The 144179-nt window shown below is 39.9% G+C and overlaps 1 protein-coding gene across 1 annotated transcript; it reads left to right on the top strand.

Moving 5' to 3' along the window:
- The first annotated feature begins 45724 nt into the window (after window positions 1-45724).
- LOC126481349 (ubiquitin-conjugating enzyme E2 J1-like) lies at window positions 45725-111036 on the top strand. The gene is made up of 6 exons (XM_050105047.1): window positions 45725-45906; window positions 46047-46109; window positions 46207-46412; window positions 74464-74654; window positions 110314-110428; window positions 110745-111036. The coding sequence occupies exons 2-6, from the start codon at window positions 46073-46075 to the stop codon at window positions 110961-110963; spliced, it is 768 nt and encodes a 255-aa protein (XP_049961004.1). The 5' UTR covers window positions 45725-45906; window positions 46047-46072; the 3' UTR covers window positions 110964-111036.
- Window positions 111037-144179: the final 33143 nt, after the last annotated feature.

Genomic DNA, 144179 nt, shown 5'->3' with positions numbered 1-144179 from the left:
ATATTTATAGGTTCAAGCAGATGTAGCACAATCAGACACTTGTTTACAAAGAGATGGTTACAAATGGCTTCAAAACAATAATCAAAATGAAATGTTAGAGCTGATGGCTACTGTAGGAATTATGGATCAGATAAAAACAGCTGAATATTTCTCAATTTTGTTGTATATTCCCAAAGTAAGCAAGTCTCTGTTTACCTCATAGTCGGTCTTGAAGATTTGACAGTGAATGAATATGTTATTGGACAGTTACTTAGGCAGAAACATTTTTTGATCCCATCAAATACATTGTAGTCCCGCACAAATTATCAGTCTAAAATCTCAGAGGCCATTGTTATGACGAGTAATTAAATATTTGTGGCTAAGTGTCAGAATTACATTCACAAATACATAAAGGAGAAGTCTTGAGCACTGTTTATGAATTGTAATAAAAAACAGTTCTGACCAGCTGCATCATCAAATGCGGATGCAGAGGGGCATGTGGTCAGCACTCTGCTTTCCCAGCCATTGTCAGTTTCCATGACTGGTTTTGCATTATAGCACTCATAACTTAATCTGGTTGTGTAACGAAGCTTAATGAAATAATGAAAGATCTGAAAATATAGTATGGGATTCATTGAAGCACAGTGCTCTGTTCAGACAGCTGCAGGTTAAAGCTTAGAAAGAAACTGAAAAATCTTAACCTACTGTCCAACAACAAAGCAGTATATACTACAAGTTTTATGAATTGTGATTGACATTTCAAAGGAAATTGCTAGAATAGTATCAGCCAAAGCATCAAGATTCTATTATTATTTGCAAAGGTTCGAGTGCTCTTTTAATTACCAATGCCTGTTGAAGTTTTTCATCGAATAGAAATTTTAAACACTAAATGCACAAGTCTAAGCTATGTGTCAGGAATCTTATTAGCTGCAAAGCGAAACTGGGCAGTGGCTAAATATATGCTGTGCTTCTCGGCCGTACAGAATAAATTTTCTCGATAGGCAGCTCGCCCAACCCTCCTCCCCCCCCCCCCCCTGCTCACAACTCAGATGTACTGAGGTAAACAATTTGATTATAATGGCCTTGAAAAATGAGTCGTGTGTGTGGTTCTTGTTGAAATTAATATGACAAATGGAGTGAAGGGGTTTATCCATTTAACTTAACTTAAAGAGAGGTCTACTTTGACCACAGGTTATTATTAAATTAAAAAATGGAAACAACACATGATGCATACATTGGAGATAAGTGGAAAGTGGTATATAAAATCAGTACAAATATCACGTTTCACAAATATTTAGCAGTGAATATAGCACATGGTTTTAGAATCGAACATGTTGATTGTGGACATCATATGGGATGTGGGAAAATATATGCAGGATTCCAACTATTACAACTGTGGAATAGCATAATTACATACAAGATCATCATTCAACTTTGGAGCGAAATTGTGGCTATTCGTAACTAGCAACTCGCCTCGTCTCTCTGCGTGAACATTGTGCAATTGTGTGGTGAAAAGATGGACCTGAAGTCTTACATGGACAAAACCACATAATTTCATATAAATTTAACGTCCCAAAAACAACGGAAAGTGCAAAAATGTGCACTTGTCTATTAGTAACTTATGTAGATTAATTTATGAAATGTAATTATTATTTCATAAATAATAATTCAAAGATGTAGTGGCAGTCATCCTGTGGCTGATTGCGATCCACTGTAATAACTTTTTTTTGTTTTAGAAGATAAGTGAAGAGCGTTCCTGCTCAGATCTCTTCTCTTGTCTGTTAGCTTTTATGCTGATAGAACGCAATGTAGCTGTATTGCTTGCGTATCAGTAATTAATATTTCTTTTGCATACACAAATATGATGTAAATGTCCTGTATTAGCTTTATAACCATTTGCAATTAAATTAATATAAATTAGTTAAGTCTCATAAGTTCTCTTTTTAACAGTGCTCCTACTGGGTATATGATACATGAAATGTTTTAATGCATAATTATTACAGCCAATGACCAATACGATCTTAATGGATCGTGGTGTGGAGACACAATGGCAAAATACAATTAGTGTTCTGCCATTTATTTATTTGCAGCTTGCTACTGTGTCAATGACATTAACTGCCGATCATCACAAAGCGTTTTGCAAACCTGAATGCAAGTGCAGAACCTTAAATAATGTGACCACAGTCTCTAAGCTCTGATTCTGTTTCGCCCATAATTACCAGATTTCAGCCCTGCAAAACTGATTATGGTATTTCTAAATTTTATAGCATTTTCCTAGAAGTTAGTTTGGCAACTAACAAATGTGCATCCACTATCAACAATGGCCTTCTGCTGCAGTTAATTTTAACAGTTTTCTGGCCAGTGATGAATTTTAATTTCTGTTTAAAGCCAAATTATCACACATAGTAATCTTGTGTGAGCGTATGCATCAGGCTGTGATCTCAGCAGCCACAGAAGTAGTATGTGCTACATCTGCTGCCTATGGAACTAGTACAGAGATAATGTCTCAGGACTCAGTGTATCAGGAGTCGTGTCTCTCTCTCTCGGATTCCAGGAAAGAAGTGTCTCGCTCTCGAGTCCACATCCGAATTCTCTCGCTCGGATCCTAGGGAAGAGGTTTTTTTTTTACATGCGATGCTCTTCTGAGTCCTCTGTGGAGACACCGCCAAACATTGTTTATGGGCGAATCAGAAGGATTGTAATATGTACTGTCGATGAGAAGCCAAATAGCAAACATTGCCCATTCTCTTCCGAAAAGTTTATTTATACCTAAGCCAATCTCTTAGATTTTCACTTTAAACAATTTTGCAACAATTTTGGAAGATGTGGCCACAACCAATGCGAGAGAAGTCAATCTACCACCCCACTGGGAAATCGCCCTCTCTCCCCCACTCCGTCTATTTTTTATGTTACTATCCAATGAATGACAGCCTTGCCACATGTGTGCTCATGTCAATAAATTCTGAGTCTTGGCTCCTTATAGTCAAGCTGTCAAATTACAAAGCATGCCTAACTTTTCGCATGTTTACAGTGCCACGGACCTCAGTAGATCTTATCCGTAAACCATGCCGCCAGGACATGGTTCTTGTTTGACATGTGTCTGGCATCGGGCCACTAAATACATAGGGCGCAGTTTGGATTAATAGGAAGACGGCTTTCGAAATGCAGAAGCCTCCTACAGCTCTTGCCATTCCTTTTATGCTGCACAACAGTTATAATAACGGTCTGCTACGTCCTCCTGACGCCTGCCCCGATTCCGAAAAATGACGCCTCACTCACCAGAGTGACGGCAGACTCACAAAAACGGCCCGAGCGGTTGGTGAGAGTGGACTGCTGGAGGTGGGGGTCCGGCCCTTTAAGCTTGTGGTTCCACTCTCTTGACGTCCAGCTAAGTGTACCAATGCCCCTTGGGATAACAGCAAAGTCATCTCCAAAGTTATAGATGCACCAGCCTCAAGCCACATGCAAACCTAATGAACAGTTTAAGAGGAAATATTTTCTCAGAGGGATGCTACATCCTCTACAGTCATAATCGGTATCTCATTTGCACATCAAGACTCACACCACTTAAGCAAGGAAAGCAAAAATCTTAAATGTAGTTAAAACTGAAACATTGGACTGGCTACAGCCTGACACATTTCAGAACAAGCAGAAGCAGCTACTGATGTTTTAAGTACTTCTTGAGATTTTAAATTTGAGGAAATTTGGCGTAAAAGTGATCAAGCTGTTGCTGATCTTGATCTTGAGGAAATCAAACTTCTGCATCAACACAAAACTCCAAAACATCTCCATCAAGGAAATAAAGAATACATCAATTGAAAACGCTTCAAGAATTTTTTTGAATCATATACTGAAATTTTCATCCAGTTGATTGCATTGCTCAAGAGTAGCTCCAACAATGATTTTTACATTGCTGGAAAATTTACTCCCACACATCCTATGGGAATCTAAAAAATTGTAAAGTTTTACAACAATTATTTTGATGGAGAGAGACTGATAAGCAGTAGAGACATGTCTTTTAAACTTTTGAAGAGACAAGATGAGCTGGTAAAGAACTTTAGGGAAATTGTGAAATTCTTAAAAAAGTGCAAATGGGCAAGAGGACTAATTCCAAAGTTTGTGTGTGTTGTTTGCTTTCTCATTATATAATTCTTGGCTCATTGTGTTCTAATGAATGAGATTTTTCTTTTTTAGGTCCATTTAGATCTTATTTAAGGTCAATACTGTTGCAAGACTGACTCAGTCATACTGTTATCCACATTATTTACTGCAATATTGCCAATAAACTAGATTTATATGATTTATTAGCTACATTTATTCATGAAACGCAAAGTGCAGCACAGTTCTTGTCATCTTGCGCTAAACAGTATTTAATAAAATAAATAATATGTTATGAATCATTTTGAATTATATTTACAAGGGAGGATTATGTTTTGGATACTCATCCACTCACACAAAACATGAACCACTGAGCCTCATAAGTTGTGCTTCCAAGTGATAGTAAAAAGACCTTTTTTTTATATTTTGGAGATTTTATTTTTCAAAAACTGTTTTCTCATTTATAGAGAAAAAGAACCTTCGATGTTGGCCATTTTCAGTTCTTGTTGGTAGGCTTCATGATTCTCTTAGGGCATCCTCGTCTTCTATTCGGTGATCACTCGAAAACCCTCAAATAAACTACATTTTAAAAACATTTTTTTTTTTTTTTTTATGAATGTATGTTATGGGCAATCTGAGCTCACAATAGTATCATATTTAAGTGTCTTAAATGTGAGGTGGGGTCACTTCAACCCAAACCAGCTGACAAAAAGAAAAGGGGGCCCAAGTGGACCACTTTTGCATGTTGTGTTGGAAATCAGTGTGTTTATATGGTTTACATTATAAAAACATTAAACTGATTATGTATAAAGTTACAAAATGTATGTAATATGATAAAATATCACTTATCAACAATCTGTATCCATAATAATGCCAGAATACACGAAAGTTGAGAAATATTTGAAACAGGAACTTTTTTCTGGGATGAATGAGCCACAACAAAGCCTCTGGTGATCAGTATATGAACTAACAGTTCTATCCGTAATACTGAGATTGCTGCTAACATCAGAAAATCATAATTCTAACACTCCCATCAATAAATGTTGCCTCTGACAACAGACCGAAAGTTATTTCCTTTTTGGGCTGAAGAGAACCCTAAGGGGTCAAGTAATCCAAATTTGTTTCATATTTGTTAAGTCATATCTTACAATTACATTCTGAACCACTTTCACTTGCAAAATCATCTTGAAATTCCGCATGAACAGCTGTGTAATCCTGATCAAAATATAGCTATCTGATCTTATGACCACACAGACAAGATTAGTCAGGTGGCTGCTACCTGCCACCCCCTCCTCCTTCGCCATCTGGGCCAGTCAGTACCATACCACACCTCCCATCCCCCACCCATCTATGCCACTGCATTGGCCTCATCTACAACTTCTAAGAATGTACTAAGTTTCAAATACATCTAAAACTCGAAGAATATTACCTGTAGCTTTTCAGAACTGATATATGACAGAATTTAGGTACTTTATTTCCGTTCATGAAATTTTCTTTCAGGACGGTGCAAATAACTTCACATATGTTGGTATGATTTTGCTCAGTGCTTGTTTAGAAATTGCAGTAGAGGATTTTAGCTCCTTGTAGATTCACCCTGTTGCCAGGAATCTTAAAGTTAGTGTCTGGTGCTCATATGGAGTAATTACTCGTGTCAGTCAAGTATTTTTCCGCATTATGTGAGGTGTTATGAATGTCAAAAGATAAATATATGTTTCCAAATGCAACCAATAACAATTACACCACTCATTGATTTTGCCCTGCAAGTCATGAAGTAAATTTATATACGAAAACTGCCTTTCCTTAAGTTGCCACTGTCTAGACAATTTTGATCGGTGTTTCTATTCCTAGCTTTTTTTGCGACACAAGTTGTAGGCACAGATAATAACAATAATTACTCAATAACGAATTTCTAAATAGAAGAAATAAACATTGAGGTTGTGTCAGCCTACTCACTTGCTGCTGATATTTCTTTTCTAGACCGACAGGTTGCGGTCAAGCAGCAGGCAAGAAGTAGATTGTAGCCTGTATCATGTGACCGTGCCACATCTGCAGTGATTAATTGCAAGCACAGACATTTGCACAGATATCTCTGAAGACAGATCAGTGTGTGAGTATGGGCCTTAAGGGAGTATACGTTAAGGGGAGAAATACCACTTTCAGCTAAGTCCAAAGACTATTACAGTGCACTGGTACTATCTTTGAATCAATGCAAGGAGTTTTTATACCCTGGGTATAAAAATCTTTCCCACCAGTAAGATTCGCAAGGCTATTAGCCAATAATTGGCTTGCCAGTCAGAGAGCTTCTGTGGCAAGAGCTTCTGTAGTGGGAGAAGCTATTATCACTAGGCTCAGTTTATGAGAGATGTTAGGCTCACCTTGGTGATACTTCTCCATGATGCCACTATGAAGTATAGATGCACACTACTGACTGACAGACTTTTGTGGTGATATCAAATTTTGAGAATCTGGAATTTCCTTGTTTTAGTTGGAGCACAAATTTTATAGTTTTTCAGTTATAATCCGTATGCATATAAGCTGCTTCAAATACCGATGCTATCTGTTATAATTAAAGGTAAGGTTAAGGCATGCCAGTGATTTAAGTCTTCATGACTTCAAATATAAAACAGAGAACCCACCATGATGCCGTAGGTGGTGTAAATATTGGATTACAAAGAGAAATATAGCTTGTGTGCTGGTTCCTGTCTTACTACCTCTAATGTTTCTTTTTTACTTTCGCTTTTCTGAAAGTTTCTAGGACATTATTAATTTAATAGAAGCGTGTTCTGTAATTCTTGGTACTACAAGAGCGATCCCCCAACGAAAGAAATGTATTGTCAGCAATTTACAAACTGAGCATGACACATGCAGATGCCAGTAAATATTCAAATCATCTAAGTACCACTCAGAATAAGATGTATAGAAAAGACTGATACATTTGAAATGATTAAAAGGTATCTTTTTCTCAGTCTTTGATAAGTTATAAAACAAAATTTAGAAGCTAGTTATTTTAGGAGACTTCTTTTTTCAAACAAGAACATCTTCAATTAAAGAATACACCAGACGAAATATATTCTGGTGCTTGTTCAGGAAAGTTCCTGCAGCTGTTTTTCTAGTTATTTTGGTTACTTTCAGATGCAAAGTGAATTGCAATTTTTCGCACAAATTAGAATATACATCACACAACCAAAACACTTTTAGCACTGGGGGAGCTTACTTTTATGTACTTTTCGTGATACATACGAAAATAACGAGTATAAAGTTAGCAGATTTTCACATTCAGAGAAAGAAAATGCAGTAATAGTTTCAAAAATTGCAGCAAGTCTACCAACTGAAGATATAAGTTGCTGCTTTCATTCGTGTGCAAGAATGGCTACCACAATCAAAACAAAAACCCAAATTAACAACATTTTTGTGATTGCAGGAGAGAATTATGATATACGATTTTTGTTGTTCTAGGGTGCATATACCTTTGTATATGTGACTAGACGACATTATGTTATGTATATGGTCCCAAAATAAATAAACAGGTAAGTTAAAACAAGGTCATTAAGCAGCTCAGATCGAATAGGGTGAAGCAGGATGTGACTTATTCACTGGTCTGCTACCTAAAAATACATTTCAGTTTATTCATACTAATGAGGTACACACATTGATAATGCATTTTCGGACAGCATTTCTGAAAGGAACGTAACCAGGTTAACCACACATTACTTTCATGCTTGGAAGCAATTTGATATTGAAAACGGAACAAACCAAATTATTTCTAACAATCATTAAGTTGCGACACCAATATACCAGATGTGAACTTTGTGCCACGTGAGACTCGTCGTACTCTGGACTTGATATGAGTATAAAAGTCGAGTGATTCCCAAACGGTCGAAACTAGGCATGGGCACATCATAGTGAGGTCACAGAGACGTATCACCACAGTGCATCTAACATCTCCCTCGGCTTTCACTCAATACATCTATGTGACAGACGTCATACTGATTTGTCATATTTCACAGTTTTTGTTGCAGTATGCTGTTTCAATGCTATGGCACACTGAAGATCTATCACAAAAACGGCCCAGTTTCTTATAATCAAATTCAATAATGACACATCACCAGTAATAGGCTTCAAGAGATTGTAACATGAGGAATATTGAAGTTTCAGTTTACAAGTTCTCAGGGTAGCCTACCAGTAGTGATGCAGATTGTTGCTTATAGAGTAATCTTAGTATTATAACACTTTCTGGAACTTTCTTATTCAAGTAACAGAAATATGTTCTACAATATTCGACGTTACAAACACAAAAGAGGGCGCGCTCTCAGGAACGAATTTCTTCGATTTTGTGAATTCAGACTGATTCGAAACGAAGGATGAAAATGCTGTAAGCCGCTTTTCCCTAACATATCATAATTTCTGAGGGTGTGGTTAGACAGGAACCTAAGAAAACAGTCTAAATTAATGTCAGTGAATCGAGCACCAATGGCATCTATATTCCTTGCTTGTCACAAATATCTGGTTGTTTATTTCCGAATACATCGCAATATCCAAGGTCGAGTTTAGACAGATATTCATGGCTTGTCACAAATATTTGGCTGTGTATTTTCGAATAAGTCGCAAGTTAGCCAGGAACATAAGAAGACTGATTAAATTACTATTGCAAATGTATGTGCCCTGAACAGAGATGTCTGCCAGTATCGCTACCGTAGAACATAAAATTTTCGGAATGAATCTTCCTAACGAGTAACTTTTGCTGGGAAAGAATATCGCTAGACACAATTGAGTTTCAGTCGGTTTTAGCTCTCTGCCTTATATCAACAGGGAGTATCTTTGACCGGAATGATTTTCTTGCTTGGAATATAAGCAGACGTTCTCTAGGGAGAGTTTGTTTGCACCCAAAGAGATATATAATTAATATAGCGAGGTTATCTATGTATCAAAAGTGTTCTGGGTGGCGGCAACAAGCAACACTGGTCGCCATATTTTATAACGTCAACACAGTCACCATATTGACCAGACGGATACAACTCAACAACCTATAAACCTTATTTGACACAACACTAGCTTTGTTTTGCGATTGAAATTTGACATAGAAGTATTTTCTCTAAACCATAAATCATGGCTAATGTATGTTCCTAGTGGCAGAAATTATATTAAGGAAATGTGGAACTTTGGTAGCAAAAAATAATTTTCTCTAATATTATATCTCGTTGTATTCAGAATGTTGGAACATAGACAGATTTTATTTGCAGGATCTCATCAGCCAATGGTTTCCTATGAATTTAGAGAGTAATGTTTCTAGTGTATTAGGAATGTTAATAGTCTATTCTGATAAAGCTGTTATTAAAACATAACCGGTACTTACCTTGTCGATGATATTTTTGCAAAACTAAAGCAATGGACGACAGAGGAAAACCGAGAAGACGAACATACATAAAGTTAATACTGTTTAAAGGACAATAATGGGCCTTTCTTGTAAATTGGCCTACTTAATGTAGAAATATAATCTGAGCTACATTTTATTGTCGAATGCCTGTAGGACTATGTAAGACAGCCATATTTGTTATTAAACTTGTCAATTACTGTAAATCGTAAATGTGTTGTATTTGATTTCTCTTTTTTCCTGTTAGCTTGTCAGACAGTTAGTAGAGATTTATTTTACGGTTCAGTGCTCAACTTACAACAGTATGCTTCAGTTTATCCATTATCAAATGGTCGTTTAACACCTGCCACTGTAAAAACAATTGTTTGGCTTTTTAAACAGCAATACTTGCTTTTATACAATAACAGTAGCAGGTTAATATCAAATGGTACCCTGTAGGATGTTGACTCATGCAAGAGGTTAGACAATGGTATTAATATTCACCCTAAATGTACTGATCATAAGGGATTTCGTAAATATTCTTTATCGAGAAACAGTTATCTTAACACGATATGACATAAACCATGACTGTCCTGGCTCCCATTACAACTGCTCAAAGGCACATAAAAACGGCATAACGACACAACTACAAAAATCCTACCTACATATATGTAATGCTCCTCAAAAACGGTAACTAAGCATTCGAAGCATGTTTTTAAATTTATGTTTGCTCATTATTTGCTTTTACTATAAATATCAATGATCTACCAAGGTACCTTTGATAAATATGCAAGACAGTACTTCAAAGCGCGAAATGTCATTAGAGTTAGAAGTAGGATAACCGAATGTAAAAATTATATGCGAAATCGCCTGTATCTATGCAGAAAGATAGTCTGTAATTACAAAAATACGCTTGTTGACATTACAGTAAAGTCACCAAAATAATGCAGAAGCTCGCAGATCGCAAATATCGCACTTATGGTAACCATAGAGTAAATATCTCTGGAGTGAGCATTGCGTTCTGCGCATGTTGTAAACATTAAACCAGGATTGTCACGTGTTTTCGGGACTTCGCTGTGCATGTGTGCTTTCCACAGAGTTTGAAGTTTATAATATCAAGAGTTTTTGTTGTGTTTTCACCGTTTGTTGATGGTGTGATAGCGATGGTGAATTACTGTTGTTGCTACGGATGCAAAGAAACATACGTGAATGGAGGGATAGTAACTTTTCATGGGTACTATGTTTAAAAATTTCGAGACGCATTATAATTCAGGCTTGATTCTGTAGACCTATTTTCCTACGATTTTATGACTATATAACAGATATTACGCCTCGTACAAAAGCTTACAAACAATCGCTTCCTCTTGTAAATTTGCTAGTGGAACAGGAAATGGAATGGTTAGATGTTTCAGCAAATACTATCCTCCATGCATTTATCAGTGACTTGCCCATTATGTACATAGATTTGAAAGATGGGAGACAGATAAATTCAATAGAGTGGGAGTCTGTAACTGTTTTCGTATTATATGTGTGTCCAAACCCTTTTGTTTACTATAAAGTTACAGTAGGAGACTTTGTTAAGTGTGTCTAGGACATGTAGAATGACTATGTGTGATTTATATTTTAGTTTCCTGAAGGATGAAAAACGATTAAAGATGTGGCTCCAGAAAATAAGGAGTAATTTTGTCTCCACAGAATATTCCAAAGTATGTTCAAAATACTTTGAAGAGGAATGTTTAGAAAGAGAAAAATTTGGATGTGTATGGCTGAAGGTAGATGCTATACCGACTATTTTTAATTTTCCACAGCACCTGCTACCAATTTCTGCATTCAGCTTAAATACATTTTTTGCACAAATCAAATAAAAATCACAATAGTGTAGTTAATCAAAGTACACATTCATCTTCTTTGGTATATTTTGCCTTCAATTTATTTTCTTCACCAATTGATTAAGAAGAGTAAAATATTAGGATACATGTCCCCAAACTCTTTCATTTGTGTCGCTTTCCACTTCCCTTAATGGTGTTATATGGGTTGACTGTTACATGGCCAACTATATTTGCTTTACAGTACATTTATTCACCGATCGCCTTTTTTCCCCCTTCTTACTCAGTCTACTATTGATTTAATAAACTGGCCGGCTGGAGTGGCCGAGCGGTTCTAGGTGCTTCAGTTTGGAACCGTGTGACCGCTACAGTCGCAGGTTCGAATCCTGCCTCGGGCATGGATGTGTGTGATGTCCTTAGGTTAGTTAGGTTTAAGAAGTTTTAAGTTCTTGGGAACTGATGACCTCAGATGTTAAGTCCCATAGTGCTCAGTGCCATTTGAACCATTTAATAAACTGGGAGCAAGTACTTAAAATGCGTTAAATAAACACTTCAAAGTGTCACCAGTAAGAAAAATTGTGCTTTAGGTCGCAGAAACGAGAAAATAAATACGCAGAAATAGCACAAAAAAAGGCCAAATTAGCAGGGATATAATCGCTAATGTGTAGCAAATTGGGTGTTTTTGGGACACTTGCAAAAGTACTAGCGTACGGTCAAGTCGTTTTGCAAGACTATCACTGCACAAATGTACGTCAGGGTCTGTAATACTATAAAGTGCTGTATCATACCGAAAACTACTAAAAATCGAGTGCATCTGAACCGTAACACCTATTGCAAAGAAGCAGAATGTAATATAACTTGCCCTTAAAAGTTACGTAGCTGGTTTATTCCCGGTATCAAATGGATACTGTTAAAATGTCAGCGCAACATATATAAATAATACACGACACGTACGAAAAGAATCCGTCTGTACTAGGGATGTAGTGACATTCGAAATAAACAGGGCGCTAAACGCGCTATACGGACAAACGCACGACGTCCCGAGAACACGTGACCAGGCCGGCAATGTATGCTGACAACACAAAATCTGTTCTGCGCATGTGAATGGTCACTCCAGATATATTTACTCTATGATGGTAACATAGTACACAACAAAAACACCTCGTTATTGGGATCATTTCTCGAAATGCATCTTTTTTGTGACTGGCAGCAGCAAATGCCGTTGCATAACAAAAAGAAACTAATATGATCCCATGTTAGCATGCAACTGGTTCCCAACCTGACGCAAAATATGGCAGCTAAGTTTCCAATTGGCTTCAAAAATGGTGGCGCCTTATTGTTTATGGAGGTAACAGGTCATTGTTTCTCCCAAGCGAGCTAAGGAAATGACGTCGGAATGGACGTTGCCGAACGTTCATGGCATATGTCGATACCTCGATCAGCAAATACAAATCGAGTTGACGTGAAAGTAGCGTATGGCCAGCCAGGGCCATTCGGGCACAGTCTCTCACGGATTCTCCGTGTAGATGGACTGTTCGTTGACTACACGATAAAACCTTGTCGTTAACACATGGATAAATCATAAAGCTATCTGTTGTATTCTAATTAATTATACTGTGCTTGTTGATTCATCCATGGTAAAATATCCATAAGATATATGTCTTCTAATTATATTTATAAAATTTTACGCGCTTTCTAGACTTCAATAATGAAATTCAGTATTAGCAAACATACTCCAGAAACAATGCATGTAGAATCCAAAAAATCATGTAATTGCATTGGCAAAAAAAGAAACAAGGTGATTTGTTGTAAAATAAGTATGATTAAAAAACGAATTTTGTCACAGACACCGAGTTCTTTATTTATATTTGCTGTAGGATATATGAAATTACTCCTATCAGCACATTTTTAACATTCATTTTCACATTATCTCTGCTATTTCCGAATTTAATGTGGATGTGATTCACACAACTATTTAACAAGAAACGTAACTATATTATGAATCAGTTACCAGAACTCTTACGTGAATATTATTCTTGTGATAGGGTTTTTACTGTGTTATAGGATTTTAGTTATGAGCAGTGTATGATCTCCAGCCACACAAAGATAATCATGTCTCCACACACAGAACTGTAGAAATAATGTTCCGTAATGTGTTATTAAAAAGTGACAATAATATATGCTGCCTACTGCACGATAGTAGGTGATTAAACATAATGTGCAAAATAAATAGTGAGGTGACTGTGTGATTTGACTGACAGTTGATTCGGCATAATATCTGCAGCTTCTGAACCTTTTTGCCCCAAGGAGTGGGGTGTATTCTGTTGACAATTTGTTTTCTGTTTGAAAAAAGTGTACCATTGCATTTATTTCTTTGTGTATCGTTTACAAATTGCTCATCTGTATTTGGGATGTATTCCCACATACCAGTACTGAACGGCATTGCAAGTGTGTCCATTACTCAGCAACAACAGTCTGAAGTTGTTTCATTTGTCTGCATCTAGATACTGGTACTGAAGACGGTTTTAACAGAGTGACAACATTATTTTAGAACTGTTTCTTCTGTAATACCCCTCAATATTTAGACTGTTTTGTTTATTGCCATTCCTCAGCCATAGAAAGGTTGTTATTTGTAATAGTTTTAGCCACATGTGCCTCAGAGTATTTGATGTGAGGGCACTGAGGATCTCACTCTTAGGTAGCGTACAGCCACAGTCATCATCACTGTCATGAAAGTGAGATGCAAAGCAAAAGTTTCAGAGTTCAGTCTCTTGTACTAATGTGGTAGAATATGGAAGATCCAGTTCAGTCTGGCGTCAGCTTAATCATTCCTTTTATTTTATTTATTGTGTTTAAAATTGTGTATGTTTTACACTTTATCCTTAACTTTTGAATGCATTTGGTTACCATTTAAGACCAGCTCTGTCGATACTGTTCTGCTGTTCCCTTCTCCACTGTGGAACAGCAAATTTGTTCAAAACCTGAGAACTGACTATGTTATATGCCCAGTTTGCTCTGTTCTTAAATGTGTTTTCATTATTTTTCAGAGATCAGTTTCCTTTTTAAGTACTGATTACTACCATTTTCTATAAGCAACTTGTAAACCTTACATTATAATTTGTAGTGAATAATTCTGTCTTCTGATATACTGTTACAGTAATATGAAGCTCCTTTTTGCATTAATGATTACCTTTTCTAATCTGTCCTTATTTATGGAAATTGACAATTATTAAGTAATTATTTTGAAACTCCCTCTTGAAAGTTTGCTGAAATTTCATTTATGCATGCATTTAATTTAGTATTGAAATGGCCAGTACAATATACGCTCCTGGAAATGGAAAAAAGAACACATTGACACCGGTGTGTCAGACCCACCATACTTGCTCCGGACACTGCGAGAGGGCTGTACAAGCAATGATCACACGCACGGCACAGCGGACACACCAGGAACCGCGGTGTTGGCCGTCGAATGGCGCTAGCTGCGCAGCATTTGTGCATCGCCGCCGTCAGTGTCAGCCAGTTTGCCGTGGCATACGGAGCTCCATCACAGTCTTTAACACTGGTAGCATGCCGCGACAGCGTGGACGTGAACCGTATGTGCAGTTGACGGACTTTGAGCGAGGGCGTATAGTGGGCATGCGGGAGACCGGGTGGACGTACCGCCGAATTGCTCAACACGTGGGGCGTGAGGTCTCCACAGTACATCGATGTTGTCGCCAGTGGTCGGCGGAAGGTGCACGTGCCCGTCGACCTGGGACCGGGCCGCAGCGACGCACGGATGCACGCCAAGACCGTAGGATCCTACGCAGTGCCGTAGGGGACCGCACCGCCACTTCCCAGCAAATTAGGGACACTGTTGCTCCTGGGGTATCGGCGAGGACCATTCGCAACCGTCTCCATGAAGCTGGGCTACGGTCCCGCACACCGTTAGGCCGTCTTCCGCTCACGCCCCAACATCGTGCAGCCCGCCACCAGTGGTGTCGCGACAGGCGTGAATGGAGGGACGAATGGAGACGTGTCGTCTTCAGCGATGAGAGTCGCTTCTGCCTTGGTGCCAATGATGGTCGTATGCGTGTTTGGCGCCGTGCAGGTGAGCGCCACAATCAGGACTGCATACGACCGAGGCACACAGGGCCAACACCCGGCATCATGGTGTGGGGAGCGATCTCCTACACTGGCCGTACACCACTGGTGATCGTCGAGGGGACACTGAATAGTGCACGGTACATCCAAACCGTCATCGAGACCATCGTTCTACCATTCCTAGACCGGCAAGGGAACTTGCTGTTCCAACAGGACAATGCACGTCCGCATGTATCCCGTGCCACCCAACGTGCTCTAGAAGGTGTAAGTCAACTACCCTGGCCAGCAAGATCTCCGGATCTGTCCCCCATTGAGCATGTTTGGGACTGGATGAAGCGTCGTCTCACGCGGCCTGCACGTCCAGCACGAACGCTGGTCCAACTGAGGCGCCAGGTGGAAATGGCATGGCAAGCCGTTCCACAGGACTACATCCAGCATCTCTACGATCGTCTCCATGGGAGAATAGCAGCCTGGATTGCTGCGAAAGGTGGATATACACTGTACTAGTGCCGACATTGTGCATGCTCTGTTGCCTGTGTCTATGTGCCTGTGGTTCTGTCAGTGTGATCATGTGATGTATCTGACCCGAGGAATGTGTCAATAAGGTTTCCCCTTCCTGGGACAATGAATTCACGGTGTTCTTATTTCAATTTCCAGGAGTGTATAAGAGACTGTCATAAGACGGAATTTATGGAATTTGTGGCTGCAAATTTTTTGTGTACCGCAAATTATTAACTGGTTCTGAATTGCAGAAACACTGAATAGTTGAATCCTTTCTTAGCTCTTTCAGTTGAAAAATTTACATTAAAGCTCCCCTCAAGATTATTTGTCCTTTGTTTAGTATCAGATGTAGCAGGTAAGTTGCCATAAAACTACTGAACTGATATAAGTGTGACTCATGAACTGCCAGCCCTTACTAGCATACCATCAACTTTCATCACCCCTGCACAGGCCTAAAACTGCAGCAGATCTACAACAGTGGGCTACTCGAATGTGTGTCCATGTAGAATTTTGTGGTATATCATGAGAAGTGCAGCAAATGACCACTGTATACACTCTGCCAAGTTGCTGAAGCACCCAATAAATAGATTTGTTTTGTGCTCTTCACCAAGAGGATGGTCCAACCCTATTTTAATACTGATCATATTTTTAAATGAGGTTTTCCATTATAATAACTTAAGTATGGAATATTGCACTGAAGTTACCAGTCCAGTAACTGTTTCCCATACCTTTAACACAGTGATTGCCGTCTGGCCATCAGCAGTCCCATCAAAACTGCATGCTTAACATTGTGTGGCTACTGGAGGCCACAGCTAATGCCATGTACCTGGCATTGTGGTGAAACAGTTATCACTAAATGTGTGCCAGTCAATGGGTTAAAACCATAAGAAAATTTCAATTTAGAGCCAGTTGCAAATGTGTGTACGTTATTTGAAAAATGTAATATATCTTCAGTTTCTGAATTTTTTGCAGTAATTACCTTGTCAGTACAGGGAGATAAGTGACAACTCAAAGTAAAACTTGGGTTGAATGGCAGCATATCCCATTGCATTTGAGTACACGAAACACACACACCAACACACACCGGTAATGTGGACCATGGAGGATGTTGTAGCATGGAGGAGATCCTGATGTATGGGAGGCTGTATAACCGGCCACGTCATGGCTTCCGTGGGGGGAAGGTGAGACTGCACTGTTGCTCTGCAAGGAAGAAGGAAGTGAGGAAAGCATGTAATCTCTGTGCCATAGAGGCGGGTGAGGGGATGGCCTTCATGGGATAAAGGAATGTGAGAGGAGGGGGAAGGGTTGAGGATCTGGAGGGAAGAGATATTGCAATGATAAACCACCCAGAGAAGTCAATGGTACAGTAATGTTGGCCTCATTTGTGGATGGAAAAAAAGGGTAATGTGGGCAGTCTTGGGGTTGTTGAAGGAGCAGGGAGGGGTATGGAGAAGAGAAAGGGTATCTTCATGGATCTGGATCGAAAGATCTTCAAGACTTAATGGCGAGACGTCAGTGGAGAATGTTGTGACACTCAGTAGTGCTGGTAAGAGAGGAATCATCAGAAGATGTGTGCGTGTTTGACCAGTAATAACGACACCTATTCCGATTGTTGGCAACACATGAACAGACAATAAAAATGCACGTTAATTTTCACTAGCAGAGAAAAGATAAACTGGCAGACTTCCTCACACATCTCAACTCCAGACACGAGAATGTTAAGTTCACCACGGAGATCGAAACGGATGGGATGCTTCCTTTCCTAGATGTTTTGATTAGAAGACGAGCTGAGCTGCCACCACCCGGCACAAAAGAATGGCGTGCTCAAAACTCTTGTACACAGAGCTCACACCATCTCCGACAGGGGCAGTCTCCAACAAGAACTGGACCATCTGAAGACCGTGTTTCAGAGGAACGGTTACAAGGAAGGGAAAATTCGGAAGGCTCTGCATCCCACACCTGCAGCACCGGCGGAAACTGAGGATGAACCTCAGGAGAAGGTGGTCTTGGCTGTTATTCCGTTTTGTGGGGCCTTATCCGGAAAAATTGGATACATTTTACGTAAACACCAAGTGAAAACCATCTTCCGTCCTCCAAGCAAAATCAAGAGCCTTCTTGGTAGTGTCAAAGACAACCTTGCTCTATGTAAATCAGGGGTTTATCAGATACCTTGCCCATGTGGTAGTGTATACATAGGGCAGACCATTCGTACCATTGAGGGCCAATGCCGAGAACATCAATGGCACACTAGACTGCAACAGCCCAGTAAGTCGGCAATCGCTGAGCATTGCCTGTCGAACCTCCACAGCATGGATTATGACCAAACCAAAGTCCTGACACAGACTTCCAAATACTGGGACTATGTCATCAAAGAAGCCATAGAGATCAGAGTAAGAGACCCACAACTAAATCGATACAGCGGTTACATCCTTAGCAAGGCCTGGGCACCCCCAATCACCTGGATTAAGAAGAGAAAGGATATTTCCCAGAGTGTACCGACTTCGGGGGAAGAGGAAAGAATAACGAGAGCGGTGCTGGCGGACCTTCCTGAACGAGAAGACCTACGACGCAGCGCCCATATGGCTGGAGAACGGGCGCTCTGCCTGGACCACACACGGAGCGCAGACCACACCGACTCATAGGAAGCACCTGAGGGAGGAGCGGGAGGGGGATTGTCCTATATATATATAGATGGCGCCGGCCCACCGCCGGTCAGTAAATCAGTGCACTTGATGATGACAATGTGGTCGATTGCCGAAATATTGTGTCGCATGCACACTCATACCAGGCTGTTCACCTGAGATTTATTTGGTTATAAAATACGTCTGGAGAAATTGAAGAATCACATCACATACCTCTACGGGGAGGAGATGTATCACAGCATGAAAAGGACCGACAATCTGCGTCATTAGAGAAGTCGTCTACTGAGTTCTTTTGTTTTTCTTATGAAGTGCCGTGAAGAACGTATGGTACCGAATTTTACTAAGGTCAAGCATCACATCTACTCAGCGGCAGCCAGAAGAATCAAGAAACATGCCAGCCTAGCTTTGGTACAAGAGAGAGTTCGCTTCATGCAGTGGCGCTTGGACACTACCGACAAAGAACTCCTACAGTTACATCTATAACTGGCCAACCGGCTCAGCCCCTGGACGTGGGACTGGGTTGATGGTGTCACATGGGCCACAGCCGACTCAACCCAGAGGAAGTCAGCCGAATGACAGGCATCCAAGTTTGAACGTATATCAGAGAAACAACCTTCTCATGGCGATGAAAAGACCATCATCAATCCCATTAACAAGGAACTCGATGATGACGCTATTTCGGTTCAAAGAAAGAATTTCGCTCCGACTCCTAAAGAGGTACCCATTGTTGACATCATTAGCACAGGGGAACAAACAGCTACTCGACTTCCACCTAAAGCTACTGAAGAAGTTCGTCGCGAAACCTGCAGAGCTCTAACCAAAACAAAGCTGATGAAACCGAACATCTCTTACAGGGAGAGGGTCGCCATATGGGAGCTAAGAGAAGATCCAGACACAGTAATATCACCTGCAGACAAGGGCAACGCAACAGTGATCCTATCCCGACAGGATTATGCCTACCAAGAGGGTCGAGAGGAAGACTCTGGCGCTTCTCAAGGATTCCGGCTTCCCTAACGAGATTACCAAGAAGCTATGCCATAGCGATGCTGATCCTCCTAGACTTTACGGATTGCCGAAGGTGCACATGGAATCGATTCCGTTATGTCCCATTGTCAGCAATATTTGTGCCCCAACGTAACTTCTCGCCAAGCACCTCAAACAGCAGTTTAGCCCTTACATTGGGAAATATACACACAATATCCATAACTCCGTGGATTTCCTGGGATGCATCAATAACTTTGCTCTTAAAGAATCTGACATACTGGTGAGCTTCGACGTGGTATCTCTATTCACTAAAGGTCCGTTACAAGAATCCTTGGAACTCTTCAGACAGAAATTTAAAGAAGAGACCACCAACCTTTTCAGAGATGTTTTGACATCATTTACTTCTTATTTGACGGTGAATACTACGACCAGACAGAAGGAGTAGCATGGGGAGTCCACTCTCACCCGTTGTCGCAAATATGTACAGTCGTTCTCAAGAGTATCCGAACGACCTGAATTGCATTTCGCCTCATTCGCACGCAACCCAGATAACGCAGCTGTCTAGCGGATCCTCTAATCACTCTTCGGTACAATCGTTTTGCTATTGAATGCGGTTCCAACAAGTCACCACTAGAAAACACTGCTCTGTATCGCAATAACTCAAGATGTAAAGTAATACCACGATACTACAAATGTCAGGGAACACCTTATCGCAGATAGGACTGTCCTTTAGGCTTGTAAGCTCACATTGATAACAATAAAGGACATACCTGAAATGATACCACTCTCATTATTACGTCAGACAGGTAATGCACGTAGTAAGTTGGTCGTAATCATGATTTCCTCTTCAAGTAACATACGTACTTATTATTTAACACAAAATGACAATAATAATTTAAATTATTCACAAGCAACAAGTTGAGAATATGTATGAACTTCAAATGACACGACGAACCGTGTCGTTCTGCATTTGGATTTAAACCCAGGTCATGTAGACTAAGCAAAGATTTCGTGACTGACGGAAACTAACAGTCATTCCTGACTAGGCATACAGAGAGTGATATACCTCGATTTTAGACAGTATGAGTTAGTTAATATCAACTTTAAATTACGTAACGTAAACATTTTTAATGGACGGGAATTCCTACCCAGCATCAGCATCTGTTAACGAACTACGAGAGAAATTACGTATTGCTTCTTCACAAGTAACTTACTTGAAATGCCGTGAGGTAAAGCTTTGTGTTGGACAGGGATTCGAACACAGAACCTAATTGGATTGATATCGAAGCACAATCAACTGTGACATATCGTATTTTCTTGGCAGTAGCTAGATGTAACGGAAATGACGAGAAGAAACATTAATTTTTTACTTCCCAGGACTCCAACCCGCCACCTATCGCTGTACATTCTAGAGAAAACGAACGTTAAATATGGGTTTGTTACACCAACAGTGACATGTGAGCATGTTTGAACTAGAAATAATACGACGAAGAGTTCAGTGCGGACTGGTAATCGAATGCCACACACATCGTTGTTGACTACACACGATGAGACGTCAGCTACCGAATTTTTCTCCACCAGCAACTCGGAATAACATCATTGAACTTTCAGTGATCTCGCAAATAGTTCTGTCTCTCATTAGAAGGCAAAACCGTCAGATATCGTTAGTGTTGACAACGAATGAAAATACATTAAAAATTAAAATTAAGATACACCAGCAGATAGGTATTCTCACGTTAGAGCTTGATAATACATAATGAAAACTTCAGTTCCAGGCTAGGATTCGAACCCATTCACGCGCAATATGAGAATATGTTCAGGAATCTGCAGTTTTGAACAAACAACAAATTGTAGTCGAGCTGTACTGTCACGAAGGCATCAAATTCCTCGTTAAGGGCGGTCTGAGTTGCATTCCCAGTTCAGAATCAATTTTACCGACATTCAGAAGCTGAAATATAAGATGGAATAAGTGTCCTGTGACCATACATAGCGTTTGTTTCGTCACTAGAAATAAAGAACTAGTGTAAGAAAAGTTACTAGAGATAGAGTTTCTACATGTCGTCACCCGTGACTTTATTGTGGTTCAACCTAACATCTACTTGGTAGACAAGGAATATCATGTTTAATGTGAATTTCAGACAACAATGCCATTGTACCTTCTTCACTTGGGGTAGCCAAAAGAGAAGAGAATCTGTCTCTCCTTATCAAAAATCATCAGGAGAAGTTGGAATCGAACCCAGACCATAAGTATACAAACCTACCATCAATCCAACAGACCACCACATCACGTACTCCAGGTTTCCTTTTTCTATTGTAACGCTGTTGTGCCACACTGGATGAGATTTCTGACACACAGGCTCCCTGTAGTGGTTTGCGGCATGTTCACTACATTCATTTACTTGGTTGACCGAATCTCCATGAACTAGCTGCCTCGGCTAGCCAGTGCATACATTCGACTCTGTTTTGTAATCACCGAAATAAAATCACGCAACTGCCACCTACACAGAACTGCCAACAGTGTAGGATGCAGAAATGTAAATAGGAAGTGTTCCTTTTCACTTGACCCGGACGCCCGGGTTCCCGGGTTCGATTCCCGGCGGGGTCAGGGATTTTCTCTGCCTCGTGATGACTGGGTGTTGTGTGATGTCCTTAGGTTAGTTAGGTTTAAGTAGTTCTAAGTTCTAGCGGACTGATGACCATAGATGTTAAGTGCCATAGTGCTCAGAGCCATTTGAACCTTTTTGTGCAGTGCAAAAGAAAAGCTGTAACTGTCTGTCTCTCAGAATCTAGATCTGGACATATGCATTATCTCACAGCAGTGTGAAATGCGGAAGTACTGGAGGAATCGTTGTCGACTTCTGGTGCTGCAGTACCTATGTGTCAGCCGGTAGTGTAACTGTCGGCGTCGCGCACTGTAGATTTGACGTCGTGAATTCAAGTGCAATCACTGCTAAATTTGTTAAAACGCAATTCTGCTGGCTGATGCCGTTATCAATCTAATGGAACTTTGAACATAATTCCCTTCACTTCTCAATCCAAAATAATCGCATGTTAAAAAAGTGCTAACTTATGTGACATTTTGTTCTTCTTTCAGGTTTAATAGACGACCAGGCAGCAGATGTATCTCGAAACTTTTGTGTTATGTATGGGGAGAGCGCATCTGCCAAAATACGCCAGAAAAGTATTTTCTACATTAGCTGTCGTGTGGTAGTGGCATTTTATTCTTCTTCAAACCTTGTTTGACAGCTTTAACTCAGAACAAGTTTTCTACATGCATGTAAACAATAAACTGCATGTGCATTGTCAGACTGTTATAGACAACATCAGAGAATTCGCACATATCGTTGATGATTAATTTCTCTACCATGTTTACTATTGTTTTAACAACACTAAAAGAAACCTTACGAAAATTGTGCACTGTATTACAAGAAATGAAATAAAACTACCCATGATAACCTTATGACGAAAGTCTGTTTTAATAAAACTGAATATCTGTGCACGAGCGTGACTCTATCGGCGCGAAGTAGTAAAATACTACTCACTTAGATTTCGATTGAGTCTGTGTTTAATTGGTATGCTGTGCCATACTGAAGAGGTGTGCAAAGGGAGTATTTCATAAATTAAGTTATGTATTCCTAGAAACGAAAAATTTGCTTGTCAGCAGCGGACAGAGGCGTTACCTGTTCTGCAGCATTATAATTTTTCCACCATTGCACTATGAGTCGGAAGTATTTTCTTGCGATCTCCTTATTGATGTTTGATCTGACTGCTTGTAGCACTTTCACAGAAGGGATAAAAACGTTACTGTCAGTAACACTGGACCTGCTAACCATAAAAGACGCTTTTTCCTAGATCAGCACGTTACCACATAGCTAGCAAGGAGGTATGCGCTTTTGTTTCCTCTTACAAGGCCAGTAGTGGCTACAACTCGTAAACCGCTATTTAAAGGACGAGATTAGTTGCGATTTCCACGTGCAACAACTTACCTGCGCTGAAAACCGTAAATTTACAATCTTTTGTTACACCTAAAGCGATAATAACTCAGATTATTCAATGGGAATGACAGGAAAAATTGAGTGAACTTTGAGGCTTAATTCCGTACACACCAGGAAGTAGCTCGTCGATCACAGAGTTGCCAAACATTCCTTGCCTTGTTGCCAAATCTCAGTTACAGCACCAGCAGGAAGAAGACAAACCGATGTGATCCTACAGCGGGCTGGGAAGTGACCATATCTCGCATCTCAAAGACGCGGCTGCTGCGGCCTGGAATACGGAATGCATCTGATTCGCATTTCTGTAACTAGGTTTAGGGACTGGAGCGTAGTTACTAATAATACTCTGGACAGACTGCAAACTCAGCATCATAAATCAGTATCTCTCATAGTTGTTTTTATATTTCTTTCGTAAGTGTACTCAAAACAAAGAAACTCATTCATGGACCTTTTCGTGCCTCGCCGATAGTCAAGAACTACAAACAAATAAAAATAAAAAAGAATGTGTGTGAGAGAGTGAGAAGAGAGAGAGGAGAGAAATAGTTGAAAATAAAAAAGAATGAGAGAGTAAAAAATTTTTGTTAAGAAATTGAATCAAGGTATCTAAAGAAATCTTTCATTAAAATGACACGTTTAACATCAATACGAAATGGTTTATTCAGGATCTATGGAACAAGTATTAATCTAATCTAATCTAATCATATTGCTGAGTATCCACGAAGAGTCATGAATTACCGAAATTTTCGCCAATATCAGCAACCAAAACTAACCTTGAAAATAAAAGACGACGGTTTTTGTAATAAACTGGGACTCCTCTCAAGACCCTTTCTTCCCTGTTAACTAACCACAGAAGATGTCTGATATACCTCCATTCATTAGTAACAAAGTGTGCATGCATTTAAAGATGAAGTGCATGATGTGAAGTTCTGTGATGGAGATACGAACCCAACACGTAATCAGATTGTTAATTAAGTAAAATCAAATGTTACATATCGGTTTTTTTACCAGCTGCTAGGTGTTTGAATCTAAAATAAGGATAAAAAATTTTGTGCCTGAGCGACAAGCGAACCGCACACCTACCGTCCTTTACCATCCACAAATATAGCTTAAGTATCAATTGCTTATTCACCAAAAGTAAGATGTGTGCGTGTTTGACCAGAAATAACGACACCTATTCCGATTGTTGGCAACACATGAACAGACATTAAAAATGCACGTTAATTTTCTGTGGGAGGCCAGTGTGCACGTGATAGGGCTTGAAATGAGACAAGGTACTGGCAGAATTGAAGCCATGAGGATGGGTCGTGAGTCTTGTTTGGGTAGCTCATTTGGTAGAGCACTTGCCCGCGAATTGCAAAGGTACTGAGTTCGAGTCTCGGTCCGGCACACAGATTTAATCTGCCAGGAAGTTTCATATTAGCGTACACTAAACTGCAGAGTGAAAATCTCATTCTGGACAGTATCTGTGTTTACCATGACATCTGCCTATGTCATTTCCCAACGTAAACCGGCTCTGCCCAGTTGGTATTGAAGGAACACGATGTTCATGTGGATTCTGGATTATAACGTCTTTCTCTTGAGTTTACCACAGGTAAAGGAAATTTGTTTGTGCCTCTTAAAAGTAAATGCCTGCACCCACGCTTTGCACCTGTGATAGTTCGTTCCACCAGACCATTTTCTAAAACATTCTCTGTCATACACAACTTGAAATAGGTCACATCGACCAAATCATATGGAAGAACTGACAGCGACATATATCGGAAGGCAGTAAGATCCCTTGGCTTTTGGTTTGGCAGTATTCGACAGCCATTTCTAGGCGCAAGTAAATGAAGAAAGGCTGCGTCTTCATCAGTTACTTTAGTTTTTCTGTAATCTACGAGTAATAACTGATGTTTGATATTAAAATGAAGAGGATTCCGTAGTCAGGGAAAAAACCTGTGCTTTCACAACTAATTTTATAATGACCAAAAGGCATTAAATGATCTTCATGCACATGTGTTCCAGCAATGGTATGAGGAAAATGATAGTAATAATGATGGTAATAATCGAATTATCAGGTAACTTCACACTTCACAATGGATTTTCTCGAACTAAGAAATTTGCTGAATTGGTGAAAATTTCAAAATGGCTTCACATCGAGGCTATGATGCCTAGAAAAGTCTTTACACCCTGTTGACATGACAATGGCATAATCTCCGCGTCAGAAGCCTGCTTCTACTTAATCATTTAATAGAAACGCATTTTTCCCACTGTGACTAAGTTTGTAAGCTAGGCACATCATCCGTTACAGCACACTCCAGGTGCTGGGAAATGTGGCCGCAATGGTCTGGTGGAACGAACTATCACAGGTGCAATGCGTGGGTTCAGGCATTTATTTGTAAGAGGCACAAAAATGGTTCAAATGGCTCAGAGCACTATGGGACTTAACTTCTGAGGTCATCAGTTCCCTAGAACTTAGAACTACTTAAACCTAACTAACCTAAGGACATCACACACATCCATGCCCGAGGCAGGAATCGAACCTGCGACCGTAGCGGTCGCGCGGTTCCAGACTGTAGCATAAGAGGCACGAACAAATTTACTTTACCTCTGGTAAACTCAAGAGAAAAACGTTATAATCCGCATTAAACATTACGTTCCTTCATTACCAACAGGGCAGAGCCGGTTTATGTTGGGAAATGACATAGGCGGAAGTCATGGTAAACATAAATGCTGTCGCCAGCAAACTTACTTACATTAGAAAATTTTATTTTATTTGTTGAACCGATAGCCATTTAAAGGAACAGGACACCTATTTTACTTGTGCTTAATTGAACTAGAGATTTTGAAAAATTTGGTGCTGGACTGTGATTCGAATTCGTATCTCCTCTTTCGAGGATCTGAATCTCTCGGAACAGTATAGTTCAATCATTTCGTTCCTTTTCCCAAGACTGCAATCTTCTTTAGGTCTCCTCCAAAGGTAAGTATGTGGGTCAGAATCCTGATACAGTACAAAAATATTCATAACTTCATTTCAAGCCCTACCACGTGCACACTGGCCTGCTAGTGAAAATTAACGTGCATTTTTATTGTCTGTTCATGTGTTGCAACAATCGGAATAGGTGTCGTTATTTCTGGTCAAACACGCACACAACTTACTGTTGGTGAATGAGCAATTGATACTTAAGCTATATTTGTGGATGGTAAAGGACGGTAGGTGCGCGGTACGCTTGTCACTCAGGCACAAAAATTTGTATCCTTATTTTAGATTCAAACACGTAGCAGCTGGTAAAAAAAACCGATATGTAACATTTGATTTTACATAAATAACAATCTGATTACGTGTTGAGTTTGTATCTCCATCACAAAACTTCACATCATGCACTTCATCTTTAAATGCATGCACACTTTGTTACTTCTGAATGGAGGTATATCAGACATCTTCTGTGGTTAGTTAACAGGGAAGAAAGGGTCTTGAGAGGAGTCCGGTTTATTACAAAAACCGTCGTCTTTTATTTTCAAGGTTAGTTTTGGTTACTGATATTGGCGAAAATTCCGGTAATTCATGACTCTTCATGGCTACTCAGCAATATGATATGATTAGATTAGATTAGATTAATACTTGTTCCATAGATCCTGAATAAGACATTTCGTAATGATGTGAAACGTGTCATTTTAATGAAAGATTTCTTTACATACCTTGATTCAATTTCTTTACAAAAATTTTTTACTCTCTCTCCTTTTTTATTTTCAACTATTTCTCTCCTCTCTCTCTCCTCACTCTCTCACACATATTCTTTATTTATTTTTATTAGTTTGTAGTTCTTGACTATCGGCGAGGCACGAAAAGGTCCATGAATGAGTTTCTTTGTTTTGAGTACACTTACAAAAAAAATATAAAAACAACTATGAGAGATACTGATTTATGATGCTTAGTTTGCAGTCTGTCCTGAGTATTATTAGTAACTACGCTCCAGTCCCTAAACCTAGTTACAGAAATGCGAATCAGATTAGATTAGATTAGATTAGATTAATACTAGTTCCATGGATCATGAATACGATATTTCGTAATGATGTGGAGCGAGTCGAATTTTCCAATACATGACATAATTAGGTTAATTTAACAACATACTTAAGTTAATATAACAACTTTATTTTTTTGTGTTTTTTCATTTTTATTTTTTTATTTTTTTTATTTTTTTAATATTTTTTTTCTTAATTTATATCTAAAAATTCCTCTATGGAGTAGAAGGAGTTGTCATTCAGAAATTCTTTTAATTTCTTCTTAAATACTTGTTGGTTATCTGTCAGACTTTTGATACTATTTGGTAAGTGACCAAAGACTTTAGTGCCAGTATAATTCACCCCTTTCTGTGCCAAAGTTAGATTTAATCTTGAATAGTGAAGATCGTCCTTTCTCCTAGTATTGTAGTTATGCACACTGCTATTACTTTTAAATTGGGTTTGGTTGTTAATAACAAATTTCATAAGAGAGTATATATACTGAGAAGCTACTGTGAATATCCCTAGATCCTTAAATAAATGTCTGCAGGATGATCTTGGGTGGACTCCAGCTATTATTCTGATTACACGCTTCTGTGCTATAAATACTTTATTCCTCAGTGATGAATTACCCCAAAATATGATGCCATATGAAAGCAATGAGTGAAAATAGGCGTAGTAAGCTAATTTACTAAGATGTTTATCACCAAAATTTGCAATGACCCTTATTGCATAAGTAGCTGAACTCAAACGTTTCAGCAGATCATCAATGTGTTTCTTCCAATTTAATCTCTCATCAATGGACATACCTAAAAATTTGGAATATTCTACCTTAGCTATATCCTTCTGATTAAGGTCTATATTTATTAATGGCGTCATACCATTCACTGTACGGAACTGTATGTACTGTGTCTTATCAAAATTCAGTGAGAGTCCGTTTACAAGGAACCACTTAGTAATTTTCTGAAAGACAGTATTGACAATTTCATCAGTTAATTCTTGTTTCTCAGGTGTGATTACTATACTTGTATCATCAGCAAAGAGAACTAACTTTGCCTCTTCATGAATATAGAATGGCAAGTCATTAATATATAATAAGAACAACAAAGGACCCAAGACTGACCCTTGTGGAACCCCATTCTTGATAGTTCCCCAGTTTGAGGAATGTGCTGATCTTTGCATCTTACGAGAACTACTTATTTCAACTTTCTGCACTCTTCCAGTTAGGTACGAATTAAACCATTTGTGCACTGTCCCACTCATGCCACAATACTTGAGCTTGTCTAGCAGAATTTCATGATTTACACAATCAAAAGCCTTTGAGAGATCACAAAAAATCCCAATGGGAGGTGTTCGGTTATTCAGATCATTCAAAATTTGACTGGTGAAAGCATATATGGCATTTTCTGTTGAAAAACCTTTCTGGAAACCAAACTGACATTTTGTTAGTACTTCATTTTTACAGATATGTGCAGCTACTCTTGAATACATTACTTTCTCAAAAATTTTGGATAAAGCTGTTAGAAGGGAGATTGGACGGTAATTGTTGACATCAGATCTATCCCCCTTTTTATGCAAAGGTATAACAATAGCATATTTCAGTCTATCAGGGAAAATGCCCTGTTCCAGAGAGCTATTACACAGGTGGCTGAGAATCTTACTTATCTGTTGAGAACAAGCTTTTAGTATTTTGCTGGAAATGCCATCAATTCCATGTGAGTTTTTGCTTTTAAGCAAGTTTATTATTTTCCTAATTTCAGAGGGAGAAGTGGGTGAGATTTCAATTGTATCAAATTGCATAGATATGGCCTCTTCCATTACCAGCCTAGCATCTTCTAATGAACACCTGGATCCTACTATATCCACAACATTTAGAAAATGATTATTAAAAATATTTTCAACTTCTGACTTTTTGTTCGTAAAGTTTTCATTCAATTTGATGGTAATACTGTCTTCCTCTGCTCTTGGTTGACTTGTTTCTCTCTTAATAATATTCCAAATTGTTTTAATTTTATTATCAGAGTTGCTGATTTCAGACATGATGCACATACTCCTGGATTTTTTAATAACTTTTCTTAATATAAGACAGTAGTTTTTATAATTTTTGATAGTTTCTGGGTCACTACTCTTTCTTGCTGTCAGATACATTTCCCTTTTCCGGTTACAAGATATTTTTATACCCTTAGTAAGCCATGGTTTGTTACAAGGTTTCTTACGAGTATATTTAACTATTTTCTTGGGGAAGCAGTTTTCAAATGCATTTACAAAAATGTCATGAAATAAATTATATTTTAAATTGGCATCCGGTTCACGGTACACCTCATCCCAGTCTAACTGCTGTAGGCTTTCCCTGAAATTTGCAATTGTTAAATCGTTGACTGAACGTACTACTTTGGAGGACTGTTTAGTATTGCTGAATAGAGCGAAGTCATATATTGTAACTAGCTGTGCACCATGATCAGAAAGACCATTCTCAACAGGCTGAGCATTTATCTGGTTAAACTTATCTTGGTCTATAAAGAAGTTATCTATCAGTGAGCTGCTATCCTTTACCACCCGAGTAGGAAAATCAATAACGGGTGTCAAATGGAAAGAACCGAGTAATACTTCAAGGTCATTTTTCCTATTACCCTCTTTCAGAGAATCTACATTGAAGTCCCCACAAATGATAATTTGCTTCCCCCTGTCTGACAGATAGCACAACAAGGAGTCCAAATTTTTCAGAAATAGATGAAAATTTCCTGATGGGGACCTATATACAGTTACAATTATAAATGTCCCTTTATTTAATTTAAGCTCACAGGCACATGCTTCTATATGTTTCTCTACACATTCTCTATGCATTCCGTATTCCAGGCCATAGCAGCCGCGTCTTTGAGGTGCGAGATATGGTCACTTCCCAGCCCGCTGTAGGATCACATCGGTTTGTCTTCTTCCTGCTGGTACTGTAACTGAGATTTGGTAACAAGGCAAGGTATGTTTGGTAACTCTGTGATCGACGAGTTACTTCCTGGTGTGTACGGAATTAAGCCTCAAAGTTCACTCGATTTTTCCTGTCATTCCCATTGAATAAAATGAGTTATTATCGCTTGAGGTGTAACAAAAGATTGTAAATTTACGGTTTTCAGCGCAGGAAAGTCGTTGCACGTGGAAATCGCAACTAATCTCGCCCTTTAAATAGCAGTTTACGAGTTGTAGCCACTACTGGCCTTGTAAGAGGAAACAAAAGCGCATACCTCCTTGCTAGCTTTGTGGTAACGTGCTGATCTAGGAAAAAGCGTCTTTTATGGTTAGCAGTTCCAGTGTCACTGACTGTAACGTTTTTATCCTTTCTGTGAAAGAGCTACAAGCAGTCAGATCAAACATCAATAAGGAGATCGCAAGAAAATACTTCCGACTCATAGTGCAATGGTGGAAAAATTATAATGCTGCAGAACAGGTAACGCCTCTTTCCGCTGCTGACAAGCAAATTTTTCGTTTCTAGGAATACATAACTTTATTTATGAAATACTACCTCTGCACACCTCTTCAGTATGACACAGCATACCAATTAAACACAGACTCAATCGAAATCTAAGTGAGTAGTATTTTACTAATTCGTGTCGATAGAGGCACGCTTGTGTACAGATACTCAGTTTTATTAGAACAGACTTTCGTCATAAGGTTATCATGGTTAGTTTTATTTCTTTTCTTGTAATACAGAGCACAATTTTAATAAGGTTTCTTTTAGTGAAGAAGGTACAATGGCATTGTTGTCTGAAATTCACATTAAACATGATATTCCTTGTCTACCAAGTAGACGTTAGGTTGAACCACAATAAAGTCACGAGTGGCGACATGTAGAAACTCTATCACCAGAAACCTTTCTTACACTAGTTCTTTATTTCTAGTGACGAAACAAACGCTATGTATGGTCACAGGACACTTATTCCATCTTATATTGCAGCTTCTGAATGTCGGTAAAATTGATTCTGAACTGGGAATGCAACTCAGACCGCCCTTAACGAGGAATTTGATGCCTTCGTGACAGTACAGCTCGACTACAATTTGTTGTTTGTTCAAAACTGCAGATTCCTGAACATATTCTCATATTGCGCGTGAATGGGTTCGAATCCTAGCCTGGAACTGAAGTTTTCATTATGTATTATCAAGCTCTAACGTGAGAATACCTATCTGATGGTGTATCTTAGTTTTAATTTTTAATGTATTTTCATTCGTTGTCAACACTAACGATATCTGACGGTTTTGCCTTCTAATGAGAGACAGAACTATTTGCGAGATCACTGAAAGTTCAATGATGTTATTCCGAGTTGCTGGTGGAGAAAAATTCGGTAGCTGACGTCTCATCGTGTGTAGTCAACAACGATGTGTGTGGCATTCGATTACCAGTCCGCACTGAACTCTTCGTCGTATTATTTCTAGTTCAAACATGCTCACATGTCACTGTTGGTGTAACAAACCCATATTTAACGTTCGTTTTCTCTAGAATGTACAGCGATAGGTGCCGGGTTGGAGTCCTGGGAAGTAAAAAATTAATGTTTCTTCTCGTCATTTCCGTTACATCTAGCTACTGCCAAGAAAATACGATATGTCACAGTTGATTGTGCTTCGATATCAATCCAATTAGGTTCTGTGTTCGAATCCCTGTCCAACACAAAGCTTTACCTCACGGCATTTCAAGTAAGTTACTTGTGAAGAAGCAATACGTAATTTCTCTCGTAGTTCGTTAACAGATGCTGATGCTGGGTAGGAATTCCCGTCCATTAAAAATGTTTACGTTACGTAATTTAAAGTTGATATTAACTAACTCATACTGTCTAAAATCGAGGTATATCACTCTCTGTATGCCTAGTCAGGAATGACTGTTAGTTTCCGTCAGTCACGAAATCTTTGCTTAGTCTACATGACCTGGGTTTAAATCCAAATGCAGAACGACACGGTTCGTCGTGTCATTTGAAGTTCATACATATTCTCAACTTGTTGCTTGTGAATAATTTAAATTATTATTGTCATTTTGTGTTAAATAATAAGTACGTATGTTACTTGAAGAGGAAATCATGATTACGACCAACTTACTACGTGCATTACCTGTCTGACGTAATAATGAGAGTGGTATCATTTCAGGTATGTCCTTTATTGTTATCAATGTGAGTTTACAAGCCTTAAAGACAGTCCTGTCTGTGATAAGGTGTTCCCTGACATTTGTAGTATCGTAGTATTACTTTACATCTTGAGTTATTGCGATACAGAGCAGTGTTTTCTAGTGGTGACTTGTAGGAACCATTTTCAATAGTCCAACGACTGTACCGAGGAGCGATTAGAGGATCTGCTAGACAGCTGCGTTTTGTGGGTTGCATGCGTATGAGGCGAAATGCAATTCAGGTCGTTCGGATACTTTTGAGCATGACTGTACATGAAACATTTCGAGGAGGAAGCTCTTGAACCAGCACATCTAAAACCCACTTGTTTCTTTAGATATGTGGGTGATACCTTCGTTGTCTGGCCACATGGAAGAGAGAAACTGGCAGGCTTCCTCACACATCTCAACTCCAGACACGAGAATATTAAGTTAACCATGGAGATCGAAACGGATGGAATGCTCCCTTTCCTAGATGTTTTGATTAGACGAGGAGCTGACGGCACTTCGGGCCACAGCGTGTATAGGAAGAAGACGCACATCGATTTGTACCTACATGCGGATAGCTGCCACCACCCGGCACAGAAGAATGTCGTGCTCAAAACTCTTGTACACAGAGCTCACACCATCTCCGACAGGGGCAGTCTGCAACAAGAATAGGACCATCTGAAGACCGTGTTTCAGAGGAACGGTTACAAGGAAGGGAAAATTCGGAAGGCTCTGCATCCCACACCTGCAGCACCGGCGGAAACTGAGGATGAACCTCAGGAGGAGGTGGCCTTGGCTATTATTCCGTTTTGTGGGGCTTTATCCGGAAAAATTGGACGCATTGTACGTAAACACCAAGCGAAAACCATCTTTTGTCCTCCAAGCAAAACCACGAGCCTTCTTGGTAGTGTCAAAGACAGCCTTGGTCTACATAAATCTGGGGTTTATCAGATACCTTGCCAATGCGGTAGTGTGTACATAGGACAGACTATTCGTACCATTGAGGAGCGATGCCGACAACATCAGTGGCACACTAGACTGCAACAGCCCAGTAAGTCGGCAATCACTGAGCATTGCCTGTCCTGACACAAACTTCCAAATACTGGGACTATGTCATCAAAGAAGCCATTGAGATCAGAATAAGGGAGCCACAACTAAATCGTGACAGCGGTTACATCCTTAGCAAGGCGTGGGAACCCGCGATCACCCGGATTAAGAAGAGAAAGGATATTTCCCAGAGTGTACCGACATCGGGGGAGGAGGGAAGAATAACGAAAGCGGTGCCGGCAGACCTTCCTGAACGAGAACACCTAGGACGCAGCGCCCAGACGGCGGGAGAACGGACGCTGTACCTGGACCACGCGCGGGGCGCGGACCGCACCGACTCATAGGAAGCACCTGAGGGAGGAGCGGGAGGGGGATTGTTCTATATATATATATATATATATTGATGGCGCCGGCCCAACGCCGGTCAGTACATCAGCGCACCTGATGATGGCAATGTGGTCGATTGCCGAAATATTGAGATTAGATTAGATTAGATTAGATTTACTTTCATTCCAATTGATCCGTAGTGAGGAGGTCCTCCTGGATGTGGAACATGTCAGAAAAACAACAATACATGACAAATATTTACAACTAAAACAAATAAAGTAATGTACCATTCCACAGGTCCCAAGTGGAATGATCGTCATTTTTAATGAACACTAAGAGTCATTTTACAAATACTAATGCACTGAATTTAAAATAAAAAACGTTTTTTTATTTATTTATAAGGTAATAAACATGTAATACAACTACTGTAATACTTATTTACAATGAACACATTACTGCACTGAAATGGTGCAGAAGTTAGATTATACTTACACACACACACACACACACACACAAATTTTCAGTGAACACATTACTGCACTGAAATTGTGCAGAAGTTATGTTGTACTTATATACAAATCAGTTGGTTTTACTAAGAAATTCATCAATGGAGTAGAAGGAGTTGGCCACCAATAAATCCTTTAGGCTTCTCTTAAACTGAATTTCATTGGTTGTTAAGCTTTTTATGGCTGCTGGCAAGTTATTGAAAATGTGTGTTCCTGAATAATGCACACCTTTTTGTACAAGACTAAGTGACTTTAAATTCTTGTGAAGATTATTCTTATTTCTAGTATTGATTCCATGAATTGAGCTGTTGGTTTGAAAAAGTGATATATTTTTAATGACAAATTTCATTAAGGAATAAATATACTGGGAAGCTGTAGTTAGTATCCCTAGTTCCCTAAACAGGCTTCTGCAGGATGTTCTTGAGTTCACACCACATATAATTCTTACTGCACGTTTTTGTGCCCGGAAAACTTTAGCTTGGCTTGATGAATTACCCCAAAAAATAATCCCATATGACATTATGGAATGAAAGTAAGCATAGTATGCCAGCTTTTTCACTTTTATATCCCCTACGTCTGACAAAATTCGCATTGCAAACAGAGATTTGTTAAGACGCTTCAGCAGTTCTGTGGTGTGCTCCTCCCAATTGAATTTATTATCAAGCTGTAATCCCAAGAATTTAACACTGTCCACTTCTTCTATCTTCTTGTCATCATATGTTAGACATATACTCTTGGGACACCCCTTACAAGTTCTGAACTGCATGTAGTGTGTTTTTTCAAAGTTTAGTGACAAAGAATTGGCTAGGAACCAGTGATTAATGTCCACAAATATTTTATTGGCTGATCTTTCTAAGACTACACTTGATTTGCTATTTATTGCAATGTTTGTATCATCGGCAAACAAAACAAACTTGGCATCTGGTAATGTTACTGATGAAAGGTCATTGATATACACAAGAAAAAGTAAGGGCCCCAAAATGGAACCTTGTGGGACCCCACATGTAATTAGTTCCCAGTTGGATGATGCCTGACAGACATGTATCAAGCTCTTTCCTAATAACACCCTTTGTTTCCTGCCAGAGATATAAGATTTGAACCATTTTGCAGCATTTCCTGTTACACTATAATATTCTAGTTTACTTAAAAGGATATTGTGATTTACACAGTCAAATGCCTTTGATAGAGCACAAAATATACCAGTTGCCTGCAATTTTTTGTCTAATGAATTAAGCACATTTTCACTGTAAGTGAAGATAGCCTTCTCAATATCAGAACCTTTTAGAAATCCAAACTGTGACTTTGACAGTATGTTATTTGAGATAAGATGGTTATAAAGACGACAGTACATTACTTTTTCGAAGATTTTTGAGAATGCTGGTAACAGTGAAATTGGACGGAAATTTGATGCTATTTCTTTATCTCCCTTCTTAAACAGTGGCTTAACTTCAGCATATTTCAGCCATTCAGGAAATATTCCACTGATAAACGACTGGTTACACAGATAGCTTAATATGTTACTTAGCTCAGAATCACATTCTTTAATTAACTTTGTTGATATTTCATCATACCACACTCATACCAGGCTGTTCACCCGAGATTTATTTCGTCAAGATACAAAGAGGTTGACTAGAAAAGTTATAAATCTGACATACAGGATTAGAAACAGAAAAGTATTACACAGAACACTAAGTAGACTTGGATAATGTATGCACAAATTGTGTTTTCATACCCTGGTGGTGATGTTCTGCTAGTAGTATCATCAACAAAAATTCAGGAACAGAAAGCGGCCTTTCTCTTTTCAACGCCAACGTCATTTCTGCAGCAACATCAGTTCTTGCTTTAGGAAAATCAGTAACTTGTAACACAATACGAAGGTATCAAATTATATATAGTGAAGTGTTTATTTAACATGTCCCTAAAATATAATTCGGAAAAAGAGACTTTTTTGTATCCTAGTGACCATTTCATGACTGAATAGAAAACCTGGGAAATACTAACACATTTGCCTTAAGGTGTAATTAGCCATCTCTCATTTGTGTCGATTATATTTTTCCTTTAACTGATATGGTCTGCATGTAAATATAGAAAAGAAACGGAAATTTATTTTTAAAAAATTGGCAGTAAGTGATATGTACCGATGTAAATAAACATTGTCACTTGATGTACCTTGAACTTCCACAACCAGGTAACATGCCACTGTTGTCTTATATTGTAGTGGTGGAGACTACCACATCTGTGCAAGGATTGTGTGTGGATTATACTTTCCAAAAGAGGAAGTGGTGTAGGGAAGTACCAGAATATTTCTTCTCCACTTTGGGGAGAAGACAACTGTGCCACGTGAAAAGGAATAGAATGATATGTATTTTTGAATAACTTTGCTCGCAAGTAATATTTTAATAGAAAATCGTTGCAGCTACTAACATACCTTGATGTTACACAGAAGGTGATCTGAAACTGCAACTATTTTAAAAACAGTCCTTTTGGCTTGTCCGTTGCTTACAAGCAACATGAAACATCCAGCTGCAATAATATGTAAATACAAATATAAATTGTACAGTGCATACATTTGCTTAAGTTAATCCACTGTAACTATGGGGTGTTCAAAAAGTCGCTCTGCAGTGCTGTATGATTGTTAGCCGCGCGTGCCGTATGATTGTCCGCCTGCCTGGGTTACTTCCCTTCAAGTGGACTCTCCCATCATTCCACTGTTTCGCTTATCTCAGCCAGCGTCAGTAGTATCGTTGGTGTTTGTAGTTACGTGTTGATGTGAACGTTTAAGTTTAGTTTCTTTGTTCGTTTGTTTCGTTTTTGTCACTGTTAAAATTCTAACCATTGAAGAACGTGTGTTTTTAGTAGCACAAGTGTTCTAAGCTGGCGGTAAATACACAGTTTCAGTTCGTCAAACATTTAATTCAATTTTCCCAGAGACAACACTCCCACATCGCGATGCTGTGCGAGATTTGATTAACAAATTTCGAAGTACAGGTTTAGAGACAGATGCACCGAGAAGTGGTCATCTGAGGATAAACTACTCGATATTTCCGATAAAACGTCAATGAGTCCGAACAAGTCAGTAAGAAAACTCGTCCAGGAAATCGATATTAGTGTCGTGACAGCCCACACTGTAAGGAAAAAACTAAAACTTTTCCCATACAAAGTGACAGTCGTCCAAGAACTGAAAAATACTGATCATGGCAAGAGACTGCATTATTGTCAATGGTTCAAAAATTTCGTTCGACGAAATGGAAGGGATATTCTCAATGAGAGATATGAAAGGGAAGCAGTGGTTGGGAAGGGAGTGAGACAGGGTTGTAGTCTCTCCCTGATGTTATTCAATCTGTATATAGAGCAAGCAGTGAAGGAAACAAAAGAAACATTCGGAGTAGGTATTAAAATCCATGGAGAAGAAATAAAAACTTTGAGGTTCGCCGATGACATTGTAATTCTGTCAGGGACAGCAAAGGACTTGGAAGAGCAGTTGAACAGAATGGATAGTGTCTTGAAAGAAGGATATAAGATGAACATCAACAAAAGCAAAACGAGGATAATGGAATGTAGTCGAATTAAGTCGGGTGATGCTGAGGGAATTAGATTAGGAAATGAGACACTTAAAGTAGTAAAGGACTTTTGCTATTTGAGGAGCAAAATAACTGATGATGGTTGAAGTAGAGAGGATATAAAATGTAGACGGGCAATGGCAAGGAAAGCGTTTCTGAAGAAGAGAAATTTGTTAACATCGAGTATAGATTTCAGTGTCAGGAAGTCATTTTTGAAAGTATTTGTATCGAGTGTAGCCATGTATGGAAGTGAAACATGGACGATAAGTAGTTTGGACAAGAAGAGAATAGAAGCTTTCGAAATTTGGTGCTACAGAAGAATGCTGAAGATTAGATGGGTAGATCACATAACTAATCAGGAAGTATTGAATAGGATTGGGGAGAAGAGAAGTTTGTGGCACAACTTGACTAGAAGAAGGGATCGGTTGATAGGACATGTTCTGAGGCATCAAGGGATCACCAATTTAGTATTGGAGGGCAGCGTGGAGGGTAAAAATCATAGAGGGAGACCAAGAGATGAATACACTAAGCAGATTCAGAAGCATGTATGTTGCGGTAGGTACTGGGAGATGAAGAAGCTTGCACAGGATAGAGTAGCATGGAGAGCTGCATCAAACCAGTCTCAGGACTGAAGACCACAACAACAACAACATTCTTAATGAAATGTTTTTCACCGATGAGGCGTAGATTCATTTATCACGGTACATAAACTCGCAAAATTCTCGTATGTGGAGTACTGCAAATCCATTCTGTATTCATGAGGAACTACTTCATTCTGTGAAAATAGGAGTTCGGATTGCAATTTCTAGACGTCGGATTGTGGGTCCCATATTTTTCAACGAAACAATAAACGCACAACGATACTGCAGTGATATTCTGTACCCATTCATAGGAGAACTTGTGTTAAGTGAAATACTGAATGGTTTTTTCCAACAAGGTGGTGCAACCGCGCATACAGCTCGCGTTTCAATGTCACTGCTTGCTGATGTTTGTGGTGATCGCATAATTTCACAGGGACATTGGTCTCCACGTCGCCAGACCTAACACCACCTGGCTTTTTCTTCTGGGGCGCAGCGAAAGCAACTGTCTATAAAAATCGTCCAAAATCGATCGATGAATTGAAAACTGCAATACCCACTTTCACTGCTTCTGTTACAGAAGAAATGTCACAGCTTGTGTTTGGAAACATGATTAGACGAATTGAATTGTGTATTCAACAACAGGGGGGGACACTTTCAACATTTAATGTGAAAATAAGCAAGTAAAAATGAATATTCAATAAATTAATAACTTGTTTTTCACTGAGTTTCATTTCTGTATATTTACTGCAGCATATGGCACAAGCGGCTAACAATCATACAGCACTGCGAAGAGACTTTTTGAACACCCCGTCCAAAGTCAGATTCTTCAGTGATAGCCTCGTAGGAAATGCAGTACCAGTGAGAGTGCATGCATAATAAACGGAACTGGGGGTGTGGTAGACAAATACTTACTTGATTTTGCTGGACGTAATTACATCGTGATCTACACTAGTCAGAGATTCAACACATACTAACTCATCACAGATATTATTGTGCAGTGTACTGCACTGGGCAGCGCTGTTTATTTTGTCAATCAGTTACTATGTCGCCACAGAGACCCGTCCCCCTCCCCACTCTGTAGTGCAGAGCACGGTAGAAGGGGAAGCATTGCTAAGTGTTGAAGTGCCAGGGTTGATCGGCGGTGGGGCAACAGCCACAGTGATACCGGAGTTCTCTTAGTCTTTGAGGTGGGCGGGAGACTGGAGGTCACATCCATATTGGGAAGCAGCTCGCTGTCATCGGTAGCAGCCTTGGTGGTGAGCTTCGAGGGTGGAGTGGCCGACAGTGTAGTTCTATTGTCAGCTGTAGGCAGGACAGCTGCACCATAAAGTGGAATGGTTATGATGAGGGGCCCTTGGTAGCGAGTAGGGACATCAGTTCCACTACGTCCACATTGGCGAAATGTAGGCGAGGTGTGGTGGTAGCAATGCAAAACCATGCTGGCCCCGGATCTCTTATCTTGGTCAGTGCAAAGACGAGCAGCTTTTGTCGACGAGCATCACAGATATATCCTCAAGGACAGTCAGAGAGGTTGAACTGCAGTGTGAAAGGAGTAGGAGATGGTTGCTCAGGTGCAGGGCTAGTTGGTGGCTGCAGAGACCATTCCACAGTAGTCCAAACCAGCTTCTAGCTATTAACAGACAGTGTCGATCAATTGGTGGGGATGTAGTCCGTAGGACAAAATCGGTGAGAAGAGATAATATCTGGTCATACAGGATTTTGGCTAAAGATATATCAAAGTCTTTCTTATGGGCAGTGCAGATGCCGATCAATACCCAAGGAAAGGCTCCTGTCCATCATTCGGTATGGCACATTAGCGCCGCTTTTAAGAGACAGTTTGACTGTGGGTGATATGCAGTGGTATCTAAACAGTGGCAGCTGCAAAGATGAGAGAGTTCACTAAATAGAGAGGACTGAAATTGTCTGCCCTGGTCAGTAGGGAGCGACACAGTGCAGCCGAAATGTGCCATCCACATGTTGATGAATACTTAGGCGACAGTCTTTGTGGATACATCAGCAGTAGGTGTGGCCTCAGTCCACTGCATAACTCTACCAGTCAGTGACAGAATATAATGCTGCCCATCCGAGACTGGAAGTGGTCCTATTATGTCCATGCACCTGTGTTGGAACCTCCCCTTGGGGACCGGGAATTTGCCCAGGGGGAGAAGGCTGAGTGTGGCGGCCTGTTTTACTCTGCTGGCATGGAATGCATACTCTCGTCTCTGTAGCATGGGCTTTCCACACATGGTGCCACGCGAAACATTCTGTCACTAAACGTACAGAGGGCCATACCCCAGGATGTGTGGGATTGTGGATGAGATCGAAGATATGTTTACGAAAAGGTTTTGGGACGTCTGGTTGGACCTGGTCACAGGACACATTATACCAAACTGGTTTGGTGAAGCCAGGGAAGGTTTTTGCTAAAGTGTCCAAGTCAAAAAGGAGGTTCTGTAAGTCTTGATCCTAGTCTTGTGTCTTGGCAATCCGGTTGTAATCAAACCAGGCACAGGAAGAGGCAATGTGTGACAATGTTTTCAGTGCCTGTGACGTAGTTCACATTGGTCGTGAACTGTGAAATAAAATCGAGGTGTCGAAATCGCCTTGGGGGAGGGGTCCTCAGATGGGCTGTGTAGCATGTCAGCCAGGGGACAGTGATCCATGTAAGCAGTAAGAGGTCTGCCCTCTATCCCTTCTCGAAAGTAGCGAGTAGCTAATGATGGAAGATTGACCACTTATGCTGCGTGTCTGAAAGTTTACGAGAGAAAAACCACAGAGGCTGGGAAATGCTGGCTGTCTCCTGTTGTTACAAGGCCCTGATAAAGAGGGTCACTCAAGTCGTTGATTTTATCAAAGGCGAATTGCTTAGGACGTATTCATTCAAGGAGGTGTTTTCCTGCAGTATCCATCTCAGCTGTGTTTGGAATGTGTCTTCTTTAGAAATTTATGACGCCTAAAAATCTGCATAACTCTTGGCAGCTGGAGGGAGGTGGCAAGAGTCGCATCTGGTCAGTGTTCTCTGGTGTCAGGCAGATTCCTGAGGCTTCATGGAGTGGCTGATAAATGTCACATGGAATTGCTGTAGCTGACATTTGTCTTCATTAATGATGACCCCACAGGCAGCGAGTCTATCTAGGACTTATTGTAAGTGAGCCTTGTGCCCGTCTGGTGATGAGAAGAACATAAGGACGTTGTATATGTAGGCATAACAAAATGATAGACAGAACAAAACTGTGCAATTAAATGATTCCATGTTTGCACAGCGTTTTTCAATCCATAAGGCATATACAAAAACTCAAAGAGTCTGAAAGGTGAAGTGATTGCTGTCTTTGGTATATCCTCTTTCGCCATGAGAATCTGGAGGTATGCTATTTTACGGTCAATAACACTGAATATTTTGGTGCCAGTCCTGTAGATAGGGCCTGGATAACTGTCTATCATAGTTCAATCATTGAGTCACTGGTAGTCGCCACACAGGCGCCATGATTTGTCTTTCGTTAAAACATGCTTTATAGGGGATGCCTAGAGACTGCCCGGTGGGTGGACAATGTCTGCCTCCAAGAGTTTGTCCATGGCGGCCTTCGCTGCTCTAAGTTTGGGGGGACGGAGGCATCGAGGTCTATGTTGGACAGGTGGGCTGGGTACAATGTTTATATGATGAACAGTATCATTGCGAACAGCACAAACTACAAGTGGACTGACAATGGGGTGCACATGAGTGGCTGGCAACACACTGCATTGCAGAGCAGCGTTGTTGGGTGGAGTAGTGGGTACACTGTCAGAATTGCATACTGAAGTTGGATACAGCACTTCACTAACCTGTTCAAATTCCTTGCAGATAGGCTCTGGAAGTATGTTGGTGTCCTCTGAAGAGGCAGACGTGTGTCTTGGCTGTTGCACATGTTGTAGGACAGCAAAGTTGTGCTTGGCAGCGTGAAATGATGCTGCTGTGTCAGTAACGTGCTGCCAAAGACCCATGTTTTCGCATCTCGTGGTGTCATTTGCGGTGTTTAGCGAAGAATAGTTGGACATGAGAGAGTGAAGTTTGCTGAAGAGCGCTGAGCACTATAGGAGGAGTCCAGTGGTGTACGTCCATGTGATGAAGAGGTGGGAGGTGAACAGATATGTTCATGGAGAACTTTACCGATAATTCCAATGTTTGGCCACTGACCGTCATGGCATAATAAAAAACTGTGGTCGAGGACAGGAAACAGGTGATAGTGATGCAAAAAGTCTGCCCCCAGGATCAGTTTGACTTGTAGAGGACAAGGGGATATTTTCAGGAAACATGGTGCGAAATTTTGATTTCGTGTGTTTCAGTGTGTGATGCGCCAGCCTTTCGGCAGACGGCGGACGAAGGCTGGCTGGCGCTTTATGCAAGTGACATAGTTTTGCAACGAGCGCCGGCATCGGTTCGACTGATTGGGCGTTCGGTGACTGTTACGTCGTCGTCATCAGTGAAGCGCTAGTGTCAAGAATTACTGCATTAACAGGAAACAGTTCCTTGCTTGCTTCTTTAGACCGAGCAAGCTCTATCTCTAATTCCGACACTTGCTCAAGTAGCTGCTGAATAGCCACCTCAGCTGACACAGACTGCTCCATCACTACCAGCTATCGAATCAAGACCACAGTAAGCCCATAAAGAAGAACAGGAAGGGAAGACGGACTATGCTACAGGTTCAGACAAACCACCAAACGAAAAATTGGCACATACTTGTCATGTTGCAGGAGTTGCTGATCCATTGTTGCCCTTATCAGGTGCCACATATCCTCGTCGATTACCAACCACGATTTCCTCCAAATCCAGGGAGAATACGACTACTGTCACCAACTGTAACAGGAGTGTGTGATGTGCAGGTTGCCTGACTGACACCACTTATAATAGGATGACCGGAGCGGGTGACATGGTCGGGGTTGTAGGGCGTGGCTGGGTAGAAGAAGGTGGCTGTTTTTAACAATCTTCCTCTTTATTGTTGGTTCTTCCAATACATTTTCTGGTAGCTCAGCCCCACCGCTCGTATCATGGTGGAGACGGGCTGATGCACGCAGCCCAGGGAACGCGACACCGTGCTCGGTCAGTGGCTGTGTAGGCAGTAAGAGGTTAGCAGTATGAGGCCCAGCCTAGCTCACCTCCTGCAGATGCTGTGGCTCGTGACGACGCCGGGAATTGCAGGTGCAGCAGCGGGCAACGCCCTCCGTCGGCCGGTCCTTGGGGACAGCGTCACTGATGACGACGACGTAACAGCGACTGAACGCCCAATCGGTCGAACTGATGCCGAAGTTCGTTGCAAAACTGTGTCAACTTCATAACGCGCCAGCCAGCCTTCGACTGCTGTCTGCCGTGAGGCTGATGCATCGCGCACTGAAACACACTAAATCACAATTTCACACCATATTTCCTAAAAATAACCCCTTGTCCACTACAGACTGTCACGATGACAAGGAAGGTCCAGTGCCCCTAAGTACAAAGTGATTGAGGCTGTGCCGGGACTCCGATGACAGTGTCATTTGCAGCAAATAGTTGGAGAGATTACGGTGAGAGAGTATTCGGCACTCGAGTTGGCGGGCGACTTCTGACATCAGTGCCCGTGCCGATGAGGAAGTAGGTTTGCATCAGATGTTCATGAACAAATAAATGTGAGCCATTGGAAGGGCAACATGAGGTGGCAGAACAGTGTAGGTGCTCTTGATTAAGGCATCTTTTAGTTTTAGAGTGGCCTGGTGCACCTGTCTGGTGCAGTGTTCGTTTGGGTAAGCACAAGGGGTTAGATTCCTGTCTGAATCTGCTATGGAACCCACAGTATCGCTAGGCTGTTGAAGGGGTGGAGACAGGCGGCACCGTTCTCTGAAGTGGCGTCTGTTTATAGAAAGCGCTGAAGGAGGGGGGGGGGAAGGTGGGCCAGGGAGGTGAATATATTCGCTGTACCATTCAGCGATTATTATCCGTCGGCACTGTGGTCGCATGGCGTAGGGGCAGGAGAGGCTCTGGACCAGATTGGCTGTAGTCAACTGACCTCGGATGTTTCGCAGGTGTGAGAAGCGGATGCAGTGATGGCGTTCAGCACTGAGTCGGGGAGCTCGGGCAGGCCTTCACATGATCGATGTTTCCGAATCCATGCTGGTTGGCACTGAAGAGGTTATTCTGCTCAAGATATCTCATAGTGTTAGACCTCAGAATATGTTCTAAGATTCTACAATAAATTGATGTCAAGGATATTGGACGGTAGTTTTGTGTATCACTTCTACTACCCTTCCTGTAGATGGGTGTGACCTGTGCCTTTTTCCAAGAACTGGGCATGTTTGAGGGATCTACGATAGACTATAGTTAGAAGAGGGGCTAACTCAGACGCAAATTCAGTATAGAATCTGACGGGGTCCGGAGCTTCGTTTAGTTTTAACGATTTCTCAACACCATTGACACTAATACTTATTTCATTCATCTTTTCAGTGGTACGAGGATTAAACTGGGGCAATTCTCCTGGGTTTTCCTTTGTAAAGGAACATTTGAAAACGAAGTTAAGCATTTTAGCTTTTGCTTTGATACCCGAAATTTCAGTTCCTGTCTCATTCACTAGACAATGGATACTAAACTTTGGTGCTACTAACAGCCTTTACATACGACCACAATATTGAGTCAGATTATGATTACAGGAGGAGTGCTTGTAAATTTATGGGGATACGATTCTGCAATTTTCTTATATAAAAAATCTCTTTCTTCAGAAGCGTATGGTCTGCATTTAAACAAAAGGCCACGCCAAGAGATTCTTCTACTTAATCTCTTGACACCAGGCTGCACAAATAAAGGAATAAAGGAGAATAATACTGATTTTTGGTTATGCTTTCCTTCAGCTACTAAATTAGTCATAGGAAATACACATTTGACAAAACAGAGAATATGTGTCAAAAAAAATAAAGGAAGCGAATAAGTAATAGCTCCTAGTGCGAGAGAAGCAAAGATTTTTTTTCCATCTCCGACATCAAATGGTAAATTTTTTCTTCTTAAATTACAAATAAAACTACGCAAAAATAGAGGGATCCGCCTTTGTACACTCGATTTTTTAATTAGACGCTTTTCGTTTCCCTCCATTGTGGAGTCTCTACGGGTACGTCTGTAGAGCTCTATCACGGCCGTCGTCAATAGACGCGGCCGTGCCTGTATCTAAACTGTATGCAATCAATGTGTCTTTGATTGCGTCATAGATACTTGAAGGGGAAGTATTTTGTTATTTTTTTGTTTTTTTGTAAATAAACGTTTTAGGATGTATTTGAACTCGAAATTAAATGTACTGAATATGAAATCTAGAGCACTGTTGTAAATGACCAGTTTGTAAGGGCTTGTTTTACTGTACATCTAGTAACTATGAAAATGAAGTCTTTTTGTAATATTTGCTGTACATGGAATTGTGTTGCTATCTGATTCGTCCACGTCAAAAGCATATCTACATAATACATTGTACTTTTTCGTAGTTATTTTTTGATTGTCACATCCGAAAATGGATATCCAAGGAAGATACAATGTTCGGAGTCCTGGTAAGTAATTTAACTTATGGTGTCATATTATGTGTGATTGCGGAAATTGTCACAGTGTCGAGCTTACAAAACGTGTTTTATTTCTTCCTCACCATAGCAGTTAAAAGGTTAATGCGAGAAGCGTGTGAATTGAAGGATTCCACGGAAGAATACTGGGCACGCCCACTAGATGACAACTTGTTCGAATGGCATTTTACTGTGCGTGGACCGCCGGCTACCGACTTTGAAGGTGGAGTGTATCATGGAAGGATAATACTACCAACGGAGTATCCCATGAAACCTCCAAATATAATACTGTTAACAGTGAGTAGGCCTATATGCTGACTATAAATTTGTACATTCAGTAAAAAGGAAGGACAAGCAATGCTTCCGCTGCTTTTTGAAGACAGCGTTTTGTTACAACTTTAAATGAATGTGTACGTTGATACCGGTTTCATCTCTCGATATCATATTTTGAGACCGTGTTAGATGAGCATCTCACTTTTGTAGAGCAGAAATAGAGTATTTAGGAGTTGCCACATTCATTAGAAATTATAAATTTTGTGGATAGCAATATGTGGAAGCACGCGCAACAGACGTAGGTTTGGAAAACATCAGGGGCACCTGCAGTTAACTTTAATCTGTTCATGTATCACCGTGAAGCTGTACTTACCTATTTAACACGCAAAAACAACGAAATAGGTGTTACTGGTGATTTTAGTGTGGGTTTTTGTAAAAACTCTTAATGTAAGAATTTACTAGGCCTACAGTCAGTAACACTATTACTGAACTTCTTTCCTACCATAAGCTTCCCAACTAGGGTGTCTAATCGCTCACAAACAGCCATTGATAATAAAGACATGAGCTGGAGTTATGTTTGCATTGCTCATGACATGAATGCAAATGTCCACAGTAAAATCTTTAAAATCAAAAAACATCTAGTGGTTATGATGAAATATTAACAAAGTTAATTACAGAGTTTGCTTCAGAATTGAACAACATATTAAGCTACCTGTTTGATCAGTTATTTATCAATGGATCATTTCGTGAATGGCTGAAATATGCCTTTGTTTGAGAAATAAGTTAAAAAAGCGGCATCAAATTTCCATCCAGTTTCATTGCTGCCAGCATTCTTGAAAATTTTAGAAAAGATAACATACAGTCAGCTTATTAATGATCAGACAACGAATAATTTATTGAAAAAATCACAGTTTGGACTTCTTAAGTATTCAAATAGTGAGTAAGGTTCTCTACATGCACAGTGAGAATGTATTTAATTCATCAGACAGTAAATTAAAGGCTGGTGGTGTATTACGTGGTTTGTCAAAGGCATTTAACTGTGTAGATTGCAATATCCTTTTAAGTAAATTAGAATTTTATGGTGAAACAGGAAAGTCTGCGAAATGGTTAGAATTTTATCTCTCTGGCAGGAAGCAAATGAGGCCAATAGGAAAAAGATGTATGTTAAGTTATCAGACATTATCCAACTGGAAGGTCATTACATGTGGTATCCCAAGGTTCCATCTTTGGGCCTTTACCTTTTGTTGTGTGGCCTATATCAGTGACTTTCCATCAGTGATATTACCAGATAGCGAGTTTGTTTTGCTTGCACCTCATTCAAACATTGCAGTGAATAGCAAATCAAGTATAGTCGTAGAAATGTTGCTTCATGGAGTTTTCATGGACATTAATAAATGGTTCGTTGACACATCTTTGTCCTTAAGCTTAGAGAAAAATCTCTGTTTCCAGTGGGGATGTTGTAAAACATAACTGATGTAAAAATGAAAAAGCTCTGATTCCATAATGTCATCAGGGATCGTTTTTGTGGTAACCCATCAAGGCAAGCTAAATTTTTCTGAGTCCAAAAATATATAACTTGAATTATTTGTGGAGTGAACTAAAAGCATACGGCAGAGGCCTCTTTAAGGAACTGAGGACATTAACCATTTCTTCCCAGTACTGTATATTTATGCCTTAATGAAACTTTTCATTGAAAGTATATCTCTTTTTGTTTAGACCAACAGCTCACATGAATCAGTACTAGAAATAAGAATAATTTTCATAGAGATTTAATGCCACTTGCTTTTGTCCACAAATTTTTCCAAGCATATTAGCAGGCTGACGACCATTTTGTGAATATGTGTATGATGACTCTTGGCGCGTCTACTTCCGTTCTTGTGCTGCAACCCCCCACCTTTAACCATCCTTACTTGCCTCACTTTTCCTTCCCATGGTGGAAGTCTTTGATGTTCACCCAGTCATGTCTGTGTTTAGGTTCTGCTTTGTTTTCCACTATATCTCTTTATCTATCTATATAAATATTAACTTTTTGACTGATGTAATTTTGGTCAGCTTCTGGTTAGACATTCATTTTAAAATTTATTTATTTATTTATTTATTTATTTTTTTTTTTTTTTTTTTTGTGGTTTGCACTGACTTGGGAAGAACACCTTAGATAGCTCAAGCTGCCTCCAGCCATAAAAGACCTCTGTGCACAGTAACTGTGGAGACTCATTTATGCACTTAAAAGCTACTGCAGTAGTGGATCCAACATGGTGCGGTTGTTAGGTAGCATTCTGGTAGAGTCCTAGATAACAACTGGGATAACAATCGTGATACTTGAGCTGCTAGCTCCCCACAGATACCAAGGAGAAGATGCTCATCTCCTGGGGGCATGAAGACTCCTAACAATGTCTGTCATGCTATATGAGCTCAATGTGGCTGGATGGCGGTAGTGATGAGAGTAGGTGGCATGACTGTGGACGTTTTGAATGTGAAATGCATCAAATTAAATCGGTACAATGGCTGTAATCATCCGGCTGTTACAAAAGGTAACTCGCTATTTCAATGTAAACAGTACCGATCAAACAGTTTTCCCTGCCCTCCCTATCCCATAGGAACAGGGACAAGTCAGAAGACCGGGAACCAAACAATTTATTCAGTACCTTTTGTTTTCTAATAGTGGGTCAGGGTACTTTTATGGCAATGAAGCCATTAATTTTCATTGAATATATAGAAGATAAATTTGGAGAAGTAAACACACTGATAAAAATGCAAAATGGATCACTATTGATTAAACTGTCTATGCTGCACAATTCGAAGGACTTCAAACATATGAAAGGCTTTGTGAGATACCAGTGACTGTTATTCCACATAAAACTTTGAATAAGGTACAGAATTTATTTTGCATGGAGAACTCTCACTGCAGGCAGGTCAGAAGCTATGAACTAATACAAGTTGATGTGTGCATTTTGTCCGGCAAATATAAAAAGATAAAACAGGTAACTAAATAGATACAAGCACTTTCATCCTAGCTTTTGAAGGATATGTCCTCCCTGAAAAAGTTAAAAAGTTATAATATGCCGGTGCTATGTGAACCTTACATCACACTGCACATGAGATGTTTTCAGTACTTATATTTTGGACATGCCTTCCCAATGTATGGCAAATCCAATATATAAAAACTGTATCAGGTAATTTCTGTGTAAACTGGTAGAACACAATCCCTTAGTTTCACTGGCTTGTCCTACATTTAAAAACGAAAAGAAAATACAAGAGTATAAAATAATGGACTGCCTGTTGTATCCTGAAGAAAGAATACTTGCATCCAGTCAGTACAGTCGTCTGTTATGCCAAAGTTGTGGCACCACACCTACCACAGTTTTTTCAAAACCAAATCTACCACCTGCTATAAGCCAAGAACATACAACCAAAACCGAAAGATTACCTGCAAGAGGAATCTCCATCCCTCTTTAATCCTTTTCGTACAGAGTTGTCAGTGGCCTACCAGCAGATAAAACAGGTGGTGCTTCATGTCCCACACAAGAGAGGAAGACCCACTTCACAGCTTCTTCCTTCCAAAATATGACTGATGAACTGTTAGACACTATTCAGTGGTTAAAGGATTAATATGTCAAGTTGAGGCCTACAATCTGAGAAATTACACAAAGGAAAACAACAAAAAGAGGAAAGGAAGGGAAATTAGAAAAAGAGGAAATAAACAAAGCAAAGTAGTGATTTCTTGGTTCTGATGAACTGGAACTCTCCTTGACAGCAGAACAATATTTGAACAATATGCCAACCACACAGGAGGGTTTGAAACTCTCTGAAGAATAACATATATCACCTTCATCCTTACTGAGAATGCCGATGCATTTACAGTGATTTGATGATGGAATTGGAGTGGTTTTTATAGGTATATAGATGAAATTTGATAATTAATCACAAACTATCCCACAATATGTATAGCAGGCAATACAAGAACTTAAATTTTTAGAAGACTATCTTCCTACTCTCACACGAGATAACCAATATAGAAAACACAGGACTAGCATCTGGAGATGTTCATACACTAGTCAAATCAAACACCTTCTGTGGACAAATACCTATGAACACTACACTCAAAGCAATCCCATTTGAGTACAGTTGAGCATAATGATGGCAAGATATTACCTACAGAGAAACGGAAGGCCTAATTAAATAGATACCCCTGCTTTACTTTTTACTAGTGATTTTAATGCCCATAATCACTTATGGGACAGTGAGATAGTGACTCATAGAGGGCAACTAAAAGAGAGTTTATTCTCATATGTTGATCTCTGCCTCCTACATTCTGGGGCTTCAGCTCATTGATCACCACTTGTGGTTCCTATTCTGCAATGGATTTGACGATATTCTGTCTCAACCATGCATCTATTATGCAATGGAATGTTCACAATAGCATTTGCACTAGTGACTAAATATGGCTATTGTATCACCAAGCGAGATGATGGAGCGGTTAGCACACTGGACACACATCCTGATTTAGGTTTTCCATGATTTCCCTAAATTGCTGCAGGCAAATGACGGTGTGGTTCCTTTTACAAACTGTGGTTGATTTCCTTCCCTATCCTTTCATAGTCTGATCATGTGCTCCATCTCTACCAACCTCGTTTTCAGTGGGACATTCAACACTAATCTCATACTCCTTCTCTAACTATGTATTGGTTCCTAATTTATGCCACACTGGTTTTTTGTCACAGTGGTCACTATGAAGAACCTATTGGAATGCTTTCACTGCTAAAGCACAGATCACAGTGAAACAGAAAAGAGGATCGACAAGGTAGTACAAGGTGCAGCAGAAATTATCATCCACCCTTAAAAACTACAACAGCATTCCCTTCAGGTCCCGCTAGATGGAAATCTGTTCCATGGTGGTTACAGAGAGATTGCAGAAGCCATCAAGAGAATGACGAAAGGCTCTACATCAACATAGATGACACCCCTCTGTGGAAAATTTAATTTTATTCACAAGATCAAGGGTGAAAGTGCATTATTTAGTGAAACAAAAGAAGAAAAAATGTTGGGAATGGTATATCTCTTCAGTGACAGTACATTTCTCAGCTTCACAGGTGTTGTCGAAATTATGATCGGTTAGTGGATTTGAAACAATAAATGGAATCCAGGGACTACTTAACAAAGGAAAAATTAAACCAGTTCCTCTGACATTGCTGAACTTCTAACAGTGTAGTATGCATAAATATCAATAACTAGGAATTACCATCCTACTTTCCTCAGCATCACCTTTAGCAGAGTTTTGGAAACTAAATAATACTTTAAAACAATGTAGGGATACATCCCCAGAACCCAACAACATCTTATTTTAAAATTTTTTAACAAGATTTGGCAAGATGGTGAACTTTCATTTGTGCAGAAACCCGTGCGCATTGGCGGCCGTCACAGGAGCGTCCTCTGTCGAAATCCGCACTCTGTGGAAATACTGTTCTGTCTGTGGCACACATGTGCATGCATAAAGGTGAAAACTACATGTTTGCCCTTTGTCAGAATGCGCACTCGCGTCGCTAAAAACCAGACATCAGATGTCACAAGATGTGTCATTATGAATTAACTGCCTTCCTGTCAAAACTGCCATCACGATTTATCAGATTTTGTGCTAGGCGTATTCTCACAGAATCTTTAATTACTGAATCCCAAAAAATTTTCGCTGGGGCCAAGATTTTTGTGGCAGAAAAATCCATAGCGGGTTCTGTGGTAATACAGTGCTCAGCCATGGCCGGCTTACTGGGCTGCGAAAGGTGAGTGTGGCGCTCGAGTTCAATGCATCTTTCATGTATTGTGTGTGTCGTCTGACTGATGTAAGCTTTGCCACACTGGCAAAGAATTTTGTAGATCCTGGTCTTCTGCAGACCCAGATCATCTTTTACCGAACTGAGAAGGGCACTAATCTTCGCCAGTGGCCGGAAGATTACTTTTACTTGATATTTCCTTAGGATCCTACCTATTTTAGATGAAATGTTGCCGACGTGACAGACACTCACCTGAAGATGGCTGGATGCTTGCCAGCCAAAATATCATGGCAGGAAGTCAACATGATCCAACAGCAATCCCGAAACCTCATCAAACATTCAGTACGCCGGGAAAACTTCAAGAATCAGAAGACCAATATTCTCTACTAAAATTTAGTATTTTTACTACAGTGTTAACGGCCGTCCATACAGCACTACAAAACATAATGGCTTTCCCTGGATGGGATTTTTTATGTATGCAGCATCTCTTTGGGTGCTTTGCAAACAAAAGACAAGTGCTGTCCAAAACATCCATTGTATATGTAGCCATGAACAACTGGGTGGTCTCTACTGTACAGGGATATCCATACCTTTTTCTCTGGACACCAAACCATGTTGGCATTCCAGATAATAAGCTGGCTGACAGGCTAGCCAAAGAAGCCACGAGGAAGGAAATACTCAAACTAGTTATTCCAGGTGCTGACTCAAGGACACATGTCCATGACATGTCCTTAGGAAATGGGAAAACAAATGGCAAGGTAGTCCGCAACCGAATAAACTATGGACCATCAAACACTTCACCAAGGTCTGTCAGATTTTGCTAGAAGCTCAAGAAGATGAGGTATTGGCTTATGCTGTCTCAGAATTGAACATATCTAAATAACTCGAGACTTTCTACTATGAAAAGAACAAACCCCCAGGTGTGTCTGTGGAAGAACATTGTTTTGCTACATCCTGAAGACTGTAAGACTATCAAAGATCGGCGACATCAAATGGACCTAAGGCAACACTTGTCAGAGATTGTAGCAGATGATGAAACAGCACCACCCAGTCTGTTCTTCACACCTGAGCCTGGCTTGGACAGCAAAATATATCCATTTCTGTGTTAACCTAAGATACTACATGTATTAGGTTGCCAGTTTAACTCCCAAGCAGTGATCTTAGTTTTCTATTCTGAGAGCTGAATTTTAGTAGGCTAATTACCCATTTATGTACCTAATACAAAAGTGTGATAGTTTTATTACCATTGAACAAAGAGAGGAACAAAAAAAGGCTTGTACCTATATTTTTGGATGCCAGGCGTGGATAAAGAGGCTAATAACCACATATTCAGAATCATCATCTGTTATTCATGAACACACATTTTCAATAACTTGTCAGTGGTCATAAAAAGTTTTACTAGTAGTAAAGTCCAGTTTAAGAAAAACTAAAGGATTTATTGGTAGCCAACTCCTCGTCCCTCAGCGACTAATTTCAAAAGCGGTGAACTGTGTGCTGCATGTGTGATTGATACTGTCAAATAATATGAGTATTACATATAAGCTGACTTCTGTACAAATTCAGTGCAACAATGTGACCACATAGTATTGAGTATTTAAATGTTTTGTGACAGATTTCTTCTCAATTAAAATATGTTTTAAGATGTCGGGTTGTCGAGGTTTGTATTGTCAACTGCTTTCTAATTACATTGTTGTTGCCCATTTCTGTCCAGTTTTGTGTCTAGAAAAATTAGAATTTGTTAAAATTTTTTTCAGTTACTTATATTTCTGCTAACCATTGCATCTTCAAGTCACTGTTGACTGCACAGTGCTGTTACATTGGCTATCTCTATTATTCAGACACTTGTTAATTGAAAAAAAAAAATCACTGTTCTAATCACTTTGCCTAGTTCACCCCCAAACTGCGTTGCTTTACTCTTTTCCTGCCATGCAGCTATGCAAATGCTGACACGCTTACCATTCTTAGATTCCTCAGATTTCCGTCTCAAAAGGTTTCATGATGTCAGGGTGTACGCAACTATTGCCAAGTTGTAACACACCTGTTTTCTTCCAGATATGTAGACCATGTTCAGAGGGTGTCACATCAAGGTATTTGTAATATACAAGGTGTCAAATCTTTTGCGTCAAATGGAATCAGGTGGTAGGGAATCCACAAGTGATTATATTGAGATAGGGAACCAGTGGTCAGAAATGCTTGTTTATTGTGTTATGGACATACACAGCACACACCACATGACAACAGTGTATTTCGTAGTAATTGTTAAGTAATGACCATCAGTCTCAGTGCATGAAGGGAAACAGTACATGAAGTTCTGACACACTCAAAGATTCCTGGTGTCTGTTGTACCAGGAGACAGACACAGCTTGGACACTAGCAAGCAGATCTTTGTCCATTTCAATGAGGGCTTCATACACCAACCTCTCGACATAAACCAAGGAAAAGGCTCACAGGTGAGAGATCCGGTGATCGCACTGGCCATAGGACAGGACCTCCCGCAACGATGAGGGTACATGTGCTAACGGAAATTAACATTGAAATGGGCTGGTGCACTGTGTTGAAACAAATCCTTTTGTGGAAAATAAGGGGTAGAGTCTCAAAGAACTGTGGCTGTACATCTTTGCAGAAACACCAGGTAATGTGGACCAGTCAAATGAGAAGCAGAAAATAAGGTCCTATTAGGTATTTTGAACAATGCTCGCCCATACGTTGATCAGAGAATTGCTGCTGGTGGCCACAGAAGTGGGTGGCCTGGGGATTGTCCTCACTTCAAGCATGGCTGTTGCAGCTGTTGAAAACATCACCACAGGTGAATGAGGCCTCAACTGTGAACAATAAAAACTGTGCAAAATTCGGCACTACGGCACTGCGGTGGATAATCCATTGACAGAAGTGAATGTGGGGCTCAAAATCCATTGGTCCCAGTACTAGCAAACGTTCTTTATGACAGGAGTGTAGTACCTAATCAGTCAGCACTCTCCGCACTTATCCTTTGAAGTGTGCGTTTCTCAGGCAAGTTGATGGCCTCATATGCTGGGTAATTCGCCAAATGATCCAACACTGTCCCCTCAGTCTGCTATTCAGACATGTCTGTGGCGGGAACCTTAGCCGGCTATCTGTGGCGTGAATGACCCTGACTCTCGTAAGTTGGTATCCAGAGAGATAAATGTCTTCCAGTTAAGATGACACCTGTTGGGAAAGTTATCTCTGTACATTTGTGCTGCTTTACAGGCATTACTTCCTGCTGCACCATACTTTAAATGCATTCCTACCCGACACCAGGGATAGTGGTGTGCATGTGGCACATGTTGCACATGCTATGAGCTAAGTTGTGTACATCATGTCTGTCTGATGGTGAGGTGTGTATGCTGTTTACCACCCACTGCCTGTTCCAGTGTACATCAGACACAGTGCATCTTTGTGAGAGTGTGGCAGAACTGTGTGCACTGTTGCAATTCAAGCATTGAGACTGGGGGTCATCGCTATGAACGATTACTGTGAGCTACATTGTTGCAATGTATGCTGTGTATGTCCATGAAACAATAAATATGCGTTTGCGACTGTTGGTTACCTATCTCAATATAACTGGTTGTTGATCCACTACCACCTATGTCAATTTGACTCAAAAGGCTTGTGATACTCTGTATATCGCTTGAATTTGAGTATTCATCAGTTACCGAGCGAGGTGGCGCAGTGGTTAGCACACTGGACTCGCATTCGGGAGGACGACGGTTCAATCCCGTCTCCGGCCATCCTGATTTAGGTTTTCCGTGATTTTCCTAAATCGTTTCAGGCAAATGCCGGGATGGTACCTTTGAAAGGGCACGGCGATTTCCTTCCCAATCCTTCCCTAACCCGAGCTTGAGCTCCGTCTCTAATGACCTCGTTGTCGACGGGACGTTAAACACTAACCACCACCACCTATTCATCAGTTGATTAAGAACAGAAGCACTGTGATGATATTATACTTGCAATTTTTTAAATACTTTTTCATCACGCATTTTCATATCATTCATGTGCCACTGAACAACTGTTTAATAGCAGAGCAACTTTCCTACAGATGTTTATACTGCGTACACTACAGAGAGTGATTAGAACTGTAGAGGTCAGGGTGTACAATCTCTGGAGTGACATATGAAGCTGCCTTTGATAGTTCAGGGCATGTAGCAGTCACGTCCCAGGGCATGGCTGCAGTGGAGTAGTGGCAGGTGTTGGATGGCTGACATGATGGAAACATATTTCCATAACAGTCACTATAGAGTCTTGTACCAAGGAAGCAAGGGAGATGGTGGTGTTATGGGTGGCTGGTACCCTCTTTATACAACACAAATGCACACATGGACTAATACGGTTCTTTATTTCCATGACCTGGATACTTAACTTTAATAGAGTGCTTGTGTTGTGGTACAAGCTCATCAGTAAAGTTCTCTTACAGTCGGTATCAGTAATCTTGCTATTACAAACTTTAGTCTCACTGCTAGTCCCAGTCTGGTCACCATGCACTGTCGTAGCCTGAGTGAGTTAGTGAGGCCTTCTGGTCAGCGGCACCACTCTTACGTACATGCTGATGGGAGGGCGCTGGCGGCGTGTTGCTTGTCGGTGTGTTTATGGCCCCTCTCGTGATAGGCGCACTTAGTACAGTGCCTACTGTTGATCTTCGTGCTACATCTTTGCCGATCTGTGCTGGCGACAGTCAGTACAGTCACGGCAGTGGATATGGAGGCAGAAGGCAATCAGTGGCTTCTGTGATGCAGGTGGTCATGGCTGGTGAAGCTTGCCAGTGTCACCAGGAGCCCGCAAGTTGATAGCATGCTGTGTGTTCCCTTGGGTGATGGCTGCAGCTGGCAAGATGCTGTTCTCAGCACAGTGGCACTGATGATGACTCAGGAATGAGGGACAGCATGTTCACATTTCTGGAAAAATCTCACAATACATTTCATAGTGTGACACACATATTACATTGTTGCTACCTTGTCTTAAATAAAACTTGTAAAATTTTTTAAGAAACACCCATGGAGAATTAAATTAGCTACTGTTGGTTGGTATGCACAGTGTGGAAACAAGCCAGTTACATTGACATGTATGCAAAAGGATTGCGAGAGGCACAAGCTATGCTCTGTGAAACCTGCACTGCGCAGTAGTAATAGCTTGAGTGAACAGGATGGTGTTAAAACACTAGGACTCGAACCATGTTATGAGCTACATGACTGGGTCCTGGGTAGTAGTGCAACAAAAGCATCCTGTAGCAGTATAAATAATTGTGAATTTTGAGACAGATTCATTTGAAATCCAGCAGTACTTCCCCAACACCAGGGCTTGCCAGGCAGTGAGATGATGGATGTTTGAAACTGGGTCAGGGCAGCTGCCTCCTGTACCATATCCAGGCTGTGAGACTTGGCGCCACAATGCAGTAGATTTCTGTGTGCATTTGCCGATGCGAGACTCCTAGCAGGAGGCAGTGGGTCATGTCCTATGCTTTGGCGGTCTTCCCTCGTCACTGCAGAAGATGCGAGTGGTGCCAAAGTTTCCTGGCTACAGTCATGAAACAGCAGAAGGCAGATGCACCAAGAAGAAGAAGTAGTGTGCCATTGATATCAGGGCCTTGGCCTGCTGGATTAATGCCAGCTTGCTGCCTGGCCTGTCATCAGCAACGCAGGACACTAATGCGTGTACCGTCTTGCGGGGCGGAGGCCAGCTGTTTGCTGATCATCTGTTGCAAGCCACAGTGAAGAGGGGGTGTGTCTGCCTCACATTGGCATTGGAGAAATGTTTAATTTAAAAGTAATAAAGTGTTTTTCTCAACCACCAGTCTTATCACTGGGACCACTCCTTGCACAGGCTGCAACAGTGGTGCCATAGGTTGTGCCACCCTCTAACAAAGTGGTGTCAGAAATGGGTTTACCAAGAGGACTAATGAAGTCATAGAAGATTTTTCAGACAGAATTAGAAAAATCAATGTGCATACATGTGATTTACCACAGAATGATGGGGTGGACAAGGTAGTGCTACAGGAACCTGAGCAAAGGGCACTCATTGCTTTCTTGAAGGGTATAGCACCTGAGATGTCTAGGAGGGTGTGCACTGGTGTTGCAAGGGATCTCCATGCAGCAGTGAGGCTAGCAGTGGAATTTGAAGAAACTAATAGTGTGACAGGAGTAAGAGATAGACGAAGTGTGTTTGCAACGAATATAAAATGTTTCAGTTGTGAGTGTAATGGACACATGCAGAGGGAATAACAATAGAGGTGGTCTGGGCACCCACTAAACTCAAAAGGGAACCCCAAAATTGCCAAAAGGTGTACCCAGTAAAAACAAATGCAGGAAATATGAATCCAGAAGCAGAATGTGCCACAGCAGGTATAATAAGTGGAGAAAGGTATAATTTCTGTTCAATACAGAGGCGCGTGTCTCTGTGGCCTCGAGGGATTAAGTCAGTCACAGACAATGAGGCCTACTGTGTTATAATTTGTGTTAGGTGAGGAATAACAAATTATATGAGGCCACCGGGGTCAGTAATGATGAATTTTCAATTTGAGGCAACCAAGTTTAGGCAGTGTGTAGAAGTGGTATCTCATGTAAGCAAGGGTTACAGCATGATCTTTAAGGCTTTCTCCATCAGCAACATACCATTGACCTTCAATGACATGTTGTGAAACAAGAAGAGGTGTGCAGTGATGGGATTGACTTACTGAAACCATCTGTACGGTGATGTAGGTTTCCCAACATTCAATCTGGTGGGCCCATGTTGGTGGGTAATCAACAAAAAGTTTCTGAAATTTTGCATGGTCTTCTACAGCTTTAATAAAGGAATATTATGCAGACTAGTTGCGTAGCATAATGGTTAAGACGCAGTCCTCCCATGCCAAATGCTATGAGTTTGAATCTCATTAGGTGCTAAGTCCGCCCTCGGTAGTAGAGTGGTCAGCGTGACAGAATGTCAATCCTAAGGGCCCGGGTTCGATTCCCAGCTGGGTCGGAGATTTTCTCTGCTGAGGGACTGGGTGTTGTATTGTCCTAATCATCATCATTTCATCCCCATCGACACGCAAGTCGCCGAAGTGGTGTCAAATCGCAAGACTTGCACCAGGCGAATGGTCTACCCGACTGGAGGCCCTAGTCACACGACATTTATTATTATTATTATTATTATTATTATTATTATTGGGTGCTAAGAATTTTTTTAAATTTTAAAATTTGTATGGAAGTGACTTTGATCATTATTTTATTCTGGTAATTGGTTTAAATATAATTTTTTAATTTCTGTTTCTTTGTCATTTCAATTTAATGATCATACTAACTTTCTCATTTGCTCTCATTTGCTCTCATTTTTCTTCCTGTCTTTCTTTTCCACTTGGAATCGTTGTTCTTGTGATTTTAATTATTTTTGTTTATTAATTGCTATTTAATTACTTCCATGTTATCGTCCAGTATTTTCACCCTTGTTATTGCATTCATTATTTCTATTCCGCCTCTTGCTTGAATTTCGTTATAATCCCTTCCTTTGTTTAAATCTTCATCTGCGTTATTTTGTCCATATTGCGATAAGAATTCATGTTTACAAGTTTGTATAACGATTACCATCCAAAAACACATACATCCTGTAATGAAAAATACATTTTAGGCACAACTGCACAATCATTATAAATAGATTATTTTGTTTTTTGTTTGTTAATCAGTAGATTGGCATTTTGAAATGTTTAAATATTATGATAGATAAATAAAACTAATTAAATTGAAATGCACAAAGATACCAATTGGAAAAGAGAGTGAGAGGAAGAAAAACTGAGATCAATCAAGAAAGTTAATATGGTGATTAAAATGATGTAACTAAGGAATATAAATAAAACGGATTACATTTAAACGATTAATTGAATAGAAGTAATTATCAAAGTTATGTCAATAAAGATTTAAAAATAAAGAATTTCAAAGCATCTGACAAAATTTGAACTCTCAATCTTTTGCATATGACAGCTGTACCTTAACTACTACACCATGCAACCAGTCTGTGCAATACTCCTTTTAATAAAGCTGTAGAGCATCACATGAAATTCTAGTTTTTTTTCCACAAATGAGGGCCCATCAGCGTGAATAGTTGCAGGGTGTGTTACCTGCACCTTATGCTATGTCACTGTGTAGATTATTTCAAAAGCTGATTCCACTACTAGAGAACTCTCCTTGTTAGTGGGAAGACATTATGGCTAGTGAAAACTGACTGTTGTCAGTTTTGATTTGTCATAATAAGCAATCCAGTTACACTGTGAGCAATGACATTGAGGCTTAATTCACATGATTGCGTGTTGAACAGCACTGGGAAGCTGCTTTGAGTGAGTGTGGAGCTTGACTTAGCAGTTGATATGATGTGTACTCTGGAAATGCTGAAGGTTAGTGATGTATTGAATACAGTGTGTTGCCCAGTAGGATAAAGTGTTGTACACATACAGGAAAAGGACAGAGGTGAGGTAACACCTATCAGTGTGGGTAATTTTGGTGCTGAGGACCAAAGGGAACATTAGTGGCAATGTTAGAGATTCCAGAAGAGGAAGATTTCTGCACAAGAGGTGCATACTATGAAAAGGTGCAGAATGCCTGCAAGAGTGCATTATGTGAGAAAGTGAAGCATTTGAGGGGATTAGAGAAAGCACATATGGAAAAAATGTCGTTAGAGTTTACAGATTTGTTCCTTCAACAGTGGCTGTTGCCAGCATTGTCTGTGACTCAACACAGGATTCCAACAGGGAATGAAGTGCCAGTATCTTGGAAGCCATACAGAATATCATGGTCACTGCAGCCAATTTTAAAAGAATTTATCAGCCAACTGTTGGCTGACTGCAATCAGCTACTCACTGAGGTCCATTGTGGGCTGTAATTATCATATGACAGCAAAACTTGGCAGATATGGTAATGCATTAATATATGCATTAATATGGAATCGATTTGCACTGGAAAACAAACCCGTTCCAGTTGTGGCCACCAGATGCATGTCTGGTGCTTTACACTGTTTGTATGATAATATGACAGCCACACTCTCATTTGACAAGCCATAATTTGAGTTATCTATGTGGCTGCCGAGAAGAGAGACTGTATGCTGTTAGTGAAAGTGTTTTATGTGAACAATTATAGCGCTGCATTGAGGGAGTATCTCTGACGTAAAGCTCTGAGGAGATGCTTCTGGTCATTAAATGGTTTAAAGATGATGATAATGACATTCAAAAATACGAGTGAGCTGGGTGTGGCATCTGGAATGGAAGGCATCCTATATCAGTGGAAGTTATTGACGAGGTGGGAGCTCGTGCAGTGTCTGAAAATTGTCCATCCCATGATCCACATCACAGAAAGTTTTGTGGTGTATTTCACACTGATACTCGTGTAATATTCTGACAGCGCAGCAACCTCATGATCTGCAGCAATGTTCTGAATCTTGTTGTTTTCTGCCATGGATCGAAGTTGATGACATGTGGGCAGACAATATGCTATGGAGTGATGAGGCACAGGGTGCAGTGAATACACAGAACTGCTGATTTTGGAGTAGTGTTAAACTGTGTGTTGTGCACAAAGAGCAATTGCATTCGCCCTATATGCCTGTGCGACGTGGATTGACAGTGTCTATTCTCAGTCCATTATTCTTTGAAGAGAATACACTCAGAGGGGCTATCAGGCATACCGTGACATGTGTATGTTATTGAGACCTCCTTGTACAGGATGTGATTCTTGTTTTGGAAGAGCACAATTGTGTGGAAACCACTATTTCCAAGCAAGATGGAGCAACAGATCATGCAGCTCACTCAGTGATAAATCTGCGTAATGCAGCTTTCCAAAAATGTTTCCTATTCACAGTGCTAGGTTTGCATCTAGTGACCAAAATTGGAACTAATTTTTTTTTTTTCCATCGTAAATCCAGTCTGCATTTATGTACTATAATGTGTACCAAGTTTCACTGATGTACAGTATTACAGCCCATGTGGAGCTCTTTGAGTAGCTGCACTTTATAACCCCACAATAGAAGAGGGGTGTAGCCCACGGGGAGCAGGAATTGGAATTGCAACAAAACAGTCTATGGATGATTCAAGGAAATACAGTAAGATGACCACAGATTCTTAGCCCATTCTAAATATCACTGAAACAATTGAGTATCTTGGGCAATACTGGTATTTCTCAATGATGGATTTGAGGAGTGAGTACCATCACTTGGAGATGATTTGAGAGGACAGACCAAAGACTGCATTTTTAGTACCTTGGGGATGTTAAGACTGTAGAAAAATGTCATTTGCTTTGAAAAGTGCACCAGCACCATGTCACCATTTTTTTTAAAAAATGGAGTGTTGAAGGGATTAAAGCCCCATAAGTGTTTAGTGTATTTGGATGACATATCTTTATACAAGAACACAGACAGTGACCAAGGGAAGTATTCAGGAGATGACAGACTGCACGTTTAATGCTGAGTACCAAGAAGTATCATTTTAATTTGGAACAGGTAAATTACTTGGGACAAGTAATTAGTAAGGATGGTGTGAGGACCGATCAGAGATTGATACAGGTGGTATGAGATTTTCCAGCATCAGGGACAAGCAAAGAATTACAGCTGCCTGAGGCATGGTCTGGGCAGCTGCTTCCCACACTAAGTCTACTTTGTAGGACTTGATAGCACAGCACAGCAGACCTACCATTTGCATGCTGGTGCCAGACCCCTGGCAGGAGGCAGCAAGTCGTATTGCAAACGCATCATTCTTCCCTCATCACCTCGGAAGATACAAGCTGTGCCTGAGGCACTCGGGTGTGGGCATTCAACACCAGGTGGCAGACACAGTGAGAAGAACAACTGTTTTGCTAATGTCAGGGTCTGGGCCTACTGACAGATGGCTGGCTTGCTGCCTAGCATGATGTCAGTATCACAGGGTGCTGACACATGTACCGTTCTGCTGGGCAGAGGCCAGCTATCTGTTGACAATCACCAGCCAGCCATGCTGAAGTGAGGCTTGTTTGCCTCGCATTGACAACTAAGAAATGTGTGATTAAAAAGTAAAAAAGTGTTTTTTGCAGCCACCAGTCTTTCACTGGGCCCCACCAGGTTGCCACACAGCCCACTCCCCCACATGATCTGCAACAGAGTTATGCCAGAGATTATACCAACCACAACAGTATACAACATTCTCCAGTTCTTCTTGCTCTAATTCATTGTGAATCACATTGTTTGTTGGATACTTGTTAAATTAATAGCTATTTTCTAATATTAGTTCAGTATGATGCTGATTGATGCAATGGGAGCACTGTGTTTATTCACTAAGTAGCTGAGAGATGAAAAGCTGCTCCTTATATGTTGCTAATTGTGTCATTAATCGGTAATCCACTACCCCACAGTTCCAGTCTCATCATCCGTTTAAGTTGACCCTGCTCATAGCAGTTTATGATGACCACTTTGTGTTTGAACATGTAATACACTCCTGGAAATTGAAATAAGAACACCGTGAATTCATTGTCCCAGGAAGGGGAAACTTTATTGACACATTCCTGGGGTCAGATACATCACATGATCACACTGACAGAACCACAGGCACATAGACACAGGCAACAGAGCATGCACAATGTCGGCACTAGTACAGTGTATATCCACCTTTCGCAGCAATGCAGGCTGCTATTCTCCCATGGAGACGATCGTAGAGATGCTGGATGTAGTCCTGTGGAACGGCTTGCCATGCCATTTCCACCTGGCGCCTCAGCTGGACCAGCGTTCGTGCTGGACGTGCAGACCGCGTGAGACGACGCTTCATCCAGTCCCAAACATGCTCAATGGGGGACAGATCCGGAGATCTTGCTGGCCAGGGTAGTTGACTTACACCTTCTAGAGCACGTTGGGTGGCACGGGATACATGCGGACGTGCATTGTCCTGTTGGAACAGCAAGTTCACTTGCCGGTTTAGGAATGGTAGAACGATGGGTTCGATGACGGTTTGGATGTGCCGTGCACTATTCAGTGTCCCCTCGACGATCACCAGTGGTGTACGGCCAGTGTAGGAGATCGCTCCCCACACCATGATGCCGGGTGTTGGCCCTGTGTGCCTCGGTCGTATGCAGTCCTGATTGTGGCGCTCACCTGCACGGCGCCAAACACGCATACGACCATCATTGGCACCAAGGCAGAAGCGACTCTCATCGCTGAAGACGACACGTCTCCATTCGTCCCTCCATTCACGCCTGTCGCGACACCACTGGAGGCGGGCTGCACGATGTTGGGGCGTGAGCGGAAGACGGCCTAACGGTGTGCGGGACCGTAGCCCAGCTTCATGGAGACGGTTGCGAATGGTCCTCGCCGATACCCCAGGAGCAACAGTGTCCCTAATTTGCTGGGAAGTGGCGGTGCGGTCCCCTACGGCTCTGCGTAGGATCCTACGGTCTTGGCGTGCATCCGTGCGTCGCTGCGGTCCGGTCCCAGGTCGACGGGCACGTGCACCTTCCGCCGACCACTGGCGACAACATCGATGTAGTGTGGAGACCTCACGCCCCACGTGTTGAGCAATTCGGCGGTACGTCCACCCGGCCTCCCGCATGCCCACTATACGCCCTCGCTCAAAGTCCGTCAACTGCACATACGGTTCACGTCCACGCTGTCGCGGCATGCTACCAGTGTTAAAGACTACGATGGAGCTCCGTATGTCACGGCAAACTGGCTGACACTGACGGCGGCGGTGCACAAATGCTGCGCAGCTAGCGCCATTCGACGGCCAACACCGCGGTTCCTGGTGTGTCCGCTGTGCCGTGCGTGTGATCATTGCTTGTACAGCCGTCTCGCAGTGTCCGGAGCAAGTATGGTGGGTCTGACACACCGGTGTCAATGTGTTCTTTTTTCCATTTCCAGGAGTGTAGATCCAATACGTTCGGGTTATTTGAAAGTAAGGGTACAGTGGCAGTAAATAAAGTAGGCCTCCTCTTACTCCTGCTTACCCTAAAAACAACTGTAACTTGAAAGCCTTTTCATTTGTCTTTACGACTTGGGTCAAGCATACACAAAACCCGTTCCTTGGCTACTCCCTTGTCATGATATCCACAGCCTCACAATTACTTTTAACTAAAAAAAACATAATTTCAAATGCATTGATACAGCAAAATAAACAATATTCTCCCAAAAAATTCTTAAAACAAAATTCGACTGCCAGCACTGATTCTCATTAATCCACATAACCTCTGGCAATCCTCAGTGTGCCGTAAACCACATAAATTCCTCACAACTTACCTCACAGAAATCGCTTGAAGGCACTTATGGTCATCCATGATTGTGACATTACATCCTCCTCCTGCAGCCCTCTTTAAAAGGCTGGATGCTTGCAACTCTTTCCACATACGCATCATGAATGAATAAACCTTTCTGTTATGTCAATACATCCTCGTCTTTCCCAATTCCTTACACAGTAAACTCCCTACCATGCCTACAGCTACAAAAACCTCAAAACAGGTAAAGTAAATCTGCCTATATTGACAAAAACAAGAAAATTACATGGAAAAAAAACATAAACTTCCACAACTTTTACAAGAACCCCATATTTTCTACACAATTAATCACAAAGAATAAATACTGTCAAAATACACATGGTAATCTACCTATTTACTTGTGTGATCTGAGTGTGTTCAGTGTACCTCACATGTGGCTTGCTTGCATGTGTGTTTCAGTCTTCTTGCTTCACTTTTTATGTGCTCCATCTTCCCAGGCGCGTCACTGGTACCTGTGGTAACCTGTCTTGAGCGTCATTAAAAGGACAAGTGCACCCTTCATGGACAATGGCCGTCCATGTTGCCAGTTGCAGCTTAACATTTACCAGTGACATCATTTCCACATCTTGGTACAGTACCTGATATTGCATAGTAAATTTCTTCGTCTTACCCTTCAGTATACACCAGCAAGCTAATATCACTCATGGGCCAACCGTATACTCTGGGGATACCTATGCTGTCCCATTTTCTTGTGATGCTTGGAGTGCCTTCATGTTCACCTACTGCACTCACTTCCACACATCCTGTAATGTTTTAGCAAAGTTGCATACAGGTTCCCTGTGTTTACTTTCTGCCATTGGTTTCATAACCTCAAATGGTGATGGCATCTTCCTTCCACACACTATCTGGTTTGGCAAGAGACTGATACTGTCATGCACCTTTGAATTATACACAGCCATAACATATGGTAGATAAACATCCTTGTCTTTACGGTGACTATTGACATAATAGCTCAGCATCTTCCTGGTTGTTTGGTGAATGTGTTCAGTTCTCCCATTAACTTATGGGTGCAACAGTGTAGTTATTAGTTTCCAGATACATACCAGGTGACACAATTATTTCATTAGCTCTGACATAAGTTGTTGCCCTGATCCGTGATTATAGTCTCAGGGATGCCAGACTTCAACAACCAGTCATTTAATTTCTTGCTCAGAATATGAAGCATGTAGGTGCAGGTTGCACCTCACATATATCTGGGTAATGGCCTTGGAGGCCAAAACCAGTCATGGATTCTAAAATAAAAAGAAAAGTACAGTTGGTGGTGTCACATTATTCAAAACTAGTTGTCTACTATCAACTGCGCTATGTATTTGCTTTCTGATTTTGAATGACAGTCACTGTGACATATCACAAAAAATGATTTACAATTATCAAAACATAGCAGTTGTCCACTGACATCTGGCTAAACAGATATAAGCTGTTTGTCTCAATCATATCAAGTGGTTGGTTGCCTCTGTTAACCCCTGGAGTAGTTCAGGCTGTGGTTGCTTACATTGCTTCTAAATGTGACCTTTGCCCACACTTGTAGCACCTCACATCTGCAAAGAAGATGCTCCTTTGGTCTTGCATCCCTGTCTGCACATCCAACTCTTCTAACTCTGTGATTATCCTGATGCAATTGGCCAGACCTCTGGGGTTTCCTGTATAGACCCTCCTCTACAATACCACATGGAAGCCCCCTTAGAAAAGCATCCAGTATTCTATGCTCTACTTCCTGAAGAATAACACTGTTTGCCTCACTGTTCTCTGTCAACTGATAGGTCTGAGCATTTATTTCTCTTATATAAACTATCCACCAATTGATTTTGCCTCTGACATACTCCACTCAGTTGCTCATGAAAGAACCTGTTTTGTTTCCTATAGTACTGCAAAATCTCTTCCTTAAGCTACCTGACTGTATATGATTTGTCAAGTCCTCATGATATGTAACATACGACTTAGCTTCACCTGTTAAGTTCAGTTTGGCCATCTGCAATAGTTGTTCAACTGTCCGGCCGTAGTCTTTTGGCTGACTCTAGGCCACCTATGAATGCCAACACGTCCTCCACTGTCTGGCCCGAAAAAGGGATAGTGCATCTGAATGTTTTCTGCCTTTAGAACCTCTATTGCATCTAATAGAGCTTGAAATGCCTCCTGCGGGGATACAACCTGTGTATTTGCCTGTGACATAGCGGAACCTTTATCCACCAAAATTAAATATAACACAATAACAGAGAAAAAACAAAGATGGCAGAAATACAGACTCTTTCAATAACAACACACTGCTTTTAATCATTTTATGCAATCGTCATTGACTCTGTACGCAGCTTGGCAAAATGACCATAGCACTGGGACACGTGACACATAAAACACTGCCTGTGCAATGGCTCAACAGAATGCACAGCTTGCATCTCATTGGCTGCATGATTGTCCCCAGTATTTTCTGATATGTTCTCCCAACCCTCCCCTTGCACACAAACAGCAAAAGGAGGGAGGGGAGGGGGGGGGGGGAATAAGTCCACTCACCATGCTGCATCATCAAAGCTGAAAGCTGAAGCTGGCATAAACGTCCACAATCCAGCCATTTTTATCAGCTGAGAATTTTGACACTACTTGTTGAAGTAATGATATACGACCTCTGTGGTGGCAGGTGAAGCTGGCTGTGATAGGTCAGGCTGTGTGGCAGTCCACCTCTTAGAGCGTGATTGCAGTGGAGTGGTGGCAGCTGTCAGGCAATGGACTCTCGTGGAAACAATACTGGTTGTATTAGTTCTTCATTCCATTTGAATTACAGCAGTGGCTACAGAGTTGGATTGATGTCAGTGGCCCCCATGACATAGGTGGCCATGGCTGGTGAAATGTGTCGATGTCATCAGTGGCCTGCCAAAAGGATGCTGAACTGCATGTTCCCTCAGGTGATGCTGGCAGCCAGTAGTGAGCTGCTATCAGCTCGCTGGCAGTGGTGCAAATTATGGAGTGTCACCAGTTGGCATGCAGTGAATGGACAGTACATGACCAGAAGCAGCTCGCCTAGTCCCATTGCTCAGCATGGCGTGTATCGGGCTGGACTATATCAAATCATGACATACAGGATGGGTGATGGTGGTAAGTGCCAGCAAGTATGATAAGCAGCAACAGTGTGTGCCCACACTGGACAAAGATCAGTAGCAATGTGCACCCTACTCTTGCTCGGCAGCTAGGTGGCCCAGACTTGAACTCACAGCCTGTCATGAAGGTGGCCATCAGGAGATTGTAGTCACCCATTGATGGCCTGACAGTATGAATGCATGAAGTTAGCAGCATTCAGACTCAGCACTGACAGTGGCCTGCAACTATTGAGTGCAAAGTCCAATGGTGATGGCTTGCTGATTCATCTCAGTCAGCAGATGGGCTTAGACCTCTCCTTGTGACTAGCGGTTGGTGATGATGACTGTGTAACTGAATTTGGCAGTGTGTATGCAAGACTGGTCAGCCAGTGTTTCTGAAAAGGCTGTGGTCATGGGCACTGAGTCATAACAGGCCACATATGTTGGGCGTGATCATTGGGCAACCACGACACCATTTGCCTTTGCTTTCCTGTTATGTCAGTGCCTGCACAAGACATATCAGTTCTGCATTGTGTAAAACACCTACTTTCAGAGGTGCTGGCAAACTTCTTTTGCAGTATCAGCTCACTGACTAATTGCTCTTGTGCCAGGATTCTTAGTTACTGGGACACCTGTGATGCTTTCCTTATGATTTCATTTTGCCAGGATTCTTAGTTACTGGGACATCTTTGGTGCTTTCCTTATGATTTTGTTTTACTGAATCTGTCACAACAGCCATTTGTTATGCCAGGCTGAACTGAGGTGCAACAAAATATTAAACCAAATGTGTGCCAGACAAGACAACAGAGCTGAAGTAGAAGTGCCATTGGCACGCAGACTAGCTGCCTCACAGTATTCCTGCATTGTTGACACAGAGTTATTTCCTAGTTGTTGATACAAATGAATATGCTTTCCTGTGCTTCATTAAGTTTATGGAGGTTAAGCTACATGTCTTATACCCTGTAAGCTAATAATTGGTTAACGAAACAAATTAACTCTGTACAACATCCACAATTTCATGATTTTATTTACAATCAATAACATAGTAACCATGGGCTAAAATAATAAATTGGGAAAGTGTGGTTTTTGGATCACTTACCAAAAAATTGGATGAGTCAGCCACCCGATAACAGATTAAAAACTATTCCTAGGTATTTTAAGAAGCATGACAGACATTTCAGTGAGTTTTGAAATTTATATCACATCAGATCAACTTACTATACCTTCTTCTTAGAGTGTATGATATAATTTGCTAAAGTGTAGAATACAGAATTCTCTCTAACACACACACACAGCGAACTGGAGGTACTGCTCTTTGGCAGAATAAGCATGTGCTGCAATTAGCTCCAGAGTATCTGGTGGCCATCCCTCTTGCAGTAGCGCTGTTCCTCGAAATTTAAATCTCTCTCTTGGGGAGGTCCCCAACGTCAACCACTGGGAATCTGCACCGATTACCTTCAGTGCCATGCTGCCAATAAAGCTGTGGTGTCTACTGAAGCTCCAGAAATGCAAAGTGTCTTGTAGAAGACATCATTTTGATGCAAGATGATTTCTGGTAGTAAAAAAGTTTTCCATTCAAGACTAGCATCAGAGGTAATTTCACATTACGATGTCGCCCACAGGATGGCAGTGGCTTACGATCCACAGATTAAAGGCTCCACAGAATGCTATAATGAGACATTGACAGATATACTCTTGGTGTATGTTGATGGCAAGCAGAGAGACTGGGAGACAATAATGCCCATTGTTACATTCGCATGCAACAAACTGAAGCAAGAGACTACAGGCTTCACATTGTTCTTTCTACTTCATGGTCATGTCAGTGGATACATTCTTCCCATTTCAGCTGTGTGATATGGAGGATACCTGCATGAAATACGTGATCACCAGGTCTGAAGAAGCAAGGCAGCTGGCTCATGTATGGACTTTGGACACAAAGGAGAAAGATTGAGAGTGCTATTAGGCCAAGCAGTGGCCAGTGAGATATGGTCTGGGAGACTTGGTATGAATGTTCACACTGTATTGAAAAGAGGGGAAAGGAGGACTATTGGAAAAGTTACTAAAAACTTTTGTGGGCCATATTATATCATTTGTCACTTGTTGGATGTCACATATGAAGTCAAGATTATGATCCTTCATCAAGAAGACAAAAGCACATAGATGTTGTCCATGTCCTCTGTATGACTCTGTACCAAAGTCCAGATTGGCGATGGGAGGATCGAGGAAGCTGAAGACATATTTGTCAGTCACGATTCTTCGACAAGAGGGACTGTCTTCAATGCTCAGTGTGGTTGAAGAGGATGTAACAACATGACTATGATGTGAGGATCTACGAGAGGAACATGGACAAGATCTAAATCCAGGGTACCATAGTTGGCTGCAATGACAGCTTCTGAAACAGTGGGTTACTGTTACTCCAGGAGAGGGAGCAGTGCCGCAAGTTGTGGTGCATACAGTGCGAGGCAGTTGTTAGGATTGATGTCTGGCATGTGTGTGTCGCCATTCAAACACAACCACCAGAAGTTATTTCTTGTTTAATTATCATTTCTGGAAGGCTCTTAGAATATCTTATGTGTGTAATTTTGCATGATCTGGAATATTCACTGTTTGTATAAATAACTGCACTGTGTGTCCAGGAGCTGCTAACATGAATAACGTAGAGGTAGATATCCTCAGAGTAGTGAAGCAACTTAAATCTTTTAACAAAAACAAGTCTTCTGGTCCAGATTCTATACCAGTTAGATTACTTTCAGAGTATGCTGATACAATAGCTCCATACTTAAGAATCATATACAACCATCTGATCGACAAAAGATCCATACCCAAAAACAGGAAAGTCGCACAAGTCACACCAGTATTCGAGAAAGGTAGTAGGAGTAACCCGCTAAATTACAGGCCCATATCATTAGCGTTGATATGCAGCAGGATTTTGGAACATATATTGTGTTCAAACATTTTGAATTACCTCGAAGAAAACTATCTGTTGACACACAGACAACACGGATTTAGAACGCATAGTTCTTGTGAAACACAACTAGTTCTTTGCATGTACAAAGTGTTGATTGCAATTGACAAGGGATTTCAGATTGATTCTGTATTTCTGGATTTCTGGAAAAGGCTTTTGACTCTGTACCACACAAGCAGTTTGTAGTGAAATTGCGTGCTTATGGAATATCGTCTCAGTTATGTGACTGGATTTGTGATTTCCTGCCAGAGAGGTCACAGTTCATAGTAATTGATAGAAAGTCATTGAGTAAAACAAGTGGTTTCTGTCAGTGCCCAAGGTAATGTTATAGGCCCTTTGTTGTTCCTGGTCTATATAAACAATTTGGGAGACAATCTGAGTAGATGTCTTAGGTTGTTTGCAGATGATGCTGTCGTTTATTGACTAGTAAAGTCATCAGAAGATCAAAATAAATTGCAAAACAATTTAGAAAAGATATCTGTATGGTGCGAAAATTGGAAATTGACCCTAAATAATGAAAAGTGTGAGGTCATCCACATAATGCTAAAAGAAATCCGTTAAACTTCAGTTATACAATAAATCAGTCAAATCTAAAGGCTGTAAATTCCACTAAATACCTAGGTATTACAATTATGAACAACTTAAATTGGAAAGAACACTCAGAAAATGCTGTGGGGAAGGCTAACCAAAGACTACATTTTATTTGCAGGACACTTAGAAAATGTAACAGATCTACTAAAGAGACTGCCTACACTATGATTGGCCGTCATTTTTTAGAATACTGCTGTGCGGTGTGGAATTCTTACCAGATAGGATTGGCAAAGTACATTAAAAAAGTTCAAAGAAGGGCAGCATGTTTTATATTATTGCAAAATAGGGGGCAGAGTGTCACTGAAATGATACAGGATTTGGGGTGGACATAATTAAAAACAAAGGTGTTTTTCATTGTAGTAGAATTTTCTCTCGAAATTTCAGTCACCAATTGTCTTCTGCGAATGTGAAAATATTTTACCGTTGCCGACCTGCTTAGGGAAAAATGATCACCATAATAAAGTAAGGGAAATCAGAGCTCGCACGGAAAGATATTGGTGTTAGTTTTTTCCGCGCACTGTATGTGATTGGAATAATAGAGATTTGTGAAGGTGTTTTTGTGAACCTTCCGCCAGGCACTTCTATGTGATTTGCAGAGTATCCATGTAGATGTAGATTTAGATCCATTCTGTGCTGTCTATTGGTGTTCGTAATAAATGTGCTTACACTGCTAAGTGTTGTATTTCATTGAATACCCTGTTTTTGGATTTGACTTGAGTGTGGTGACAGTAAGTGTATCAGTTTACATTTACAACTCTGTTAATTTCATTGTTCTGTTTTGTTTGTTATTTTTTGTAGTTCTATGACTAAATTCTTCTGAAACATAATAAAAAGAACTAATCTACTGCTGACACTTCCTGACTCCGTGCACCAATTCGTTTTAGAGCAACGCTTACTTAATATGGCTTGTTTTATTAGTGTAAATATCATTCTTTCCTATTAAATAATTGTCTAAGGTGCTCATTTTCATGTAATGCAAAAGAATCGATGTAATTATTACTGGTTTTTTCCCAAAAAGAGTGTAGGAACACCTTGTAAGAAATTATAATGCATGCTGCCACTGATGTTTCCTTCTTATTGGTCATTATTTTCATTTATTTATTTTTGTAGCATCAGTCATTTGCACCAAGCATATTTCAGAAATCACACCATTTTTGGTAATTATTTGATTTGTCTCATCCTTAGTTGAATGATAAGAAAGGTTATCAGTCTTTGTCATAATTGCAATTGAGTTTGTCTTTTTGCCAGATGTGTCAGAAGGAGCAACATGTCAACCTTAAGATAAATGCAGGACTTTCTCAAAACCTGTCAAAACTTTGTGTGGGAGCTCTCAAAATGTTACTGCAAAGCTGATGTTCTGCAAACATTTTGTTTGTATGAACTAACGTGAAGGTGTTGAAAGAGTTGAATGTGTTTCCCACTTCTACTTTTCCTGGGTGCATTTGAATAATTATGGCTAAAATGTCAGAGGTTACAGATGAACATCAGCAGCCTGGATATTTACCAAAAGTAGTTCAATAATTATGGAAGAAGACATTTGATAATTACTGGGGATTATGAAAACTACCGAACTGTATTTGTAGTGTTGACAGAAAGTGCAGCAGGATTACAGCTCCTGCTAAATCTGGGTCAACATTTTATAATTCCAGTCTGTAGTCTTGTGAGTTTTTTTCTAGATGAAGATTATTTTTACCTGTTGATGTTGAGGTGTATGACCACATCAGTGTGTTTCCATAAAACATCATTTGGAGACACACTCCCACTTCTGGAGCCTAAACTTTTGCTGGAAGAAGACTGCAAATTTGATTATTGTTTTGCACGGTTGAAGCTTTTCTTCTCACAAGATACATAATGAGACTCTATCTTCGTAGACAGTTAAACAACAAAAGCCATGTTTAATTATGAATTATCTGGGGAAGAAGGGCTGTAGAATGTACTTTTGGTGTGTTATATTAGTGTCAAAGATGTTGATATTGGATACTGTAAACTGGGTATACTTTGACCACTGTGGTTACTTTGACCATTCATACACCAAAACTTTTACAGCTCTCTGCTGGCTCTCAGTTGGGTGTGTAATATATACTGTTTGATGGTGAAGTTCCATCAATATACGCTAAATTGACCTGAAAATCTGTAGCATAATGGGAGTTCTAAGCTAAGTTGGAAAATGACAATTTGGTTGCGAGTTGGTGAAGCTGACACATTTCATATCTTGGTAATAACTTTATTGTTATGGTGCATATTTTATCCATTAAAAAAATTTGATTAGCTAATTGTTTATGTGTGCCATTGTAATGATTTTGCAGTGCACTGCAGTCTGATGGTATTCGTAGGTTCAGTATTTTCTACTACAATTGTTAAGAACATGATTTAGTTAACATTGGTATAATTTATGTAAAGCTGCCTTCTTATCACATCAAATATTACTTACAGCCAAATGGAAGATTTGAAGTAAACAAAAAGATTTGTTTAAGCATATCTGGCCATCATCCAGAAACATGGCAACCCTCGTGGTCCATACGTACTGCTCTTCTTGCACTGATAGCATTTATGCCAACTCCTGGAAGTGGTACAATTGGATCTTTAGACTACACACCAGAAGAAAGGAGAAAACTAGCCCGTAGGTGAGTTTTGATTGTTTGTGACCTAGGTATTGCAGTTTGTCATCTTGGTTACAGACATGTTTATAATATATTACAATGTAATATAATAATCATCTACTCCTTACTTTATTCTTAAACTCTACATTTGTAATAAATAATTGCGACTACCTGTATTCTGAAGAGTGTATGTTATCAGTCGGAGAGTTTTTGTCTTCTTATAAAAAGTCATAGACAATATTTTTAGCTATATTCAATCAGTGGCTTTTTCTGGATGTAACTTTTACTTACTTACTTACTTACTTACAATTCATTGAATAGGTTAGTCTCATTCACATCTAGTTTGATTTACTTTACTCCAAAGAGGGCTGTGTTTGTGAGGAGGGCACTGTTATTGAATTTATGCACGTATTTTATTGCACCTTTTATACTTATGAAAATGGTATTAGAAAGTCGTAGGTGGAGTACAGATGAAACAAGAGTGAAGGTAAATAGTCACTGTCTAGTTAAAAGTGCTGAACAGATGAGAGACAGACAGACAGGATTGAGAAGGTTCCTGAACTTTTGGACTGTTAGCTAACAGACACAAGCATGACTTAATGTTGCTACATTCTTACCCTGTTTACTTGCTGCTTCTCCCTCCCAGACATCAATCTCCCCATTTCTGATCCCATGCTACTCTTACCAACCCTACATGACAGTTCCTCATCTCAATCTGGCTGCAAAGCTGGAGCAGTGAATTCAGTGTAGTTAGCTGTAGCAATTTAGTCAAGTGGAGTAATGTAACCAGACATACGTGTGTGTGTGTGTGTGTGTGTGTGTGTGTGTGTGTGTGTGTGTGTGTGTGTGTGCGCGCGCGTGTGTGCTTTTTTAAAAAAAGAAATCTCTAAAGGAGAACATCGTCTGAAAAACTGACCTAGTTTATGCCTCAACTGTACATTGAGTGGTTACCTTTTCTCCTTCTGTTATTTTTTACACATGTTGTTTAATTCAGTCATGACTTGGAAAGAATGGTTTCTTCACATTGATTGCATAACAATGTTAGAAGCATGGTCTTTCCTTGATATTTAGTTCTGGAAACTTCATCTAAGCATATCATTTACTTGTGAAAAATAAATCCTACATATTTCTAACATTTGTGATGCATTCATCTGGATGCTGTTGCATAGTAAGCAGTATAAATTTACTTATTTTAATTTTTTTCTCAGACTTTTTAATTTTTTGAAAAATCGTGGTTGCACATGGGAGGATTACTCAATTTATTTCACAGCCAGTTTGTCATTAGTAGACCATCATCAGGTCTACATCCAACAAGAAACCAAAATAAGACAGAAGAAAGGACAGCCATACACAACCTCAAAATAAATCCTGGCCTAATGATCCTACCTGCAGACAAAGGTTTTGCCATTGTTGTTAGGAATGACAGTGACTACCTGGCAGAAGGCCTCTATCAGTTATTTAACTACTCTGCCAAAGTGATCTCATCCTAGAAGTCCAGCGTAACTTCCAGTCCCTGCTTAAAGCCTTATTCCCATCCTAGGACCTCTCCCCTGAATCCATTTCCCTCCTCACCCTTATGATATGCTGCGCACCCACCTTCTACATGCTCCCCAAAATCCACAAACCCAACAGTCTCGGATGCCCCATTGTAACTGGTTATTGTGGCCCCACAGAAAGAATTTTAACCCTCATTGACCAACACCTCCAACCATTTGCCCATAATCTAGACTGCCACCTCAAAGATACCAACCACTTCCTTTACTGACTCTCCACAATCCCTTTACTTTCTGGATGCCTACTCATGACTGTTGACACCATTTCCTTATACACCAACATCCCTCATGCCCATGGTCTTGCTGCTATTGAACACTACATTTCGTAATGTCCTTCAGACTCCAAATCCACTATCTCTTTCATCATACACCTTTGTAACTTTATCCTAAATCACAACTACTTCTCCTTTGAAGGGAAGGTATACAAACAAATCCTTGGCACAGCTGTAGGCATTGGCATGGCACCCTCCTATGTCAACCTATTCCAACCTATTCATCGGCGTATGCCAACCTATTCATCGGCGATCTACAGTAGACCTTCCTAGCCTCCCAAAACACCAAACTCCTAGTCTATTTCAGGTTCATTGATATCTTCATGATCTGGACTCATGGCCAAGACCCCGTATCCTCATCCCTTCAGAGCCTTAACACCTTCTCTCCTATCCGCTTCACCAAGTCCTCCTCAAACCAGCATGCCACCTTTCTGGATGTTGACCTCCTTCTCTTTGATGGCTCCAGCCACACCTCTGTCCACATTAAATGCACCAATTATCGTGGTACCTGCATTTTGATAGCTGTCATCCCTTCCATACCAAATATCCCTCCCATACAGCCTGGCCACCCAGAGATAGCGTATCTGCAGTGACAAGAACTCATTTGCCCAGTCTGTGGAGTGTCTCACCAAGGCCTTCACAGACAGGCACCATCCCCCAGACCTGATCTGCGAACAGATCTCCAGTGTCATTTCACCACAAACCACCAATACTCCCACCAACCAGAAGAACGAGCTACAAAGGAGTGCCCCCTTTGCTACACAGTACCAACCCAGACTGAAACAATTGAACCACGTCCTTCGTCAGAACTTTGATTATGTACCATCATGCCCTAAAATGAGGGACATCCTACACAAGACCCTTCCCAGCCCTCATAAAATGGTGCCCACCCAACCTCCACAACATCCTAGTCCATCTCTGTGCCACTCCCTGCACCAGCCCTGTGGAAGGCCCAGATGCAAGACCTGCCCAGTCCATCCACCCACCACTTCCTATTCCAGTCCTGTCAAATGTTTATCCTACCCTATCAGAAGACCACCCACCTGTGGAGCCAGCCATGTCATATACCACCTCTGCTGCAATCATGGCATAGCTTGTTATATTGGTATGACTGCTGACCAGCTGTCCACTGAGGTGAACAGCCACTGCCAAACTTTGGCCAAGAGCAAAGTAGACCACCCTATGGCAGAACACACAACTGAACATAAAATAATTGATTTCAATGTCTGCTTTACTACCCGAGCCATCTAGATCTTCCCCTCCACCACCAGATTTTCTGAACTGCACAGATGGGAGTTATCCTTACAACACATTTTCCACTCCTGAAATTATTCTGGTCTCAACTTATGGTAATCTATTTTCCCCACAGCCTCTGCCGTACCGTTTCCACCTCCTCTATCTTATGACCTCCTCCCTATTCTCATCCCCTCACCCTCTCTGTGTGCTGTCCTCTGCCAAGGCGCCTGCTCATCTTTCCCTTTCCCTGCTCGTCTCCTTTTTCACTCTCCGTTCCACCCCAACCCAACCCACCCCACCCCCTCTCCACCTCCTTGCCCCACAGCCTCTCGAAGCTGCACCCGTTGGCAGCCTACTTCCAGCACACTCAGCCAGACAGTGTTCTTCTCTTCCTCCACCTGTACCCTGCTACCCCCCCCCCCCCCCACCCCCCACCCCCCTTCAGATTCCTGCTTCCTCTCTACATGACAGTTGCATTCTGGTCTGAGCTGCTGGAGATGGGGATCATGTGTGCGTGAGGTGTGCTTGCTTGTGTGAATGAATATGTGTGCATTTCCTTTCCTAAAGAAGGCTTTGGCTGAAAGCTAATGTGTAAGTGTTTTTTCATTGTGTTTGTCTGCAACTCAGTGAGTCATCTTTATGGTAAGTAGCACTCTGTCTTTGCCTTATATTGTAAAGATAAGGCACAGTTAGTCATTACAAAATCAATCATAAGTATACTATTCAACTTTTATAGCCTATTGAGAACTTATATTGTGAAATTGGAATCAGATGTGTAACTACTCATAACAACTATCAACCATCATGGCACAAGCCAACTACATAATCAGGAACACAAATAACATCCAGTAATTATGTGACGAAGCACTTGCAACATTCGATCTTCAGTAATGAATACATTATCAAAAATTTTAGGCTTCTAGGAAGAGGTAGTACACTAAACCAAAGAGCACTCTATAATTTTAAATCACAGGTATCACTTGACCTAATGTCCTTAATAGCATTGACTCCAAGAAGAGTAAGTGGAAACATGAAGCCATCATTATATCAGTGTAATGATTGAACATCTCATGTTGTGAAAATATTAAAACTACTCTACCTCTCTTATGTGCTTATAAAACTTCATTCCTTTATACCCTTTTTTGTGCTTGTGTCATATCTGATTTTGTACTGTAATAATCTTAAAACATGGTCCAAGTCATTGCCTACTTGAATAATATATTATAGGTTATTGATGTCATGACAGATCTGTTCGACTCTAATGAATGTAACCTCACTTTGTGGTTTGTACTTTATTGTACTGCCAGCTTGGATTAAGAATCTCTTATATCCTTCTGATACCACACAAAATTTCTTTTCAGCTAAGCTACCAGTGTGCCCTCCAATATAGCTGTAGTGGTTGTAGTATTGCATTAGAATCTTACTATACTTTTGAACTTTGTCACCTTGTTTCAGATAAACTGTTTCGTTCATTTGCATCTTAGCAATGTTTTAGTGATGCTCAACGATAGGTAGTGTAACCGAATAAGTTTTATGGGGAATATGCTTCGTATTATACAGGCTACAATAGTGTAATGTACTCATAATGTGCTTAATAGTGTTAGATTGTCCTGTGAGAAAGCTGACTGTATAGTGTCATTCAAATTATGCAAGATATACATAATTATAGAAACCTGATACAGTACAAAATTTCTAATAGAATAATAGACTGAGTCCATTGGTTGTACATTCACTTCCAGTACATGATTAATCAATTTTATACTTCTCAGATTGTTAATTGTAAGTTACTTAGTCAGCATTGAGTTATGATTGATTAAAAACTTGTATATTTTTACAAATTTATGCCTTTATACCCTTCTTATTGGTATTTGTCACATGCTTAACTCCAAACTGTGATAATCTTAAAACAGGATGGAAGCCGCTGCTTACACGAATATTTATTATAAGCTGTTATTGTCATAATGCAGATTAGTTAGATTGCGAGGACTGAAACCTCTCCTTATGTTTGGTTTTTATCCTGCTACCTATGTGGAATAAGAATCTGGACATACCCTTCTGATGCCACAAAGTATTCTTTTTAGATAAGCCATTTAACAGGCAAACAATACAGGATGAGTTAAAAAGAACTTTACAACTTTAGAATTATATGGAAATTTGTGAGATAACTTACAGAATCGGTAGATGTGTCATTTTGTAGCAAAATGCCTCAAGTTTCACATAAAAGAGGTAAGTGTCATTTTGGTTCAATATGACTACCATTTGTGATGTGGTAAAAATCCCGTAGTAATCAATTTTTTCCCACACTCATTGAGCAAATTGGGTGTAACTTGCACAACAGTAATGTAGATTCAATTTTTCTGGCTGGCTAAACTGTTTGCTAGGTGAGGAACATATACACGGTCTTTAATGAAACCTCAAAGAAAGAAATCCAGTGGTGTTAACTCTGGGGAGTGAAGTGGCCATGCAGTGGGTCTTTCATGGCCAGTCCACTGACCTGGGAAGAGAGATAAAGGAAATTTGAAACTCCATGAGTCAGTGAGGTGGTGCACAGTCTTGCTGGTAGTAAACCATCCCATTTCAGTCAGCTTCATTGATCTCCGGAATAAGAAGTTTTCAAGCATATCCAGAAACCAAAACACACAGCAAGCATGCTCTGCACCAGTGAAAGTATCGATTTTAACATGCACTGTGCTTGTGCTCCTTTTGGTGGAATCCTTTTTGAATCAAGCATGTCTTAGCAGTATTTGAATGATGCATAACAATAGGTGCTTGATCCTAAATTTTCCTCACATCTGATAATGATTTCACAACTTAAGTTCTCAACAGGCTATAAATGTTGATTACTATATTTATGATTGTTTTTTAATTACTCATTGTGCATTATTGTAGTTTTTTCTGCATGTAGACACCTGAAGATTGCTGATAATGACTGAAACTGGTTGTGTAATAAATTGGGTAATACAGCTGTATGCAGCCATGATTTTTCAGCAGTTTTTACAAGCTGTATATTATTGCTGCCACAAAACTTCCTTGCACAATAAAAATGCGTGCCATACTGGGACTTGAGCCTGGAACCTTTGCCTGTTGCATGAAAATACTCTACCAACCAACACTCACCCTTTACATCCACCAGCACTCTTTCTTTTATTTCAAAGTCCAGCAGCACTCAAAATATTCTAAATACAGTTGGAATATTTCTATGTCCTGTTATGTAATAACTTTCAGAATTTCTCCAACTCCAAAATATTTCTAAATCCATCAACTCGGCAAACTAACAGAAAGTTTCTATGTCCACCTGCAACCATTTCACTCCTCATACCATAATGCTCTGTTTTTACCATTGACAACATGACTGCCCTTTTACATTTTTTAGCCTTTTCCCTTTTATTGTTCTGATATTTCTGAGATGTCACACTATCGGAATGGACCACATTTGAAACAAGGGACTGATGACCTTGCTGTTTGATCCCTTAAACCCCAACCAACCAACCATAATGCTCAATAGCATGACTGTGTGCAACTGTGCCCGGTAAAGGAGTGCCTGGACGTGTGCTTCTCTCCCATATTTATTGTCGAAGTAACAATTTCTCAGCGTCATTCAATTTATATGATGCTTCAGCAATTAAAATCCCCTCAAGGTAGGTATGTTATTCATATCAATGTAAGTGTCTTCCATTGTCCATCTTGTGATATGTTTATAAATTTTGTGTGCTTAATATCTGTAGTGCAGTGTGTACAGTATTGAATTCATGTTCTGCAGTGTGAAAGTTAACACAAAGGCAAGTCACTTAATATTGATGTGAGGCGAGTATTTCATCATGTGTTGTGAAAGAGAAAATCACCAGCTTCTATGTAGTAACTGTAACAGAGAGTAGGTTCTATCTTGGGAGATTGGAATTGTGATTGCATTTTTTTTATTTTCTTTAATAGATTGAGGGCACCACAAGATATATTTTTATTTATTTATTTATTTATTTACATGACAAGTTCCGTAGGACCAAATTGAGGAGCAAATCTCCAAGGTCATGGAACGTGTCAGTACATGAACTTACAACATAAAAGTAATAACAGATAAAAATAAATGTTCATGAACCCGAAAGAAAATCAGTCCATAAGTTTAAGCAAATGCTATCAGCAATGCAATGAGAATCAGCTTAATTTTTCAAGAAACTCCTTGACAGAATAGAAGGAGTGACCCATGAGGAAACTCTTCAGTTTCAATTTGAAAGCACGTGGATTACTGCTAAGATTTTTGAATTCGAGTGGCAGCTTATTGAAAGTGGATGCAGCAGTATACTGCACACCTTTTTGCACAAGAGTTAAGGAAGTCCGATCTAAATGGAGGTTTGATTTCTGCCGAGTATTAACCGAGTGAAAGCTGCTTATTGTTGGAAATAAACTAATATTGGTAACAAGAAACGACAATAAGGAATATACATATTGAGAGGCCAATGTCAAAATTCCCAGACTCGTGAACAGAGGTTGACAAGAGGTTCGTGAACTCACACCACTTATTGCCCGAACTGCCCGTTTCTGAGCCAAAAATATCCTTCTAGAATGAGAAGAGTTACCCCAAAACATGATGCCATACGACATAAGTGAATGAAAATTAGCAAAGTAGACTAATTTACGTGTCGAAGTATCACTCACTTTCGATACCGTTCGAATAGTGAAAATGGCAGTATTAAGTCTTTGAACAAGATCCTGAACGTGGGCTTTCCACAACAGCTTACTATCTATCTGAACACCTAGGAATTTGAACTGTTCAGTTTCACTAATCATATGCCTGTTCTGTGAGATTAAAACGTCAGGTTTTGTTGAATTGTGTGTTAGAAACTGTAAAAACTGAGTCTTACTGTGATTTAACGTTAGTTTATTTTCTACAAGCCAGGAACTGAGGTCATGTACTGCACTACTTGAAACCGAGTCAATGTTGCACACAACATCCTTTACTACCAAGCTAGTGTCATCAGCAAACAGAAATACTTTAGAGTTACCCATAATACTAGACGGCATATCATTTATATAAATAAGGAACAGGAGAGGCCCCAACACTGATCCCTGGGGCACCCCCCACTTGACAGTACCCCTCTCAGATCCCACATCACAGCCGTTATCAACATTGTGAATAATGACCTTATGCTGCCTGTTGCTAAAGTAAGAGGTGAACCAATTGTGAGCTTCTCCCCTTATTCCGTAGTGGTCCAACTTCTGGAGCAATATTGTGAGATCAACACAGTCAAATGCCTTTGTTAAATCAAAAAATACGCCAAGCGCTCGAAACTTTTTGTTTAGCCCATCCAGTACCTCACAGAGAAAAGAGAATATAGCATTTTCAGTTGTCAAACGACTTCTAAAGCCGAACTGTACATTTGATAGCAAATCGTGTGATATAAAATGATCAATTAACCTTACATACACAGCCTTTTCGATAACTTTTGCAAACACTGATCGCATAGAAATAGGTCTAAAATTATCTACATTATCCCTTTCTCCCTTTTTATAAAGCGGCTTTACTGCTGAGTACTTTAATCGCTCAGGAAACTGACCATTCCTAAAGGAAAAATTACAAATATGGCTAAATACAGAGCTAACATGTGCAGCACAGTACTTTAATATTCTACTAGACAGTCCATCATAACCATGAGAGTCCTTAGTCTTCAGTGATTTAATTATTGACTCAATCTCCCTCTTGTCTGTATCGCAGAGGAGTATTTCAGACGTCAATCTCGGAAAGGCATTTGCTAAGAAATTTATATGATTTCCTGTAGAAACTAAATTTTTATTTAATTCACCAGGAATTCTCAGAAAATGGTTGTTAAATACTGTACATATATCTGATTTATCAGTAACAGAAATATTATTACTGCGAACTAACTTTATATCATCAACCTTGTGCTGCTGACCAGACACTTCCTTCACAACTGACCATATGGCTTTAATTTTATCCTGTGAATTAGCTATTCTATTTGCATACCACATACTTTTTGCCTTGCTAATAACATTTTTAAGCACCTTACAATACTGTTTGTAATGGGCTACTGCAGCTTGATTGTGACTACTTCTAAAATTTTGATATCATTCCCGCTTTGTTCTACATGATATCCTTATCCCACTAGTCAGCCAACCGGGCTGTCCATTACTGCTAGTACCCCATTTAGAATGTTCTAATGGAAAGCAACTCTCAAAGACCATGAGAAATGTGTTATGGAAAGCATTGTATTTATCATCTATATTATCGGCACTATAAACATCTTGCCACTCTTGTTCCTTGACAAGTTTTGAAAAACTCTCTATTGCTGTTGGATTAACTTTCCTACATAGTTTGTAATTAAATACTACATTGGTTTGAGTACAAAAACCTTTTAGTGTTAAAATTTGTGCATCATGGTCTGAAAGGCCATTCACCCTTTTAATAACAGAATACCCATCTAGTAATGAAGAATGAATAAAAATATTGTCTATGACTGTGCTACTGTTCCCCTGCACCCTAGTTGGAAAAACACAGTTTGCATCAGATCATATGACTTTAGGAGATCTACCAACATCCTTTTTCTTGCACAATCATGTACAAAATTAATATTGAAGTCACCACATACAACTACTTTCTGGTACTTCCTACAAAGTGTATCAAGAACCCTCTCTAGCTTAAGCAAAAATGCTCTGAAGTCTGAGTTAGGGGATATATAAACAACAGCAATTAGAAGTTTAGTTTCACTAAATTCAACTAATGCTGCACAACTTTCAAATATCTTTTCAGTGCAGTGTCGTGATACGTCTATGGACTCAAATGAAATACTGTTTTTTACGTACAGAGCCACTCCCCCACCCCGCAAGGAACTCCTTGAGAAACAGCCAGCTAATCTGTAGCCTGGTAAAGGAAGTCTCTGAATTATCAAAATTATTTAAGTGGTGCTTTGATATACCAATAATTTCAGAGTTAACATATATTAGCAGTTCACTAACTTTATCTCTAATACCTCTTATATTTTGATGAAATATGCTAATTCCATCTCTACTTGGAAACATTACATCCTCTGGAGGTGAGCCCTTAGTTAGAGGCACTTCCTTTAAGCAGGTATACCGATCAGCTGACTTCAGTCTAAAAAAGGTGCAGCTCTAACACCAACTACTACAGGAATTTTTCCATGAGTGATACCACCACCACCACCACCACCATTGCAATCAACTTTTATTTCTATCTTCTTTATCATGCTGTATCAGTTTTCTCATTTCTAATTAACATTAAAAGTATTTTTACAAGAATTGTATGCAGAGTATGGAAGAATACTAATAACTCAAAACTATATATAAATTCATAACTTTTAGTACCAGACCAACGTTCTATCTTATGTTGTGCTTTGTTTGAGGCGTCTCTTGGCTCTTTAATGGATCAAATAATACAAACATCTTTATGGCTCTGTAATTCATAAACTAAACATTCCTGCCACAATCAGGATAGGCCTTTTCTCCTTTGCCTCATAGAGGCCATTAATTTTGTATGCTTAGCTTTTTCGAAACTATTTTGCTTCACATATTTCCTATTATGGATGTAATCTTGAATTTTTATGAAAAGGATAGTTACTACTCACCATATAGTGGAGATGCTAAAACACACACACACACACACACACACACACACACACACACACACACACACACACACACACATCCACGACTGCAGTCTCTGACAACTGAAGGCCCCCTCATTGTGGCTTCAGTTGCCAGAGACTGCTGTCGGGGTGTGTGTGTGTGTGTGTGTGTGTGTGTGTGTGTGTGTGTGTGTGTGTGTGTGTGTCATCTATTTTTGACAAAGACCTTGTTGGCCAAAAGCTTTTGTGACAGTCTTTTTGTTGTGTCTGTCTGCGACTCAGCATCTCCGCTGTATGGTGAGTAGCACCTATCCTTTTCATAATATTGTTACATTCCATCCTGGATTTTTCATTGTTTAATCTTGAATTGTCCGTTAACCAGCTGCATACATTCATAGCGGACGCAAAGGAGCGGTTGAGCTCTGGCACCTCTTACTGTTCTACCTTGACACACAATCTGTCGGAAAAAAACACTTTCGTCAAGTGTGTGACAAATGTCATCTTCAGGCTGAACAGTGAGCTACCTTCTCGCTTCTGATGTGTGACAGCTTCGTTCTGCACAGTACATGCCAGCAACCTTACACCCTAAACCATCAGAACTTGCGAGTGCATTTGTGTGCACTGTGTGCACTGTATGGTTTAATGGGAAGGGCATAATTTTACAGTACACAGTCACTATTGCTTTCACGGAGAGATCATCCTTTACTGCACCCCTACCCCTTCCACAAACTTCTCTCTGTCAAAGCATTTCTTTCTGAAATGTTTTGAAGTCATTTAGAAAATTTTTTAGGGACAAAACTCTTTCGGTCTTATTTCGTGGTGCTATATTTGTAATCTGTTTACCACTAAGGAAACTAAAATAGTAGTTGCAGCTAATCACTTTCCACATCTCAAGTACTGTCATTGTAGCTTCTTATTGTGGCTATTGTATAATGAACACACTGGTTTTGAAAGTGGCATAAAATGTAAGAAACAACTGAGAATGCCATTTATATGTCTTACCAGCAGATTAATACTGCTTAAAATGTGTGTACATCTATGTTCAAACACATACTCTGCAAGACATTGTATGGTAGATTAGATTCAGTTTCCATTCCATAGACCAAAAAAAGAGAGAGAGATGATTCTCGTCGGTGTGGAACATGTCAGAAAGTATAACATAAAACATTTGAATACAATACTAACTATCCTGATCATTTATCAGGAGATAGTCGAAAATAATCTAATAGAATGCAGTAAACTGGGATAGCTATTATTTACTGAATTAACACAGTCAGAATGAAACACTGTTATCCACTATTAATAAATTTATCATACGCAAAATACCTAACCTTGACTGTTGTGACGAAGTGTTGTCAAAACTGAAATCTAACAGATATTTTTACTTAAGCTGACTTAACAGTCTCTGTTGAGACATTCATCTATGGAGTAGGAGGAGTTGCCTATCAAAAAGTCTTTCAAATTCTGTTCAAACCGTGCTTTATCTGAAAGCAAGTTCTTAATGGTTGCTGGCAGTTTATTAAAAATGTGTGTTCCTGAATATTGGACCCCTTTTTGTACCAAGGTAAGTGATTTTCGGCCTTTATGTAGATTCTTCTTATTCCTAGTATTGATACTGCGTACTGAGCTATTAGAAATAGAGATGTATTACTTGCAACGAATTTCATTAAGGAATAAACACACTGAGAAGCAGTGGTGAGAATACAAAGCTCCTTGAACAGGTTTCTACAAGATGTTATTGAATTTACACCACAAATGATTCTTATCACACGCCTTTGCACCCTAAAAACTTTTGCTCGGTTTGATGAGTTGCCCCAGAATATGATCCCATACGACATAATGAAAGTATGCAAGTTTTTTATATTTATATCCCCTACATCTGACATCATTCTCACAGCAAATACAGACTTGTTTAGGTACTTAAGCAATTCTGTGGTATGCCCTTCCCAACTGAATTTATTATCGAGTTGTAATCCCAGAAATTTAACACTGTCAACCTCTTCGATCTGCATGTCTTCGTATGTTATATTCATGCTGGAAGGAAATCTCTTACATGTTCTGAACTGCATTTAGTGGGTCTTTTCAAAGTTTAATGACAAAGATTTACCTTTAAACCACTTATTAATGTCAGTGAAAATTTGATTAGCAGCTATTTCTAAATCTATACTTGACTTAGTACTTATTGCAATGTTGTATCTTCTGCAAACAAAACAAACTTAGCATTTGGCAATGTAACAGATGAGAGGTCATTAATATACACAAGAAAAAGCAATGGACCCAAAATGGAACCTTGAGGAACACCACATGTTATTGATTCCCAGTCAGATGAAGACTGACTGCTTACTGCACAGGTATTTCGCAATGACACCCTTTGTTTCCTGTTAGATAGATAAGACTCAAACCATTTCGCAGCATTGCCGGTGACACCATAATACTCTAATTTACTTAGGAGAATGCTGTGGTTCACACAGTCAAAGGCTTTTGACAGGTCACAGAAAATGCCAGTAGCCTGTAATTTATTATCTAATGAATTATGTGCATTCTCTATATCAGAACCCTTCAGAAATCCAATCTGTGACTTGGACAATATATCATTTGCAGTCAGATGCTTAAGGAGACGCTTGAACACAACCTTTTCAAATATTTTTGAGAAAGCCGGCAGAAGTGAAATTGGTCGATAGTTTGATGGTATCTCTTTATCCCCCTTTTTGTAAAGAGGCTTAACTTCAGCATATTTTAGCTAGTCTGGAAATGTTCCGCTGATAAGAGATTGATCACACAAATAACTTAAGATAGAACTTAACTCGCATGAACACTCTTTGATTAACTTTGTTGATATGTTATCATACCCACTGGAATACTTAGATTTTAAGGATTTTGTGATGGATGCTACTTCTTTGGGAGATGTGAGTGCCATTTCCATTTTACTGAAGTTATTTTTAAAGACTGTTCTCAGATGCTCCATTGCACTGTTCACCGAACTTGATAGCCCCAAGCTGTCAGTAACAGAAATGAAGTAGTTGTTTAAGAGGCTTGCAACACTAACTGTATTTGTTACCGAAGTTTCATTTGTTTTTAGAGCTATCTGTTCCTCTTCCTTTTTGGCCCCACCTGTCTCTGTCTTCACAATATCCCATAGAGTTTTTATTTTGTTACCTGATGTGATTATCTTTTTTCTCATAATAAAGCTGCTTTGATTTCTGGATTACTTGCTTCAGTATTTTGCAGTATTCTTTGTAATGCATTACAATTGTAACCTCAGAGCTGTTCCTAGATAGTAGATAGTCTCCTTTTTGTCCCACATGATATCTTTATTCCTTGTGTAATCCACAGTTTATTTTTTGACTTGTGTGTGAGTTGAGTTACATTTAGGGGAAAACAATTCTCAAATGTGGAGGCAACTTTATTAATGAATGCTTTGTATTTTCAATTTGAGTCAGATGTATTGTAAAAAACTATCCAGTCCATGTCTTTGAGCAGTTTCCTGAATTTCTCAGTTTTTTTACTTATTTATTACCCTCTTGTACTCAGATTTAATATATTTTTTTTTATCCTGACAAGTTTCAACAATAACACAAGATGCTGCATGTCATGATCAGATAGCCCACTTAATATTGGTTTTGTGATACGACTTTTTTCCCTAGATTTGCCCACAAAGATATTATCAATAGCAGTCTCAGAGCATTTACATATCCTAGTAGCAAAGTTCACAGTAGGAACTAAATTGAATGATAGTGTTGCTGGCTGCAATAATTGTTCACTGACAGAGCTTTTCAATAAATGCACATTAAAATCTCCAGCAACCACTATTTCCTTGTTTTTTGCTATGGGGTGGGACAGTAGAGCTTCCAGATTTTTTAATGAAGAGTTTAAAGTTTCCTGAAGGAGATCTGTAGATGATGATGATGATGAAGATGAAGTTCCATACTCCGTGACGGAGCATAGGGGAACGATGCAGGAGACCCGCACCGCCATACTAGGCAAGGTCCTAGTGGAGGTGGTTTGCCATTGCCTTCCTCCGACCGTAATGGGGATGAATGCTGATGATGAAGACGACACAACAACACCCAGTCATCTCGAGGCAGGAAAAATCCCTGACCCCGCCGGGAATCAAACCCGTGACCCCATGCTCGGGAAGCGAGAACGCTACCGCGAGACCACGAGCAGCGGACTACCAATTATTATAAAGGACTTATTATGAAATACTGCTTCTGTTGCACAAGCTTCTAAGTGCTGCTCTGAGCAAAATTTATTAATGTCATATTCTTGAAATCAAAACAGTTTCTGACAAATATGGCAACTCCTCCTTTCTCCATATTTCCTCTACAGAAATAAGAACCTAACTTGAATCCTGTAACATTTATCATATCTATACCAGTGGTCACATGATGTTCAGGGAGGCAGATTATATCAACTGGTTTGCTCAACTCTAATTCTTCAACACAAATAAGCAACTCATTAAGCTTACCCCTTAGTCCTCGGATATTCTGATGCAGTAGTGGTAGCTGATTTTATGCACTGGCTGAATTACAACTGGATGAACCTGCAGTGCTGTTGGCGTACCACCCACCTCTGAAGTCATATCGTTGTTTGATTAATACTTCAGTCTTCTCCTTAATCGTACTGAGGGCGGGTTCTTCGCCTTGCTAAGTTTGTAGCCTCTGTCAGATGTTATCAGTTCACCCTTGGTTCCTGTTTGGATGGTTTCTCTTAAGGCACAGCCCAAGTATTCGGAAGTTTGTGCCAAAATACTTGTACAGTCATATTCCATACCATGCTTTGTGGATAAACAGTTCTGCAGCTACCAACTGTGATAATTGATCGTGTTACTATTGTTTGCAGCTGTGATCTCAGACTGTGCACACCACCTGACCTCTAATCTTCTTTTCGCATTGACTGGAGACTCTGTACACCTCAGTCTTACAATATCTGAAACCATCCTTGAAGCTCCTTGTCTTAGTCTCTGGCCAGAATAGTGTTAACCCAATCTTTTCTGTTTGTCAGTCTAATCTTCCCGGAAGAATCACCAATGTATGGGATGAAGACAGTAGCCACTTATTTTCATCATTTTCCTTGTGTCTCTGTAGGTTGTCCTATTGTTGAGGAGAGAAGTGTGCATAGGATCTACCATTCTGCGTAACTTTATTTCTGTGACATTGTTCTGTTTCTCTTGGGAGACCTTCCTTGTTGTAGATGATATGAGACCTGTGTATCAGTGTTAGGAACACCCCTTTTCTCTGCAGTGTATGGTGGCGAGATATCCACATGCAAGTATTAGTCTGTATCTGTCTTCTGACGATAATATGTCACCAAATGTGCCATCTATTCTTCTTTCAACCAGAAGATTTAGATAGGGGATTCCTCCAACCAGCCTCTATCTCCATTGTCAATCTGATTTTAGGCTGATTGGAGTCATTGAGTTTCTCTCTTCCGTGTGGCAGAATCACAAAAATACACTCCACGTAACAGAAGTAGCAGTTGGGTTTCTACAGGACTTCTTCCTCGAAATGCTCCTCGCACATGTTTGCAACCACCAGTGAGAGCATACTGCCCATGTCAACTATAATAGTACGTTCATCTTAAGGTCCATAGAAGAGAAAGTAATTTGATGTCAATACATTCCTGAAAAGGTTGATGGTTTCAAGGCCAAATTTCTAGCTGGTAAAGTTCAAGAAGCTCTGAAAGATATTCACCAGCAGCAGGTGCTACCACTCAGTGCAAAGGAACAGAGTGCTCAAGAGGCCGACACACAGGGCTCATACTCTCGCAGATAAGGAAAGACTCCCACCGAGAAATAGAATATCTGAAAAAACATTTTTTCAGGATAAAATTCAGTCATCAGTTGCAGATATATTTTGACAATGCTTTACCAGTTTTTACAAATTAATTTTTTGTCTTCAGAAGCTTAATGTTGGTTTAGCAGATGTCAGTATCTTCTTCATAGAAACATAATGCAATGGTATGCTTCTATGAAGGGGATATCGACATCTGCTGAATCAACACTTAAGCCTCGGAAGATGACAAGTTAATTTGTCGAAACTGGTAAAGCATAATAAAATATACAGGGTGTTTCAAAAATGACCGGTATATTTGAAACGGCAATAAAAACTAAACGAGCAGCGATAGAAATACACCGTTTGTTGCAATATGCTTGGGACAACAGTACATTTTCAGGCGGACAAACATTCGAAATTACAGTAGTTACAATTTTCAACAACAGATGGCGCTGCAAGTGATGTGAAAGATATAGAAGACAACGCAGTCTGTGGGTGCGCCATTCTGTACGTCGTCTTTCTGCTGTAAGTGTGTGCTGTTCACAACGTGCAAGTGTGCTGTAGACAACATGGTTTATTCCTCAGAACAGAGGATTTTTCTGGTGTTGGAATTCCACCGCCTAGAACACAGTGTTGTTGCAACAAGACGAAGTTTTCAATGGAGGTTTAATGTAACCAAAGGACCGAAAAGCGATACAATAAAGGATCTGTTTGAAAAATTTCAACGGACTGGGAACGTGACAGATGAACGTGCTGGAAAGGTAGGGCGACCGCGTATGGCAACCACAGAGGGCAACGCGCAGCTAGTGCAGCAGGTGATACAACAGCGGCCTCGGGTTTCCGTTCGCCGTGTTGCAGCTGCGGTCCAAATGATGCCAACGTCCACGTACCGTCTCGTGCGCCAGAGTTTACACCTCTATCCATACAAAATTCAAACGCGGCAACCCCTCAGCGCCACTACCATTGCTGCACGAGAGACATTCGCTAACGATATAGTGCACAGGATTGATGACGGCGATATGCATGTGGGCAGCATTTGGTTTACTGACGAAGCTTATTTTTACCTGGACGGCTTCGTCAATAAACAGAACTGGCGCATATGGGGAACCAAAAAGCCCCATGTTGCAGTCCCATCGTCCCTGTATCCTCAAAAAGTACTGGTCTGGGCCGCCATTTCTTCCAAAGGAATCATTGGCCCATTTTTCAGATCCGAAACGATTACTGCATCACGCTATCTGGACATTCTTCGTGAATTTGTGGCGGTACAAACTGCCTTAGATGACACTGCGAACACCTCGTGGTTTATGCAAGATGGTGCCCGGCCACATCGCACGGCCGACGTCTTTAATTTCCTGAATGAATATTTCGATGATCGTGTGATTGCTTTGGGCTATCCAAAACATACAGGAGGCGGCGTGGATTGGCCTCCCCATTCGCCAGATGTGAACCCCTGTGACTTCTTTCTGTGGGGACACTTGAAAGACCAGGTGTACCGGCAGAATCCAGAAACAATTGAACAGCTGAAGCAGTACATCTCATCTGCATGTGAAGCCATTCCGCCAGACACGTTGTCAAAGGTTTCGGGTAATTTCATTCAGAGACTACGCCATATTATTGCTACGCATTGTGGATATGTGGAAAATATCGTACTATAGAGTTTCCCAGACCGCAGCGCCATCTGTTGCTGAAAATTGTAACTACTGTAATTTTGAAAGTTTGTCTGCCTGAAAATGTACTGTTGTCCCAAGCATATTGCAACAAACGGTGTATTTCTATCGCTGCTCGTTTGGTTTTTATTGCAGTTTCAAATATACCGGTCATTTTTGAAACACCCTGTATTTGGAACTGACTACTGAATTTCATCCCGAAAAAATATATACTACAGTTGCTGAAAATTAATGCCATGAATATAATAATGGAAAAAAATTCTGGAAAAATAGAATGATTTGCACATCCAAAGAGCCCTGACAGGAGAATAGCAGAAAAATGAGGCCACAGCCTTTGTCCCTCACAATGGCACTTTATCAGGGAAGAACGGATGTTTCCTCCTAAAACTAGGGTACTGCAAGTGAATGTCGAGGATGTACTCGGACTGTGTAATGCTGGGATATACAAGATCAAAATATGAACCAATGCCCAACTGATGAACCATGACTGTGGCTGCATTCTCAACAAAGCAAAAGGACCCTCTCTCTGTGTGATAAAAAATGAAGGATGACGTGTTCAACAAACAGAACAAGATGGCTTCTGAGGCAGGTGGAGTGCCAACAGCTATGCCATTGATACCACCGACTCAACTAGCATGGACCTTCAGGTGTGGGCTGTGTACTGAACTCTGCTTCAGATATATCACCTACAACATGCCCCCAGGAAATCTATCTGCTTTGATAGCCATATGTGTTAAAGAGCTGCTTCCAGGATGAGGAGTTGCAATGGCCCCAGATCGAATCCTCCTGGCTGGTTAATGATTGAGGGTCAGTGTGCTGGCCAGTGTGGATGTGGTTTTTAGGCTCTTCGCCAAATCCCACTTAACGAATACTGGGCTGTTCTAACATTTGTCTCAGAAAGGTTATTGTTTTTACTTTCTTCAGCTATCCAAAATTCTTTCTTACTCTCAACACTCAAACAAGAGACTTCCAAACTAAGAACTAAACCTTTCATTTAGCAAACACAGACATGGTCACATATAAGTTGTTACTTTTTGTTTGTGGATTATTGGTTTTGAATTGCTACCCGAAATCATAATCAGTGTCCTTAGTGGTGGTGGTAGGAATCACTGACATGGAGCAGGGCCATCCGTGCGGGCATTGAGAACACACACAAATGATGCGATGACAGCATGCAATTTGATTAAAGATTGTTTTTAGTACACTTAAATCGAATATTTAACTGATATCACTGGCACTGACTTCACTGTACACTTGATTACAGTTCACAAGCTTCTTCTTGGAAGCACTCAGTGGTGAAGAACTTTGTTCGTTGTTGCTTGCCCTAACCTCAGTCTCTGAATGCAAACTTCCACCTGGACATATTTCTGTAGAATTTGTTTCCCTTATTATTCCGTCTCTTCTTAAATATTTCCTTTGATGGAATCATATTAAAGAGAGAAACACAGCTCAAGGAGCAACAAGTCCAAATATACACAACAAAAGGTATAGCACAACTTACAAAATGTGAGTGCTCCCATGTGCTATATCACAGATAGAAAGTGATATCAGAGCAACCAATGCAGCCAACCTATGCAGCAGAATGCTTACTTTAAATCAACATAAATCACCACCTTCTAGAGCAAATAGTTCGTGAGAGATCTTGTCATAACTGAAAAAGTGCTCATGGAACCTGTAGAAATTACTTGTACAATACATTATTTCAAATAAATTAAAAATACTTAGTCTTCTAAAATCAGTGAAACATACATCAGATTAAAGAGAAAACTCCAACAACAATTTTTGTATATCAAAAGAAAAACAATTCTACATTTTATACCCACATCATCTTTCATACTCCTGTTAAATCTCCATAATTTCCTCACCAGTTGCTTTGAAATTTTGACACAACATTGCATTCAAATATGTGTGTGTCTTTACATACCTACTGTAGCACCACATATACTACATAAATATGTATGTAGTAATTATAGGGGAAAATCAGCAAAAATGTAAAGGTTCATTTGTACAAAATTGTAAATCTCTGATCGCTTGGAAATTTTGACACAATACTGCATTAGAATATGCATCTGTTTTTATATACCTAATTTTAACATATGTAGTATACAAATAAATATGTAATTTATAAGGGTAAAGATTATTATCAAAAATCTTGAAAAGTTCTTGACTAATTAACTTTAAATTTTTACACAAGACTCGATGGAGAAAGAGAGGAGGAGGTGATGAACAAAGAGGAGAGGAGATGATGGGCAGAGAGAGAGAGAGAGAGAGAGAGAGAGAGAAGATTAGGATGTATGTTCAATTCCCATACATATTAGAAACATGGGGTTTCTCTTTCCTTTCTTTCCTATTTAGTCAGATGAGCCACAGCAATGCATGGCTGCAAACAGCTAGTTGCGTAATTAATTCTACCGTTATAAGGAATGAAATGCTCTGGGTTCCATGATACTTTTTGTTTAGTATTAATCTCTATACATAAAAGGCAATGTCCTGAATGACTGACTCACTCACTGACTTATCACCCATCCGAAACCACTAAGAATAGAAACTTGAAATTTGCAGAGGATGTTAATCATATACTGTTGGCATTGTTTCAGAAGGGATTTTTTTAATTCCAACCCTAAGGAGGTGAAATGAGGGATGAAAAGTTTTTTAAAAATATGTTCCTACTGAGGGATTTTTCAAACTAGACCTATAACAATTGGTATTTGGTTAATTGGTGAGAAATAAAGAAATGCGTGTTTCAGCATTTTTGGAAATTTAATCCCTATGGAGATGAAATAGTGGGGGGAAATTTTAAAAAATGTAAACCAGTATTAACAAGCTGCTAAAGTATTTTTAAAGCTACATGTGTGAAAACTGCTATTTAGCTCCTCGGTTACAAATAAAAAAAAAATTGCTGAATGTTGGACTCCATAAGGTTCCCTTTCTGTGCAGCGACTATGGAATATAAAATTATAAAGAATGTAGCAACCAGTTGCGGAAACATGCATAAATAAATTATGTTTCCGCTACTGGTTGCTACATTCTTTATAATTAAAAAAAAAAAAAAGTTTCGGTTTTTTGGAAATTCAACCCCTAAGGAAGTGAAATAGGAGATGAAATGTTTCATGAGAATATTTCATTATGAAAGCATGAAAACTTGAATTTGGCTCCTCAATTAGAAATATATGAAATATCTGTTTCATGAAATTCAGTTCCTATGGGGATGAAATAGAGGATGAAATTTTTTATAGAAATGTTTTATTATGCAACCATTTTTTAAGCAAAACCTATGAAAATTTGTAGTTTGCTTCTCTGTTAGAAATAAAAAAGATACACATTACACTATTTTTGAAAATTGAGCCCCCAAGGGGGTGAAATAGGGCCTGATTCATCATCGTCCAGAACAAAGTGCTAAGAATAGAAACTGAAATAAAGAATATAAATTTGAAATTTGGATAAGGTGTGGATTTTATACAGTAGGCATCTTTTAAGAAGGTATTGTTCAAAATTCTACTCCTAAGGGGGGTGAAATAGGGGATGAAAGGCTTTTTGAAAAATGTTGCTATTAAGACAATTTTGTAGCTTGAGCTAGGAAAATTGATAGTTGTTTTCTCAGTTATAAATAACAAATATGTGTCAGCATTTTTGGTAATTCAACCATTAGTGGTTGGATATCGTTTTGAAAATAAATCATTATTAAAGAAATACCAAATCATTTTTAAAGCTACAACTATGGAAATTGGTATTTGACTTCTCGGTTAGAAATAAAAAAAATATGTTTTTCAATTTTTTTGAAAAATCAACTCCCCAAAGCAGTGAAATAGGGAATGAAAAGTTTTATATTTTTAAAAAAATGTAAAGCATAATCTATGAAAACTGATATTTCACTTCTTGGTTAGATACAAGGAAATATGAGTTAGGGGACAAAAATTTCTGTGGAAATATCACCACAAGAACACAAAAGCCATGATCAACAAAATACCTAGGACTCCATTACCAGAATAGCTTTTTGGTCATAAGTACATTCAGAAAAGACTGTTTCTACTGTCTTAATTAGTGTGAAAAGTTTAGACGGTGTTACAATTTGTGAACAACATAAAATTTCTATTGAAGGAAAAGAAAAACATCTGTGCAGACCATAGTCCACATGAGCATAGCAGCGAGCAGTAAGGTAGTAAAGTTATAAAATGAGTTCAGTAGCCAGTTAACTTCCCACCCTCTCCAGTATATCATAGAGCTGTCAAGTCCTCCAACTCCTTAGACTCGCCACCAAGACAGAAATGTGAAGAAATATTTCTGTATTAAAATGGCGCTTATTATCCCCGTTAGTCCAGGTCATGAAGATGCCATCAGTTAATGTGACTCAAGTGAGGAGTGTGGGATTCTAGGTGGCTAGAAAGGATTCCTCTGGGTGGCTCATGAATAGGTTGGCATAGGGTGGGGTCATGAAGGTATCCATTGCTGTGCCATGAATTTGTTTGCAGCTGACGCCTTCAAAGGAGAATTAATTGTGGGTAAGGATATAGTTGGTCCAGGTGACCTGGCAGAAGGTTGTATATTTGTTGTCAGTTTGCACTGAAAGAGGTAGTGTTCGGTAAAGGAAAGACCATGGGCGTTGGGGAGGTTTGAGCATAGGGAGGTTTGCAACAGTGACAAGCAGGTTGCCAGGTGATAAAGGGACAGGAAATGTTGAGCTTAGGTAGATGTAATGGTTAGTGTCTTTCATATAGGGAAGTAGGTTCTGGTGATAAGCAGAAGGTGTTGGTCCACAAGGGCAGAGATTCTCTAAGTGTGGGAGGAAAGTCAAGCAGCAGGTGGACATCCTGGGTCATAGGGTATATGTATTTTAGGAAGCACGTAGTAGGTACGATTCCAGGGAATAAAGGCGATGAGGAGGGAGATGGATTCAGGGGAGAGTTTCTGGAATGAACTTGGGAGTTTGAGGAGGGCTGGAGATCATGCTGTATTTCTGGAATGGGTTCATTATGTCAGGGCTTGTAGGTGGTGTACCTGATAACTGGAGGAGCCCCTCAGCCAGCTAATCCCTGTGGTTAATAGACACAGTGGTGGAGCCTTTGTCAGCAGATAGTGTTGTAAGGTCGGGAATAGTTTTTAGGTGGTGGAATGTGGTTCTTTCTGTTGCTGTGAGGTTGGTTTAATTGTTGGGGGGATCTAGTGAATGAAGATACGGCAAGATTTGAACTTGAGAAGGTATGGAAAGTTATCAAAGGACAATTCAAGAGAAGTGGAGGTGGATCATGGCTACACGGATGTGTAAATTGACTAAGTCAGGTTCGATATTGGTTTTTGGTAGAGAATGATTGGTAGGGTTGGTTGTAATGAAGTGTTTCCGTTGTAGGAACTGGAAGACGCAAAGAAGTTCTTTAAGAAGCACAGCAGAAATTTGTGAGTGGGCCAAAAGGTGAGCCTTTTATAAAGGACTTATACTTTCGTGTGACAGAAGCTTGTGGAAGACAGATTCAACACTTTGTTGTGGGCCTGTTTGGACTCTGGGTTCTGTAAGGTGATGAGAGTGAGCTTGTGTGGGTGTGATAGATGTAGTAGGTCTGCAGGCAGGGTTTTGTGATTGATAAGGGGAAAGTTTGGGTTGTTTCTACATCCATACTCTGCAAGCCACCTGACGATGTGTGGCAGAGAGTACCTTGAGTACCTCTGTCGGTTCTCCCTCCTATTCCAGTCTCGTATTGTACATGGAGGTATGTTCTCGAAACTTCAACAAAAGCCCATACCGAGCTACTGAGCATCTCTCTTGCAGAGTCTTCCACTGGAGTTTCTCTCTCATCTCCTTAATAACGCTTTCGCGATTACTAAATGATCCTGTAATGAAGCGCGCTGCTCTCTGTTGGGTCTTCTCTCTCTCTTTTGTCAACCATTTCTGGTCCGAAACAGACACCGATGAGCAGTATTCAAGCAGTGGGCGAACAAGTGTACTGTAACCTACTTCCTTTGTTTTCGGACTGCATTTCCTTAGGATTCTTCCAATGAATCTCAGTCTGGCATCTGCTTTACCGACGATTAATTTTATATGGTCATTCCATTTTAAATCACTCCTAATGCCTACTCCCAGATAATTTATGGAATTAACTGCTTCCAGTTGCTGACCTATATTGTAGCAAAATGATAAAGGATCCTTCTTTCTATTTATTCGCAGCACATTACACTTGTCTACATTGAGATTCGATTGCCATTCCCTGCACCATGTGTCAATTCGTTGCAGATCCTCCTGCATTTCAGTACAATTTTCTGTTGTTACAACCTCTTGATATACTACAGCATCATCTGCAAAAAGCCTCAGTAAACTTCCAATGTTATCCACCCAGTCATTTATATATATTGTGAATAGCAACGGTCCTACAACACTCCTCTGCGGCACACCTGAATTCACTCTTACTTCGGAAGACTTCTCTCCATTGAGAATGACATGCTGTGTTCTGTTATCTAGGAACTCTTCAATCCAGTCACACAATTGGTCTGATAGTCCATATGCTCTTACTTTGTTAATTAAACGACTGTGGGGAACTGTATCAAACGCCTTGCGGAAGTCAAGAAACACGGCATCTACCTGGGAACCCGTGTCTATGGCCCTCCGAGTCTCATGGACGAATAGCGCGAGCTGGGTTTCACACGATCGTCTTTTTCGAAACCCTTGCTGATTCCTACAGAGTAGATTTCTAGTCTCCAGAAAAGTCATTATACTTGAACATAATACATGTCCAAAATTCTACAACTGATCGAAATTAGAGATATAGGTCTATCGTTCTGCATATCTGTTCAAAGTCCCTTCTTGAAAACGGGGATGACCTGTGCCCTTTTCCAATCTTTTGGAATGCTACGCTGTTCTAGAGACTTACGGTACATCGCTGCAAGAAGGGGGGCCAGTTGCTTCGCATACTCTGTGTAAAATCGAACTGTTATCCCATCAGGTCCAGCGGCCTTTCCTCTTTTGAGCAATTTTAATTGTGTTTCTATCCCTCTGTCATCTATTTCGGTATCTACCATTTTGTAATGTGTGTGACAATCTAGAGAAGGAACTACAGTGCAGTCTTCCTCTGTGAAACAGCTTTGGAAAAAGACATTTAGTATTTCGGCCTCTAGTCTGTCATCCTCTGTTTCAGTACCATTTTGGTCGCAGAGTGTCTCGACATTTTGTTTTGATACACCTACTGCTTTGACATAATGGAGGTTCTTGTAGTAGTGGTTGTTAGTGATAGTCCAAGGCAAGACTATGAGGTGAATAGATCGAGATGGCATTGTGCATACTGCAAGGATTTCGGTCTTGGAGGTGGGATGCAGGAAATGGAGATTGCAGAGCAAGAGGATTTTATGGATGCAGCAGAGGTAGTACAAGGGAGCTTGGGCCTAAGTTATATGATTTTGTAGGACTATGTTGGTGTGGGCTGCAGACTGCTAAAGATTTGAATAGATAGAGGTCATTGTAGAAGGATGGGTTTAGTTGATGGGTAATGTAATGGTCTGGCAATTTGGGGGGGGGGGGGGGGAGATTTCAGGCAACACAATGCAGGAACAGTATGTGGGACTGGGTTTTAGCTAGTTATAGGAAAACTTTGGTGTATTGGCACACATAGTGGAAGATTAAAGAGAGAAAAAAACCTAAAATATATGGGAATATATTAATCATAAAAATACATTTCAGTTTTAAAAATCTAAAATGATTACAATTGTGAAAAGGGTAGTTTCTGTGCACCTTGTAGCAGAGATGCTGAGTTGCAAATAGGCCAAACAGAAAGACTGTCAGAAAGTGAGCTTTTGGCCTACTAGGCCTTCATCAGAAATAGACAACACATGACCACAATCTCTGGATACTGAGGCCAGAACCTGTGGTTGTTTGTGGGTGTGTGAATGTGTTTTATTTATGACAAAGGCCTAGTTGGCCGGAGGCTCACATTCTGACAGTCTTTGTGTTGTGCTTATCTGCGACTCAGCATCTATTTTTTTCATAATATTGTTACTTTTCGTCCTGGATTTTCCATTGTATGATTACAAATGGCATTATTGGGACTGTATAATATTGACTGCAAAAATAGAAACCTGCAATATATCTAGTCTTTCACTGTTGTAAGCCAAAGGATGTCTGTATACTGCTTAGCATTAATAGGCCACTGTGTGATATTTTCAGTGGGCTCTCCCAGGTTATCTCAAGAAAACTAATTATCAGTAAATAGACTCTGGTTCTGATGTTAATCAAATTTTCAACCTGACTCATGACCATGTCCTTTTGTCATCTAAGGAGTTGTACTCCTCTGGCCTGATCAGCATAAACTTTCTCAGAGTTTCCATTAATGACCTAATTTTGAACAGCTTGACATAATCTCCATGTTCTCTTGGAATGATGTTACCATTATTATCCATGTGCAAGTAGTTCCTCCATTTATAAAATCAGCCTCCAAGACATTCTGCATACAGTAGGTTCATAACGAGTAGAATTAACCAGGTGCATTCTGTATTTTGGCATTTATATAACTCCAGCTAGATGTGAACTGATTCATTTCAGTTGCTGTCATGTTGTAACAAGTCCGATTTACGTATCCCGCTCGATCGGGATCTGAATAGCAGCCCAAATAATAATTAATTAATGTGACCGTGTACCTAATGGGGCTGGCAATCGGATTTGACTGCTACGGAGTTGTTACATTCCATTTTGTCCTTCTCAATTCTGTAATAATGAAATGTCTGGTACCAAGAAGAACAACAAGACAGCTTCACTAATCAAGAACCTATATTCGTCTCAAAAACACACAAACAAGGAGACAGCCACTGCCTTCGTCATACATATTTAATTACGGCTAATCTCAGCAGAGGCTCCTTCGTTATTCATAATCATCTCACGCTAATACAATCCAACACTGCAATCCAAATGATGCTGGCGCGGTAGACGCGAAACCAAAAATATCGGCACAGAATATCACTGATCACTCCGCAGTTATACTTCTTCACTTCCCCGTATTATTCTAACACAAAGGGGTTAAACCGCGGCGATGGCCACTCCCTTTGTCGGTAAGCCTTGTATTACAGCAACCGGCCTCCGCACGGCTCGGCCCGCAACCTGGGAACTGACTCAACTCTACCCTCGCTCTCGCAACCCGACACTATCGATTGTTTGCCCTATCAACCTGTGCCGAGTGCAAACTTATGGTAAGGGCCTACGGACCCCTTACATCCCCGCCCTCGAAAACTTCTTTGGAGCCTCCGGCGTAAAAGAATCGGCAAGGGAATTAGACACTGCTACATCTGAACAAAACAGAGTGTAAATAATAAATGATATTACAATTCACCAAATAATCCCTCGACTCCGGTAGTGGGCTGCCTCCACAATAATTTCTACAAAAGGTTATTACATCTCATAAACATGGCATTGTCCAAATTAAAATTTTTTTTATCAAGCAGCAATAATCCTCTATAGTCCATATTGAATGAAACACACAACATACAATCAAAAATTATTACGTAAACACATGACATATGAATTATTATATTACAAATTAATTGTTACAGGTTTTCACACCCATTCTCAGGTAATCGTCGATATGAAATATGAAGTTCTAGTTATAATACATCAGAAAACACAATGCAAATAAACATTCTTCTTTTCCAAATGTCCGTTTAACAGCTAAATGTTCTAAACATGTCTTACCCAACTACATCAAGGAGCTTGAACACTCTCATTTCAGACATTCGCCCTAATCGAGTTCCCCTTCCTCATCTGGGTTATCCCTGTTCTCGTGTGAGTAGTACCTTTTTATGTTTTCCACATGTTCCTTACCATGCACTCTCTTTGTCCGTGCATATTCCAACTCCACCATGTTAGGATGACCAATTTTTATAATACTGTATGGTCCCTTATAAACGTGATTGAATTAGTGTATTTCAGAGTTTATTTTCTTTGATTTTGCACGAACCTTTACTAGTACCAAGTCTCCCACTCGGTAAGTTATCGGTTTCACTAGCTTGTCGTGTCTTTCCTGTCTTTTCCTAGCTTTCTCCTTCATACTTAATTCCACTAGCTCCAATTTCCTTTCCCAAGTCAATGAAATTCCTGGTGAGTAGACTAACAACTCACGAAAAATACTGTTGGGTTCTTGATTGAGCAATACTTCACATGGTGCAAACACTGTAGAATCATGTGGGAGGTTATTCCTGACCCGCTCAAATTCTTCCAGATATTCTTTCCATGAACCATGCTTCCTATGATTATGTTCGGCATAAACGGTTCAATTCCTTCATTGTTCGTTCTGCTGGGTTAGAAGCTGGCCTATACCTAGAAATGGCAATTTGCTCTATTCTGTGCTCATTTAGCATCTCTGTCCACTCCTTTGACCTAAATTGTGACCCATTATCACTCAAAATTCGCTTAGGAATACACACCTTTTGAAAATAGTCTTTCTCAAAATGGTTAATGATGGCTCTACTAGTGGCTTTCTTCAACGGGTAAAATTTTATGTACTTGGAAACCAGTTCTTCCACTACTAAGATTTGTGTGTAATTCCCTCGTGAGGCAGGAAGTGGCCCAAAGAGATCCACTGCAACTATGTCCTTAATTGCTGTTGGTACAATTGGATGCATATATCCTTTATGGTGTACTGTAGTCGTTTTAGATTTTTGACAGGTGTCACATGTACTCAGTATCTTACGTATACGCCTTCCCATGTTGTTGAATGCACAATCTAACTTCAACTTTTCCAGACACTTCTTCGGTCCATAATGCGCATTACTATAGTGCGTATACCAAATTAATTTTTCTACCACATGCTCAGGCACACAGAGTTTTCAGTTCTCCTCACTCTCCTTGTTTCTTTTATAAAGTATCCCACTATGAATATAATAAAATGTGCGTATTCTTTCCTCTCCTGCACACCTGTATTTGGTTTTAATTGTCTTTAATTTCTCGTCCTCGTTATGTTCCCTGCGCACATTCTTTAGGAACTTCCTTATGAATTCTTCATACTGTACTCCCTTCATCAGGTTAATTCTAACTCCTTCTCCTTCTGGCCTGTCCACCAACATTCCTCTCGAGTCAGCTGGTAATCTTGATAAAGCATCAGGTATTATATGTGTTGCTCCTGGTTCATAAATTATCTCGAAGTCATAGTCCTGTAATGCCAAGGCCCATCGCGTTAGTCTGCTATGCCTCAGCTTGCTTGTAGTCAGAAATGTAAGGGCCTTATGGTCAGTCACTACTTTCACATGCCTCCCGGCCAAATGATACTAGAAACGCTTAAACCCCCACACAATTGCCAATGCCTCCCTTTCAGTAATCGAATATTTCCTCTCCCAAGCATTTAAACTTCTGCTACCGAACGCTATTGTTCTTACACTCTCACCATTTCCGCTCCTCTCCATTTGGTACAAATGTATTCCTAGTCCATAGTCAGAGCTGTCTGCTCCTAAATAAAAATCCTTGGAAAAATCCGGGTGGTACAGTATGTCTGCACTATATAGTGCTTCCTTGATACCCTCAAACTCGGTTTGGCACTCTGCACTCCAATGCCACGGCATCCTCGCCTTGGTCGATCCCCTCATACTCGGGGCATTAAGTATAGATCCTTTGACAAATTTTCTATAAAACTCACAAACCCCAAAGAATGCTCGCAACTGCTTCTTACTATGGGGGGTCGGAAAATTTCTAATAGCCTCCATTTTACTAGGATCAGGATAGATACCCTCCTCGGATATTATATGGCCCAGGAATTTTATCTTTGATTTGCCAAATTCCGACTTGTCCAGGTTTACAGTTACCCCTGCACTTTCAAAAGCTGCCAAGATTGCATCCAATCTATTCAAATGTTCTTCCCATGATTCGCTTGCTATCAAGAGGTCATCCACGTAGACGGTGACCTTTTTAAGTAACTCCTCGCCTAGTATCTTATCCATCGCTCTTATGAATTCAGACACTGACACATTAATCCCAAATGGCAACACTCTAAATTGATAGCACCTCCCTCCATAAGTAAATGCTGTATACTGGCGGGACTCTGTGGCCAATGATATTTGCCAGTAACCAGCAGTTAAGTCGATGTTACTAAGCACCTTTGCTCCTCGGAATTTTTGAATCAGTTCTTCTATAGTCTCAGGTTTGTCCCGCTCCGGCTCGATGATTTTGTTCACTGTTCGCGCATCCAAAACTATCCTCACCTTTCCATCCTTCTTATCAACGACAAATAGGGGTTTGTTATATTGACTGTTGGCCCTTTCTATAACACCAAGGTCCATCATCCTCTGTATCTCTTCATCTACTGCTCTTCGGTTCACCTGGGGAATGGAATACTGTTTTATATTGAACGGTTTATGGTTCTTTATCTTTAGTTTACACTCCACCCCTTTCATGATACCTGGCCGTTGAGAAAATACCTTACAATGCCTGTATAATACTGTGGCTAATTTCCTCTTAGTCCCCTCATCTAGGTGTGTCATCTCCTCCAACTTTTTATTGATCTTATCCTCTTTATGTCTATTCTCTCGTGCTAATCCCTCAAGGTATATCAACACTTCTTCTTCTAGTTCCTCTTCCCCGAATCCCATGGTGGGTTCCTCTTCATGACACAAATTTATCCTTCTGAATTCCTCCTCTTCTTCGATTGCACTCCCCTCAGCAAACTTTAACCTCTTCTCTTCTCCCTTTCTTCCTTTGACCTTGATAGTACCTTCATCAAAACTCACTACTGCATCAACTTCATTCAACCAATCTATCCCTAAAATAATTGATGTGTTCAATCCGGCCACCACCAAAAATGTTGCTTCGTATTCTTCTCCCACTATCTCGAAGGTAATCAACACTTGTTCTGTAATAGGTTTACTCCTTGCACCCAACGCGTTCACAATTCTCACTCCACTCACCGGGAAACTAGGCAAGCTAATGTTTGCTTTTAGTACCTGTTCATATAACCTCTTGGACACTGCACATGCTTCACTTCCTGTATCGACTAACGCCTCGATATTCAGTCCACATAGCTTGATCCTTATCATGGGTAGTATGGGTTCTTTGGGAATCCTACTTCTTTCCTCCAGTAGATCTTCTCTCAGATCTCCACCATTGTCGTGTCTTAGTAGGTTTACTCTGGTCCTTGTAGCTCTCACTCCTGACCGGACCTCATCTGGAGTGTCATTCAGTTTTCCGGTCTCTCCACCTCTTCTATATGCACTGTGTCATTCATTCGCCTATCCCATCCTCTCTCATGATCTCTTGGTTCTTCACTCCTTCTCCAATCATTTCTCCATTGCCGTTCACCACCATGGTTCCTGTGCCTATGGCCACCACCTCTTCCTCTATAATTAGACGAATTACCAAAATGATTCCTTGGGTCATTACTTCCCCCTCGGTTTTGATCATTAGCTTGATTGTGTTCCTGTGATCGAACAGATTCCAACTGTTCCAGTATTTCCATCAAGGCCTCCCTATCTTTAATTAGGCTCCCGGATACAGTTTCTTGCATTCTCCGGCTCATTCTTCTTTTTATCGCTGATATCATTACGTCATCACTCAGGGGTTGTTCCAAGGTCTCGTTCAATTCCCACAAATGGTCAGCAAACTCTCTCAACGTTCCTCTCCATGTACTAAGTGACTTGCGGTGGAGTAAGTCCTCAATTGCTGCACACTGATGACTTTTGGACCAGTATTTCTTCAAGAATTCCTCTTCAAACTGATCATAACTAGTAGTCCCTTCCTTCTTCCTGACTCCCCAAGTGAAGGCCTCACCTTCCATTCTATCTATTGCAAATTGAATCTTGTCTGAGTCTTTAAGATGTGCTGGGAAAACTCCTTTTAACCATTTCATAAATATCATTGGGTGCAACCCTCCTTTTGGTCTAAATTTCTGCCCTGTATTATTTTGGACGTACCGATTATCACTGCTCATCAAGGTAACGACTCTACCTTCCCCAATGGTTAAAGTGGCATTGCTAATTCGTTTATCAATTTCTTCTGTCTTGCTCTCCAATTGCTGCACTCCCTGTTGTAATTGCCTGACCTCCATTGCAACCCTCTTGTTATCCTCTTCTCATTGCACGGCTATAGCATTTCTCAGATTGACAGCCAGTTGGTTTTGCCTATCTCCTATCCCCTTAACCGCATCATTGCATTGTTTCTGTATCTGCGTCACCTCGGCGATTCGATGATTGCAATTTGTTTCCACTTCGTTGATTCTTTCTCCCAATTCGGCTTTCGTTTCTTCAATATCGTCTTCCATCTTTTTTGTTAACTTTCCTTCCATCTTCTCCACGTCTCCCTTGATTTGGTCTATATTCTTCTGTAGCTTACTCTCTCTCTCGTCGAAGTCCATCTTCAATCGTTCTTGTAACTCCTGCATTTCTTTCTTCAGATTACATTCCATCATCATCTGCGACGTTTTGATCTCTTGTAAACCCTTCTCTAATGATTCTCGGAATATTCTTCCCTCTTCTCTTGTTTCTTGTAAACCTTTCTCTAATGATTCTCGGAATATTCTTCCTTCTTCTCTTGTTTCTTGTAAACCTTTCTCTAATGATGCTTTATTTTCTTGTAAACCTTCCTTTAATGATTCTCTGAGACCTTTCTCTAATGATGCGTTAGTTTTCTTTATCAAGTCTACCAACATCGACCACCTATCGGCATCCTCTGAAACTGGCTTATCTCTCGTCGTTCGTCCCGGTGTCTCGGGATAACTAGTTGAATGTGCTAATGGGCTTTCTAATGACAATCCATAACCACTGATTCCTGAATCATCTCTGTCTTCCTGTCCTATCCCTTTCCTTTCAACTACTGCCTCACAAACTTGCTTATCTTCAGTAGACATGTTTGGTTTATTTTTAATGCACAGGCAAGTAATATAAAATAACCTCTAGTAACCCAAAACACTCCTCATTACCATGAAACTAATCAAACAGTAACTGCAGTATCTTCAGTTAATCCCAAAATTGATACAATATGTATGAATACCGAACATAACAACTCTCAAAACCTAATAACTTCAAATATCAATTGTCACATACACAGCTTATGTAAAATTTTCTAAATAAGATAAATCACACCACTCATACAATCTATAAATGTAAAATCCCCAAAAACAATGAGCATATCTGTATAATTACCATTTAGACAACGCAGTATGCATAAATAAGTATGCTATATTTCAGAGTATGTTTCGCAAACTTTTAGGAAATTACTGTAATTGGGCACTTTTCCTAACGCGAAACTCAGTTTACAAATGTTTATTTACCGCGAAGACTGCACACTACAATTTAATGTTATGTCAACCAGTCGTCTTCACTCACCAACTGACGTTACCACGAGTCGCGATGTTTTTACGTTTGAAGTGGGCGTGGCGCTGTACTGCTGCCGGAGCCGCGTGAAGTCGCGCTGAAGATCTGTGGCGAGTCGTCGTAGTTCTCCGTCAGCCGCTCCGTGGCGCTGCAGACGGGCGTAGTTTGTAGTTCGGCCGCTAGATGCTGGGTCGGCGCTCGGTGTCTCGAAGTCACGCTGAAGACCGTCGGTGTAGTGCGTCTGTGCTTGAACTACTCCTTGCACAGGTAGTTGAGATGACGTGTGAAATCACCTGGCAGATCGAAGCTCTTTGGCGCAGCTGCTACACGGGTCTGCGTGACGTCACTCAATAATTGCGTCGCCACAATACATTGTCGTCCGTATAACAGTTTATGGGTCCACATGAAGCTGTCCGATTTTCACTATTCAAAAAGCAATTTCAGTCAAAATATTACCACTAAATACTTCTTTAAGGCTTTCGTGACGAATTCTTAGTTCGTTTTGCTATAGTAATGTTCACACGTGTCTTTCTTTAGTGTTCACTTTTCACAGTTTTTCGTGCGGATTTACGCGTTTGCACATTACAACACAGTTTATCAACACTGTTATTCTTATCTAATATGGCAAGGAAAAAGTTTAGTCACAATCGTAAGATGCTATTACTTCGTATTGTTCAAAATGCACTGTTTCTTGTCGCGATTTTAAAGTTTATACTCTGTCTTCATCCGAAATTGGAAAAATATTTTCTTGCGTTAAGCAAGGTAAAATTACCTATTGTTCTTTACGATTCGTCCGAAAATTGCACTTCTCCTTTCACGGTAAGCCAAGGGTGTAACACCTCCGAATTGTGTATCCCGCTCGATCGGGATCTGAATAGCAGCCCAAATAATAATTAATTAATGTGACCGTGTACCTAATGGGGCTGGCAATCGGATTTGATTGCTACGGAGTTGTTACATTCCATTTTGTCCTTCTCAATGCTGTAATAATGAAATGTCTGGTACCAAGAAGAACAACAACACAGCTTCACTAATCAAGAACCTATATTCGTCTCAAAAACACAAAAACAAGGAGACAGCCACTGCCTTCGTCATACATATTTAACTACGGCTAATCTCAGCACAGGCTTCTTCGTTATTCATAATCGTCACATGCTAATACAATCCAACACTGCAATCCAAATGATGCCGGCGCGGTAGATGCGAAACCAAAAATATCGGCACAGAATATCACTGATCCCTCTCGCAGTTATACTTCTTCACTTCCCTGTATTATTCTAACACAAAGAGGTTAAACCGCGGCGATGGCCACTCCCTTTGTCGGTAAGCCTTGTATTACAGCAACCGGCCTCCGCACGGCTCGGCCCGCAACCTGGGAACTGACTCAACTCTACCCTCGCTCTCGCAACCCGACACTATCGATTGTTTGCCCTATCGACCTGTGCCGAGTGCAAACTTATGGTAAGGGCCTACGGACCCCTTACAATGTTGATACACTTTCCTGTCTTTTCTGTAGAGTAGTGGTGTGGAGCAGGGATGAAACTTAACAATGTATGTAACTTTGCAACACAAGGAACATTTTCAACCAAACATTGTAGATACATAAATTACTAAGTGAAAACAAAATACTCTCATGTAAAGAAACTTATGGCTGTCACTGGGCAGGTGTACAACTATTATTAGTGTTAAATCCATAATTTTCATGCTCACATGGCTCATTGGCGACAGTCCTTGTAACATTTACTGCTAGATGTGGCCTGTGAGGGTGAGAAGGGATTGACATTTAAAAATAATAACAAAAAATGAAATTAGTGTCAAATTCATAGTTTTCAGGATTGCTTTTCTACTTGGTGATAGTCTCAGTTATAGCTTAGTGGGAAAGAACATTTTTGAACATTCTACAACATTTTATTGGGAACTTAACATGCAATAAATAATTTTCCAACACCTTTATGTTCCATGGAACTGGTATATATTAGTAACCAAGCAACACAAGGTGAACAGTTGGTGTATTATGATAGTCATTTGCTTAGTGTGACCAGCCAACTAGACCTTACGAAAAATGTTATTAAATAAAGGTCTGACTTAGAGCTATTTCAATACTGCTACAGAAAGTGACTTGTTCCCTCCCCCCCCCCCTCCCCCCTCCCCTGCTGGAATGTTTTATGCTGTTATGTTGTCTTACAATAGGTGGAAGGTATTCGTTAATAATGATACCATTATGGATTCAAAAATCTATTCCTGAAGGATGTAAATAACTCTTTTGTACAGTTTTTAGACTTAAATTTGAATTAAAAGCTATGGAATGGGTCCATTATTATATTGTTGCAGGTCACAGCAGTGGGAGTGCCAGAACTGTGGAAAGATTTGTGAGCACTTGTCAAATTCAACATGCTTACCACCAACAAAAGAAGAATCAAACCTTATAAAGCAAATAGCTCTGAAGGTAAGCTCTGTACCTATAATGTGAAATGTGGCTTGTAAAAGGTAACTTTGGTTAATGGAAATGTTTTTTCCTGTATGTAATTAAAATGTTGTTAGTTGCAAGGTGTTTTGTGAAGCAATGCTATCTTGCCACTTAATTGTTCAGATTGTAGTTAAAATTAGTAGTTTTTGGAAGAGTTCATATGATTTTAAGATAAGTTGTCTATTTTGTGATGAGAAACTAAATGATTTCTTAGGGCATTATTAAACATAATAATCAGAATTCTATAATGTTTGTAAGATGTGAAGAAAATATGAAATTTTCTTGAATTACTCAGGGAGAGGAACCATCCGAGAGTGCAGATGGTACTTTGCGACAGCGCCGAGCAGATGTTGTGACAGCAGAACTAGTCCAGCAAGGTATTCCAGCTGAACAAATGGCTGGTTCTGACAGGAGTTCAGCTGCCAGTAGTGATTCTCGAGGAATGACTGTTCTTGTTTGGTTTCTGCTTGTAGCTATTGCATTTCTTATTGTGCGGAGGGTGTTCCTCCTTTAATTTACTTCTGCTTGTTTACAGCTTTCTGTAAAGAGAGATTTATTAAAAATATTGCATTTATTAAAGATGAGAATATATTTTGTTTTTAGTGGTGGAGAGATTTAGATTATTGATTAGGGAATTTTCTGTTTTGCTACAAATGTAATATATTTCTGTATATTGAGCCCAGATTGTACTAAAGACAAATATGTTATATTTTGTATGATAAACTTGTGTATGAAATGAAACAACTCGAGGAAGTCTAGAAGCAAAAGGTCTATTAAAAACCATGCCCATTATCTCAGTGATGTTATAGTCTGAGCTTCTTCTGTTGCTCTAATGTACAGAGCTCTAGAGATGTCTATCATGCTTTCATAATCCTTTAATAGCTGGAATACACTCTTCTTGTATGGTGTAATAAATGTTTTCATATTTGATTTAGGAAAGTAAGAAATCCTTCCTAGTCACTTTGTGTTGCTGTAAAACTGTAAATAAAGTTATTATAGAATTTCAAAAAATGAGTATGAATAGATGGGACAGACCTGTTAACAATGGCTGGAAATTTCATTTTCTGTAATGATATTATACTAAACTCCTTGATACCTTCCATTAACAATGCCAGATGTGGTTGATTTTGTGTTGTTGCAGAAGGTAGATACGACACAGTAATGTCATCACTGCCACTTCCCTGAAAACCCAAGAGTATTTCATCAGCAACTGATTCCTGGAAAGTCTGTATGTCTGATCAGTATTTTAACTTTGACTTAGTCATTCAGTGGCTGTGATGACACCATAGCTTGTAAGAAAGGAGGATGGTATGTGGCATTTGAAACTGTGGGAAAAAGTCTGTAGATAGGTCCCATTGTTAACTTCCATTTTATGCTATCCCATTAATTATCTTGCTCATGCTCTAGAGGCCTAGGAGTGCAACCATTTAACGAATTACGTAGTAAACTGACTTGCCCTGTGTCTCACTTTAGCTGTGCTCTGAATGAATAAAGTTGTAGTTGAGTATTTCATTTTCATCCTGCTTTTAAATGAGATCTGGACTACCAGCAGCTTTTGTAAACTGGCATATACCACTCTGTACATGCATGTGGAATAAATTTTAGGGTTTAAAGATAAAACTTCAAATTTGCAGTGGAAACTTACTCATTTCTATCACAATCATATCAAGTGCAAGATAACTCCCACTTCAAACAAACAGTTAAAATACGATGTTGACATGGTGAATGAGGTCTGTTCAAAAAATTCTGGAACATTCATAATTTCGTGCCAATCACGTGTTGGAGCAAAATGCATTTGGCATCCCTGTACATGCCTGTGTTTAATGTATAACTGCTGGAAGTTTCATTGTTGTGTCTGTTAGTTATTGTTCATTGCTGTATTGAGTAAAGCATTGTGCTCACAGTTTGCGAATTTCTAGATGGCAGAGTTAGAGGAGCAACGTGTCTGCATTCAATTTTGCAAGAAAACATTTACAGAGAGGCAGCAAATGATGCAGGAAGCCAACAGTGATGAGTGCTTAAGCTGTATTCAGTGCTACGAATGTTTCACTCAGTTTAAAAATGGCTGGATGGGAGTTAAAGATGACCCTTGTTCTGGAGGCTCTTCAACGTCTACCGATGATGCTCATGTCAGGAATGTTAACGAAATTGTGCATGCAAATCGAAGAGTGACTGTCAGAGAGATTGCAGAAGAATGTAACATTTCAGTTGGATTATGTCATGAAATCCTAACACAGCATCTTGGAATGCACCTTGTTGCTGTCAAGTTCGCCCCACGGCTCATGAGTCAAGAGCAGAAAGACTTTCACCTCACACTCTGTGAAGAGCTTTTGGGTCACGCAAATGGGAATGAGATGTTCCTTAAGAGAATCATGACTGATGGTGAAACATGGATCTACGGTTGTGATGTTGAGATCAAGGTTCAGTCTTCATAGTGGGTCAGGAAAGAGTCTGAGACCAAAAAAATGTCATCAGGTCAGGTCAAATGTGAAAGCTATGCTGATAGTTTTCTTCGACTTTGAAGGATTAGTTCCATCATGAATTTGTGCCACAGGGATAAACTGTTAATCAGTGGTACAATAGGGATGTGTTGTGGTGCCTATGAGAAAAAGTGAGAAGGAAATGGTTTGAAATGTGGCAAGACAGTTCATGGCTCATGCATCATTATAATGCACCCACACATTCATCCCTGTTAGTGCTTGACTATTGCACAAAAAACAAAATCACTGTGCTGCCTCATCCTCCATACTCTCCAGACCTGACCCCTGCGGATTTTTTTTTTTAATTTCCAAAGTTTAAAACGCCCTGAAAGGATGACTATTTGCAACAATAACTGACATAAAAGAAAATAAGCAGATGGCACATCATGTGATCCAGCAAGAGGCATACCAAGACTGCTTGTGGAAGTGGAAAAGGCATTGGGAGTGGCCAATTGTGAAGGAGAGTATTTCGAAGGAGACCATGCGCAATAAGAAAAAGGTAAGCATAGAAAAATTTTGTGGACAGAGTTACAGAATCTTTTGAACAGACCTCATACGTACAGGATGTCTGTGAAGGAACTCCTGATTTCTAAATTAAAGATCTCAAAAACAAAGAATGATAGGTGAATGCGATGACAGGTATGTTTACTGTGAAAGCTGTAAGAATTTTATACAGAAGTTTCAAAATTGTACGAGAGACTGCTAATGCTAACTGCTTGCACTGTAATTGCAATATGAAGTACCTATAAATAGTGCGCCATAGCTCAGTGTGTTCAGTTCCACCCTTGAAATGTGAAAGGAGGTTGGCATACTGAAGGAAGAGGTTGAAATCGTGTCTTCCATTGAACGATGTGTTTCTGGTGCTGGAATATGTCAAGATAGAAAACTGTCCTATGCTAGCAAGGTGCAGTTTTCAAACACAATTTTATCTACCAGGTGGGCAGCATGACTCACGATCCAGTAAGGATGTTTGTCCCATGCAAATTCCAGTTACTCTTGAAATCCCAGTTACTCTTGAAAATGTCACTGCAGTTTCTGTAATTATTAAACAAAATCCAAGGAAATCCATGTGAACACATACAGCAGAGATTGGTTTGAAGTGTTTCAGCACACAGAAAATAGTGAGACAGAGCCCTCACATTTTCCCATTCAAAACCCAAAGGCCATTGCTGTACAAACTGTGTGATATAGAGCTGTTGCAATCATTGATAATGAAGAATTATGTTGGCTGCATCTGGTTCACAGATGAAGTGCACTTCCACCTGAATGGAGTTTTGAACAAACAAAACTGGAGATTTTGGGATTCTGAAAATCCCCATTTATGTGAAGCTGTTTGGGCTGCAGTTCACAGCAGTGACATTATTGGCCTTTTTTTACATTCAAGAAACAATCACTAGTGAACATTACATTGCAACCTGCTTGTCACAGTCAATGCAAAACTCCCTATACACACAGCTATACTTGAATTCTTTTATCTTGGCGGCTCGCGCATGCCCGCCCAGACGCGGGAGACTGCTGCGTTGCCAGTTGCACACGACGCACGCGCCAAGAGAAGCAGCGCCATAGTATAGTATAGTTCGCAAACTTACGTTTAGGGGGGAACGCGCAGTACATGAAGTAAATCCACCACGGCCGCATTAACCCTTTCGCTGCTACAAAGACGTGCTCCCTGCATTCCGCGCTGTGCGCGATTTTGTCACTGCACTGCTCGCCTGTGCAGACACATGGTGTTCCGACTGCTTTGACACTCTTATCATTCGATTCCACAAAAACTATTTGGCTCAAAAATTAGATTTTTACACATCTTCTTGACTGATACCTTCCCCCCATAAATGACTTAATTTTGTTTCGATGTTCAACGCAGCTATTATGCAGCATTAAATATAGTTAACCATTGCACGAAATTTTGAAGAGTTTGCAGAGGTAAAAGTTCATAGAGTATACTTTCCGTATGGTCGATTTTAGTTGTCACAATGTTGAGAATGAAATGTGGACAAGATACCTAAATTTCATATAAAACTTACTGTATAACAATATCTCATTTAATTTAAGTACCACATAGGTGTCGTATGTAATATTGAGAAATATTCCATCTTTCTCGACTGTACTAAAAGTTTTATTTACACCGGGCACATTTGGCTTAATTTTAAAGCACCTCAATCAATCAAAAGGCAGTACACAAAATACCTTAAACAAAACTGTGGACTTACAAAAACATTAGGACTTGAATATACCGTCTATCAGTGAAGTCCTCTGAGCTATGTCAAATATAATTTTTGTGTGTGGCACACACAAACAACATTTATTTGCTTAAACACTGATCAGCCAACACAAACGTTGAATATTGTGTTACCGCAGCACAAAACTACGAAAGGTGACTTGACAATGGAGGAGACAAAATACTGTCCATTGAAGATGCTTCAAAAGAGAGATACGCGTCTGGTCTAAATAAGTCGCTTATTACAGTTGCAGAAGAGGAATATATTTCAATACCATTGGTAAAACTGCGACTATGGAACAAAAACAAGAAAGAGAACACGAGTACCATTGTGTATGTGCCATACCTTTCATTGATTGAAGTGCTTTAAAATAAAGCCAAATGTGCCCGGTGTAAATAAAACTTTTATTACAGTCGCGAGAGACGGAATATTTCTCAACATTACATACGATACCTATGTGGTACTTAAATTAAATGAGATGTTATACAGTAAATTTTATATGAAATTTAGATATCTTGTCCACATTTCATTCTAAACACTGTGGCAGCTAAAATCGACCATACGGAAAGTATACGCTATGGACTTTTACCTCTGCAAACTTTTCAAAATTTCGTGCAATGGTTTACTACATTTAATGCTGCATAATAACTGCGTTGAACATCGAAACAAAATTAAGTCATTTATGGGGAAAAGGTATCAGTCAAGAAGACGTGTAAAAATCAAATTTTTGGGCCAAATAGTTTTTGTGAAATCGAATGATAAGTGTGTCAAAGCAGTGGGAACACCATATGTCTGCACAGGCGAGCAGTGCAGTGATGACAAAATCGCGCACAGCGCGGAATGCGGGGAGCACGTGTCTGCAGCAGTGAAAGGGTTAATGAAGGGACAAAGCACTAGAAATTTCGAAAAATTGCATTCAAACGAATAAAATTTGTTAAGTATGGCACTTCAATATTGTTTTTAAATAAAGAAAATATTATGCACCTCAGAAGTATTGAACTCTTAACCTTTCACGTAGAGGCACAACACCTTCACCGTTACGCTATTGTAGCTCATCTGTTTTCGTTACTCCATGAAAACTATAACACGTCATGCAAAATACTGACAAACACCATTGGTATGACTATGAATATTAACGCTTCGTCGAAGAACAATAGGAAATAAACAATTACCGCTGTTCTTTATTGCGAAAAAGCGGTTCGTGAGATTGATACAAACACCTTTCCTTGCTGTCGCCTGAATTAGGAGTCTTATTGCTTGTTTTGTTTAATTAAGTAATAGAATATGAAGCAATTGGTATAAAGAATGCTTTTTGCAGACTTTCTATAAAAGAAAGTCTGCTATCAAGACATTGCTTTTGTTCTATTACTTTATTTATGACTGAACGTTTCTAAAACTGAAGACACTCGTCCATGCTCTGCACTGCAGTCGAGATCTGGCAACATCATTCTCTGTTCATTGGCTGACTGTGTTTTGTGACGTCAGATGCGCAGAACGAACCTAAACTCGGCCGCCAACATAAATGACGCGCACTTTAGTATTGGAGGACTGGTTGTCCCAGTCTAACTGTCATAACCCAAGTTGTACACTACTTAATGAAATTAACTGCATCAATGTCAATCATATCACTCAAATAGGGGAGCATGAACTTCATAATAGTGGTTTAATCATTCACATTGATGGTCTTCACTTTAGTATGATTATTAAAATTTATCTTCTAGCGCAGGGATTCTCAAACATATTAATCATGCCTCCCCCTTTTGAAACATAAATTATTTTGCTCCCGCCCCTATTTTTCTTTCTTTCTTTCCTTCCTAAACACTTATATTTGGCACAAAAACAGTCCATGATGTCTACTTACTACTGTCTAATAATTGCAACTGTTGGTTACAACAATAAAAATAACAATTGGAGAGTTGTCTATGAGCACATCAGATTTAAACTTTTTTTTTTTTTTTTTAATTTATCATACATTTGTGTTAGTCAAAGGTGGTGAACGTTAACAATTATTAACGTGACATAGCTGGCAGCCCAAAAAGATTTTATTAATTCATACTGCCACGAGACTATGTGTTCACAAATTATAACTAGTTCATAAACAACCACGTGCAAATATGTGTGTTTCACTACATATTGTTTTTACATATAATTTAAGGGTTAACTATTTCCGTCTATATTGTGTTTAACTCATTTAGAATGTTTTAATATTTGAAAGACAACGTGCAAATGTCAGAACGATGACTGACATTAAAATACCCATTAAAAACTGTTACAGTAGAACCTCTCTAATCCGACTTTGGATGGTCCGTCACTCCGGTTAGTCCAACCATGCTCAGGCTCGCGAGCCTGTGCCGACTTGTCACTGACTGGACGCCTGTCGGGCCATTGTTGCGGTGTCTATCGCTGCGCATATTGTCATACTGCACGTTATTGTGCAGATTTATCCTTTGTTGGATTAAAAAACGTCGTCGTTGATTTATTCTGAGTTCTCTACAGTACTTATTACTGTAGATTCATTGTGTGTACAGTTGTCTATTTTTCAACATGTCTGGATTCAAACGTAAACACGTAACTCTTTCACTAAATGGAAAAATTAGCAGTGCTACAAAGACTGGACGAAGGAGAATCGCTCCAAAAAATTGCAAATGAACTGAATGTGGGTGTTACGACAATTAAGGATTGGAGGAAAAATAGGAAAGACATTGAATCCTATACAGTTATGATTGATGGTGAAAACACTCTGAAGAATCGCAAAACATTAAAAAAGCCTAAACTTGAACTGCTTGATAATGCATTGTGTATGTGGTTTTGTCAAGAAAGAAGGAAAGGAACTCCAATATCCGGGCCAATTCTCAAAGAAAAAGCGATAGTTTTGCACAAAAAACAGGAAGCCGAAAGTAAATTTGCTGCCAGTGAAGGCTGGATTGATCGTTGGAAAACTCGTCATGGTGTCCAATGTGTTTCTATTTCGGGTGAAAAACTATCTGTCGAAGTCGCAGCTGCTAAGGAGTTTTCTGGTAAGTTTCAAGAAATTGTAGAAGAAAATGAACTGTTACCCTGCCAAGTGTATAACATCGATGGGAGGGGGCTGAACTTTAAAATGTTGCCAACAAAAACGCTCGCAGCTTCAAATGAAACTGTGGTAGGAACAAAACTTATAAAAGGTAGAATAACAGTCATTCCTTGTAGCAATGCAGATGGTACTCACAAGCTCCCCTTGTTCGTCATTGGCAAATCTAAGAAGCCAAGGGCATTCAAAAATATAAAATTATCTTCCTTGCCAGTTTATTACCGCAATCAAAATTCTGCTTGGATGGGCTGCTACCTTTCTAAATCCTGGTTGTTCGAAGAGTTTGTTCCATCGGTCGAAAAAGATTTGAAGCAAAAAAATCTGCCTGTTTGTGCTCTACTGCTTTTGGATAACGCACCATCACATCCATCTGAGGAAGATTTGGTGAAAGGAGACATACAGGCTCTCTTTCTGCCTGCTAATGTGACCTCACTCATCCAACCAATGGATCAGGGCGTTATCGAATGATTAAAAAGGCGATATCGCAGAAAGTATATCAGCTCAATCTTGGAAAAATCTGAAGGAGGTCATAACTTATTTGAGGCAATGAAATCCCTGAACATCAAAGATGCTATCTACACAATCACTGCAGCATGGGACGAACTGAAACCTGACAAACTGCGGAAATCGTGGCGTAAGCTTTGGCCACTAGTTATGACTGAAAATGAGCATACCGAAGATGAGCAAAACAACGACGCACTAGAAATCGTTGAAGATCCACAAACTCCGGAGCCGAACATCCCTGCCAATGAAGTTGAAGAGTGGATCAATGAATGTGACAAAGACTGTGACACTTTTGAAGAGCTCAATGACGACTAGATTGTTGCCGCTGTTAGCCAGGAAACTGTAAATGAGGACTCGGACGATGAAGACGAACCCCCTCACCTGGATTTCACAAGACAACGCAAAAAACGCTTTTGACATCGCCCTTCAATACATTGAACAGAATCCAACTTCAACTCCAATGGACGTTTTGTGGATAAAAAAATGGAGCGACACTGCAGCTAAATCTAGAGTAACATCTGCAAAACAAAAATGTATCACTGACTTTTTTTTCAAGTAATTTGTTTTCATTTTTACTGTAAAAACAATGCATACCGTATAATCATTCCTTAGTTTATACACACAGTAGTTTATTTCTTTGTATAAAAATCCTTTTTTATATACACAGTGGTATAAACATTTTTTAGTTTACAGTATACATCGTTTATACGTTATTAAGTACAGTACAGTACTATAATTTGTTTGTCGTTTTTCCTTTTAAAACCAATACATATTACAGTGTGTGTAGAAGTTTTTTAGTTAATATATCGTTTAACTCTGTGTAAAAAACATCTTTTTATATTACTGTAGACGTCTTTTAATTCTTAAATTGTGTAATTATTTGTACTTAATGTCTTTTTATATTTTTTCCAATAAATATTAGATTTTTCGGATAATCCGACCTTTTTTTCGTTCCGACCATGGTCCCGGCCCCGAAGGTGACGGATTAGAGGGGTTCTTCTGTATACTCAAACTGATCATCTGAAACGGCAATAAACAAGAGTAAAAATGCACCCAGTTCAAAATTTGCATATTTAGTGCGATGTGTGTGCTAGACATTTTGAAGAAAGCAAGATCAAATCTTGGTGGATCTTTGAAACACCAACTCGTAAGCTACAGTTGAGAACAATGTTTCATCTTGATTAATGCCATTGCAGAAAATGTTGACTCACACATGTAAGTTGAACCAAAGGGTAATAACAGGTCTACTGGCCTTCTTACTAAATTGGTATATTCATTCTGAGTCTACAATCAAAACTTTGCCAGAGACTTTGATTTACATTCATTTCAAAGGGTTCTACCACTTCAGAGTTCTGTTATCTCCTCCAGTTCTACTGTTGACAGATGGTCTGTTATGATCATATTGGATTGTGGATCAAGTCATGCTCTGTTCAGAATCCTGGAAATTTACCCTCAAATTGTTTTACTTACATGCAACATTTTTTTTCCTTTTTTTTTTTTTTCTCTCCATGAAATCATTCAGACAAGAAAACATCTTGGAGTCACCTGTTCCATCTGAGTTTCTCTTCACCACAAGCACTTTCTCTCTTAGAAAGATTTTTTTTGTGATATGTTTTTAAGTGATATGTTGAGATCTGTCAGTTCCTCAAAAACGTTGACCAAGTAGCATTTTTCATTCAGAAACAGAACCACACAAGTGTAGGACTGCTATTCAATAGGAAAGACGAAGTTCATCCTTCAGCTACACAACATGAGAAAGAATTTTACTGTGAGACACCCAACAAATTCCCTATGCAATAGAACTGAATCATGAGTACCCATCTCCTCACAAAGCATGGGAAATAGCCGACTGTTTTAAGCTTGTGCTTTCACAAAATTTACTACATGACCGCATTGTTCAACACACTATTGGGTTCCAGTTGTATTACTTTAGAAGCCAGTGCCTCCCTGTGTATCCTGTAATTGTGGATTTAACAGAAAGAGAAACAGCATCATGAACCACTTTTTAGTTCCATTAAACACTGCCGCCCAACCAGTACATGTGCTAACACAATCTATCCGTGACAAATTTTTGCCAACAAAAAAGGAAGTCGGAAGAAAGAAAATATCTTCACCTGCAGTATTCCCTTTGACAGCTTTACAAAATAGGAAGTCCTTGGGCATTTAATTTTCATAACAGTAGCGAACAAAAATGAGAAGCTGGGAAAGATTCCCTATGTCAGTAGTGTTATCAAGTTGCAAGGTGAACTTTGGGCTATCATGAAGACATCATCAATACCATGAGCCACGGTGTCATTTGGAGAGTGTTGCTGGCTTCAGACTCGCCAAACCCCCCTCAATGCTTGATTTCGTACATTCTGACAAGAATAAGTAATTTCTCACTATTAACGTGTGGGGTATGGATTTTGCAATTTAGTAAGATACATCTAGAGATGGAATGGATACCTGTTTTTTGAGGAATCTAACATTTCCCTTTAGTTGCTGCTCATGACGCAATTTTTATGGGTTATACTTAAATTATCTGGATGTTTTGTCCACAGGTGTGTCTTTAGTTTTATAGACTTCAAGCTATTGTTGGCTAAAATCTCCAAACAAAGACCACGCTATGGTCATTCCTCATTAATCAAAAGAATGCTAGTAAAGCCTGATCTCAGATACTCAATGTCATACTTCCGCATTTTAATTTTGCATTTAGAACTAATGTTGGTGATAGCAACAGAGGAAGAGATGAAAGAAGAATATACTTTAATTAAATGAGAATCGTTTTCCTTATTGGAATTGCATACTTGTGAAGGAAAAAAGAGACATTTGGTGAACCAGTCCCATGGGTTCTCTTGCTGTCTCTGCTAATCAACCTGTTATCCATGGAAATGGTAGAACTTGTATCACTTTACTTTAAATCCAGTTAACTACTTAAACTGAACAACTTCCAGCTAACTCACTACCTTTGAACTGACTCTGGAAGCCTGGCTGAAATCGAATAGTCACAATGCCTGTGATTAACAATCTATTCTAGTAGTAGACAATATAATGTAAATGGATAAGCTTAAGTTTTGTGAGCTTTTGGAGTCAGTGGTTCCTCTTCCTGGTAGAAGAGTTGAAGGGGAAGGAAGAAGGTGAAGGAAAAGTACTGGAGAAGTTTAGGGAAAGGAGTACAGTTCAGAAAAGTCACACACAACCTCGGATCAGGAGAGACTTAGCAGAAGAGATGAGAAGGAAAGAACGATTGTTGGTGACTGCACAGGACGAGATGTGAAATTCTGAGAGCGTAAAGGTGGAAACAGGGTAGCATGCAAGACAGATTACTACTAAAACATCATGCACAAGTTAATAAGAGTGAAAAGCTAAATGCATTGTATGCAACAGAGGTGGGGGGGTGGGGGGGGGGGTAGGGACGGCGAAAAATAGACAGGTCAGGAAATGAAAGATGTAAAAAACTAAAATGGAGTGAAGAAAGGAGTAGTTACTGTGAAGAAATGCTCAGACAGGAGTTCATGCCAGGTGGGTGGCGAGAACCAAGCACGTGTAGCACTAGTTCCCAACTGCAGAGTTCTGAGAAGCTGGCGTTTCGAGGAAGAATCCAAGTGGTGCGTGTGGTGAAATGGGCACCCAGGTCATGACTGTCATATTGTAGAGCATGCGCTGCAACAGGATATTGTGTTGCCCTGCCTGTGCCCTTTCATCCTGACTAATAACTGGGTGGTAGTCACACCGATATAGAAGGCCAAACAGAGTTTACAAAACAGCTGGTATATGATGTGTCATTTCACAGGTGGCCCTCTCTTTGATAGTATATGTTTCGCCAGTTTCAGGGCAGTTATAGGTGGTGGTAGGAGGGAGCATAGGGCAAGTCTTACAGCGGGTACGGTCATAGGGGTAGGAGCCACAGGGTAGGGAGATGGGTGCAGAAGGAGCATAAGGTCTGACAATGATATTGCAGAGATTGAGAGGGCGACGAAAGGCTATTCTAGGTGTGGTGAGCAAAATCTCAGATACAATGAATCTCGTTTCATCGCAAGTCATGGCAATGTCAAAGTAGCTGATTAACACATTCAAGACCAGGATAATACTAGGTGACAAGTGGTGTGCTCCAAAGTTGTTTTTTGGAGGGATCAGCAATACCAGGAGAGGATGTGATGGCCTGGGAAATCTGCTTTTGAACTATGCTGTTGGGATAATTATATCCAGTGAAGGCTAAGGTGAGTGTGGTGGTGTATTTCTGTAAAGAGTCCGCATAACAAGAATGTCAAAACTGTATGGGAGAGAACGGTTGACATGGAAATGTGGCAACTGTCAAAATGTAAGTACTGTTCAGCATTATCTGCATGCTAACCTGTCCTCTACAGAACTCCAGGCTCTACATTCCCTAAAAGTAGATGACTCCATCATTATTCTCCCAGCAGACAGAGGATCTACCACTGTGGGACCTGACCAAGAGGAGAATGTTAGTGAAGTTCTATGCCAGCTGACACCCCTACATACAGCATCTGACATCAAGATCTCATTCATGTGATTCAAATTGACCTGCAGTCCCTCCTTAAAACCTCAGGCCCCTCATAAGGACTAGCACATTGATCCATAGAACATCTTCCCCCACCCAAACCAGGCACCCACCTTTTACCTTCTACCTAAGATCCACAAACCCAATCATCTAGGATGTCCTATAGTTTTTGGCTTCAAAGCACCAACCAAACGTATATCTGCCTTAGTTGATCAATACCTGCAACGCATAGCACAAAGACTTCCTTCCTATATTAAAGATACCAACCATTTCCTAGATCAGAATGAGATTTTCACTCTGCAGCGGAGTGTGCGCTGATATGAAACTTCCTGGCAGATTAAAACTGTGTGCCCGACCGAGACTCGAACTCGGGACCTTTGCCTTTCGCGGGCAAGTGCTCTACCAACTGAGCTACCGAAGTACGACTCACGGCCGGTACTCACAACTTTACTTCTGCCAGTACCTCGTCTCCTACCTTCCAAACTTTACAGAAGCTCTCCTGCGAACCTTGCAGAACTAGCACTCCTGAAAGAAAGGATAATGCGGAGACATGGCTTAGCCACAGCCTGGGGGATGTTTCCAGAATGAGATTTTCACTCTGCAGCGGAGTGTGCGCTGATATGAAACTTCCTGGCAGATTAAAACTGTGTGCCCGACCGAGACTCTAAGATTCGCAGGAGAGCTTCTGTAAAGTTTGGAAGGTAGGAGACGAGGTACTGGCAGAAGTAAAGCTGTGAGTACCGGGCGTGAGTCGTGCTTCAGTAGCTCAGATGGCAGAGCACTTGCGCGCGAAAGGCAAAGGTTCCGAGTTCGAGTCTCGGTCCGGCACACAGTTTTAATCTGCCAGGAAGTTTCATTTCCTAGATCGTCTGAAATCTGTGCCCATCCCACTCCCACCACACACCATACTTGTCGCTATTGATGCCATTTCCCTCTATGCCAACTAGAGATGGGTTGTTCACGAACTAATCGGTCCAAAGGAGTGGTTCACCAAGATGAGTGGAACCGGCGAGGTACAAATTCTAAGGAACAGTCTTTCATAGTTCACTTTGGTTGTGGATTTCTACTTATAGTTCCTGGGAATGGGAAACGGTCGGTCTCGTTCCTGCAACTGCACATTGGTTGGTCTTGTTCCAGCCTCAGTCCCGTCTCCGTCTGTCTTGGTCTCGGTCATGGCTTTCTACGTATAGTTCCTGGAAATGGGAAACTGTCGGTCTCATTCCTGCAACTGTACATCGGCCAGTCTCATTCCAGCGTCGATCCCATTCTCGTCTGTCTCAGTCTTGGTCTCACTCGGCTGGACTCGTCCATCTTCGTGTGGCCACTTGCCACAGTTCCACTGACAACTGCTCACAGTTCTGTATCGAGTTGTTCATTTGTTCGCTGCACACACCCATTCTAGATCTGTTTCAAATCTTTTTTGAGCTCTGAACTTCTGGTTCTTTTCGTATTCTATTCAGCGTCCACGACCTGTAATTAAAATTTATTTTATAATTATGTAAATTACATAAAAATTACGTGATACGCAATACATATATCTTTTCAGGTAACAAAATGGCATATCAGCTTACTTCACTATTTCGATAAACAGCAGAAGAAATACTTGTAAAAATGCAAGATTTTTTTGTTATTACTCACGCAAAGGAAGTCGGCAGGGCACACACGAGTGGCCATTTTCCGTCTTTTTTTGATCCAAGGTAAAAGAGCATGTTCATTGCTATGGAAGGCAGACCTACTTACAACCGAATGAAGCTCGCTTTCCATAATCAAGTGTCTGGTGTCACATTTTGTAAAGAGAATATCATAACTTCTACAATATTATTTTAGTGGTACAGGGTGGTGCATGAAGTATTGGCCCCGAGCACTAGACTGCTAATTGCCGCCCACAAGTCGTCATCTATTGTTTTGAAGTTGTTGTTTGCATTAGCTTATTTGTTATTTCTTCACTGTCTAATTATTACATGTTTACCTATTCTGCTCATAGCAGTCAACAAATTGTGCGTAATTGGTGAGCAGTCTGTACTGGGTAGCCAGTTTTTCGTGCGCCACCTTATATCATTTCACATAACGCAAAAGTTGGCTGAACGAGAGGTTTTGCAGAATCACATAAATTACAAGTGTATGAGAATTCTGTTATGAATAAAAACTCTGTACTCCATGGGGAGAGGCAAGTGCCCCCTCTTGGCACCTTCCATCTTCAGTCACCTATGCTACTAATTTTTAATTTTTTATAAGAACCACATATCAAGCACAAATGAATGGCTCCCAAAAAAGAGCGGTCACTAGTGAACTAGTTCCCAAGGATGTACAAGTTTACCCATCTCTAATGCCAACATCACCGACGTACATGGTCGATGTGCTGCTGAGCATTTCCCCAGTCAACGCCCACCTGATTCCAAACCTATGACATTCTACTTGCTGACATTAATCAACTTTAAACTTACCAACAGTTACTTCGCCTTTGAGTGACAGGCATACAAACAAATCGGAGGTATGGCAGGATGGCTCTTTCCTATGCCAATCTTTTCATGGGTCACTTGGAAGGGACTTTCCTGGGATCCATAAAGGCTTCAGCTCCTGGTTTGGTTTAGATACATTGATGACATCTTTGCCACGTGGACTCATCATGAGGCTGACCTGTTAAAATTGAATCTCTAAATACCTTTTCCCAATTAAATTACACATGGTCCTATTCTGAATCCCATGCCACTTTCCTTGATGTTGAAGGCCAACTACACACTTCATCCACATTAAACATACTAGCAGACAACACTAAATGGCATACTTTCCATATCAAATGTTTCCTCCCAAACAGCTTTGGCATTTTAGGCAAACATATTTGTTCAGATGCAGACTCTTTACAGCAATACATCGCTACTTTCACCTCAGCCTTCACTGGATACAATTATCCCAACAGCCTAGTTCAAAAGCAGATTTCCCGGGTCATCTCATCCAATTCTGGTACTGCTGAGCTCTCCAAAAAACAACTTTTCAGAGCACACCACCTGCCACACGGTATTATGCTGGTCTGGAAGGTATTAATCACCTACTTTGATAAGGCCATGACTTCCTAAAATCATGCTGTGAAATGAGATCCATTCTGTCTGATATTTTGCCCACTACATTTAGAATAGCTTTCTGTCGCCCTCCCAATCTCTCTGTAATATTCTTGTCAGACCCTATGCTCCTTCTGCACCCATCTCCCTACCCCATGACCCCTAACCCTGTGACTGTCCCCACTGCAAGACTTGCCCTATGCTTCCTCCTGCCACTGTTTATTCCAGCCCTGTGACTGGCAAAACACATACTGTCAATGGAAGAGGCACCTGTGAAATGACACGTCATATACCAGCTGTTATGTAAACACATCACATAACTAATGAGGAGGTATTGAATAGAATTGGGGAGAAGAGGAGCTTGTGGCACAACTTGACTAGAAGAAGGGATCGGTTGGTAGGATATGTTCTCAGACATTGAGGGATCACCAATTTAGTATTGGAGGGCAGTGTGGAGGGTAAATATCGTAGAGGAAGGCCAAGAGAGAATACACTAAGCAGATTCAGAAGGATGTAGGCTGCAGTAGGTACTGGGACATGAAGAAGCTTGCACAGGATAGAGTAGCATGGACAGCTGCATCAAACCAGTCTATGGACTGAAGACCACAACAACAACAACAACATGTAAACACTGTTTGGCCTCCTATATGGGCGTGACTACCACTCAGTTATCAGTTAGGATGAATGGACAAAGGCAGTGGATGTGTACCGGCAACACACAATATCCTGTTGCAGAGCATGCTCTACAATATGACAGTCATGACCTCAGAGCCCATTTCACCACACGCGCCACCTGGATTCTTCCTCGAGACACCAACTTCTCAGAACTCTGCAGTTGGTTTCATATGGCTCTGAGCACTATGGGACTTAACTTCTGAGGTCATCAGTCCCCTAGAACTTAGAACTACTTAAACCTAACTAACTTCAGGGCATCACACACATCCATGCCCGAGGCAGGATTCGAACCTATGACCGTAGCGGTCGCGCGGTTCCAGACTGGAGCGCTCGGCCACTCCAGCCGGCTCCACAGTTGGGAACTAGTGCTGCATGTGCTTGGTTCTCGCCACGGACCTGACATGAACTCCTCCTGTCTGAGCATTTCTTCACAGTAACTACTCCTTATTTCACTCCATTTTAATTTTCTACATCTTTCATTTTGTGACCTGTCTATTTTTAGCTGCTGCCCCCCCCCCCCCCCCTTTCCACTGTTACATACAATGCACTTAGCTTTTCACTCTTGTTAACTCATGCAGTATGTTTTGGTAGTAATCTGTCTTACATGTTACCCTGTCTTCCACCTTTAAGGTCCCAGATTTTCAAATCTTGTCTGGTGCAGCTCCCAACAATCAGTCTTTCCTTCTCATCCAGTCCAGTAAGTCTCTCCTGACCCGGGCTTCTGTGTGACTTCTCTGAACTGTACCCCTTTCCCTAAGCCTCTCCAGCCCTTATCCTTCACGCCTCTTCCTTCCCCTTCTACTCATCTGCCAGGAGGAGGAGCCACTGGCCTGAAATCTTGTTTTTGTGTGTGTGTGTGCGCGCGCGCGCGCCACTTGGTGAGTAGATTTTTTATCTATCCATTTACATTATGTTGACAATAATTCATTATTTTCATTCTTATATTCTGTTAGTTGGTGTTGCAAGAAAGTCAAGCAGCTTATTGTCATTAGTGGTTGTTAAATGTTTGGTAGGTAGGTAACCCTGCAGGTGATCGGTTAGAGGGGAATATTACTTGCGACTTTTCTCAGCATTCCTGCTGACAGGATATACTGATCATTTCTTGTGAAATATGGCAACACCTTAATGATAGGGGAGTTTCCTAACTTGATTCATGGGCATTTGTTCACCGGAAATTGTTTTCTCACATGATATGAAAGATAAATATGTGAATGAAAGGCAATGCCACCCCCATTCTCCCCACGTAGAGGTTTGCAGTTCTAGAGAACTTAAAATATTTAGTTGCCTTATATTCACATGGTCAAAGATATTCTTTATTCATTTTTACATTTTCTTGCAGTGAATGCCATCCTACAAAATAATCTCCTTGGTATTAATTGCTTTAATATTTCTGATAAGTCTTTGCACTTTTATGCTGATACTTTTAAACTAGGGGTAATGCAAAAGTAGGGCTAGTAATGAACAAGAAAATGGAAATACGAGTGACATTATCATAACTAAGACAAACATAATAGCTAGAACCATCTTAGTAACACAAGTATACATGACCCCTAGTCTCACTGATAAGAAAGACATTGTAAACAATCTACATCATCCATCCAAAAAGTTCAAAGGCTTATTGTATTCCTGGCATACAAGCAATGTCAGCACAGTAACTATGATGGCAGAATGAACTAACAACTGTAAACAACGGATGTGCATTCAACCTGTCAGTTGCGCGGGCAGTGTTGGGGAGTGGAGGTGTGGCTGTAGTGTGGAAACGTTGCTCTTTCAAATCACAATGGAGCAACATATCAAAATTAAGTGTGCAAAGTTTTCCTAACCCACCTTGACTTGCAAATAAAACCAAAAATCAACATGGCTATGAGACTAGCTGTTACCAATACAAACCTACTACAAAAATACAGAGTGCATAAATTCATTTGAAACCATAACACACCAATATTCATGGAAATGTGATGCATAAGTTGAACAACATCCCAAAGAAGGACTTTTCTAACAGTTTCACACAGTTGTATAACATTCTGTTTGTTGTACTCAGGTGGCTAAGACTACAGAACCTCTGAAGCATTAAAACTACCATCTTAACTTTTCCCTAATTTTTGTTAATCCAGTCGTGAAACTTTTGGACAGATCAGATCAAAGAAATTATTTAGCACATTAAGAGAGATGGAAATTTAATTGCAGTGGAAGACTGTAATTCAATAGTGTGAAAAGGAAGGGTAGAAAGATAGTACCATATTTTAAGACTATAAGACAAACTTTTTTCTTCAAAAAATTGTCTTCAAATTTCAGGTGTGTCTTATACTCAAAATTAATATAAAAATGTCCATTGTATGCTTTAAAATTGTTGCCAGTCTTAAAAATGGACTTATATTTGATGCTGCAGGAAACCTATCTCTATCAGGCAACATTGGATTCAACTGGCAGCAGCACTGCATCAATAAATGAAAATGAGTTGTGAGATTCACAAGCTTGATAAAACTGTCTCCCTTCCACCTCACTATCACAAACACAGAACACCGTCTAGCCTATGATGCGTCATTGCAATCTATGGTGCCAGTGAACTTTAATTGAAAGTGACTTGTGTTTTCGGCAATAGTACAATATTTTTGTTAATAGCTAGTCCTCTAATTGAAAAAAATAAAAGGTATTCATATGATGTGGGCTGTAAATTGAAAGTAATAGGATATGCAGAAGAACATGGAGCAGAGCAGCTGAGCAACATTTTGGCCTTCCACCAGCAGCAAAAACCATTCATGATTGGTGGGCGAGTAAAGAAGAACTAAAAAAATGGGGAAGGTTAAATGTATAAATAGAGGATTGAATGCAAAATTGCCAAAACTAGGTGATGACGTATTGAAATGGATTCAAGGACACCATCAAAATGGCTATGGAATTAATACAAATGTGATTTGAATACTTGCGTGTAATGTAGCACTACAGTGGAACTTAATGGACTTTAAGGGTGGAGTTGGTTGGTGCTACAGTTTTATGAAGCGTCATGCAAACCAAAACACCTCAGAAAATGCCACAAGAGTATGAAGAGAAAAATAATGTCTTTCCATCACTTTATTATTCAACACTGAAAGAAAACCAGTGTGTAGCTATGCGAAATAGCGAATATAGACAAAACTCCTCTGACATACAACTGTTGCCATGAATGGTGCTAAACTGTAACTATAAAACAAGTGGACATGAAAAAATGCACTACACTGTTGTCCTTTCATGTTGTGCTGACAGTACTAAACTTAATCCAATGATCGCTTTCAAGTACAAAACAATGCCAAAACCTGAAATACTTCCAGGTGTTGTTTTTAATATACATGAAAAGGACTGGATGGATGAGGCTAGTATGAAATTATGGATTAACAGAATGTGGGAAACAAGACAAGAAGCTTTGTTGAGGAAGAGTTCTCTTTTTGTGCTAGATCAGTTTAGTAGTCATTTGAAAAATTCTGTGAAAGAGAAATTGAGACAGGGAAATGCAGAGCTTGTTGTTGTTCTGGTAGAATTTACTTCACAACTGGAACCTCTTGATGTGTCAATAAATAAACCTTTTAAAGTTTATATGAGAAGAAGAAGAAAGTCCAGATGACGATTTTCAAGCATTTTAAAGGTCAGTTCGGTTTCATAAACTAAGAATTGTTTTTATCTGATGGAAACGTTATTTTTAAAAGAAATTGCATAAAAATTTAGTTGCATCTAACAGTCTGTAGTGTGTTATAGTCCATAAAATATGGTAGTAGGCGATTGGAGGGAGGAGGGGGTTGAAATGATGATAGGGGATGGCTAGTAACCTTTGACACATTTATTTATTTTTATTTATTTATTTCTTGTTCCAGTGATCCATGTTGTGAGAGTATCAGAGGATATGGATCGTGTCAGAAATCTATGGTAGCACATAAAAACAAAACAAAATGATTTCATATTACAGTAAACAGTAACTTAGGTTCTACTACAGAAAATCAGTTTTGAGAGATAAATAAATATTACAAAATAGTAATTGTTACAGAAAATAAATATTGCAAAATATTTGTTTGCAATAAACAATAGTCAGGATTGCAAATGTAGATGTGGGCACACATTTGCTTTTAACAATACAAGAAATGCTAAACACTGTAGCTCAGGAACTCTTCTATTGCATAAAATGATCCTTGTTATAGGAATTGCCTTAAAGTTTTTGAAAACAAGTGCTCATCTTCTACCAAACACTTAATTCTTGAAGGGAGGGCATTAAAAATGTTACAGCCATTGAAATGGACTTCTTTCTGTACCATACTTAGATTTGCCTGTTCATAGTCGATATCATGTTTTCTTCTCGTCTCATGACTATGATACTCACTATTCAGTTTAAAAATGGATTTTTCTTTCCTTATGAAGCACATCAAAGATAATATTTACTGCACTGTGGATGTAAGGATTCCAAGTTACTTAAAAAGATTCCTGCATGTGGCTCTAGAATGGATTACACACGTGATCCTTTTGGCTCTTTTTTGTGCACAGGGTACTTTTTTAGCTAGTGACTGATCACCCGAAAATATAATTCCATATGCCATAATGGGATGAAAATAACCATATTAGACTGACTTCATGGTTTCCATACTTCTATAAGAAGAAAAATGTGCAATGCATAAGTTGCTGAACTCAGTCTTCGCATAGATCCAGGATGTGGTTTGACCAGTTCAGTTTCCTGTCAATATGTAAGTCTAGATATTTTGAGATATCCACCCTGGTTATCACCTCACCTATTTTTACTACTATTTCTTCATCTTTGAATGTTGTGTGGAATTGCATGTAGTATGTATAAGTGTAATTTAAAGAAAGGCAATTAATATTAAACCAGTGCACTGTTTCACTTAAAACCTTATTTGCTGTTTCCTCAATTTTATCTACTGAATTATCAATAAGTAGTGTAATGTAATCAGCAAAAGTGGTGAATCTAAAATACTCTGTACAGAGAGGCAGATCATTTATAAAGATAATAGAAAGTAGGGGGACCAAAACTGAGCCTTGGGGCACTCTACATGTGATGGTATCCCATTCTGAAGATAATGGGACTTCATTTAGACTATACACTATAACTTTCTGTTTCCTGTTTGACAGGTACAAGTCAAGCCATTTCCCTGATGAACCGCATATACTGAGATGTGCAGCTTTTTGTAAAAGAATCTGGTGACTGACACAGTCAAACTTTTTTGTTAGGTCACAAAAAATCCCAACCACCTTTGGTTTTTTTGTTGATAGAACCCAAGACTTTGCCAGCAAATGCAAATATTACATCTTTTGTTGACAAACCTTTCTGAAATTCAAACTGACTTTTGCTGACGATATTTTGATCCCTGAGATGCTTAACTATCCTGGCGTGCATTAGTTTCTCTGAAACCTTTGAAAAACTTGTCAGTAGTGATATTGGCCGATAGTTAGCAGCATCCGTCTTATCTCCCTTCCTATGCAGCGGTTTTACAACTGCATACTTAAGCTTCTCAGGAACTATTCCTTGCTTAAGTGATGCATCAAAAATGTGGCAATGGACTTTACTTACATGGCTGCAGCAGTATTTCAATAATTTGTTAGAAATATTGTCATTCCTGGCAGAGTTTTTACTTTTCAGAGATTTAATAACTCTTTTAATTTCTTGAACAGTGACTGTTGTTACCTTCATGTGTTGTACTAAGCTAGGTACTCTGTCTTTCAGAAGATTGATGGCTTGGTTTATGGAGCCTCATAAACCTATTTTTTCTGTTACTGTTAAAAATGTTTGTTTAATGTGTCTGCAACTATTTTAGGATTGCTAACAAGATGACCCTCTCTTTTTATTTCGATATTTGCACTACAAACTGCATTTTTCCCTTGTTTTCTTCTTTACAAAATTCCAAATAGTTTTTACTTTATTTCTTGAGTAATCAATTTCTATCTTGAAGCACATGTTCTTTGCTGCTTGTATGGTCTTACTCAGAGCTTTATTGTAGAGTTTGTAGTGCATACTCCTACTGGGATCATTTTATCTCTTGGCTGCTGCATATAGTTCTTTCCTAGTTTTACAAGAAATTGTGATGCCTTTAGTAATCCAAGGGTTGTTTCCAGATTTAAACAGGTTTTCCCTCACTGACTTTTTTGGAAAGGTTTCTTCAAAAAGACTTGTAACTTCATTGATAAATATATTAAATTTTGAGTTAACATCAACTGCAGCATACACAGGAGACCAGTCCACTAGCTGTAATTACCGATTAAAACTTCCAATGGTGTGTTCGTTTATAATCCTAAAGTTTTTTCCAAATGAAATTTTCTTTCCTTTGTACATTTATTTGGTTTAGAGTGTGGAATTGCCCTTCATGATCAGGGAGGCCATTTATAATATTTTTCACAGTTAAATAATTGTAAATATCCTTATCGACAAATACATTATCTATTAAAGTGCTAGAACTGGCTGTTACTCTAATTGGAGTGTCCACAACTGGTACTATGTTGTAACAGTACATCAGGTGGTCAAAGTCCATTTTGTTTCTATTTTCTGTTAAGAAGTCCACATTGAAGTCACCCATAACAATGGTGGTTGATTTAGTTTTCCTACATAGGCAGGACAGAAGTGATTCTATTTGTCTCAGAAATACATTCAGATTTCCAGCAGGTGCCCTGTAAATAGCCAGTACAATAATTGTTGAACTGTCTACTGTTAACCCCATTCCAACACCTCAAAATTCTGTTCATCACAGTATTTGCTTAAATCTAGAGATTTATACACTACATTGTTTTTTACAAATATTTCAACTCCACCTTTTCTCATAATAGATCAACAGTAATGTGCAGCTAAACTAAAGTTCTTAATTTGTAGCATGTGGATTCCACTCATAACATAATGTTCTGAGAAACACAGTACATCAGGCTCACTTTCACACTCATCTTTTAAATTTATTAGTAACTGGTCTATTTTATTCTTGATACTACATATATTTTGGTGGAACAAAAACAAAGTTTGATTTTAGCTCACCACTGCATTTGCATGATGTTTGTTATGAGTGGCTTTTTCCAGTACACTACATCTACATCTACATACATACTCTGCAATCCACCATACGGTGCATGGCAGAGGGTACCTTGTACCACAACTAGTATCTTCTCTCCCTGTTCCACTCCCAAACAGAACGAGGGAAAAATGGCTGCCTATACGCCTCTGTATGAGCCCTAATCTCTTTTATCTTATCTTTGTGGTCTTTCCGCGAAATGTAAGTTGGCGGCAGTAAAATTGTACTGCAGTCAGCCTCAAATGCTGGTTCTCCAAATTCCCTCAGTAGCGATTCACGAAAAGAACGCCTCCTTTCCTCTAGAGACTCCCACCCGAGTTCCTGAAGCATTTCCGTAACACTTGCGTGATGATCAAACCTACCAATAACAAATCTAGCAGCCCGCCTCTGAATCGCTTCTATGTCCTCCCTCAATCCGACCTGATAGGGATCCCAAACGCTCGAGCAGTACTCAAGAATAGGTCGTATTAGGGTTTTATAAGCGGTCTCCTTTACAGATGAACCACATCTTCCCAAAATTCTACCAATGAACCGAAGATGACTATCCGCCTTCTCCACAACTGCCATTACATGCTTGTCCTACTTCATATTGCTCTGCACTGTTACACCCAAATATTTAATCGACGTGACTGTGTCAAGCACTACACTACTAAAGGAGTATTCAAACATTACAGGATTCTTTTTCCTATTCATCTGCATTAATTTACATTTATCTATATTTAAAGTTAGCTGCCTTCCTCTACACCAATTACAAATCCTGTCCAAGTCATCTTGTATCCTCCTACAGTCACTCAACGAGGACACCTTTCCATACACCACAGCATCATCAGCAAACAGCCGCACATTGCTATCCACCCTATCCAAAAGATCATTTATGTAGATAGAAAACAACAGCGGACCTACCACACTTCCCTGCGGCACTCCAGATGATACCCTCACCTCCGACGAACACTCACCATTGAGGACAACGTATTTGGTTCTATTACTTAAGAAGTCTCTGAGCCACTCACATACTTGGGAACCAATCCCATATGCTCGTACTTTAGTTAGGAGTCTGCAGTTGGGCACCGAGTCAAACACTTTCTGGAAGTCAAGGAATATGGCATCCGTCTGATACCCTTCATCCATGGTTCACAAGATATCATGTGAAAAAAGGGCAAGTTGCGTTTTGCAGGAGCGATGCTTTCTAAAGCCATGCTGATGCATGGACAGCAACTTCTCTGTCTCAAGGAAATTCATTATATTCGAACTGAGAATATGTTCGAGAATCCTGCAACAAACCGATGTTAAGGATATTGGTCTGTAATTTTGAGGATCCATCCTTCTATCCTTCTTATATACAGGCGTCACCTGCGCTTTTTTCCAGTCGCTCGGGACTTTACGTTGGGCAAGAGATTCGCGATAAATGCAAGCTAAGTAAGGAGCCAATGCAGTTGAGTACTCTCTGTAAAACCGAATTGGAATCCCATCAGAACTTGGCGAATTGTTTATTTTCAACCCATTCAGCTGCTTCACAACCCCAGGGATGTCTATCACTATGTCCTCCATACAGTAATCTGTACAAGACTCAAGCGGCGGTATGTTTGTACGATCCTCCTGCGTTAAAGATTTCTCAAATGCTAAATTAAAATTTCAGCTTTCGTTTTGCTGTCTTCCGTTGCCAGGCCAGACTGATCAGTGAGTGACTGGATGGAAGCCTTTGACCCGCTTACCGATTTTACATAAGACCAGAATTTCCTTGGGTTTTCAGCAAGATCTTTTGCTAAGGTATGACGGTGGTAGTGGGTGAATGCTTCGCGCATCGCTCTTTTTACAGCAGCACGAATCTGTACTAACTTTTGCCTGTCCTCATTCTCCCGAACTTTCTTGTACCACAAGTGCAACTGCCTTTGCTTCCTGAGCATTCTCCGAATTGCGCTGTTAAACCACGGTGGGTCTTTTCCGTCCATAACCCACTTTTTCAGCACATACTTCTCTAAATTTCCTCAGTAGTGATTCACAAAAAGAACGCCTCCTTTCCTCTAGAGACTCCCACCCGAGTTCCTGAAGCATTTTCGTAACACTCGCGTGATGATCAAACCTACCAACCTTGAAGTGTGGAAGACTCATACTGAACACACAAGAGAGATGTTTCACGCACTAAATCCTTTTCTCTCATGTTACTCAATACAGAAAACACTGGGTTTGCTTTCTGTTGCGTGTAGGACAGGCAACAGTTTCTGCAGCATGTGTTGATCTTTCAGCTGTTGGCCCTGCCACTGATGATTCTGCTGCTTTTGACAATGCTGCTCCCTCTGCTGCTGAGACTGGTCCCATACCGATACACGGAATTTTGCTGTTTGTTGTCTCCCTGCTCGCAATGATTTCATTTATCACTTTACACACGAAGTTTTTTCCTTTGTAATTTAGATGCATTGTGTGTCTGGTATGCTGACATCTGTCCAATTTGCCCATATCAAGGACGCTAAATTTTCCAAACAAAGACCACATTTGTTTTATTTTAATCTTAATTTTTCGAATTTCTTTGTTGACACATGAGTGATGCATTAGATCATATCTGTGTGGTAAAGTTGCAACTATTGTATCTCGTTATTTATTGTGTTCCAGGAACTTCTGTAGTTCCATTAAGCAGATGTGATTTAACCATTACAGTCCCTTTGTTAAGGAGCTGTGAATGACTGCTTTAAATATGGCAGACATCTGGAAACAATGAAAGGTTTCAAATGTAGATAACAGGTTTTAATCTGCAGAATATCTCCAGGAGTAGATGTGGACTCTGACCATAATTTAGTGGTTGTAAGTTGCAAAATAAAGCTGAGAAAAGGTAAGAAATTGGAGAGGAGACTAGAATAACTTGAAGCAACCATTTGTTTCGTAGAGAACATTAGGCAATGACTAACTGCAACAGGCCAAAAAAATAAAATGGAAGGGGAGTGGGTACCTCTAAGTGTTGTAAAGGCAGCATGCTGCTTAGAGGAAAAATTAAAGAAACATTGGAACATTCACAGAGTTTTTATTTATTGCTTGACACAGTATATCCACAACCTTAAAAGGGAAACACTTCCTGATGCTCTGCACCTGTTCATATCAAACCAATTTGATGTTTAGGATTATGCCGAGGTATTTGGCAGTCTCTGTTGTGATAGAAAATACTATGGGGAACTTTATATGAAGTATTTGGTACTACACTTTTATGTATTATACAATATGCATTTCACAGCATTGCAGATGTTAAAAATACAACTTATGGTGCTGTATTGTAAGTAGCATCCTACACGAGATACATAAAATGCCACAAACCCATTTAGTCAACTACAGTTCGTTTAAGGATACAGGGTACTTATAAAAGGTGGAAAAATCGTATATTTCTATGACTTTTTTAAATTCTATAGTCTTTCCTGATTAGGCTGATATATACATTCTAGGGTTTCAAACGAAAAATGACTCATATATATGAAATTTTAAAGTTACAGTCATGTATGCCACCAGGCCACCTTTATTTCTGTTACAGAAACCAGTATTATTTCGAAAATAACTGTGAACTTTCTGTTTTCAGCGATTATACATATTATACATTGTATATGTTGGTAACAGTGCAGGTTTCTAGTGTCTGTAAATGATTATCTTTGCTAATATTTGCTTTCGTTTCGCTGAAGCAGTTTGTTCACATGTTACTGAATGTTTGTTGCCCAAGTGCTACATATGGTTGTGGAAGTAGATATCCTTTGGTGTGCAATAAATACGAACTATGCCACGCATCATAGTGAATTTGTTGTTGTTGATGTGGGCATCTTATCTTCTCTGATAAAGGAAGTGGCGAAATGTACACAGATTGAACATCAGTGTTCTAAGAATTATGATGGTTACAGTGGAGGCATGGAGTGTGATGGAGCTCTAAAAATATTTCAGAGGTCGGTGCCTGTTTATAACATTAGATATACGAAGTACCTAGGTGGTGGGAACTCTGAAGCTTTCAATAAAACTAATGAGTTCAATATTTATGGTGATACGTTGGTAACAAAACTGGAGTGTTGTGGACATATACAAAAGAGGATGGGTGCTAGATTGAGGAAGCTACAAAGAGAAATGAAAGGAAAGTTACTATCTGATGGAAAATCTCTGTTTGGCTGAGGTAGTTTGACAGAAACTGAAATAGACCTCCTTCAGAGTTATTACGGACTGGCCATTAGACGAACTGCACTTCTGAATGGTGATGCAACAATGAGAAAAGCTGCATGGGCCAACTACTTTCATAAGTTGTTCACAGATGACCCCCCTGTTCATGGACTTTGCCCTGAAGGAGCAGATTCTTGGTGTGATTACGAAAAAGCAAAAGCAAGTGGTCAAATATACCATGATAAGCATTCTCTTCCTGAGCCTGTTATGAATGAAATAAAACCAATTTTTAGAGACCTTAGTGACCCTGTTTTGCTTAGTAAATGTCTTCATGGGGGCACTCAGAATACAAATGAAAGTTTCAACCATTGCATATGGGGAAGATTACCCAATAATGTTTTTGTAGGATTAAATACATTAAAAGTTACCAGATGTAGTGATATGTTTCAGTGATGGAGTGGTAGGAAGGTTGGAAGTCCTGAGAAATTTAGGCATAAAATGTGGCTCTAATATGGAAGATCAGTTGCTTGTGTGTGACAGACAATGGGTGCATGAAGCTGAAAGATTTGCTCTTCAAGTTACTAAAGAAGCAAGAAGTGCTAAAAGGAATGTCAAGAGGAAGCCTGAAGATGAAGAAATGCTGCAGGATGAAGACTATGCTTCAGGAATGTTCTGAGGCACAGTGTAATTGGACTCATATCTCCATTCGCAATTTCCCACAAGCTGTATTTTTCAGAATTCAGATGCAAATATTTCCTAAAGTTTATAAAGCATTGCTTTAATGTTTTTTCTGTAACTTGCAATAGTCCATACTTACGAAGTAGACCTAAGCATTATTGCAGAATCAACTAAATTATGGAAAAATAACGTTTTTATTAGGGAAAAATTATAAAAATTAAAATGTGAGATGTGATATTTTGTTATCTTTGTAATATATATGTGTAATTGGTGGAATTATATAGGTCTAGTACCTCAGCCATCATGTCATGCCTATCTGGTACAAATTTGGTCTCCTTCAAATGTATAACATTGGATTAAATGGTACCTCAATTTGAGGAGTCATTTTGGAAATAAAAATGCATCAATTTCTTGGTAATTTTTTTAATAACCCTAAGCAGTTTCAAAAATATCCAAAATACTTCTAATTGGTTTAGAAAATATGCTGCATTACCTGATATCAACAAAAAACCCTGTAAAACATATACATTATAAACAGTGCCTGAAAGAAATTGGTGTTGATTTTTACATAATATTGAGCCAGAAAAGGGCAAGCAGCTCTAGGCGCTACAGTCTGGAACCGCGTGACCCCTGCAGATGCAGGTTCGAATCCTGCCTCGGGCATGGATATGTGTGATGTCCTTAGGTTGGTTAAGTTTAACTAGTTCTAAGTTCTAGGGGACTGATGACCTCAGAAGTTGAGGCCCATAGTCCTCAAAGCCATTTGAAACATTTTTTTTGAGCTAGGAAAGTACCCTGTATCCTTAAATGCAATTAACAGAAATTTTTAATTAATGGAATAGCATCTTTTTGTAATAAATTTTACGTAATTTACAGAAAAACTAATTATTTTATATGAGTAACTACCAGACAATAATCATCTAGAAATTTTAATGTTAAAACCAGTTGAGTTATTAAATGGGAAATAGTCAAAATTCGATTATTTCATAAAATGTGAAAATTAATGTTTTGGGTGGATTTCTGGCTAACTGATGCACTGAATGTTAGTTCACTCTCAAGAGATTATGTTTCGATGAAAACTCAAATCAGATTCATTGTAATTAATTCTGTAATCACGAGTTCTCGAACTTTCTGTGATAAACAAACTATTATTTCAATAATTTGGTCGAAACGAGATGATTATGTAAAACTTGAGCCTCAAAATCTGTTTCCGCATAGTGTAAAGTACTCAAAAATAAGTTAGCATTAAAATAACTGTTTTAATTAATGAGATATGAATTGTTTTGTATCAAGTATTCTCAAGTCACATTTCTCAAGTAGAATTTGGATACTAAATTTGAACAGCAATTTTAGAAATCATACTTGTTATATCAATCATGGGGATGGGGTCACACGTGCCATTGGATATTAAAGAGCCATTAAGAAACACGCCATAAATTAAGATTGAGTACTCATTACTTGTTCCCTAATTACATCACCATCTGTGGGTGAAAGTAAAATGCTTCAGACAAAATGTATGTAGGTTTTGCTGTAGACTCATAATGCACGATAAAAAAATGGGGATTGCCGCTGAAAGATTCAAAGTTGCTCCTCGCCAACCACTCATGGGGTTGGTTGGTGGGTTGAGTGAGGTATCATTGGATTCCCCCCTCCAAGACAAACAGATTGGAATTATAACTTTTTTTGATCCGACATGGAGTTTTAGAGATATTCAAATGTCTTCAGTTAAAATGAGCACCCTGTATACAAGGAGATAACAGAGAAGTCTAAAGTTCGTCAAAAAAAGGAAAGTTATCATCGTCAAGAGAAAATACAAATTAAGCAGCACAAGAATGTTTCTGCTGGGAACCATAAGAACATTCTCTCCTGAGTCTTCTCTCTGAACAAGGGAAGTGGTACAGATAATATAATGCCAGGGAATGTTTCATTGCTGAATCAAGATTCAACCAAGTCCAATTATCTGATAGTAACAGTGGGAAATGAGAGACATCTTGGTATCTGTCAGTAGCCAGGATGTGTTGATACAATGATAGATCCACCTGTGAAAAGGCTATTTATTTATTTATTTACTTCAATTTTTTGCGTGTAGGCCATCAAGCTGACGTCTTTTGCAAGTGTCATAAACAGGTTGAGTATATTACTACAGATAACACTTCCATATAGTAGTCGTGCATATATTCATTTAATATTCTAATTATATTACATGTTACAACAGAGGACAAGTAGATTAGAATTCAGTGAGTGAATATAAACATTTATTTGCTAAGAAGGCTTTTACCTCCATGTGGAACAGCTTCGGTTCATACATTTTCAAAGCTTGTGGCAGCTTTTTGATCCAGATCTGTCCATTAATATAAGGACTGTTGTCAGTTACTTTTAATTTTGCCCTCTGCCTGAAGTAGTTATCCTTACTTCTAGTATCATAATTATGTGTATCACTACACTTAATTGTTTCGTTTTTACTATTCAGGAAAATATAACAAGTTTATACAAATATAGTGAATATACTGTTAGATATATTGGACATAGGTTTCAAAACAGGACTCTCTGGACTTTAGTCCATGCATTAACGTAATGTCTCTTTTCTGCAATACTAATGTTCTATTCAGGTGCAGCTCTGCTGCACAAACCCACAGTTCAGTACCATAATTAAGAAATGGATAAACTGTTCCGTAGTGACAATTTTTAGTGTATGACTTGGGTCTATTTCTGCCAGCTGATTTATCAGATACATGCTACTGCTGATTTTTCTCACTCTTAGGAGTAATGTGGTTTACCCAATAGTGACTTTTGTCCAGCTGAAAACCAAGAAATTTAACTTTATCCATTTCTGCTGATAGAATACCACAAATATTGTTTATTTCAGCCTCATGAGAACTAGTTGTTTTAAATGTTAGTAGCTGGGATATGGTGATGGTGGTATTTAGACCCTGGTGTAGAAAACATGTGGTTACTTCCATCACACCTTTAGCTGTATCCAAATGTGGTGTCTCCAAGCCTTTTTCATAAAATAAGAGGGACGTGTCATCAGCATAGGTCATTAGATGTGACCTGAAGGGTTCTGTCACGTCATTGACATAAACCAAGAAGAGAAGAATACTGGAAATCTATTACTTTATTATCTATTTTACATGAAAGTTTAATGCACTGTTTGCGGTTTGTCAAGTATGTGGTCAGTAATTGCATAGACGAGTCATTGATGCTGTAAGCCTTCAATTTCTTAATGAGCAACTCGTGTTTAACTGAGTTGAAGGCTTTGGAAAGATCTAAGAGTATACTTGCTGTCTTCATCCTTGGTCTAGAAGGGTGTACACTTCTTGGAGAAATTCAGCAACTGCAGTAGTTGAGCACCCAACTTTCCTGAAGCTGTGCTGTGTTCCTGTGAACAATTTGTTCTTTGTGAAATAAGCAGAGGGCTGAGAAAGGATAACCATTTCAAAAACCTTACTAAAGGTAGGGATCAATTATATTGGGCAGTAGTTTGAAATCTCTTTTCTTCTGTCCTTCTTACACACTGGTTTAGCAATGCTTATTTTTAAACTACTAGGATAAGTGCTTTCTCTAATACTACAGTTATGAGATGTGTTAGTGGTTTAACTATTTATTTTATGTATTTTTTAACTACTGCACTCAACATATCATCCCATCCAGCTGAGTACTTGTTCCTTAATGTGAGGATTATCTTTCTTATGTCATTTTCTTTAGCCTCATCAGATTCAAAACTCTGTGCTTGAGGGGTGTGATTCGATCTCTCTCAGTACATTACTGAAGTGTGTGTTGGAAAATATAGGATGGAATGTAAAGAGTCTCCGCTATATGGTAAGTGGCAACTTTCCTTTTCATAATATTTAAAGTTTGTGTTGGATTTCCTGTAGGTGATATGAAATGTTTATTTACAGGAAACCAGTAGCTACAGACCTGGTTATTCATGCCCAATCCAATCATCCATCTAAGTATAAAAAGTCCTATTTTTGCTCAATGATGCAGAGGCTCTTTAAATTGTCGCTGCAACAGAGTAGCGTTAAGCAAGAGATAGATGTCTTCGAACATGTAGCCTGTAGCAATAGGTATGATGCGGCCATGGTGGACAAGTTGTACACAAAAATTAAAAACAGCAAGGATAAAAAGGAAAGGCCATCTAACAATAGTGGGGATAAAAAGTATGTTCCAATGACGTATCAAGGGCCGCTGTCTGACAAAATAGACCGACAGTTTCGTAAGTCCGGCATGGTCCTGGCATTTACCACGAAAAATAGTTTGCACTCGAAAGTTAGGCATACGATTGAAGAAAGCATTGACAAATTTAGAAACACAGGGGTATACAGATTACAATGTGGCGGGTGTGAAGGCTTTTTATGTGGGGCAGACAGGGAGATCGTTTTTTACGCGTTTTCGTGAGCACACGAGTGCCCACAATAAATCCGCTTTGGGTGACTATCTGCGGGATTCGAACCATAAAATTACTGATATGCAGCAAGGTATGAAAATCTTGCATAAAGCACCGAAAGGAAGCAAACTCAACGTTTTGGAAAACATCGAAATTTACAAAAACTGAAAGAGGTTTCCGAGCAAATTGTTGAACGATCAGTTAGAATAGGCAGATCATAGTTTCTTTGCCATATTTGATGCGGTGCTCTAGAGACCCTGTGCGACCTATTCACACATTGTGATGGGTGCTGTGTATCTATTATGCTCGGAAAGCCACCTTTAGAATACTGCTAATGTTATTTATATGTTTCTTAGGAAGGCCTACCTTGGTAAAGTAAATACTTGGTACAAGGCTTGAAGTGAAGTTGGCCAGCTTCGCCAGTAAAACTTTGCTCGATGATTACCATTGGCCGCCAAGCTTGTCTTCGTTACGTTCTTATTTTATTTATTTTTATATTTTACAGATATATTTGTGTGTGAAGCTACAACGCTTGTGGCTTTGGTATCATAGTAATATAGTTTGTCATTATTCCCCATTCGGTGAGGCCCATGGACGAAACGAGTGCCATGCTGATGGGAGCGTACGTGGAGTCACTGTGCATCTTGGTCCGCACGTCATTTTCCCCCCCTGTTCTTGTGCCCTTCGGTTTGCTTCTGACCTGGCATTCCTTAATTCCATGTGGCTATGCAGGTTTTCGTAGTTGAGTCGTACCATGCTCATAACGAATGTATAGATGATGAGAGACTTTATAGCAAGTGAATATGTTCTTTTTTAGCGCTTACAAAACCTAAGACCATAGTGCCTAGACAGGTAAAGCCCAGCATACAGGTTTTAATCGCTTGTCACATTGTACCTAAGTCGTGATATGAACAGCTTTCTGTGTGCATATTCCTGACGTTCTTATATGAATAAAGGTAAATTATAATATGTAGTTTTGTAAGGCGCTAATGGATAATGTCTGTGCCTCTGATGCTTTT

The sequence above is a fragment of the Schistocerca serialis genome, chromosome 1, assembly GCF_023864345.2.
Source record: "Schistocerca serialis cubense isolate TAMUIC-IGC-003099 chromosome 1, iqSchSeri2.2, whole genome shotgun sequence".
NCBI classification, from domain to species: Eukaryota; Metazoa; Arthropoda; class Insecta; order Orthoptera; family Acrididae; genus Schistocerca; species Schistocerca serialis.
Note: the sequence above shows the minus strand (reverse complement) of the source record. Positions and strands in the feature narration are given on the sequence as shown.

Bases quoted from the DNA above. Each gene is read 5' to 3' on its own strand.
- LOC126481349 (XM_050105047.1), top strand. From the start codon at position 46,073: ATGGATATCCAAGGAAGATACAATGTTCGGAGTCCTG. The intron at 46,413-74,463 runs GTGAGTAGGCCT...TATTACTTACAG, and splicing joins CAAATATAATACTGTTAACA to CCAAATGGAAGATTTGAAGT. The intron at 110,429-110,744 runs GTAAGCTCTGTA...TGAATTACTCAG, and splicing joins TAAAGCAAATAGCTCTGAAG to GGAGAGGAACCATCCGAGAG.